At 41.3% G+C, this 144,179-nt stretch overlaps 1 long non-coding RNA gene across 1 annotated transcript; it reads left to right on the top strand.

The window, feature by feature from the left end:
- The first annotated feature begins 1,459 nt into the window (after positions 1-1,459).
- LOC117043595 lies at positions 1,460-89,349 on the top strand. Its single transcript, XR_004426204.1, has 4 exons — positions 1,460-1,547; positions 25,584-25,744; positions 86,117-86,216; positions 88,862-89,349. It is a non-coding gene; the product is annotated as an uncharacterized LOC117043595 (long non-coding RNA).
- The last annotated feature ends 54,830 nt before the right edge of the window (positions 89,350-144,179 follow it).

A 144,179-nucleotide genomic window follows, 5' to 3' on the forward strand; every position in this document is an offset into this window, starting at 1 on the left:
CATTGTGTATAAAGAAAAAAGCAGTGGGGAAAGCACACACCCCTGGGGAGCACCTGTACTGATGGTATTGATATAATGTTCCCCAGTCTCACCTGCTGCCTCCTGTCCGTTAGAAAGCTGTATATCCATTGGCAAACAGAAGCAGGCACGTTAAAGCTGAAGTAATTTAGAAAACAATTTGGACGGGACAATAGTATTGAAAGCTGAACTAAAGTCCACAAACAAAACTTGCACGTAACCCCCTGGGGAATCCAGATGTTGCAGGATGTAATGCAGTGCCATGTTGACCGTATCATCTACTGACCTATTGGCTCAATAAGCAAATTGCAAAGGATCCAGCACTGGGTCAGTATAGTGTCTTTCAAACAGGCCAACACTAATCTTTCAAAGACTTTCATTACTACAGATGTTAGAGCCACTGGTCTATAAATTGTTCATCCCACTAATGAAAGGTTTCTTAGGTACCAGACTGATAATGGAATGTTTTAAACATGAAGGAACACCACACAACTGCAATGAACAGTTAATGAAGCAGGACTTTTATTTCAGAAGTCTTCTAAAGCAGAAAAAAACTGGGGGAAAAGGTTATATTTACTTAGGCTATAGTTGTGCAGCCCAACCCTATACATGTTTACTCAAAGGTAAGAACCTCTGAATTCTACAAAGAGCTCTCATCAAGCATTTATCCTGATTTCAGGATAAATTTCAAAGCTTATGTTGAGGTTAGATGTGCTTGTTCTTTATTAAGGATTCATTCCAATTTGTTTGCAGATAAATTAATGACAGTTATTCTTGATATGCTTGCATGGCATCCATACACAGCACCTTAGGGTGAAGGGAGGGTAGGTAATAAAATAATAGTAGTGTTTCCTGTCAATCATTAATTCACCTCAAACTTTCCAGTGCATTTCCACATCACTTTCCTAACTGCAAAAAAATGGATTTGTTGTGCCTGGGTGACAGAATCCACTTTAATTGTGCAAACTGTACAACTGTACATTGCCTGCACATTTTGCTTCATAATTTTCCTTCCTTCCTTCCTTCCTTCCTTCCTTCCTTCCTTCCTTCCTTCCTTCCTTCCTTCCTTCCAGCTAAGAATATGGGGCCCTCTTATACATATGGACCATGGTGTAGTTCCTCCAGGTACACCATTATAATCCAGCCATAGAAATACAAAAGGATTGTTGGACAAAGAAGACCGAAAATGCAATCATATGTTCCTCTTTCTTCATTTGGTAAGCTCTCAGCTTCCTACCTACCGGTACTTGGAGTGCTCCTTGAAATAACAAACAATTTGCTCTCCTAATGGCTGTTTGTTTATTGCATTTGTTACTTTAAAAAAGAAGCCAGATTTAGAATTAGACCACAAAACTACCTTTAAAAGCCCTTCTGATTTAGCTCACTGTAGTCAGTTTAAAGATAGGCATTGGAACAACTCTGGGGGTATCTTTTTCCCTTTAGGAATTTCTACACAAGAGAAGAACAGAAGCCACATATTGAGGGAACAATCAGAGCCTTTTGGGTGATTGCATTTCTAGATTTGACAGGTAATTTTGGACATGACCATAAACCTCTATATTTTATTAATCCATTCTCTGCAGGATGGGATTTCTTTTTCAGAAAAGTGTGATTACAACTGCAGAACTACTTTTTCCATATCCTTTTGTCTGTGGCACTTAATATGCTCACAGTAAGACACCATGTACAGCCAATACACCCATGGGCTCAAATACATTGCTTCATTGAGCTGTAGCTTGGTTCATTCAATGGTTTTTCAATCTCTTGGTGAATTTGTTAAATAAAGCGTGCAATCCTTTCCTTATTTCCTGCTTTCCTGCCATCCCAATATAGCGATAATACAGACAGCTGCTAATACTTTAAATATGGAAGCTTTTCTTTTGAACAGTTTTTACCGAGAAAGCCAGCCTCAAATGCCATTTAATTCTTCTGATTGCTTAACATGGCTCTGTAAAACAGGCCATCTTAGATGTTGTGATAGTTATAATTGAGCGTAAAATTCTCTGCAAGGATAATACAGTAGGTTACTGGGATTCATGAGGAGTTAGCACAAGATAAAGGGGTCAATGAAGGGTTAGTGGAATTTGATAGGATGCCCAATATAAATATCCAGATGAAACTACAGCTAGTTACTCAGTTCTTGACATCATGCCTTGACTGGTGGGGGTAGGAATCCCCCTCCATCAGGCTTTAAATTGGTCATTCATAATAAGAATTGTGATAGAATGATATGATTTCACCACACAGAAGAAACAAATCTGACAGCTGAAAACAGGCAAGGTATTAATCCCAGAACACCACATAAGACTTTCTTTTCTCCCCATTCTGCAGTAGGAACAAAACCAGCTTCTCTTGTTTTTATTCCAGCTCAAATGTCATTGCTCAGGGAAAGGGTGATGAAGGAAAAGGAGAGAGGGAGAGGATGAGATGTGACAGGAAAACAGAATTATTTTTAGCCCGTTGGTCCCTCTCAGTCTGCCTGAGGCCTAACATAGTAAATGGCTTCACAGTGATTACATTCAGCCAAAAGAGCCCAACAGAACAGCTTGCATACTGCATTTGATCATATATCATGTGAGCATAACTGAGTGGAAAATTTCACAAAGTACAGTCTCATCACTGAGCGAGGCAATTATTATGTTTTTTGGTGTCGCATTTGGCCTTTGATATTTTCTGACATGAGGAGTAGAAAGAGACAACTCTATTGTCCATAGCAGAATGGGTCTCTGCTCCAGTTTCTTTGAAGAAACCACCTTTTGGCACATGACACATGGAGTCAGGTTTCATTCTCTTGGAGAACTCTCTTAAATACCACTGTTATGTACTGAAGTTCTCACCCTAGGCCACTAGGGGTGTTGTGTATATAGTTTCACTCTGCCTACCGTGGCTGCAGTTCTCACTCAGGTCCACACATGCAAATGAAGGATTGGGTAGCTAGAGAGAGAGTTGTTACTGTTGCATGTTACTGAGTACTATATAAGCAGGCTGGCTCAGCCCTTTAGTTCAGTTCTGTTCCAGCCTGAGAATAAAGAGAGCTGCTTGGAGACTCACTGTGTTGTCTGCTATGTCCACCCGCTATTTAATAACCTCCATAAGGTTACAAGGGCTAAGCCTCCGTTCTGACATTCCTTGAATGGGAACATTAATGGAAGAGGACTCTCAGCACCCCAATTCATACCTTATGCCAACTGTTACCTTCTTCTTTTGCTGTTGCGGGTTTAGACCTTTTACCTTTCCCCATAAATAAATTCACACAGGGATCAGATATTTGGTTTGGTTTTTGGCAGAAATTTAGGCCAGAACTTTATTGATTACAATCAAGTGAGTGGTTGCATAGGTTCTGGTTCGACTATCTCCCTGCACCCATGCAGGCAGCGCTGTCCCAGAGCCACGTTCATAGGACAGCCAAAGGATGAACACCAGGGACAGCTGATGGAGGGAGCACCAATCAGCCACCCTGATGTCCCCTGGACTCGGGCACGGGCCGAACCCCTTTCGGGGTTCGCTAAACCAGTGAGTCCCTGGATTCCTTTACCGGAATACCCTTCATTGCATAGGTGTGGCCATGTCACGTGCCACGCCTATCACCTGAACCAGAGCCTATCCGCAACCTTACAAGTTGTGATGATTTGCTACGCGGCAGGTGAAACCCAAATGGCACCAGCCAATCAGCCAAGTGGGGAAAATTCCTACCATGCCCGTGCCCCCAAAGCAGGCGACACACGACGGCATAGCAAGGTCAAGCGCAAGCCCTAAATATAGGGAGAGGTGAGCGGGTGTTCTGATGCGATAGCCCCAAAAAGGAAGCTCGTAAGCCTCGCATGGGTTTTATAGGTCCCACGACGCTCCTTTTCTGAGGCACCCCATTGGTCAGATTGCACCCCAGCAATGCGGGACCCACCTATCAGGGGTTGTGGCTGTTCAAGGATTACCCACCCACAACATTGGGTCAGGTGGCCAGGTTGCACCTCAACACTTGCCCTCTTTGAGGGAGGACCCGATCTGCATAAACCTATGCACCCTGACTTTGGTGTAAGTCCCACTGAACTAAGTAACTTTATTCGTTTTCAATAATAATAGATTAAGTTTATTTTAATATCAGTTAAGCTAATTTTATAGGGTGGATTAAGCTACTATTACAGTTAAACCACTGGGTTTATCACGGTATATTTTTCTGAATAAATTCTGTTGGCCTTCATCCCTAGTTCTGATGCCATAGCAGACAATAGAAAATCTCTAATTTCCAAGGGGAAATAAAAACTTCCCAGATGCTATTTAAGAGCCCTAGAGCACCAGATTACACATAATAAAATAACCTTTCCGTTTATGTTCCACAAATTTACCAACCAAGATTATTTGACCTTGCTTTTGTAGGGTACTACTAATCATGGATTACTTTCAGACTTTTCACCCTATATGGTCATTTGACTGAATGCAACTGAACTTGAAGTGGTGAGAGCACATAAGCCACAAGTCCACCAGTTCCACTTCGGACCTTACTGTGTTGAAAAGGAAGTTCTGAAGGGAAATTCTAAGTATGTTGACCTAGATGTCCTTAGAACCCCCTTTCAGAACTTCTCTCTTAATAGATGATGGTCTGAATTGGCACTGGTGTGCATGGGGAAATTGGGATAAGGATTGTGAACACAGTCCTGCCCCTTCCAATTTTTAGCCTGCACGCATTCACCTCAAATGTCTGAAAACAAACCCTTTATCCTTTCCCTATGCTTTCAGGATGTCCAAAGCTCAGCTTACATATTTCCCCAGGGAAATATTCATGTATATGCTGTCTCTTCATCTAGAGCAGACACATCTTCCCAAAGGAATAGTTTTGGATATTCGTTGCATGCAATCTCAGGTTCCCCTCATTTCACTGGAGCTAGTCCTATCAACATTCTGAAGATGGTAGACACTTACAAGCATGTAGGAATTCAATTAAAAATGTCTTCCAATTGGAAATATTTTTCTCTCTTTGGAAGATCATACAGTTTGACCGTCAAGCACCACCATTAACCCAATATAGTTCCCCCTCCCCACTTTGCTAGTTAATATATTGTTTTCTTTTTGCTATATGGAGCTTGGATAGCTCCTTTCCTATTGTTATGTTCTTTTTCACAATGAGTCCTACTGACAATTTGCATAATGGAATTGTAAAGCAGGCCCAAAGGTAAAAACAAAAATCTAAGTGTCTCTGATTATGTGGAAGATATTCAAATATATTAAAATAGAACTGAAAGAGCATGGCTTTCTTCTGGTCGCTTAAAAGTTAGGATTTAGATGATGGTAGGATCATGGTAGAATCAGATATGACTTTTTATCCTGGGCTAAGTATAACTATCAGTATAAGTTGGAAATTTATATTGAATGTCTTTCAGAAAACAGATAAAGACGCTAAATCAATAGAAATCTTTTTTAAACCTGACTTAGGTTTGATCTTATTGTCATAATAGATATCTCCCTAAAATAAAAATACAATTGCACAGTTGTTATTGTTCTTATTTCATTTAAGGTGCATTGAGTATTTTGCTTCTCAATGAGCTTTAACTAAAAGGAACTTACAGGCCACTTAGCAAATATGGTGATTCATGGCAAAAGTTCAGATCCAAAGCACCATACACGCTTGCATTAACTTCAATGTAAGTGGTGCACAATAAGCATGCAAATGTGGATCAAAGACTAGGGAAAAATCCTTACATTTATGGGAGGCCTGTATGTTCACTGGCAAATCCATGCATGCAAGAAATCCTTCATGCTGCTACAAGGTGACTTTGAAATTTATTTATGCATGTTTCTTAGTTTAAAAATGCTCATGTGGACAGTGGATCTTAAATACTTTTATTTTAGTCAATAGCTTCAGGGGTTGTTGGACTCCAACTCCCATCCATCCCAGACAGCATGGTCAATAGACATGACAGCAGGAGCAGACATTTAAGAACACCAGGAAGGACATGATTCCCCATGCCTAACCTAAAGGTACCTGGTCGTCAGTAGAGGATGGTATTGAGCAATTGTGTTGAGACTTCTATTGTACATAATGCAGCATTTGCTTATTGGCAAGAGTGAAGTATTGAGAGCTTGTAACATTGGCATAAAGATAACTCTACTGGCTTTCACAATTCAATTCACTCTTTTAAAATGCTCTTTTAAAGCCAATAGCACAAACCCAACAGCCTCAATAGACTAGGTCCATGGTATATTAGCAAATACCTTATCCTTATACATTAAGATATTTCAAGGAGGCACAGTGCTGAATCTTATCCTTTGCTTGTTAAATTGATGGGAAAAAGAAATGAGGTCCACTGAGTTGCAACATCCTTTTATGAAATCCCTTACCCAGAGATGCAAAACTGGTAATTGTTGCTCTTTGTTGCTGTGTTAATTTTACTTAAATTTTATTTTATTTAGAGCACCATTATAAGGCAATGGTGTATACTTTATATTGTAGTTAACTTCTCTGAGTGCATGGAGGTGCCATATGGCAGGATGTATATTACAGAATCCATAGAAATAAATACAAGGTTCTATCATTCTCTAATAAAAGACCGCTGTCAGGGATGTATAACATTTTGGACCCAGTAGGCCAGGTTCTTATCTGCCCTTACTCCATGACAGGGCCACCCACCTGACCATCATCTGACATCATAATGCTAATTAACTATTTAGCTGAGTTGGTAGAGCATGAGACACTTAATCTCAGGTTTGCGGGGTTGAGCCCCATGTTGGGCAAAAGATTCCTGCATTTCAAGGGTTTGGACTAGATGGCCCTCGTGGGCCAATTCTATGATGTCAGGTGATTGATAGGGGTGTGTGTGTGTGTGTGGGGGGTCCCATCCACTGGACAAAGTTGGCCCATAGGTTGGGGGGATTGAGCTCTCCATGCATCAGTTGATGTGCAGAGTTCAATCCTGCTTTCTAAGGTTGGAAGAATTCTCCATGGGGAAGGTCGTCTCAAACAGGACCAAAGGCTAGAGGAAAAGACTTCACCATAAATAAATAAAATAAATGTATTGTGGAATCTAGTTGTGGATGACCCTGGAAATCTTGGGCACATTTAAAAAATTGTCTGAATCTTCTTGTTTTCATGTCCAGATTAGGGTTGAGCTTTCACAGTTGTTCTTCCTCTGCTTTGTTTTATAGTGGATACAATATTAAACACCTTAGAACACATTTACCTTAATTCCGTACCGAAAAGGGAACTATTATCTGCTGTAAGGAATGCTTTGTAACTCAATCTACCCCTTTATCATTCATTTTAATTGCAAGGCAATATTTTACATTACTGGATAAGGAAACTTTGTTGTTGTTGTTCAGTCATTCAGTCGTGTCCGACTCTTCGTGACCCCAAGGACCAGAGCACGTCAGGCACGCCTATCTTTCACTGTCTCCCACAGTTTGGCCAAACTCATGCTAGTCGCTTCGAGAACACTGTCCAACCATCTCATCCTCTGTTGTCCCCTTCTCCTTGTGCCCTCCATCTTTCCCAACATCAGGGTCTTTTCTAGGGAGTCTTCTCTTCTCATGCGGTGGCCAAAGTACTGGAGCCTCAACTTCAGGATCTGTCCTTCCAGTGAGCACTTTAGGATGTTTAATTATTGAGCCTATAAAACTACTTACATTGTAATAAGGTTTGCCTGGGTTTGTATTCAGGTTTATAATATTTGTGTGTAGGTATTTGGATATAAACTAGGCAGCTCTGCGCTGTGTACTGACTAGTCCTGCAATTCTTGTTTCCTCTTGGTATCTTAGTGCAGCCTCAGACAGCCTCCACTGTTGCCATTACCATACTGGAAGTTGTACAGTACATGTACAGTATTGTTCCTGAGATAGAAACAATAAACTTCATAAATGTACCACAAACAAAGGGTGGGACACAATGTGGCACAAAGTAAGAGTGGCTTTGAATTGTCAAAAAACATAGGAATGGGATTTTTTTCTGAGACCCCAAAAGCTCTGCTTAAAAGCTAATCTTAATCAGCATCCACAATGTTTTTTAATGGTACACAGGTGATATAAAGTACACAAAAGCCCTATTCACACATTTACTCACACAAAGCAACAGAAGTGGGGTGATGCCTCTGGCTCCACCAATAACATTATATTGTTGTTGCCATGTTACCCTAGATCAGGCATAGGCAACCTTCGGCTCTCCAGATGTTTTGGCCTACAACTCCCATGATCCCTAGCTAACAGGACCAGTGGTCAGGGATGATGGGAATTGTAGTCCAAAACATCTGGAGAGCCGAAGGTTGCCTATGCCTGCCCTAGATCTTCATATATTTACTGTGGAGGATTTTGTGTGGACAGCTACTGATGCAAAGCTATCCCTTTTCACACTCCTGTGTTCAACATGGGAAGGCCATGGGAAGCATGGCAAAAGGACATAATTTTGAGGACGGGGCCATTGCTGCTACGTGTGAATGTCCTGCATAAATGCATGAACAGAGCTAGAGTTAAAATGGGCTCAAAGCAGGTACATAGATAGGAAGCTGTCTTATACCAAGTCAGACCATAGGTCCTATCTAGCTCAGGATTGTCTACTACACTGACTAGTAGTGGCTTTTCAAGGTTTCCGGCAGGAGATGCTGGGGATAGAATTTTGGGTCTTCTGCATGTGCAGCAGACACCCTGCCACTGAGCTGCAACTTAGTGCATCCATCAAGGTTTTCTCCCAGGGCTTAGCCTTAGGGAGCTGAAATGAATACAATATGGAGTTTCCCTTGGCAGCTTACCTATGCAGGCACAAGAAACTAACTGCTGAAGAACCATAGACAAAAACCTTCATTTTTGAATCCATTAGTAGCTGTTCCTCAGAGTGTGCTCCCTTCCTTCTGTCTGGGGTTATATCATGACACATGGGAGGCAGAAGGAAGTGGGAAGAGCAGCTTCTGGAGGGCAGGAGGCCTTCGTCTTTCAAATCTCAAGTCCCACTGACACGAGTGGGAGCTGAAGGTGCCTGGTACCTTGCAGGACCGCAGCCCTTCAGAACGGCATATGATTAATACATGTTATGAATATCTATTAAATGTTACAGCAGGTTGGTGACACTCAGCCGTATCGCTCATTTATTACGAGCAGCTCTTCAGTTATAGGCTGAACAGGGGGTGAGAGAGCAACTGCACTGCAGTCTTAGATTGATGACACTTCTAAAAATTGTCCAAGCATGTGTGCAAAAATCTATCAAAATAAGAGTGTAATAAATGAGAAGGTAACTCTTACTGTGCACAAAAGCTGCAATCATGCCTCATTTCTCCTCCTCTATACAGGAGGAATAAACAATAGTCTACATAGGTAAATAACGATCTTGAAAGAAAAGATGGTATAGAGGAGGAATGGCACAGCTGTGTCAAGAGTCACTTCTTTGTCAGGGTCAGGTTCTCAGCCTGGTGTGAGGAGCTGAACTGTAGCCACACCCAAATTGGGCTGTTTGAGGATTTTTTGCCTCAGGCCCCTCTATTAATAAATAGTAGTAGTAGTAGTAATAATAATAATAATAATAATAATAATAATAATAATAATAATAATAATAATAATTTATTATTTATACCCTGCCCATCTGGCTGGGTTTCTTCCATTAATCAGCAGGGAGCTATTCTGAAGAGTTAACACTGTAATGAAGGCTGTGGTCCTGCAGGACAACTAGATTGACAGTAATGGAGAAGAGGCTGGGTTACTTACACCTGTCAGCAAGATCATTATGAACCAAGCCTCCAAGCCACACTGTCTGCTAGGCTGGGTACATGCCATATATTGAAAGCATATTCTCCTCTCCTCAAGAATCCTGGGAACTGTACTTCACCCCTCATGGAGCTATAATTCCCAGCACCATTAACAAACTACATTTCTGAGGATTCTTGGGGTTGTGCTTTACATGTTTAGTATGTGCACAGCTTTAGTCGTGATGCTTATAGATCATCTCCAGAATCAGAGACAGCATGCCTCTGAATACCAGTTGCTGAGGAGAAACAGAAAGAGAGGGCTCTTGCATGCTGCTTGTGAGCTTTCCATAGCCATAGCCATAGGTCTTTGGTATGACCCAGCAGAGCTCTTCTTGTGTCTTTAGGTATGTTTCAATATCAAAGCATCTTACCTATGTGAGATAGCAGCACTATACAAGTTGGTGCATGAAAGGATTGTGGCACATTTGCAATGAAAACACCCTCCCAAATCATTACCAGCCAGCCTCTTTGAAAACTTGAGATGATCTTTGGAAATGGTAATGGTTTGGAAGAAATGTTGTCTGGATTCCCTGCAATAAATGAGTGATGAATAGTGTCAAAGCCAGTTTGATGGGCTGCTACACAAAGGCTAGTGCAGAAACACTCAATTAACACGTTTAGCATGGAACTGTGCACTGCTTGGTTGCCAGTTTGACAGTGTCATTTAATAGGCAGCATATGTGGCCTTATGCTGTACGCTTTTGCCATGGCTAAAATGGAAGAAATAGATCTTCACAAGCAATTTAGCACAGCAGAAGGAAGGAAATGTAGCTGTCTGGCATTTGTTTTCATTTCTGAATCTAATTGCAATAGATTTTGGACTAACGACACAGAATATGACATTCATGTTCTATACGTTTTGCAAAAACCTGACACCATTGGGGAAGAAAAGCTACAATGGTTTTTATGACTACCTGATAATACACACATAATAAAATACCTTTATAAATAAAGCTGATCTTGCCTTTGACCATTAATGTTGTAGTGCAGGGCTGAGAAATCTGTGGCCCTCTTTGTAAGGGCCAGCCAGTATGGCCAATGGTCAGGGACGGTGGGAGTTGGGGGTTCAAGAATATCTGCAGTCATATGGGCTTTAGCCTCACTTTATGCTGATGGGAAGGAGGAGTGGGAAAGGGAGTGGCAGAGAGAGAGAGAGAGAGAGAGAGAGAGAGAGAGAGAGAGAGAGAGAGGAAAGGGGATGACCAATCACTTTGAACTCAGTTCCTGCCCACCGTCTGCATGAGGATCCATCCTCCACTGGCATGCAGACCCTGACAATTATCTCAAGATAATGCAGTCTTTGACGGGCATGGGGGAAGGTTCCCTACTGTGCTCTTAGCAAGAAGCAAAGTTTGACACACTTGAAATAGCATACCTGCTTAGTTTTGGCTTAGTTTGTCCCACTCAGTTACATTTGTCCCTAGGCTGCATCACTGTGCCTAGAATGCATATTATGTCACCGAACGCTCTCTGGCATACAAAGCACTTCTTCCACACATATGTGGAGGAAAAGGGATTTAGCTTATCTGTCTTGGTAAATTTTAGTATTCTCTTTGCAGATTTTGTCTATCCAACAATCCATAGCTTCAAGTGATAGAGCTCCGAAACAGGTCTGTCACCACAGTGAGAATATGCCTTTATTTCAATACAGGCGCATTTGTTTCCTCTTTAAACAGGGCTTCCCTTCTTGAATGCTGTTATAAGATTGACATTAAAGGAAAAGCAAGAAGTAAAATAATCATTTTCCTTCACCTGTTTGGTAAAAAGACAATTAAATAAATGCTCTGGCTGATGAGATCTAAGTACTTACGCTTCTTCATGATGGAAAGTGAACACCCACTTCAGATTAATATTTTGTCATGCAGAATGAATGTAAAGGTGCATCAATTTTTTCTTTACTGTCTGTAATGGAACAAAACTCGTTCGATCAAAAATTACAAAGCCTACATTTACTAAGCATTTTGATCCATTGCCCCTCTGCCTATGATGAGCACAGTATTTAATTTTAAATGATCCAAATAACAGAATAAACACCTCCTGGGTGCAATTTGTAACCATTTCTTGTGAATGCACATGCCAGAAATATAAGCATCCATTTGTATGCTTGAGTCTTGCCCTTTGTGGCTAGTAAAATCTAGAAGAGAAGGCATGGCTGGTTGGGCCAAGGAGCTGATTAATATCTCCTTGTGTGAGGGGGCAGTCCCAATCCACGTGAAAAAGGTGCTAATAAGACCATTCTCTGGTTCTGAATAATTATAACCAGTCACAAATGTTCCCTTCCAGGGCATGATTCCCAAACAGGTCCAATCACATGAAATTGATTTTCTAGATCTATTAATTGGGTTTTTGGCACTGAAACTGCCTTGGTCACCCTGTATGATGAACTTGTATGATAAGACACCTGTTGATTCTCCTTGGTCTCCCAGCGACTTTTGATACAATTAATCATGGCATCCTGGAGTGGCTGTCTGACTTCGGAGTGGGTGCTGCTGCTTTGCAAGAACAAGACTTGCTGAAGCAGAACCAACATTGTTTATGCAAGGGTGACTCCTGTCTCACTAACCTATTAGAATCCTTAGAGATTGTCAACAAGCACATAGACAGATGTGTTCCAGTTGACACTGTGTACTTGTATGAAGTATACTTGAATTCTGCACCAGATATGGGGGAATCCTGAGCGAATCAGGATTCCTCTTTGTGTGAAGGAGCTCAGTACATGTGTATGACCCCTTTACACAGCTACTGAATGCACAACTGACAGGGGGTATGGCAGGTGGCTGTATCAGTGGTGGAGGATGAGACTAGCTAACATGCTCCTTCAAGAACATCACATGTGTTTCAGAATGTGAAGCAGATCACCTGAAGGCCACTTATCACATCAAAGCGAACTACTGTTTTCCATGCTTACCTCAACACTCAAAATATCTCATTGTAGTTGCTCACATTCCAATTAAATAGTTATAACAGCAACAGCAACAACCACACTGATGTGGTGAAAATAATCTAAAAATTCATGGTGAGTTTTACATGCCCCCAAATAACTTAAGTAACTGGCCTGAACTGGTTAGTAATTGCAGGGGTTTGCAAAGCTTTTGCTTGAAGCTTTCTGAATAGTCTACTAAGAATGCAACAATAAGTAGGAGTTTTATTTTCTCTGGGCTTTAGTGAGCCTGTTTCACACCTCCATGTGTAACTCAATGGAGAGTGAGGTTACTTCAGAAACATGGCAACATGATATGATTTTGTTGCAGAAAAAAATGCATGTATGTATTGAATGCACAGGTCTATTGCACCACAAAATACATGCCACATGAGTATTTTTCCAATGGAATAGTTTACATGGGATACATGGGAATTGTCCTACATCTGTTTATTTCAGTCACTTTTGGCTTCCTCTTCATTACATTCATTCCCAGAGTGGGTTGAAACATACATGGAACTCATATATGGCATTGGTGTTTGTATATGGTAGCGATGTCAGGCCTCAGATGTCTCCCTTTCTCTGTCCCTCTTTTTCTTTCTGAGCTCTGACCTTCAAGGAGCTTGGCCCACAAAAGTTTAGCGGACTTGCTCTAGAAGTTGGCCATCGCACCGGTAGAGTGATAAGGACTTTATTTCTATAGACAACCTTCACCCCCATCTATTTTTTGGAATGCCAGAGAATCAATATGTTCTACCCAGAACCTTCTAATTTAAACCATCTTTAGGACACTGGTTGTTCAATATCAATTACAGCTCTTTTGCTTCACCTGAGAAGAATAAGAGATGAAAATAGTGTCTGGTTGAGCAATTACTGGGCTATTTTGAAAAGGTATTTTGAAGGCCCTTTTAATATTTAATGTAAGTCATCACTGGAATGCAGATTGGTTACCAAGATATCAACCATCTAATAAATCAGTTACCCCCCAGCTGGCATCTTTTAGGTGCATTACTCATCTTCATCAAGTGTAATTGAGGATAAAAAGCATAACACTGATGGAGGCCTCTTCTTCATCTTCAGAACTCTTGTTTTAATTCTTGAACCATCAATGGAAAGAGAATCTTCTACATTTAATTGCACACCTGTTGGATATCTTAAGAAGAAAAAGCCCTCCAGTTTAGTTGAATTAGCGTCATGTGTGTATATGTGAATGGAAAAATCTTGTTAAAATGACTCTACCAAATTCATTGGTTGCATTCCTAAAAACTTAGATCTACCAAACTGTTTTAATACCCTATATACTTGAGTATAAGCCTAGTTTTTCAGCACACTTTTTGTGCTTTAAAAGCTGCCCTCGGCTTATACTCAAGTCAACCATTCCTTAAGAAGTGTGCAAGAACGGCGGTTCTTTACTCTCCCCAGGCAGCTTGTTCCATTCCTGAACTGCTCACATAAATGCAAACTTTAGACCCCAGAAGGCAGAAAGCCTATCAGTTAAAGAAGCATTATAACCCCACAGGTGCTCACTTTCCCTGGCTCCTGCTTAAACAGGACAGGATCCCAGCCTTCTCTGTATAACACAAGGGAACATTGCGCTGTGAGTTAAACCACAGAGCCCTAGGGCTTGCTGATCAGAAGAATGGCGGTTTGAAACCCTGTGACGGGGTGAGCTCCACAGCAGCAAAGGAGGAAGAGGAAGGAGCAGCCCAAATGGCTGCTTTGGGCTGCTCGTTCCTCCTCTACCACAGTGGCAAAGGTGAACCGGCTTATACTTGAGTCAATAAGCTTTCCCACATTTTTGTAGGGAAATTAGGTGCCTCGGCTTATATTTGGGTCGACTTATACTCGAGTATATAGGTAAATTAATTCAAAACTAAATATGTAGGATCAGTCAAGTTCAGAGGTGTCGGCTTAAAAAAGAAGATGTGCTCTCCAATAGAGCAAAGCCATAGAACCCATATCACCTGCTCCAAGTTCCTGGACACCAGCGGTAGCCCATGCAGTAGCCTCCATATATTGTTGGATTACAACTCCCATTATACCTGGCCACACTGGCTGAGGCTGATGGGAATAATAACTCAGCAACGTCTGAAGAGTACCATGTTAGCTATGCTAAAAAATATTAAAGCTCTCTAAGCAAACATGTCACTATAATTCCTACTTGAGGCTAATTCATCTTGAAGGATGGTTTCAAAGTTTGTTGAAATAGTCCTAGCTGCTTCAGTTCTATCTTCTTTTTCAGAAGAGCTTTAACATTTGAGGAAAGCATTGCATTGTCTTCCTTTTTTCGTCTTTTCCTCCCTGGGGTTCCCTGTTGCTCCTGGGAACTCTTTCTTCTGTTTAATGAGATATTTCTTGTCAGTTGCAAGGAGTAACCTTGATGATACCTTGATCTCTATGTCTGGTGCTATATCCTTTTGTTGCTGCTGCTGCTGTTGAATGGTGAAGATTTCCCCCAGAAATCCTTCCCTGTCATAGAACCTTTCTAGAGTGTCAAGGATTGACTTCCAAACATCTGGTGGTCATTGATATTTTTGTTAGAGAGACATTAATGCTTTTTTAACCTGAGTATATAGAGTATGAACCAGGATGCAATCCCTGGAGCTCTGGAGGGAACCCCACTTTCTCCTAAACAGTTTTCTGAGTAATTATGTTTGAATATTTTTAAACATATGTGAATCTCAAACCAATGTTTGATTGTTTGACAAATAAATATCAAGGCTTCTGACATGGAGTTCATAGCACCGTGAGTGCATGTTTATTGACATTGGAGGCTCCTCACTTCCATTTTGTTCAAAGGTTCTGAAGAAAAGTGAGTGCAAATAAATCATCATCATCATCATCATCATCATCATCATCCATGGTCATTTCGCTCTGTACATTCCATCCCCATACCTGTCAGTGAATGCATTAATGTACAGTGGTACCTTGACTTACGAGCGACTTGACTTCCATGTTTTTCGACTTCCGAATGACCTCCGGAAGCGAAAAAATGGCCGCCGCTTCCGAAATTTTCGACTTTCGAAGGGAAAGTGGCGGCACGATACCTCGATTTACGAAGTTTTGAATGCGTTTTTTCCGACATACGAATTTTTTCCCCGTTCCGAGATGGCGCCTTCGACTTACGAAGATTTTGACCTACGAGCGCGCCTTCAGAACGGATTAATTTTGTAAGTCGAGGTACCACTGTATTACTATAATGAACCTGCAGCATAATGTCTGAATCAAAAGCAGAGTTATCTTTTGGTATATTGCTCAACTCTTTCGTTTGTATAGCTATTTAGTAAAAAGAAGGCACTCATGAAGCCAGTGTCTCGGACTGGCCATCTCCTTATGTTAACTAACTTTGGATTCAAGCTACTGTATTCTGGTAAAAAATATGCAAGGTTCCTTATCAAAAGAGATACCCAGTTTTTCTTCAGAGGCCATACTGCAGTTTCAGTATCAAACATGGGGGTTAGTGCTAATAATTAGAATCAGAATTTCTTACCCATTTTCTTTAGACCTTTCTGCAAACAAGGACTTCCATCATTAATTAGAATAATGTAATCACTGGGCCTTGGCACTCAATAATGTCCAGAAACATTTGAATAATCAAAAATTGTTTGTCAGTTCTAAATATGGCTCTAGTTTTGAGCCCTAAAAATTCAGATGTCATGTTGTAAAATTGTGCTAATGCAAAATCTGATGATATTTGAAATTTTTGTGTTGTTTTTTGTTTTCACATTCTGAATTTGATTTGCATTAATTTTACATTAGTTTAAGATTAAAGGGCACTACTACAGGATATACCTATTTAACTATGAAAAAGAAAATGTTGTCCATTGTTTCATAGGTAAACAGAATTTTAGCAAGTCTGACTTTTCAAACTTTATAGCACTTTGCCAGAATCCCTGTTTATAGCCAGCAGTTAAAGTTACAGGTTTTACAATGTTGAAAAGCTGGCTATCCTGGCATAGAACTATACTTTAAACCTTGGGAAGGGAAACTGTGGCTCTCCAAATGTTGCTGGACTACAACTCCCATCATCAATGATCATTGGCCATGCTAATTGGGACTGATGGGAGTTGGAATAAAAAAACAACAACCTAGAGCCACAGGTTCCTTACTCCTAACTTAAGCAACAGTTTGAGCCATTTTGAATGATTTATTGTTCTGGGTTAGTACAACATAAATCATTTGGCTGAATCAAAAGCATTATTTCTGGTAGCAGCGCATAGGTTCAGAATAGTACATGATATTTCTTCCTGTACATAATAATTAATTGTACCAGCCACACCTAATGATGCTTACTGGTTTGATTCTTATTGATGTTATCCACCTTGGGGATTTGTAATGAAATGGAAAGGATGGTTTTAAAACCTCTCAATCAATAAGAAATTTGAAAAAAAAAAACCACTTCTGTAACTTACTGGTCTTTTCTGTGAATAAAATAAAAGCACCTGGATTTTTTGGTGTAGAAGAATTTAAAGTAGCATCCACTTAGTGACCTGGACATGCACATCAGCAGATAGTTTCCTGAACATGGTGAAACTGACTGCATCGAGCATTTCATAGGTGATAGCAGTAATATGTTAAATTGAAATCTGTTACTTTACGGATGTTGTTAGTGTTGTAGAGAAGCTTAAAAGACCCAGTTGAAAAATGAATGTGCAAGGCAGCTTTTAAAATTTAAATTGCAGACATGAGAAATGCAAAGATTACAGCATCATTTGTGTGAATGACCATAGAGGGTGACTGGCAATACATGTGGAACAATTGCTGTGAGAAGAGCTAAGCGGTGTAAGGGGACACAACAATTACATGGGGTCTAAAAACATCTGGCAACTATGATGTGTACATCTATCAGCACAGCAAATTTGCAATTAATTGTCCTAAAGATAGATGTTTGAGGAGGTGGCAAAAATTGGCCTGATATTCTGTGTCAAACATTTCTGCCAAGCTTCCTTTAATGCTAATAAATCATAAAATGTGGCCTAGACAAGCTTTTTCATATTTAAAATGCCTCCCCCCCTTTCTACTTGTATGGGGTATGCTGATTTAATTTCTGTATGATAATGTTGCAGTCTAGAAGTTGCTGTCGGTGACCCCACATACTTGTGGATCATGTGGTAGACAGCAGTACAGGCTTAACAGGAAAGTTAAGATTTGGAAAGGGTGGGATGGAAACATTTTTATTCAATATTCCCCCATCTCCACTGTTGACCTATATGCAGAACACAACATATTTTAAGTATCTGTGCTTTGTGGTTTCGTCAGAGTCTAACTACTCAGGAACAAACAAAGCATTTAGGATTATGTTTGGTTATTTCATACTCAGAGTAGATTGATTCAAATCAGTTGATGGTTATCTTAAGTCAATAAGCCTACTCTGAATATTATTTAGTTGGATACAAAACCAAGTTTGAGTCAGGAAAACATAATAATTTCAGGTACAAAGGCATTCCAGAATGCAATCTAATTCCCTCTCTGTGGCAAATGGGATCTTGGCAACTATGTTCCATAGATTACAGAATTATTGTTACCTAGAAGTGTCTTAGATAGCAAACCTAAGCCTGTTTCATTTTCCAGGCAGATGTTACAAGCAGGGCTTCCAGAAGGAACTGGCCAATGAAAACTCAATTACTGCCATGAGAACCCAAAATGCTTTTGAAGGAGCGGTGATACCACAGGTGTCTTCACCCTCTTTTGAACTCCTCCCTAACAAAGGGCAAAAATCTTAAACAGCGAGCTTGTCCAAAGACAGGAAGATTATATTCTAATAATTCTGTTAGCATGATTATCATAGCCGTAATTATTAGTTACTGGTGCGGCAGTGCAGGTGGGTCTGCAGTGCTGACCTGGCTTCCCAGCACTGTGAGCTACTACTGGTTACTGAGAGGTGGGAGGAAACTACATCAGGAGCATCAGATTGATTCCACCACTGCTTCTGCACCATGCTGAGCTCTCTGCTGCCTTGCAGTTCCTTCTTTCAGCTGTAGTGTGCAGTACTGGAAAGCTAGTTCAGCAATGCAGGCCTGCCTGTGCTGCCCACTGCAACAAGGATGATGGACCTAACACATATACAGTGGTACCTTGGTTTAAGAGCTGCCCAGTTTAAGAACTATTCGGTTTACGAACTCCGCAAAACTGGAAGTAGTGTCCCAGTTTGCGAACTTTACCTCAGTCTAAGAACGGAATCCGAACAGTGGAAGTGCACCGGCGGCGGGAGGCCTCATTAGGGAAAGTGTGCCTCGGTTTAAGAACGGTTTTGGTTTAAGGATGGACTTCCGGAACGGATTAAGTTTGTAAAGCGAGGTACCGCTGTATCTAGAAAATTTTGAATGGATTTAAAAAAAACCAAAATAACCCAACAGAGACTGGGTGAAATGTGGTTCAATACATACTCCAAAGTGAAAGCTTAGTCTGAAAAGCACAGCTTTTCACCTTTAGGCAAGGCTTATAGCTAAGATAACTACAAAAGCAAATATATTCTCTGAGCCTGTTCGTATTGCCCTGACAGATAGTAATTTGTATTTACCAGTTCAATATATTAAAATAAAATGCAACCATCTCCCTTTAAAAAAAAGAAGATTTTGAGCAGAAGATGTCCTTTAAGTAGGTGGAATATTGAAATGATGAAAAATGGTTTTTAAACTCTTCATAGAATAATCTAAAGGAGTTTTATCAGAAAGAGATAATCCACGCTCTATGCGCATATTTTAAGAGGAAACTTTTGGAGGAATATTCCAATAAATGGCAAAAAGTGGTATGCATTTATTCACTTCCATCGGAATAAGCTTTCTCAATTACCAGAATGAATATGCCCTCAGTTTCACTGTATCTTTCTCAGCCACTAAGTGTATTCCAAAGGTTATTGAAAGCATGTTAATTCAAGCTCTGAAATACACAAAAGCTCTAAAGATAGTCCCTCTTCATCATTCTGAAGTTCCCCAAAGACTTAGGCATTTTAAGGCAAAGAGACTCAATTTTATAAATGAGTCAAAAGGATGCAGAGCCAAAGCAAAGACCCCGAGCTAAAGCAGAGGGTGGGAAACCGTGGGGTGGGGTGGGGTGGGGTGTTGCCAGATGCGCCCCACTAGGAATTTCTATGCAGTCCTCGGTACTTTTTCCAGGCCACGCCCCACTTCCATAGTCACACTCCCTTTCCCCAGACCAGCCCTCCTTCAGAATTCTGGCCTGGCTGGCATTATGTCCTTAAGTTGTGAATGTGAGTCTTGCTTGCCTTGATGGAGGATGCTGAACAGTGTGTGTGTGTGTGTGTGCGTGTAAACCTCTAACTTTTGCATGGGTGGAATGTAGAAAGAATCATATCTGTTCCCTCCGGCCCCCACCCCCCCATTGGTTTCAAGAAAGTTGTCCTCAAGGGAATGTGGTCTTTAGATTGAAAATGGCTCCTCATCTCTGCCTAGAGGTCTTTCTGTTTTAATGTGTTACAGTGGCAATCACTCAGTTTAGGTAAATGACACAAGTTAGCAATCCACAGTAACAACGATTTTGTAGCTACAGTATCTAGAATGCTGGCACGCTCTTCTCAATATGGTGCTATGAAGGTTTCAGGTTGCAAAATGATTGCCTTTAATCTTTAATATAGTTAAGCAGCAGGAGGTAAATAGACATTTGAACATAGCTTTGCTTTTTATAAGTGGCATTTAATATGTTCAGAATCTCCTAGACAACGTCTCTTCTGTCCGATGCTTTTGGCTTTTAGGGTTTTAATTTGTACTGTATGCTAGTGAAATAATGGAAAGTTCAGAAGATTTCCTTAGGGGGAAACATGGTGTCTTGAGCTAGACCATCTGCTTACAAAATGCAAAGATAATTAATGGACACATTTCACCAGGAACTTCTCTCATGAAAGTCCCATTGAAATGAATGGGAGGTGTGTATGAAGCAGCATCTCTTCTGCAAGTGCTTGCTCAGAAAGTGTTCTCACTGAATTGTGGCCAATAACAGATCTTTATGAAAGAGAAGTATGACTTAAACAATGAAAATAAATGTTATTTCCCCCTTCACATTTGCTATACAGCTGCCCCTGGCAAACTGCTTTAACAATTACTTCCTCTGCTCTGGGAAACCTGGGAACTGTAGTTCTGTGAAGGCAACTTGGGAATGCTGGGAATTCTTAGCATCCTCACTAAACTCCCATTTTCAGAATTGGAGCTCTTATACACATTTGCATTGTAGATACGACAGGTGATTTAGAACTTCCCCTATGCTGCTTGAAAAACAACCTGGGATAGTATTACAGAGATTTGATCACCTTGTGAAATGAATACTATGTTCTGAAATGTCTACTTCTAACCACGGCATTTTATATTATTCCATGTTTACTGTGGCCATACAAAAATGCAGTTCTGCAGGCCAGAACTGGTAGGTAGAACAGAGCCGGCCCAGCCATTAGGCACGGTGAGGCCACTGTCTCAGGCCACTTCATTTGTTATTCTTTGACCCTGACCTGTGGCTTACTCCTTACACCTGCCTCCTAGCTTGTCCTTTGGTTCTGGCTTCTTTGCATGGCCTCACAATGAGTGTGTCCTATAGTACCTGGCTCACCTAAGTCAAAAGTACCACTCATACCTTTAGTATGTACCTTTAGACTCATGCCCTTTAAAACATTGCTCTTTTTATTTGAAAAAAAAGCAGGATGAATTTCTAGCCTTACTATTCAGCTGTAAGGCTCCCAAGGAGAAAACTTTTGTTAAATTACTGGTTCCTTCTGAACTGAATGCCCATGGGCTCTTGAAAACAGTGTGTATCTATTTTTTTGTTCCTTTGTTTCTTCATTAAAAGAATCAAGGTCTCTTGCCCCTGAAATGAAAAAGGGGGGAAAAAACCCCACAACACTATCAGAGTCTTTCTCTGCACACCAGTCATGTGCTGATGGAGAACTTTAGCTATCATGCTGTGTCATTCTGAACTAATCCTCCTTGCTAAGAAAACTTTGATAGATTTCAGTTTCCTTTTATTTCCCACCCAATAGTGATCATTGTGGCGCAAAATAATTTTGGAGGTTCTCGGGTAAGAAAAAAAGTGCTATTAAAGTAAGCTTTATTGATCTCTGTTGCAGGAGGTCTTATCACAGCTGACACCATCTGCGACTGCAAAAATGGCTTTTAACCAACCATAGAATAGTTAGTGCATTTAAGTGAAGATGGGCTTTTTCCTCCTTTTAAAGAATCAGATACAACAAACCTATCCTGGTGTGAAATTATAGATTCAAATGACTTGATATTTATTTCTTTAAAGTTCATCCATTATTGTATTCATTTTCTCTCTCATCTAATTTTGATTTCTGAGGCTTCTTTAAAAAAAGAAAAGAAAAGAAAAAGAGGATGGGAAGAACTTAAAGTTAATTCCAGCTTATTGCAAACACATGGGATGCCTTTGTTAGGACGAGGAGGGTGAGCATATGGGAATTCTTCAAGGCTGCACTATACCATATGGCACATTATGTCTTGTGCACTGCATTATTCTTCAATATTCTCCACCTAAATGGAGTACTAAATTTGCAATAAAGACATCTTTGCTCTTTCAGTTCCTCAAGAAGTTGTCTTGCCTTAACTCTGATATGCATTCAGGCTTGTGTTAAAGGGACTGCTATGGAACACTGGCATGCTCTAGGCACTATGCAGAGCATAGGTGATGTGACACGCTTCCATTTGGGAAGTGACTTCTGTCAGACAAGGTTCACAGATCTTTTGGGCCCTGTGCGCACATAGAGAAACTGTTGCGGGCACCACACACGCTTCGCAATGAAGTACACACTGCAACCTGTTCCACGGGCTACAGCTGAATACTGCTTTCACTTTGAAGTTCATCTGGAGGGGACAGTGGGAAGAGGACACTGGGGGCGGCAGGGAGGCCTCTGTATTCTCATGTGTGCCTGTTGATGCCATGTCAGTGACACCTGCTGTAGGCCACTGGCCTGTGAAATGCAGTTTAGAGTATTACTGATTCACTCAACCGCATTGCCATGACAAGTCATGTAACTTTTTCCCATTTTCCATGAACCAGAAGGCCGCAGATGTTGTCCGGCAGAACAAATCTCTAGGCAAGCTTAATGAGACAAATGACAAGTCATTATTGAGGACACTAAAGTTCCCCAATAAAGGTTGGGTTTCTGCTCAAAATCTATTAGGGCACTTTATGTCCTTCTCTTTCATAGCCTTCAAACCTTCCATAAAAATGTGTTTACTGCTGTTTCAGATGATGAAGTCAGATTTTAAGGTGTTAAATCCCCCCCAGAGCATTTTCCCTTTGTGTTTTTGTTTCATATTTTACTGCTTTGAATGCAAACACATTCAAAGTTTGCATGAAACTAAGTATGAGTTGTAACCAGAAGGCTTGTCTTAAAAGATGACGCAGCTTTACCTTCACTTAATGAAATAAGATGTTACTTTCTCAAAGATAGATGGCTTACATTAGAACCATAAAATCAATAGGAAAGTCATGAATCCCAGTCCTCTGAATCAAGGTAACTTTCTTTATGTTGAAACATCCCAGGGATTGTAAAAAGAGCCCTGTGGGGGTCAGTCCAAAAGCCTACATAATACAGCATCTGATGCCCACAGTAGCCAACAAACAGGACAAAAGCCTTCTCCCACTGTTGCTTTATTTATTTAATAAACTTATGCCTACCTTTTCAGAAATCTTCTTTACAAAGCAGCTTACACTGTGTTTAATTTTTTTAAACAAGCATTATGATACATAAAAATAAAAAGATAGATGGAGAGGAAACTTTTATTCCATAAATTAATCAAATGAATAAAACAGCAAAGCAACATTAAAACCCAGAGCCGCACAAAATCATTTTCTCCAGATATGTTACCCACTAAAAGCCACTGAAAGGAGCTGGGTCTTCCATGCCCTCTTAAACATTGCAAGTGATGAGGCCTGTCACATTCTGAAAGGGACAGAGTTCCACAAGAAAGGTGCCACAGTGGAGAAGACTTTATTACAGGTGGTCAGCAATCTTAACAGGTGGACACCTAAGTCAAGCTTCTGATGTTGATCTTGTGGAATGGGCAGGTTGACATGACTGCACACCATTCTTCAAGTAGCTTGGGCCAAAACAATCTAGGGCAGGGTGGTGTCCATATTCGGTAGGCTATCATAAAGAACTATAACTTCCAGAGTTCTCTGGGAAGAGAAATTCATTGTTAAACCACTCTAGGAACTGTAGTTCTGTGAGGGAATTGGGATTCTTCTGAGAACTCCCAGCATCCTTAATAAACTACAGTTCCCAGGATTCTTTGGAGGAAGCCACAACTGTTTAAAGTGATATGATGCTGCTTTCGATGTCTAGTGCAGATGGTGCCCATGTCTCAGCATCTAGCACCTCGCAGTTAGACAAATATCAATATTGTAAAGACATTTGTGATCATTTGCTAGGCCAAAATCCAATAACCCAGCTGAATTACAGTTATCTTTGACATAGTAAAGTCTTCAACAGCTTGCCCAGTTTTCAAGCATAAAGCCACTTGTGTGAAATTCAAACTGAAAATTCACTCCAACACAGAAAACGGCTTTCACATAAGCACTTCCACCTCTCATCAGCAAATACCTGTGGAGATATGACATCTAGCCCTGTGGAAGACAATGGAAGGACCTGGTTGGCTTAGCTGGTGCTGGTAACTTAATCAGTGAATTGATGCCAACATATTTCAGAGATAGGGTGGTGCTTGCTTCCATGCAAGAGACAAATAGTATGGACAATATAGGTATATTTTGCTCACTCAAAAGAGGCCGGCCGAAGAAGAGATCAATATGTATTCATAGAAGATGCTTGCCAATACAGCACTAGTTCTTCAAGGGATCCCAAGCAACCAGCTGCTGGGTGCTCTCAGAGTTGCTAATCTCAGTTTCAAATAAGCAGCCCCACCTCAGACACACACCCCTATGTTAAGGAAGAAGGAAAAGCATGTTGCTAAGCAACCACAGCACCCTGTTCTACTTACTCAGCACCTTGGCGAAATGGATGAGCTTAATATGGTGCACATTTTATGAAAATGCTATAGGTGGGAATAGAAATTCCCGTGGGACAGTGACTAATCTGGTGTGTCTGTGTGTCTGGAGCTTCCTTTTCTGTCCTGATAAGGCCACAGAAAATGAAGTGCAATATACACTGCCTAGCTGATTTTCAGTCATTTTGAATTTCAAGTCCCGAACCTCTTGGTTTACCTCATTATGAACTATTATTATTATTTTTTAAAGACTCATCGTGCTGGTATTTTCCATGTGAAATTGGCTGTTTAGTTGGGCACACAGCTATGGGAGCAAAATTTCCCATTTCTAATTGCACTGTGCACTCCAATTATGCTTATAATAGCGCATATATATATATATATATATATATATATATATATATATATATATATATTCATTTGAATGTGAAGTTTTCCCTTTGTGATGAAAACAGAAGCCTTTGGAAAACTAATGTGTTTATTTATGTAGATGCCAGGATGCATTTATGGAAAGTGCTTTAACTCCAGCGATGCCAAGGCACTCTGCCCGAATGAGCCTATAGCAGCCTGCGTTCTGGAGCTGCCATCTCCCAAACAAAATATGTCTCCTAAGAACAGTGAAAATGAAATAATGTTTCGCTAACCCCATGTGGAAGAGGGTGGGCAATAGCTCAAAAGAAAGATATTTTGGAATTTTATACAGTTCAAATAGTAAATGAACCTGACACTTCCCCAGAATCCCGCAGATAATGGCTCTTTAAGTACCTTCCTTATGAGGTCCTAGAGCAGCTCTTTCTCTTAATGTAATTTTCTTAAAAGCCATATTTCGAGCAGGAAAAATTATACTATTATTTCATTGTTATGACCATCAGCTTCAGGATAAGCTTTGCTGCCTCCCATAAAACTGCCTAGAATAAAGTATATTAACTCCTGGGGAAAGTGTAAATTTTCTTATAATTACAGATTGATTCTGGTGTTCTCACCTGCTCTAAGGCACTGGGAGACAGCAGGGGAAAAGAAGAGGATGGCGCAGCCAGCGGTGACTTTGCAACAGCGGAAAAGCAGGCAGCCACAACTCTCTTGGCGTTGTCGCCTTACTCCACAAGCAAGCTGTTGAACTGAAGGTACAAAGAGATTGCTCACCCCCAATTTCTTGAGGCTCACAAAAGATGATGCATCCTATGGTCTTGCCCCCAGTGTAACCCTGGAAGGGGCTAAGTACAATGCTAAGCAGCAGCATAGCTCCTGGTAGTAGTAAGAGTTATGCAATTCCACATTCGTAGTGGGACTGGTGCCAGAGTTCGTGTTGCTGGGCATCTGCTGTGGTCTGTACTGCCCATTTCCAGGGCCTCCTCTGCCCCTCATCCTCCTTGCTGTTGCTTCTTGTTCACCTGCCCTCTCCAAAAGAGCAGTAAGGAGGAGTAGTAGTAAGTTTTGCATGTGCTGGTGCTGAATGGACCCAGAGTGGGAGGCAAGCAAACAGGCAGTGCTGTCAAGTATCCCGTTTTCCCCGGGAATCTCCCTTATTTCAAGCAGTTTCCCGATGCTATCCCTTATTTTTTATATCCCTTTAATTTCCCGTTTTTTTCAAAGGAAGCAGCTCCTCTCCCTCCCCCTGCTGGCCAGGGACTGGGAAGACCTCGCCTCCTTGCAGCCTCAAAGCAAGCAGGAGCCATTTCCCGCGCTTACAGGCGTCATAGCCCACGGGCAGCGTTTCCAAAATACAGTAAGCCCACTTCGCGCGTTCACACCAGTGCCGCCCACTTTTGCTTCTGGCTCTGCCCACCACTGCCATGTGACTGTCCCCGGGAAAGGTGAGGCTGCAGATCCCTTATTTTCAAATCTGAAACTTGACAGCTATGCAAACAGGGCATGTCAATAGTAGGAAGGAAACGGGGCAAACTCAGGGAGATGGCTCTTGAGAGTATTTTGCTCAAGGATCCGCAAAAAACTGGAACCAGCAATATGCTCTAGCATGCATTCCCCAAATTCACACATTATGCAATCATTATATACTATGACGGGAAGGTAGCCAATCTAAGAGAAGGAAACTCTGATCCTAAACTTCTGCTGCTTTGTGGCTGTACTCATTCATGATAATTTGTAGACTTAGGCTGCATCCAGACAGCACTTTATCTTGTTTTCCTGATGTCTCTTTACCTGAGCATTTCTGTGTTTTATGTGGAGTCTTGCACAGTGTAAAAGCCACTTCCAGAAATCTAGTGAAAGGCTAGCATTCATTTCTGTTTTAATTATTTCCAGAAAAAAGTCCATTTGCAACCCCATTAACTTGGGAAATTGTAGAAATTTTGCATTGCAATTCCATGTGCTGAAACTTGGGACACTATTCTGGCACACAGTTACTTCCCACCATTTAAAATTTAGCATGACATGTTGGTATACGGATCAAAAAGCCACTGTTGCATAATGCAACACTTGCAACCAGCTAGGATTGCATGACAGAGCCAGTTGCATGAACTGGTACTGCCACAAGAGGATAGGTGTATTGCGATGAATTTTCATGAACATAAAATAAAAATAAAAATTGCAACCTGATTCAGAAAGGTGGCAAACTGAATTTAATGGAAAATGAGAAATGGAGAGAAACCAAAATGGGCAGATCCATCCATCCCTGATCTGATCATCCTGACAACCTGTGAAAGGACCCACGACCACCCTGTAATTTGGCAGCAGCTCCACTTGGAGGTGTCAATTCATACACAATCCACACTCCCACAAGCCGCAACGTGAAAGCCTAAGAGCACCGGAACCTCAACATTTAATTCATAACCTACCTCATCAATTTAAATACTGACTTTCCCTGCAGACTTTGCTACTGTGCAGCAACTTCCCGTGCAGAAAATGAGTTTTTGCCATTCTGAACAAGATTAGCGAATCTTAAATCAGATATGCTTGGCCTATAATGGACTTGGAAAGCTTATAAATACATTTTCATTGCAAACATTGCTGGGCTGACAAATGTCAGTTTTGCAGCAGGTTTGTAGGGAAATGAAGACTGTATCATACAAGGAGGGCTCTGCTGCTGGTATGATCAACTTTTAAAAGCAAGCCGAGACCACCTTATCTGAGCCCTTTTATTTATTTTCTGACTGGGCTCTCCCAATCTGTGATTCTCTTCTGGAATTCTTGGTTTGTACGTTATGAGTTGTAGCAAAGGTTGTGTTTTCCTGAGTATGTTGCAGGTTGGTTGGACTGCAGAAAGTGCTACAGATAGAGGGTGGTCTTTTCCTAAATCATATTGCATCCAGCAAATGTATACCTCTGACTGTCAAGGAAGTGAGACAAGCCCAAAGCAGTGCATTCTTGGGAAATATTGTAAACAAAAAATGTTGCCTTTCTTCTGTGTAGGAAGGCAACATAGTAAATTACAGTTACAGGTGGGTAGCCGTGTTGGTCTGCCATAGTCAAAACAAAACAAAAGATTAAAAAAAAAATCCTTCCAGTAGCACCTTAGAGATCAACTAAGTTTGTTCTTGGTATGAGCTTTCGTGTGCATGCACTTCTGAAGCTGCACGTTTCATTGCAATCCTGCAAATGTCTCAAAAGAAAGACTTCTATACCGAGTGTTGTAATAAAAGGGCTCTAGTGCCTAATCTAAAGCATCTTAGTGGCCAGTTCAGTTGAATGAATGAATGAATGAATGAATGAATAGAATTTGAAAATGTCAGCAACACCATTGGCCCAACTAGTATGTCTTTTTAATCTGGTCACAAGCATATTTCTAAAAAGGGGCACAAAGATTTCACTTACTCCCATGTGAGCTAAGGGCGCTTTCAGACGGTCACTATTTTCCGGTGTGATTCAGTCACCTGAAAACATTGTTTCATTACTAGGCTGAACAATTAGAGTCACCTAATTTTCTTTCTTTCTTTCTTTCTTTCTTTCTTTTTTGCAAAGCTGTTTGCCCTAATATGCTTTTTTGGTATGTTACTTTAGCTAATACATGAATTTTTGCACACATTACTTGACTGGAGAACTGCATTGCAAAATTCAGAGAAGTGTGAATTTCAAAGGATGGCTGTGTTTCAGTCTGCCTTTTGTTTGGAAAAGTGTGTATTACATATATGTGAACTGAGTTCAGTTTCTCCGCTATCCCCTGTCCCCTCCCCAGGACAAATAATAGTTCTTCTCATGTGCAAAGTCAGGCTGTAGTAATCTGTCAGCCTTATGACAAAAGAACTTGAAGGGAACTGAAGGAATATCTAATTTTAAAGTTGATAAATGTACGAGTTGATCAGGAAGGTACCTGGATATTTGAGGAGAACTGATAAGATGCATAGGAGTCTTCTGATTACACATAGATTTCATTTAAAACCTTGTTTGTTGCTGGGGCTGTTTACAAAACACAGCGGGATGCCAAGGAACAGCTTTCCAGTCTGAACAAATAGATCAAACAAGCCTAATAGTAAACAACATGCTGTGTGTGTGTGTGTGTGTGTGTGTGTATGCGCGCGCACACACACATTACTGACAATCTTAGAAGGATTACAGCAGGAAGTTTACATCACTAACCTTTTCAAACATTTATCTTGACAATACTCTTTTGGTCAAATTTTAGAGGGGGTGAGTGGCCCTACTTTGTAGAAAGACATTGCAGTATACTGATAAAAAATGTTATTATTGGAAGATAATGACCATTGTTGGCACCTCTTTATAACAACATAGAGGATTGCTTCAGGATAAATGAGCTCTGGTAAGGTCTGTTGAAATATTTGCTTTCCTCCTACCTAGCTGCTGGCATTTCTAACAATCTGTCCTGGGTTTCCTTTTTACTTTCTACAAAGTTCTTGTATTCATATACAAAGCCCTGAAAAAATTGGGCCTAGGATATAAGGAGCGCCTGAGGCCTTATATCTCAGCTCAGTTCCTGAGAACATCCAGAGGAGCACTGTTTGGTATCCTCCTGTGTTGCAGAGGTCCAACTGGCCTGAACTAGAAGACAGATATTTAGTGCTACTGCTCCCATGCTGGGGAACTCTCTTCCAGCAGAGATTCAACAGGCATCTTCGCCTTTGTCTCTCAGGTATCTCTGGAATACCTTTTTCCATTTGGTGGTTTGCATTTTCTTAATGCGAGTTAGCCATTTCTATGATTATTCAATGATGTGAACAGAAGTGACTCAGTTGGTGGAGCAGAGCTAAAGCAATGGCCTTCCTGCAATAGTATTGCTACTGCTTCCAGAAAGGGAAGATGCAGGAATGAGCTTAAGGCTGTGTATGGTTGCACCAGTGGGAGCACCACATTGGCTCTGCTATTGTGTCCAAGAGGCCCTGAAGTCCTTGCTGCCTCTCCCTTCTACCTAATGTCTCCAGGAGACAATTGCTGAAGCTCCATTCCACTAGGTTTGGTGAGTGATTCTCTGTCGTCTCTCAGGGAGCTTCCTGGCTGTCCCTTTTTTCAGGTGGGATTCAATCACATGCTGGCAAATTCAGGTTGTGAAACTCAAACTGAATTGGTGCTGCTATGCAACAAACCCACTACCCCCGCATTGCAAGCAGACTTTTTGTGATCAGAAAAGTGATGGGGAAATGCATTGGAAAGTGCAAGATAACAATCGCTTAGCACAACATCGTCTAACCTCTCCACAAAACAAATCAGAACAACATTGTCTAACCTCCCCACAAACTTTGTGGAAACAAATCATAATGAATGCTCAAGAAACAGCTCATCTGGAAGCAAACCTATCTTGTTCTGGAATCTGGAGGATTCTCCCATGTGCTATAGGATATACTGGGATGGTTTCTAAACCTCAGACTGAAAGATTTCTGAATCAAGCAGTAAAATATATTATTGAATAAGAGGCATTTCCATTAACAACTCTTTAGGAAACTAAAACTTAGTAGTAAAGATATATTGTTCAGTAGGTTTTAAATACTGTTTGGAATTGTTTTGAGGTGGTTTTTTAAAAAAACAATCATAAAGAGACGGTGCAAGTATTGGCTTCACAGCAATGCATATGCCAACTGTGTACCCATGCGGACATGAGTGAGCATTCAGAGCCACATGCCATCTCACAGTGGAAAGAAATGGAAAATTAAACCTCTAATTATTTCACTGGAAATTATAGGATTATATGCAACCACCCATAGCAGATAGCGGATAAAATGCCCAGCTTTGTTTAGTGTGCTTATAAAAGTGTGCCGGAAGAGTGAAAACTCAGGAGTTACTTTAATTGTGCACGTGTGTTTTTAAATAAACAAGACAATTACAGGAAACCATTTTCCTCCTGAGATAAACTGTCAGGTACACTTTGCGACCACAATTCCACAAACACCTGAAAGTTCCACTGAGCACAACAGTTTTTACTTCTGAATAGGACTCAGGTTACACTGTTAAAAGACAGATATCAACATGTGCTCAAGGAAAATGAGGTTCTTAAAATGATGACTAACAGTCTATGTCCTTTTAAATGTGTTTGGGAAAGGGGGGTTATTAGTTTGTTTTGTTCTTTTTCTTGTTTATATGATGTATCTTGTGGTTTTATTCTGTATTTTTGTGCTGTGAACTGCCATGAGATCTTTGTCTGAAGGGCAGTATACAAATTTAATTAATAACAATGATATCAGATGTATGGTTGATTTAGAAACCAGAAATACATTGCTCTCCTTTAGTCAGGATATTTGAGCCATCTTGGTCCAGCTGATAAGCAAATGAGACTGTATAGAACAGGAATGGTGAACTGGGGATAGTATATATGCACGTATGACTATGTATGTATGAATGTTTATTTTCCTCATTTTTTTATATAAATGAATCCACAAAACATCTTACAAAGCTACAGGTGTGCTTTTTGTAACTATCAGCTCAGAGCTTTGTATCGTTATACTACTAAAGACAGGACCGTTTAAACTTGTAATGCCCAAGATGGCTGGGATTGTTCTCCTCTTAAGATCTTGGGCCTCCAGAAGGGTGGAAGTGAGCTGTAGAAAGGGGAAGAAGCAGCTTCCTTAGTATGGGGATGAAGTCATTAAAGGAACAGACAGGAACCAAAAAGAAGGGGTGGAACAGGGAGAGAATGAGGAGTAGCAGAGCATAATTAGGGCCTGAGCGGTAGGTCCATCTTAGTTGGTCACAGGCTGTTCCTTTAACTTGATGTATAGAAAGATTAACAAGCTGAGTTATGCATATTGATCCACTTTGAAAAGCACAGGTGCAAGCTGTCTGTTTTTCTGATCAGTTGGCAAGCCTAGTTAGTTGGCTGTTGTGTGGCCCAATGTTTGGGATGTCCCATGGCATCTGCAGCCCTTGCTCTGCTCTGACATCATTGCCGGTATGTGTGGGTACCCTGTGTTGTTGCAAGGACGCTGTTACCACGATCTCAGACACTGCTGGCAGACAGCAAGTTGGCTATCCCTGCAATGGCCATAGAGTACAATTAGGCTCAGTTCCCTGAAGATCAGGACCTAATAATGTGAGCTACTGAATCATCTGGGTCAGGTTTTAAGTCCAATTATGCAAACATAACTGAAGAGTGAATTGCAAAGGAGTGTAGTTCATCAAGCATTTCCTGCATTCCAGAGCCTTAAGAGATGTCAGCAGTGAATTATTCTCCTGTTGAAATAAACAGAATAAGAGAAACCCAATTGACCTTTAATACTTTTGCTGCTCTCAGTTTCCCCGGTGGAAATCAATCCTAAGTGAAGCTGGTTCTAGATCAAGCAAATGACCTAAGCTTACCATTAGGAAGAGTGAGGAAGCAACATTAGAAAACAGGTACTGGGGGTGCCCCCTAAATTGTCCCACCATTACCTTGCTTCTGAGCTGGTATCCCAGCAGTGATAACAGCATTTGCTTACTGCTGTTCTGGGCTGCCCTGCCCCGACTCCCAGCATACAGTGGTACCTCGGGTTACAGACGCTTCAGGTTACAGACACTTCAGGTTACAGACTCCGCTAACCCAGAAATAGTACCTCGGGTTAAGAACTTTGCTTCAGGATGAGAACAGAAATTGGGCAGCAGTGGGAGGCCCCATTAGCTAAAGTGGTGCTTCAGGTTAAGAATGATTTCAGGTTAAGAACGGACCTCCAGAACGAATAAAATATGTAACCAGAGGTACCACTGTATTATGCACAGCACTGTTGTGAAAGGCCTTAATGAGGCAAGCAGGCAGAGAAGCATCCACTCTGTGTACACTTGCTTGATTCCCACTGCCATTGCAGGAGGAAGCAGAAGGCAGAGAGGTGCCAAGGGAGTGGGGAGTGAGAAGTGGTGAGGCCTCTTGGCTGGAGTGGAAGATAGCGAGGAGGGTGGGTGCAGAAAAGGTGTGGTGTACCATAAAAACAAAAATGTTCATTAGTTGCTCTGCCTGCTTTTGTCTCTTGCCCTTCCCACTCCTGGCATGTGGCTCTTAGAAGGTTGCCCAGAAGGGAATGTGGCCCTGAGGCTGAAAAGAGTTCCCCATGCCTCCTTTACTCACTGCTCTAACATCCTCCAATCACTTCCTTCCAAAGCAACTTTTCAAGCACAAAAAGAGTCCACTCTTACTGTGTTGTGTAACTTTTTTTGAGTGTGTTTGGGTTCAGTCCTCCCCTTCTTTAATGTAATCCTTGAATATCAGGGATGTCTGCTATATGGCTATATGGGTGACCCCAGCCAGTTAGGGATGGTAGGATTTATAGCTCATCAAAATTTGCAGGGCCACAAGTTAGCCACCTCTGTCTTACATGAACTGAACAGGACTGACAGTAGATATGTGCCCATTCTACTCTAGTTAGGTTGATACCTGGTTGACTTATGCAGAGAGGCCTTCTTGAAATGCTATTCAGCAGGCACCTTTTGTTACTCACTAAAAGATAAAACCTGTTCTATTGTACTGAGAGTTTGCTTTAATGTTTTATTCCTAGGCTCTTCTTTTTCTACAATGACTGTGAGTGCTAAAAATACCCCGTCTAGACATTTATAGTATCCCTTGCAAGCACCATAAACCCTGGTGTGAAGAGCTGGAAAAATAAGTTTTGTCTCATTGAATTCCCCCTGGCCCTCCCTAATGTATTTCAGTGTGCTGTCCAACTTTTGCATGTATTGTGTTTTCAAAGCTGTGCAAATGCCTTAGAAACTGTTTTAATAATAAACTGATAACAAAGGCTGCATGCACAACTTTGAAAACACAATACATGCAATGCTTGTATAGGCAAGATGGAGTCTTGTGTGGCAAGGGTACTTACAAAAGAGCCTCTTTAGTATCCCAGGGCAGATGTATGAAAGGAGGTTTTTCTTCAAGTAAGCAGGACCTAGTATGTGTAAAGAGCTTTGAGAATTCAGGTTAGCACTTGGAATTCTGTCCAGAAAGCAACAGGTAACCTCTACAACTCTTCAAGGACATAAGTAATGTGGTCCTTACAATCCTACCCTGACTGCTGAATCCTGGGTCAGCTGTACTTTTTGAACAGTCTTCAAAGGCAGTCCTATGTAGAGGCTATTAGAATAATCTAACCTAGAAGTTACCAAGGCATGAATCAAAGAGACAAAGTCTCAATTGCCAGTTTCCCAGCTGGATTATTTAGCCCAGTGCATTTGCTGACCTGCCTGTACTTGTCCTTTGCAGTCTATGGAAGCTGGACCCTCAGGGAAACTGCACTATACATTCTTTCCCCCCCTTAACTGGCAATTCACAAACAGTGCTTAAGCCTGAGTTGTTACTTCCGACATTTTTATAATGTTTGTTATAATAGGATGTATGCATCCAGTTCTCCCTGGGTAGGCTGAAGTCGCAATTTAACTGACTTCAGTGTGGAGACCTTTCCATGACCTGTCCTGCTTCTCAGATTAAAAAAAAACACCCCTGCAACAACTTGCAACCACTGAGAGTTATGAATTTTGGTTAAATTGTGGAAACTTTAAGGGAAAATTATCACATGCTCCATTCTGGGTGTGCAGAAGTACTCTTTCTGGTTTCTTACCTATATGGGGTTAGAAGACCTGTAAAAGACCTGATTCTGACAAGACCTAGATCTGACAACAGCTAGGTCACCCTTGAACCTGCAAGTAAGTGGTAAAATCCACTGGAATCTCAGTCTATAAGTTTGCAATATCAAGTTGCTTGTGGGCCTTCACTTTTATGAAGTTTGAGAATCTCTAATCAAGTTTAATCTGTTCTTAGTCTGTCAACATAACTCTCATTTACTTGCAAGGATGCAACTTCTGTTTGATCATATATGCATACAGCTGTAGGGTTTTCGCTCTGTGTATATTTTAAATGCTTGGTTGTATAGCTCACGACAGCACCAGCTTATAAAATGTACAGATTGTAGACCAAGAAGAAGAAATTTCCATTAACTGCTTATGCATGTGGAATCAAAGCAAGTGAACATATTCCTTTCTCCTGAACAGGGGCAGGCTGCAATAATTTGCAGGAAATTAAAGCCATTTTTCCTTGCTTTGTATGCTTCATATAATGGTGTGCCAAGTTTCAGCCTGAAACAGATTTTAATGGCTACATTGCAAAACTTTGAAAAAGGTTATAATGAAGATGCAGGCAAACACTGAACCATCTCTGTGTAGCCCACTTAGATAAGACATATGAATCTTTTTGTTTGGCGTACAAGGATAGAACAGCTCGATCATCCATGCTGCCTAGCACATGTCTGGCTACACCAGCCTTGCACAGAGCGAAGTAGGAAAGAGGCCACATTCTACAGCCATATATCCTTCCTAATGTAGGACGTCACAGAGAGGAGAGAGAATTTGACATCCATTATGGAAGCTAGCCTCTTGAAACAGCCTTTCTTGCTCGAATCAGGTTAAATGTAAACGTAAAACCTACATTGGTCTGAATGAGAAATGCCTGTTTTCTCTGTTTCTATTCTGCATGGGCCATGATCAGGCATTCATATAGTGCAGGAGAGGCTCAAAATCAATTTCAGCCTCATGGGTGAAAAATGCTTTCTGACTCCCCTATCCTGCCTTGCAATGATCATTACAGGAAAAATAGGGATGGAGGATTCAGTTCAAGGCCTCCTCCTTTTTCTAGATCACTCTTGCCTGCCACACCCTCTGTGGTAGTGCATATGTTTTTTACAGGGGCAGATATATCATTTCACACACGTACAAATTGGGGAGATCAAGGACAGGGATCAGTTTTCTAATTCCAAGTTCAGTTTTCTACATTTCTGCAGCATTTTCTTTTAAAAGCATAGTCTTGAAAACAGTGTGCATTTCTCCTAATAAACACATATTTTGCATTCAGAAAGGATGGGCAAAAAAATTGCACTTGGTCCCCGATGGTGGTTTTGTGGGTACAGAGAAGAGCTAAAGTGGCTGGAGACTAGAAAAGATCCACCACAATGGGCGGCTTAAGTAATGGAGTGCTTTGCAGCTTTCTTAACATTCGCAGAGTGGGGAAATCTAGGGAGGAGAAAATTACCAGCCTGCTTAGCAACAGTTGATGTGAGCCCACACTGCTAAAGCTGAAGAGCAGCAAACCTAACTTTAAGCCTCTGCCCCTCCAAATGTTGCTGAACCATAACAATAATCATTCCTGACCCTTGTCTATCCTGGCTGAGACTGATAGGAGTTGGAGTCTAACACTTTCTGGTGGCCCACTGACTTCCTACTTCTGTTATAACACAACTATATGATCCTCCTTTGCACTGGGGCACTGTATACATTCACCCCAGACATCACCTCTCAATTATTTATGAATCATTTCCCCCTTCTTCGTGTACCACTGAAGTTAAAAATACGATCCCCCTGCCATCTGTTAAGAAGATTTTCTTTATAAAGGGAATATACTAAAATGATACCACCGATCATGAATTTATCTTCATGAGATAGGGATGGCTTCATCTTTCATAAGTGTCATTGTGAAGCAAAGTTGAATAATGAAGCCACCTTTATCAAGAATAGATGGATTCAATTTCCTCTGTACCAGAATGTCATACTTGAAGCACATCTACTTCTTAAAACTCGCCTGTGGGTTTTTGCCTTCTCTTGCTCTGATGCAGTTTCTCCACTTTTCCCTCCACCATCCCTGCTTATTTTATTTTTGGTTCCTGCCACATAAAGCAAGTCTCAATGATCAGTTGTTCTCTGTCTTTCTCCATGTTCATTCTTACATTTGTACATCACCTTTCCTTTGAGGAGCTCAAAGTGGTGTGTATTTCATCCTCATTTGGTCTTCATTTCATCCTCACAACAACCCTGTGGGGTAGGTTAAACTGAGCAATAGTGTCTGGCCCAAGGTCACCCAATGAGCCTCATGGCTCAGTTGGGATTAGAACTCTGGTTTCACAGATCCCATTCCAACGCTCTAACCACTATACCATATTGCACCAAAGGGAGAATAATGTCACATGGCTTTTCCATGCAAACTGAAATATAGTTTGAAATGGCAATTGGGAGTGGCAATTATACATCTGTGAATATGTTTATAACAGTATTCTAGCATGTGTGCATGCTAAAAAAAAGTTGGAATGAACTAAGGCAAAAAACATTCTTAGCAATAGTCCATGTGGGGATTGGGTTCAAAAGAGTGCACAGGAGAAACCCCACTTGATAGTTTGTTTTCAGCCATTTTCTCTGATGTCCCTAGGGCTGCCACTATATGGAGAATCTCTGTGCCTTCTGGCTGCTGCCAGAAATGTGGGCTGGAGGCATTGAGAGTGGGGACTGCCGCTTGTGTTATTCATTTCCATGTTCAGGTGTAGTCAGTGCTTTTTCTCTCTAGAAAAATAGGTGCCAGTACTCACCACGAAGTGCCACACTTTTTAACAACAAAAAAGAGGTGCCGGTACTGCATACCCTTTAGTACCCCTGAAAAAAGCACTGGGTGTAATCCAAAACTTAAGGTTTAGGCACCTGTAAGATGGTGCAGGTGGATGAAGAGAGCAAACAGACCACTTTTTTATGAAATAAATTGGCTAGAAATAAAAGTATGGAATTGGGATTGGGAGAGTCTTTCATGGGGAGGCTGTGGAAAGACTTTGCTCAAACTGCTCCAGATTCTAGTGCTCTGGACCAGTGTTTTTCAACCACTGTTCCGTGGCACACTAGTGTGCCGCGAGATGTTGCCTGGTGTGCCGTGGGAAAAATTGAAAAATTCAAGAGAATTACTTTATATATAGTCAATATAGGCACAGAGTTAATTTTTTTAACATTTTCTAATGGTGGTGTGCCTCGTGATTTTTTTCATGAAACAAGTGTGCCTTTGCCCAAAAAAGGTTGAAAAACACTGCTCTGGACAACAGGACTTTGAGGATGCAGTTGCAGGAAATGAGTACTTAGGAAAGTACTGTAGCAATTGTTCCTGCTTCTCAACTCTTCTGTTTATTTTGAAGTGCCTCAGATTTGAAAATGGAAATGCAGAAATACTGATAAGAGTTGAATCCTTTGTAATATATTTCTTTTTGTACCAATAGATGGAGCTCTTCCTTTTCATCTATGTTTTATTCCACCAAGTAAAGCCATCTTTCTCTGGCTATGTTCCCCACAAGATATAACCTTCACCTAAACACCAGTCAACAGACATAATTATATGAAAGTTACAGAGGCAGTCTATACATATCCATGTAGCAATGCCACTTAGCTTATTACACATGTAATGTGTAATAAAAATATGTGGGAAAATATGTGGGTGCTGAAAATATGGGGGTGTCTTCTTGCAACCTGTCTCTCAATCCAAGAGAGCCTTAATATAATACCTTGCTGAATTCTCTGCAATATTCATGCCTTTTACCCATCTACACAACAGTTGTATCTTCACAGCATATGGAGATGGATCAATCACATTCTGCACTTTTCAGCATTCACTTTAAGAGAAGGAAACACACAGAGACTCAATTTTCAACCCAATTATGTACTAGGAAGGAAATTCTGTGGGAATGACCTTCCAGGTTTTAAACTCCTTAGAGAAACAAGGAAACATTTTCACATTATATTTACCTAATTGAGGAGATTCAGGCTATTAGATGAGATATAAAATAAATTAAATTCCATGGCAGGTGAACACCCTAAGGGTACTTTGGTGCATTACACTATATTAATATTCTTCAAGACCGCTGCGTAAGCTTAGGAGAGCTAACTTCAAAATGAGCTGTATAGGCCACCTGCAGCAATTCCCCCCTCTTCTCTCTCTTCCCTAGTCAAGCTACAACATTAGATAATTTTGCTCCAATTATTGATTAAATAATTGGCTTGGAATATGTCGGGTTTTAAAGAAATCTCATCCGCAGAACACAAAAGCAAGCTATGCAAGCATATGATAGAATGTCCTAACCTTGCAATTCTAGTTCCCATTAATGCACATATTGAAAAAGGTAAATACATTTTTACATATCCCTCTAAAGGCGGAGAAAGAGCAAAATATCTTATATTGGGAAAGGGATATTAATTCACAGGTCTTCTTAGAACCTGGTCAGAAGAAAGATAAAAGGTTTTAATGAGCAGCAAGGTTTTTTTCCTGGATGTGTGTGCACATCCATATGCATTTGCTGATAGGACTATAAAACCGAGGGATTTCGTAATGCTCTTCCAAAAGGATGACTGGTGAAATGGAGCGCTTACTGAGATGATAAGGGACTAGTAGTTGGTGTTCGTTATTACTGCAGTTTTGGTTAGTGGGGAACTTTTAATTAGGCTCTAGAATTTTAAAACTTGCAAGGTTATCAAGAAGAAATAATCCCAGTCACTAGATAGCGTCTTTAGTGGGGAATAGAAGGCACATTTCTACTTGGAAGAAAGCAAAGCATTTCTTTACAATCCAGTTCTTCTTTCATGCCAAAGCTTGGCAAAGAGATCAAGTGGAATTATTCTCAGATGTCAGAATTTTGGCTGTTTTCAAAAGATCTTAATGATATTTTGGGAGCAGGTCAGTAAGTCCCCCCTACATGCTTATTTCTTTCCACCCCCCCATCCCTTGATATTTCCAGTTTCCACAGTTTAATCATTATGACTTAAAAGCCTGTGCCTCCTTTCCAATTATAGCATAATATAGGTATAATCTTTGCATAGTTTCAATAGATGCCCTACTTTCTGTTTCTTTCTTTATAGTTACAGAGGCAGGCTGTGATTTCACCGTTGTTTAAGAGTTCATCTGCTTTATGTTCCAATCAATATATTTCCCTTTCTTCTCTGCTATATGATGAAATCAAGTTTCAAAAGGAGCAATGAGAAATGGGGTTGGCAAGTGCCACTGAGGTTATGGATTTCATCTTAATTCTTATTGCAAATGCCTCTTCCGTGGTAGGGCTTATGTTGTTCGTGCCAAATTACATTTAATGCTACAATGGAATGCAATAGTTACATCTTCTTTTAAATTGCTGAAAATTTCAATATAAGACTGCTAAGAAATATATCTTTCCTGGGCTGCCACATCCCATGTTCGTTTTATTTTTTCACATCGCATTTTTACAGGTAAAACACATTACGGGCATACTTTAAAACAGGGGTGGGCAGACTTTGAGCTTGACGGCTCTATTTTATTTTTTTGGGTAGAACCCCAGGACCTGTCAGCTAGAGCCAGGTGCAAAAGGCATGAGGTTAGAATCAACCTCTGAGCACATTCTGAGTCCAGGAATTGTTTTCAGTACAGTCCTTTCACACAAATGTGAGCACGCAGTCCTTTCAACGAATCGGAACACCTTGTCGATCTACTGCAAATCACCCAGAGCTCCACCAGTAGATCCCTATCTGCCTTCTGCCTTGAATCAGTTAACACGTGAATCAGATCTGGTCTGTGGCCTTGGACTGTTTAACATCACTCGGACTAAGGATGAAATTACTTCCAAGGTCAGAACGGAGGCGCTGATCCACCTGGCAGCTACTTCTGTGGCACGTCTGAGCTGGCTGCACATGAAACACATCATTTGCCAGAGTAAACACCAGTCAAAGTGCTGCTGCTTTAAGAAGAGCCAGTATCTCTATTGGAGAGCTTGTGCTTTGCCTGGTTCAATCTCTAGCATCTCCAGTTAAAGAAAAGGATCAGGAAGCTGGTGGTGCAAAAGATGTCTGCCTGAGAGGTGCTATCAGCAGAGCAGACAACCATAGGCCAATAGTTTGAGACAATCATATCCCTATGAACAGAACTCGTTAATTTACAGTCTCCTGAAAGAAGCATGGCATGGCATGGTGGGCAGGGAATCCATACTGCCCACTGGTCACCCTTTGTAGGAACTTTGGAAGCTGCCTTATACAGAGTCAGACCATTGCAGTGGCTCTCCAGGGTTAAGAGTAGGGAGTCTTTCCAGCCCTGCCTGGAGATTACAGGGATTGAACCCTGTACCTTCAGCTTCCACGGCAGATACTGTACTGCTGAGCTACAGCCCTTCTGTTTTAAGTCCAATTGCCTAGCCGGGTGTGGAGAACACATTTAGACTGATCCTACTTCCATGAATGCTGAATGTTATTTGTACCTACTGGTAATTTGTGTTGGCTGATTAGATTTTAACTTGCACAGTTATTATAACTTGCACAGCGTTCTTTGTATAGCTGTTCCACTTTGTGGTAGGCTTTAGGACTTGCAGAGCTCAGTTGTTTACTTGCAGTAAGCTAAGATACCTGCTTTATCATACCGAAGCTCCCATCTGGGGAGACATCTGGAAACCTTGAGATGAAAGGGCACAAAATAAAATTTAAAAAAGAAGAAAGTTTCCGCGACCTCGGTGAAACACGTTCCTGACTCCTCAAGGGCCTGGGAGCATCAAATTGAAAACCTTGATACATTGCAATGTCTTTAAAGCAGTCTCCCCCCTCCCCCCACTTACACCTTGGCCATACTGTAAAGCTAGAGAGAGAAAATGTAATAAATGACCAAAATCGAGTGTAGTGACATTGTATGGCGAATAAATTGAAGCATTTAGTCATAAGACTAGTAACAGAAGGAGAAGGAAATTAAGAAGCATAGGCAAGGGAGACAGAGTATCTAGCAGAACAAATGGATGCCATCATTTCTGAATGTCATTTTGAATTGAAGTAAACAATTGCTATCGGGATGCATGCTTGGACCTAGCAAGTCCATCCCCCCTTCATTTAAACGTTACAAGAAATCTAAGTGAATTATAAACATTTGGGAACATAACATCTATCTGTCTACTTTTTTCTAAATCCTCACCGACACTGCAGTACTAAAATTAGCATTACTAGTTTCTCCAACCAGCTTCTGAAAGTATAACCACAAATATCTAAGGGTCACACAGAAACTCCAACCCCCAGCCCTGGAGCAGCAGAGCAATGCACCACTGCACCCCAAGTCCCAATGCTTGTGCTGGCCAGCATGGAAAGGGCATTTTTATGCAGTGTCATCTCTAGGCTGGAGCACCTGAGGGCAAATAGGCACCTCAGGGGATCTGTGGGACTTCAGATCCCATGGATGCAAAGACTCTGGTGCCACACCTGTTGCGGATGTTTCTCTCAGCTATGACCACCAGCAGAAAAATCAGAAGTAATAGCTTCCCATCCACCATGGTGATGCTTGGGGACTCCACTGTGGAAGACCCTGTCCCATCAACCACTCTCCCCATCACTCACAGAGACCAGTAGAGAGGCATCTGCACACCATCTTAAACCCTCCTCCTTCTCGAGGCATCAACATCAGGGAGTTAGACATGTGCCCTCAGTGTGCTTGGAGCAAGTACAGGTCAAATTCATGTGGGATAAATCATGCTTGAATAGAATTTACCCAGATCAGAACTAGGAGTCTCACTTACCTAAGAAATTGCATTAACTGATGCACATACACAAGATAACTCCGGTTTTTAGCCAAATAAAGAAATAAAAAGCAATTGTTCCTGACTTACTAACTTTTCTCTACAATGATATGAAGCTAGCAAATTATAAGTTTTATAGGTTTGGGAGAAGCTTGGTCATTTCTGAAGTAAGAAATCAATTCTCCTCATTGCTCCTCTGGCAGGTCCATCAGCTTATCTCCTACTAACCGAGGACAGCTAGAGTCACCTTTGCACTGTCTTTATACAGAGAGTATTTCTGAGAGTTAGCCCTGGATTTGGAACCAGTAACTGGAAAAAGCAACAGCAAATATGGCTGGCTAGTAGCTGATCACAGCAATAAATAAATAAATAAATAAAAAATTTATTTATACCCCGCCCATCTGGCTGGGTTCCCCCAGCCACTCTGGACGGCTTCCAACAGAACATTAAAATGCAATAATCTATTAAACATTAAAAGCCTCCCTTGTTTTTCTCTTTGACATCTGGTGGGAGGGCATTCCACAGGGCAGGTGCCACAACCAAGAAGGCCCTCTGCCTGGTTCCCTGTAACTTGGCTTCTCGTAGTGAGGGAACCGCCAGAAGGCCCTCAGCACTGGACCTCAGTGTCCGGGCAGAACAATGGGAGTGGAGACGCTCCTTCAGGTATACTGGACCGAGGCCTTTTAGGGCTTTGAAGGTCATCACCAACACTTTGAATTGTGCTCAGAAACGTATTGGGAGCCAATGTAGGTCTTTCAAGACCAGTGTTATGTGGTCTCGGCGGCCACTCCCAGTCACCAGTCTAGCTGCCGCATTCTGGATTAGTTGTGGTTTTCGGGTCACCTTCAAAGGTAGCCCCACATAGAGCGCATTGCAGTAATCCAAGCGAGAGATAACTAGAGCATGCACCACTCTTGCGAGACAGTCCGCGGGCAGGTAGGGTCTCAGCCTGCGTACTAGATGGAGCTGGTAGGCAGCTGCCCTGGATACAGAATTAACCTGCGCCTCCATGAACAGCTGTGAGTCCAAAATGACTCCCAGGCTGTGCACCTGGTCCTTCAGGGGCACAGTTACCCCATTCACGACCAGGGAGTCCTCCATACCTGCCTGCCTCCTGTCCCCCCAAAACAGTACTTCTGTCTTGTCAGGATTCAACCTCAATCTGTTAGCCACCATCCATCCTCCAACCGCCTCCAGACACTCACACAGGACCTTCACCACCTTCACTGGTTCTGATTTGAAAGAAAGGTAGAGCTGGGTATCATCAGCATACACTCATCCCCCCCCCCACTTTCTGAACACAGCCCAGGAGGAAGGAGCGGAACCACTGTATAACAGTGCCCCCAGCTCTCAACCCTCTAGATGGTCCAGAAGGATGTTATGGTCGATGGTGTCAAAAGCCGCTGAGAGATCCAGCAGAACTAGGAAACAGCTCTCACTTTTGTCCTTAGCCCGCCAGAGATCACCAACCAGTGTGACCAAGGCCGTTTCAGTCCCATGATGAGGTCTGAATCCCGACTGGAAGGGATCCAAATGGTCCGCTTCTTTCAAGCATGCCTGGAGTTATTCAGCAACCACTTGCTCAATAACCTTGCCCAAGAATGGAAGATTTGAGATTGGGCAATACTTGGCCACACTGGCCACATCTAAAGATGGTTTTTTAAGAAGCGGTTTAATAACCACCTCTTTCAGCGGGTCTGGGAAGGCTCCCTCGCAGAGAGAAGCATTCACCACCCTGCGAAGCCCATCACCCAGCCCTTCCTGGCTAGCTTTTATAAGCCAGGATGGGCAAGAATCAAGGAGACAGGTGGTTGGTTTCACTTGTCCAAGCAGCCTGTCCACATCCTCGGAGGTAACAGATTGGAATTGATCCCACGCAACTGGACTAGACAGGACTCTAGCACTCTCCTGCCCCGGCCCTGCTCCCATGGTGTAATTTTTGCATCCAGTAGGGACAGCCTCTGATCTACTCTGAAAGTCATCCAAAATGGTACCTGGCATCATAGGTCAGGATGCCACATTAATATCATGAGTTGAAAGGGAGACATAGGAACACAGGAAGCTGCCTTACACTTGGTCCATCTAGCTCAGCATTGTCTACACTGACTGCTGGTGGTTCTTCAGGGTTTCAGACAGGGTTCCCATTCTTACCTGGAGATGCTGAACCTAGGACATTCTGCCTGCCAAAAAGATGCTCTACCAACTGAGCTATAGCTTATTTTTATTTTTGGACACCAGAACTGGAGTGGTAGACCAGAGGATGTCTCATAACAAGGAGCAAAAATCACAGCTCATTCTGATAATACATAGAAACTAATGGCTACACACAACTCAGAGATGATGTTGAGGCAATCCCATATAATACATGGGATTGTGTTCCAGAAGAAGACACATTTGGTATTACTTGCAGGATACAGGGATGATGGGAAGTGGATTTGGCTCCCTTTTGACATTTCAATGTCAGCTGATGACAATTAGGAGCAAAAAGGCACTGACTAGACAACACTTGTTCTCTTACAATTGAGTATGGACACAAGTTTGGGTGTAGATATAAAAATCTTAGCCCACAAAACCAGTTCAGGCTTTAAAACTAGTGAGTGAATGTATTAAGTTCATTGATTAAAAGTTTGGGATCCTAGTCTACATCCCCTGGTATCTTAGTATAGTTTAGGCAATGCTACCTTTATAAGATGGACTTGATAGATAAGGTGTCTGCTAAGTTGATTGGCTATATATCATGTGCTAACCTTTAATCTTTAAGATGACATTTTGTACCTCTGAAGCTTTAACTCAGGCAAGGTGGGAAAATGTGCTTCTTGATTTATTCAGTTTTAACTTGCTACTCTTACAGTATTTATAGACAACTTAAATGTCCTGGTTGTGATCTTCAATCATTTTAAACTGGCACCAATCCAGAAAATGTTACTAGATCTTATGGCAACCAGTGGGACAAGTTAGTTGCAACTAATTTAAAGCCCAGGAATTTTGACAGGATTTAGGTACACCTACCTTTCTTTATATCTGAGTATCTATATCTTACTCATTACCACTGGGTAACTAGGACTTTAACTAGGATCCAGTAGTTCTGTTATCCCCACTAAGAGAAATAATTGGTGGGAGGTAACTGTTTGAATAGTGAGTTAGTTATATGATTGGTTAATCAAATATCTAAATAAATGTCTTTTAAAATGTTTTAACTGAATCACATTTTTGAAGACCATGGGCTGGACATATTTTATTTTCCTTTATGGAAGGAAAAGTTCTAAGTTAGCTTTCCTGTATAGGAAATTAAACCTGTATACAAAGGCTGGAATACTGTTATACATGCTGCCTCATGTTATTGCTTTATAGCAGGGGTGGGGGAACTTATTGGAATAAATTATAAATGCAAACAAAAAAGCAGCCAGTATATGGCGCCCCCCCCCCCGAGGCCCGTGGAAAGTATACCCAGCTTTCTGCCCCCCTCTTCATGGGCCTGGTGGGGAAGGAAAAGGAAAGGAAAGATCTACAAACTGGGAGAGGCTGACCATAAGTCATGAAGAAGGGATGTTCCCATTCTATTGTGGAGTGAAGACATTTTCCCCAGGGAAGTTCTTTGAAGCATCATAATAAGGAACAGATGAGATGGGAAAAGCATACAGCTATGGACAAAGTATGAGTGCATGTTAGAAACCTCAAGCTTGAAACTCATGCTTGGGGAATCTTCCCAAGCACTTAAAGTATGAGGATTCCATCTCATAATGAGGTGCAGAACAATCTTGGCTACATGGCTATAGCTTCTGCAGTTGTCTAGCTTTCCATCTGCTTTCTGTGTTTTCCTACCTAGAGCATTACTATCTAGACACTTTCTGCACGACAAAACCCATTTCTGCACACCCAGTTGCTTTTCTGGAGTGCAGACATTATTGGTAAAGTGGTTAAAGTGGTTTCACATTTCTGTAATGGTTGGTTGTTTCTGCACAAAGGAGTGCTTCTGATATTATTACACATCGAGGTAAGTTGGGCTAGAAAGATTAACGGAGAGGAGAAAGAGTTATAGCTATGGACAAAGTGTGAGAGTGCTAAATGACAGAACTAGAAGCTTGAAATGAGTGTTGGCGGAGATGGGGAATCGTTCATGTGCTTAAAAAGAGCTGTGTCATAATCACGACATTGGGAGAGACAGTGATATGACTACCAGGCTTAAAGCAAATCTTTCGCTGGAGCAAATTTGTCCTATTTAGAATGCAGGAGGCCATTAGTGGGAGTAGTTGGCATATATCACTATGGAAGATGCATCCGTGAATGACCCACTGATGTTGTGGATAACACTATTAGGTTATATAACAGTGCAGCCAGACTAGACATAGGTATATTGTGAATGAAACTCTTCTGGCCAGCTGCAGAGATAACAGGGAACCACTATTTACATGAGCAAGAGCCAATGAGAACTTCAGGGTCAAAATTGCACTTTCTCTGTTTTTCCTCTGCTGCATTCCAGATAAGGAGACTGAAAGCTTCTATTTTTATTTTATTTTAAGCTAACCACAGTTCTGGATGCTTCAGAACTTTGGCTTACTTTAGCTATAGTTAGCAAAGAACAAACTAGGATCAACTGTAGATATAGATCCTAGGTTATTCTTCAACTATGGTTTAAAATATAAACCTTCATTGAGAAAAAACCATGGTTAGTTTAAGACTGGAAGGGGAAGCTTTCAATCTCCTCTTCATGGTTATGAAAGCTGAAAGTTTGCCATGGTTGATACATGTACAGGTAGTAGAAAACCAAGGTTTTCTGTTGCACTTGAATCTGGCCTAGGTGTGAAGAAAAAGGTGAGATTAACAACTGCAAACAATTTTAGATCTGGAAGTTTGTTCTTTAGGATTGTGTATTGTTTCTAGCCTTAATCATGCCTTATTTAAATATATTTTGGCTTTTGGTGACTATTTTGATATTGCCCTACATGTGTATTTACAAATTTGTCACAGTGACCTTGCCATTGTACAGAAATCAAAAGAACTGGCACACTTCTCTACAAAAGAAAAACACATACAAATGAGCATACCATGCAAGATCAGTGCATTCTAAATTGTTCTGCCACTTTTATTTCTAACTTAAATCATTTTATCTAGGTCTCACAGTGTGATCCTGGCTAGATAATAGATTTCAGAATGTTTGATGAAGCACAAATTGAAGACTGAAGGGTATAAAAGCTTTTGCATTTCCTTTAAGTTTCTTGGAACAAACCTGGAAGTGCCCACATTATTGGGTGTTGCTGTCGACTGGCACAGTGGTGATTTGAGGTTCTGATGACATGTGCCATATCAAGATTCTACACAAAGTTATGCAGCATTAACAAGTAGCGATATAATTGTTGCTATATGTTGTAGATGGATATAGTAGGACTAAAGCTCAAGTGATGTAACTACAAATTGTTTAGCTGGAGACCTAGTTCCTCATTTTCATGCACACCCAAGAGGACATTCAGATGCCTGTGGGAATCCTGCAAACAGAACATGAGCACAAGAGCAATATCTTCTCCTGCGACTGCTATTCTGAAGCATTGCTATCTCCAGCCATGGAGGCAGAGCATAGCCATCATGGCTAATAGCCATTGATGGTTTTATCCTCCATAAATTTGCCTGATTCTCTTCTAAAGCTGTCCAAGTTGGTGGCCATCACTGCCTCCTGTGGGAAAAAGTTCCATATTTTAACTATATGCTGTATGAAGTACACACTTTTCTGAATCTTCCAACATTCAGCTTCATTGGATGTCCACAAATTCTGGTGTTATGACAGAGGGGGAAAGCATTTTCTCTCTCCACTCTCTCCATGCCATGCTTAATTTTAGAAACTTCTATCAGAGTTATTGGTTGCTCTTTCCTGAACACTCCCTAACTTTGCAATATGTTTTTTGAAGTGGGATCACAACTGTACACAGTATTCTAAAGGTAGTCACATCAAAGATTGGCATACTGGCATCATGACATTGGCATCCCCCAGTTCTTTTCCTAATGATTCCTAGCCTGAATTTTGCATTTTTTACAGCTGCCCCACCGTGGATTGATATCTGCACTAAGCTATCTATTACAACCCCAAGGTTTTGCTCCTCGTTAGTCACTACCTTTCCAGACCCCATGAATGTATGTGATATTAAGAATTTTTGCCTCAACAAGCATAATTTTATACTTGTTTACATTGAATGGCTTTTTGCCCATTCACTCAGTTTACATTGAATGGCATTTTATTGCCCATTCATTCAGTTGAGAGAGGGATTTTTGGAGCTCTTTGTAATTTCTCTCTCTCTTTAAGAACGCTGAACAGTTTAGCATCATCAGAAGACCTGACCACCTCACTGCTCAGTCCTAGCTAGATCATTTATTAACAAATTAAAAAGCACAGGTCCCCATACCAATCTTTGGGGAACTCCACTTTTTACATCTCTTCATTGCAAAAAGTGCCCATTTATGCTTACTCTCTGGCTCCTGCTACTTAACCAATTCCTGATCTACAAGAGGACCTCTTTTCTTGTTTCATGCCTTCTGAGCTTTCTCAGGAGTCTTTGGTGAGGTACGCTGTGGAAAGCTTTTTGAAAGTCTTTGTACACTATGTCAACAGGATCACTTCTATCTATTTACTCTTATCTGGCAAAGCTTTTGCAACAAAGTGAAGAGCTTTGGAAGACTGAAGATAGTAGGAGAAACAAGCGGATGATAAATATTCAACACATGGGGTTCTTGTTTTTTTGACACTGCAGGTGTAGAACACACAGGTGTAGAACACATTTTGATCCAATCCCATGATTTCTTCATCTTTTGTGAAATTATTTAATTGGCACATGGCTGATTCTGTGGCACTTTGGTTGATGCTGAAATGTTTAAAATTCTGCAGCATTCTCTCAGTAGATATACGTTGATACAGAATCCAAACCATTCAGATCGGTGGAAAGATCTTCTCAACTCCTTTTGAACTTTATTTTCAATATATGGGAAAGCTGATGTTTTGAATTGTCTCTGATCCATGTGGCCCAAGGGCTAGTTACGCATCAACTGCATTAATGAATGTAATCTGAGGGAAACATTTGTCAGAAGGGGGTAGAAAAAGTGATCACGGGGAGGAGGGAAGTATTATGGGGAATGGAGTGAAGGGGCAAGCTCTCTGATTATAAATCTAAAAATTTTAAATGATGGATTCACAGAATCCCTATTAGACATCAAAGCTGCCTCCTTATTGAGGGTATGCTTTTAATTTATAGGCCTTGATTCAGGTCAGGCCAAAGCTAAGTCTGATAAACTGTTTGGTGAATTCCCAAGATGATTAAAAAAAAACCTGACTCTGGTTTGTTGCTCTCCACAAATATGTGAAGTTGGGAAAGCAAAACTTAAATGGCTAATTCCTGAGGTAATTCAATGAAACTTAATGGATATGGCCAGCAACTCAAGAAGACACAACACTCCTTTTGATAAACACCAATTAGGCCACCATATCATGCTATTTCGTCTTTATTGTTCAGTTTCGGCATCTCCAGCTTATAGCAAAACAGAAAGCAAGTCTGTCCAAGAAACAAAAGCAGCCTCCTCTTACAACTAATAAACACGACAAGTCCTTTAAATGAAGGGTAAGAAGGGAACCAGAAAAGTATAGCAACTGAGGTTTACAATGTAGCTGAAATACAATTTAGAAACTTCTTTCATATATTAAATTGTTCAAATGATGTGAAACTCTAGGCCATGAAATTCTTTAAGATCTCATTACTATTAGTTTAATACGATGGATGGCGCTTGTTAAAGGAGCAGTGCTGACCAAAAATGGCTGAAAGCTATAAACATCTCTGTTCCTTATTTGGGGTACTTTCTCCTGCCCTAGGTCTTTGGAAAGCAATGAAGCATTCATTATCAATGTGACAAATGATGAATGTTTCATGTATGAAAAAAATTAAGGTAAGCTTCGTGCAGATGATTGATCACTAAGAGGAAGGGTGATGATACATGGGGTTGCCAGATGTTTCTTCTGCTGAAGGATCATCATTTTTTGCTACCACACCACAGCCCAAAGCACGTATGAGATGCTCCATTTATCCACACATCACACTTCCATTAGAACATAACAGATTACCTTTATTTCAGATACCACATCATAAAAACATTGCTTGCTATATATATACCGTATTTTCCGGCGTATAAGACGACTGGGCGTATAAGACGATCCCCAAATTTTCCAGTTAAAATATAGAGTTTGAGATATACTTGACTGCAGATTCTCCACCCAGCGTATAAGACGACCCCCAACTTTTGAGAAGATTTTCCTGGATTAAAAAGTAGTCTTATACGCCAGAATATACAGTATATATCCAAAGTTACTTCTGTCCAACTTCTGACCCACGAACACAGCCTACCCAATCAAGTTAGTATAGCAACCCTCCAAGGATTCTGTAAAACTTGTTTTGGTGTCTGCATAAAAGAGCCAGTTGCCAAGTGTCTGGCAAATCACAAATGATTTCACCGGTCACAAGTCCAATCTTAAGTCAGAGTGTGAAGTCATTGGCCTCATATGAAACAGCTACCACAAGGAAGTCTATTTGGAAGGTGCCATCGGTGACTGGCTCTATGGTGTGAACTTTCTTTCTGTTTCTTTTTTGAGAGTTTTAGTAGCATGGAGAAGATTCGCAAACTTATCTACAACTTTAATAATAATAATAATAATAATAATAATAATAATAATAAAAAATTATTTTTATTTATACCCCCGCCCTTCCCCGCCAAACTGGGCTCAGGGCGGCTAACACCAATAAAATCACAACAAAAACATAAAACAGTTCATTAAAATACAGATTAAAATACAATTTAAAATTAAATCTAAACTGCAGCCTCATTTTTAAGTAGCCCACCAATCACACCAAAAGAACGAAACATCAGGGTTAAACTGAAACCAACCCACAGGCTAGGTGGAACAGCTCCGTCTTGCAGGCCCTGAGGAAAGATGCCAAATCCCGCAGCTCATACAGATTTGTTTGTAGCGAGTCATTCTCAGCCAGTTGCTACTTCCTCAGTTAAGTTTTCTGTCACCAGCACAGCAGAAACAATCAGAAGAGGGCAAGGCACCATTTTTATGTTGTATAATATATGCTTTTATTTTCTGCTGGAACACATTCTGTGATTCTTCTGTAATGAAGGACAGTCAAAGCATTTGGTAAGTAGATCAGTAAGTAACAAAACACACCAACTTTTCCCTCTCTCTAGCACCAGTAGACAATTCAGGAACAAAGGGCAGAGTCTGGTAATGCTCTGATACTATCTGCTTCTTGACAGATTGGAGACAGGATTTACTGCTAGTCAAGGCAAGCCATGGGGTAGAGGAAGCTGTACCAGGCTTGTTATTCCTGTCTGCAAATTTTATCCAAGAACATCACTCCTGTTTTGGGTTGGCTTTATCTCCAATTTCAGTTGCCTTCACCTCTTGAACATGTAGCAATTCAATAAGTTACCGGTATGTTGTTGACCATAGGAGTTCTAGCAATATGGTTTGCCAAGGCTGTCAATCTGTTCATATATCTATTATCTGCAATAGTTCTGATTTGGCACTCTAAAGATTCGAATATGCTGATGACCCAAAATGGAACATATGGTATTTCTGCATCCTTACCATGTTCCAACATCAGGCTTCAAACCAAATCAGTTGACCCCAGGTTGCCTTGCATTGAGAGCATCCTGGGAATGAACAGCTGAGATGGGACTATTTATATGCAAAACAGAGGGAGACCACCGGAGATGAAATTAGGCCAAAACTGATGCTTTTGCCCCCAAAGGAACAATTTCTCTTTGCTAATGACAACTGAAGCACTGATGGAAAATTCCCTGTTCCTATGTTTTCAGAGTCAGCTCACTAGACTACATGTAGATCTTTTCCTTCCTCCTTCCTCTTCCTCTTGATTAGCTTTCCTTTAACCTTCCAAACTGACTGTGCCTGTAGGATCGTGATGTTTTCATCAATTACATATTTTCATTTCATACCGGTAATCAATACTACTTCAGAATACTAATGTCATACAATATCTTTGTCTCGACTCCTAAATGAATTATAGCTAAATAATGCATTTTCGAGCAAGAGAACAAATGTACATTCTCCCCCCGAGCGCACAAAGAAACATGCAAAGAGAAATCACTGAACAATAAGGCATTGATTTTTCTGGTTCCAAAACTTTCATCTTGCTCAAAATAGGTAAAGACAACACACTACTGCAGGCAGTATAAATCAGAGAAATGATGTAGTGTATTATCCTCTTTCAAAAGCTGGCAAAAAACGCAGAGAGGGGAAAACTCCAATAATGTCTCTTGTTTCTTCAGAACCAAAGTCAGCAGTAGCATTTGAAAAAGAAGGCAACAAATAAAAAAGGGAGACTGAAAATGGAAAGACCCAAAGCTTACAGAATGTTTCGGGTTTTTTTTTTTTTTTTTAAGGAGCTGCTCATTACAATTTTGTTACATTGTGGGAATACTACAAAAGCAAGAACATTCGGATGCCCAAAGTGATACTACATTGAGACTACTCACCCAGTGCAATAGGACTGTGCTACTAGCTACACACCGAGTGGTGTCCAGGGTACAAAATCTATGTCATGGTCTGGGTTACAGGCAGTCGTAGTCACAGCTTAGTACGTCGGGACCGGGGTCGGGAATCAGGAATCAGCAGTCCAGGGATCCGGAAGCCAAGAGTCCACAAATCAGGAAACCAGGAGTCAGGAAGCCAAGAGTCTGAGGGTCAGGAGACCAGGAGTCAGGAAGCCAAGGGTCCAAGAGTCAGGATACCAGGGATCAGGAGGTCAAAGCACAGCTAGGTGGGTAGCGTGTTGCTGTGGCAAAAAGCCAGAGGGAAATGCTGGTCTTATGTACCCCTCCCTGCCCTTGCCACCAGGTGCTACGAGTTTTCTGTCAAGCCTCACCTGTGCGGCTGCGCCTTGCCCTTCCAGGCCAAACTCAGGAAGGTCCCAGTCCTGTGAGGCCCTACCAGTCACAGGGCCTGGCTCCTGCACACACTCCTGACAATCTAGGCATTTAACAAGTAAGCATTACTAACACACACACATAATTTCAATCTGTTTTAAGCAATCTGGCACAGTATATCACTACACCTTGAATTAATTGTTGTATATATGGGAGTATTTCAATTTGGGGTTGATGTCTGTTGAATCAACAAACAAAAATAGGACGATAATGGATAGAAATGTATGAGTGCAGATCTGTGAAAATATTCTCGCATATATTTTTTGCCAAAAGGATCGTCCTCACTCAGAATTATTTCAGTGCTCCAGGTAAGTGTTCTGTGCATTACCTTCTGGAACAGACATGGAGGGAGCCAAGTAGCTCAGTGAGAGAGCACATATTTTGCTTGCAAAGGTTCCAGGTTCAATTCCTGACATCTCCAGGTAGCCTGGAGAATATTCATCATGGAAACTCTGGACAGTCAGTGCTAGTCAATGTAGTCCAGGGATAGTTTGCATGGCATCTTATGGATGTTGCTGAACTACGATTACCACCACTCCAGACCATTGGCCATACTGGCTGGGGCTGATGGGAGCTGGACTCCAACAAAAACTCTGGAGGGTACCACACTGAATACTCCAACATAGCCAATACTTACATTGACCATTAGTATAAGGCAGGGATGGGGAATCTGTGGCCCTCCAATTATTGTCCGTTCCAGCCACTATGGCTAATACTCATGTATGATGGGAGTTGGTGTCAACAATTAGAGAGTCACACTGCTTCCCCATTCCTGGTATAAGGCATCTCCCTGTGTTCCATCCATACTGACAAACAGGATAGTCAAACAGAAGCAAAGGATGTGGAACATCAAATGAGCACTGTACCTTTCAGAGTCTTGAGGTTCTCTGACTTTAGCATAAGAGGAGCTTGCATGTGCAAGACATTGGCTTTCAGGGTTTTTTGGGGGGAGTGGAAGTTGGGATGCAGTAGGAGTTACCCCAATTACCCATTATGTTTTTGCAAAAATAGGTATTTATAAGAGACTATCCTGCTCTCTCACCCTCTAAAATTTTCTTGCCAGTCTTAATTGTAGGCAAATGCAACCCTTTGCATATCTGTTCAGAAGCAAGCTGAGCATGACAAGACTTAGTCTTGGGTAAGTGTGTTGCAGCCAGAACGTGTTTCTATAGATAGGGTAAAAATCATGCTTATATCCAGACATATGCTTAGTGGTATCTTCTAGAATAGGGATAGGAAACATTTATGGTCCATGGCTGCCAATATTTTTTTTACCTTGGACTGTGCAACACCATGAAGCTGCCATATGGAAGCTCACCTGCAGGCCAATTGTTCTGAGAAAAAGAAGGGAGGAAAGCTTTTCTGAGAGAAAGACCTTGGCAGGCTCAGCGCAGCACATAAGCTGTGTGTTGATTACTTCTCTTCTACTCCAATATGCTTTTCTTTATGAAAACCATACTGATGGTTTTTAGCACAGCCACAGAACGCTTGGGTTTGATTCCTCTTAACACATGCATCTTGTTTTCACCTTGCAAACACACACACACCTGCTCCCAAATCAGTATTTTGACAGCGATGGTGTGTTTGCATAAATTTATTCTGCAATTTTATGGAAACAGTGTCTTAAAACAGAAGTACAGTTGAGATTAATTTTCCTGTGGGCTTTCACTAAAATATGATTATGCAGTCAATATGCAGTAAAAGCATAGATGAGCAGCTTACCATTATTACATCAAGAAAAGAATATGGGCTCTTGAAAGAAGGACTATTCATTTATTCTTTAGTCTTCTGACACATTCATGCTGTCCCTTATGTGCCTCTTGTCTTCAATTTGCTTGTAGGCCACAAAAGAAATTATGGCCACAAGGTGCCTTCAAATTCTAAAGGAATACTTCCCCAGGATGTGTGCAAAACTGATGATCCAATAAGAGTCCTTAGGAATTCACTTAGAAATTTAACTGGATCTTTGGTAGCTAACAACTTGATTCAGGAGTTGTTGAAATGCACCCGGGGCAAGGGACTAGCTAATGTTTGCATAGATTTTCAAGACTCAAGTTTTGGAAGTAGGAGATTACATTTAATAGGACTTAGGCACGTGAGCAGAATCTGGACAGGTATCCCATAAGTACTAATTTATAATCCTTTAACTGTAATGGTGGAATCATACAAGGGGAAGGGATTTTGTAGGCCAGGTGTTAGGAACCTTTGGCTCTCCAGATGTTGCCAAACTACAACTCCCATCAGCTCCAGCAAGCATGGCCAATGGCTAAGGTAAATGGGAGTTGACTCTGCCAAATGGTAGGGCCGGCCTTGCCTGAACTCTCCTTTTCCTACCTTGATAAGCACCTGCACCCTACTGTTAACTCCCAGATATTCTTTGCACTGGACAGAGTAAGACTAGATAGGCATCAGGTGCCGTGTGCGTGATTGCCCTATCTTCATGTGTAACAGAAATGGTTGGTCGTAATTCAAAACTGGCACATCGAGCATGTGAAAGACCTGGTAACATTAGAAGTGTTGGCCTCACCTGGAGTGTCCCATTTGGCAATGAACCTACAGCAGCTAATAGCCAGTGGAAGAATTTGTTTCATATGGCATGTAATTCACGTTGCCTACAAGGTTAACATAGGATTATACTTTCATCTTCAGTTTAAGTGAATTAAATTCTTGAACATATAAAACTATATGGAATACAGACTTTTACCGGAGAAAAGAGATCTCATTGCTGGGGATATGTGGAGCGGCAGCTGGTTTGTCTATGGCTTTTGTGTTTTTATCTCAGAGTGTGAGGTTGGGTTTTATGAGTTAAGTGAAATGTTGGATGAGAATAACGGAGCAGAGACAGACAGACCCCCCACCTCAGTGTGTTTAAAGTTTAAAATTCCTAATGTCATTTTCTCAGCAACTATGATGAATATTTTATATAAATTACTCATTATTGGGCAGGGGAGAGACCTTAAGAGGATGGAATGTTATAAGGAACAGCTCTAGAAAACCCTGAGACATTTCTATATGCTTTAGATGGTTCCTTAAATAATTAGCAAATGTAGGTTGTGTTTTTCATAATCTGTTGTGTAGCATTTCATACCTCGTTTACCTATAGGGCCATGCATACAATTGTTGTACACAAAGCATATATTTAGGAATACAAAGCCCCCATGTGCATAGAGCTGGAGCAAGGCATCTGTTGTTGGGGTTGCTCTGTTTTGGAAACCGATGCCAACTCTTGGGTCATTGCCCATAAATATTTGCAAGTGTTTGGCAAGCATCCGCTTGCACTTTAATGGATGCTTCCTGTCTTTGCATGATAATGGTAGTAGCACTACTTTGGATCATTGGATGAATAAATGAAAAACAGAGATAAACAAGGGTTGTTTTTTCAAGTTGCTATTTAAAAAGAGATCAACCTCCCAGGGCTGTTTCTTTTCATGTCAATGGAACTGATGCTCAAGGAAAGTTTTCATGTCCTTCTCTTCCTCCCTGCAGCCACTGTGATCTCCAAAGCCTCTCCAGAGTGAGTTGGAAGGTTCTCCTGAACAATGTGGAACAGGATAGGACACAGAAGTGGGGGCTGCTGGGAAGGAAAGGAGAGGTGGCTACTTATGCGTTGCCAAAAAAAGGAGGAATTGCATAATAAAGACAGGAAGGAGGGAGAGCAAACAGATTTGCATAGAATTTGCATATGCTATTTTATACATATACAGTGTAAAAATAATCCAAAGAGAACCAACAACTTCATCCACAGAGGGGGGGGGGGAACTGTGATTAGGTGAACTATAGACTTGCTTTGTTTGCTGTCTGTTTAGATTAACCATTGATGGGGACCTTTCCTTCCATTAACTTCCTTGAGACTTGGAATCCTAAACCTACTTACCCAAGAGGAAGCCCCATTGAACTCAGTGGGGCTTACTTATGAGTAAGTTAAGACATGTAGATAACTAATTCAGTTTCACTGTTCTTTGTCAATAAACTACACGTGAGCAGGGGCTCTCACGGCTCCAAAGTCCAGAGAGGCTCTGTCCCTTCCAGATTTTGAGGCCCCAACCCATATTTAAAATTTAAAAATGACAAAACAAAAAACAAAAAGCTGTTTACTTCAACCTCAAAGTAAGAAATAAAACTGATCCACACGAGAGTAACTCGTGAGAATCAAACACGCAGGTTGAATGTTGAATGTCTTTTACCAAATCACATCCCTTCTTTGCTTGAATTTGCAGCTATGACAGTGTCACGTTTTGGCTAGATGTGCATAAGAAGACATTGCAAATCTTATCAAATGCCAAAAAATAGCAAGTGTCTTCATTTGAGCCCACTTTTGAGATGATAACCTGGGTCCAAACAGCCCTGTAGTGCCCCACCCCACCCTAATAGGCCCTGCATATAAGCCGTTGCAGAAGTTGGCCTCTGACATGTTGTTATAAGCGACTGAGTTGTTATTTGCTATCCATCTTGCAGTGTGTGATGACACTGTCACTTTAAGTGGATTCTGCAAGTTATTAATATGTATAAGAATAACACACAATCATAATCATGTAGCAGCCTTGTTTATTTGGACAAGGTTCAGTGGATTCTGTGAGGGAAACCTGCAGATTTTTATGCAAACTAAATACAGTTTAACTATCAAAATCATTATAACTAGGCCAGATGCTATGGCTGCCTGTTTTGGCACTTTGTCCTCTCCCCCTGGCCCAAGTATATCCATATGAGCTATGTGTTATCAGGTAAATAATTTAAGTGGAAGAATCAGTTATGAGCAGAATAAACATATTAACTGTTTTGTCCAACAACCCTCCATCCTGACTCTCGTGCTTGATATATGAAAGGGGTGGGGCGAACCCTTTTACTTCAGTCTCATTTCATTAAACTCAATTGCAAAAATCTGTGCTTTAGTAGATGTTTTCCAAAATTGAATTAGAACAAAAAGCAGCTTAATGACAAAATGTTTTATTTCCTTTCTTTTTTTTGAAAATTTTAGTTGACATAACTGAATCTCATGTGATAGTTTATTAATTCTTCACTGGGCTTTCAAGACCAGGAATTGTTTTTAATCTTCTTGGTGTAAAAAGTAGTGTCATTCTTTGTTTGTTCTCCCGCTAAAGCACCACAAAAGGTTTGGAGTGGGTCATTGGACTGGGCTGATGCATTCTGATAAGAAAGTCTGTTCGGCACCAGGGAGATTATTTTGTTCTTGATTAGCCGAGTCATCTGGGACACTTGTCAATACAAGTGTATAGGAATGTGGGGTGGTTAAGTGATGATTTCAGTGCTATGTAATGCACATCTGACTTGCATGGTCTGAAATGGAAACACCTGGAAATTAGTGCTGTTATGTTGCTCAGAACTGTATCATCTGTGTGGGAAAAGGACAGTTTAACGGACTGTAAAAAAGAAGAAGAAGAGGGGTATCTAAAAATTCCATTATTGATGGTGGGATCACAACTAATGAATGCAGAACTACAGTACACAGTTCTAAAATAATAAAAAATAATAAGGCGCGGTAGAATGTTGGAAATAAAGTAACTTCCATGCATTCCTATAGCCATAGGTCAGTGGTACAGCATGAGTTTTACATGCGAAATGTAGGGCTAGGAGAGACTTCTGTCTGAACCCTGGATAGCTTCTGTCAGTCAGTGTAGAGCAGGGAGCACCTGTGGGTGCCTATGGAAGGTCTTGGTAAATATTGCCTCAAAAAATCACAATGCATGATAGACCTTTTGGTCTTCTTGTTCAGAGCTTCTGCCTGTAAGCAAGTGCAGCAGTGGCTGATATAGGTGCCCCCCCCCAGCTGATAGTGAGTGACATACCTGCACAATTTTGTGGTAACCATTTTGTGTTAGGCCATGTCCCCACAGCAGCTGTGACTGGCATCCATGATACTTTATCAAAATTCCAACTGTGTCTGCTGACTCCAAAAGGTTACAGCAGAGAATACTGAGCTAGATAGACCAACAGTCTGACTTGGTATAAGACAACTTTCTGTGTTCCCTTTCCAATAAATATATTTTATTATATTTGTGTAAGTAGATAAAAGAGGTGCACCTATTAATAGGATACTGATAGGTGTGGTCTAGGTCACAACCCAGAAAGTATCTTTAAAAGCTCTGAAACCTCGTTTGCTTTTGTGTATTTTCATTCATCCAAGCCTTCTTTAGAATTTAACTTGTTCTCCTTCCTTTGCTGAACTCATTGCAACAGTCTAGTATCCACCTCTGCTTCCTTCACTTTTTATGGTTGGCAAGCTTCTCCCAGACCCTGTTTTAGGAGATCCTTCCCCACCACTACCCAATTATGCTTTAATCTATTTCCAAACAAATATCTTCAGGATCTGAGGCAAGAACTCTGCATGCTTCCCACTCAAAGCGGTGATGGATGTTACATACTTAACATGTTCATTACATTTCAAAACCTTCCCTAATTGAAACAGCCCCTGAAACTTTCTTCCAGGGTATAATAAATGCTAGGATTTATCTGAAGCTTTATATTTTAATCCATTCTTGGTCTCATTGACTGTTTGACCTTCCTGAGAGATGCTGCAATTGCTGCCAAGGTCAAGCAGGCAGGAGGGACTCTCACATGAGACATGTCACAAGATAAACAAAGAGAGGATTACTCTGTAAGACCAGCACATTTCTCTAAAAGGTCATATTTTATGTTGAATAAAAAGACAGCATGGGCACTGCTTGCAAGGAGCGTTCAAAGAGCACTTTAAAGCATTTTTACACTTTTAGAGGGGAAATACTTATTCACAGACATCACAAACCAGGTTCTAAATCCAAATTCCAGGAGCAAGCTCGTAATCTAAGATTTCAATTCCATTTGCCAGCTCTTCTTGACACATCACAGCCTTTTCCTAACTTGCCAGCATCCCAGCCCTCTGAGTTTCAATTTTGTGTGTACGTCCATAAATTATTTCTTCCTACAGTGGTATCTCCGGTTATGAACTTATGGTCTTGGTAGACCATAAACTTGATATGAGTCAACAGTGTGATGCAGCAGCTAAAAAAGCCAATGCAATTCTGGGCTGCATCAATAGGAGTATAGCATCTAGATCAAGGGAAGTAATAGTACCACTGTATTCCGCTCTGGTCAGACCTCACCTGGAATACTGTGTCCAGTTCTGGGCACCACAGTTCAAGAAGGATACTGACAAGCTGGAACGTGTCCAGAGGAGGGCAACCAAAATGGTCAAAGGCCTGGAAACGATGCCTTATGAGGAACGGCTTAGGGAGCTGGCTATGTTTAGCCTGGAGAAGAGAAGTTTGAGGGGTGCTATCATAGCCATGTTCAAATATATAAAAGGATGTCATATGGAGGAGGGAGAAAGGTTGTTTTCTGCTGCTCCAGAGAAGCGGACACGGGGCAATAGATTCAAACTACAAGAAAGAAGATTCCACCTAAACATTAGGAAGAACTTCCTGACAGTGAGAGCTGTTTGACAGTGGAATTTGCTGCCAAGGAGTGTGGTGGAGTCTCCTTCTTTGGAGGTCTTTAAGCGGAGGCTTGACAGCCACCTGACAGGAATGCTTTGATGGTGTTTCCTGCATGGCAGGGGGGTTGGACTGGGTGGCTCTTGTGGTCTCTTCCAACTCTATGATTCTATGATTCCAGTTCTGGAGGTCTGTTCCCAACCCGAAACCGCTCGTAACATGAGGCACACTTTCGCTAATGGCATCTCCTGCTGCTGCCGTGCTGCCAGAGTGCGACTTCTGCTTGCATCCCGGGGCAAAGTTCGTAACTGGGAGCATCTACTTCCGGGTTAGCGGAGCTGGTAACCTGCAGCGTTTGCAAGGGGAACAGTACATAACACAAGGTTCCACTGTATTTTCAAATGACGACATTGCGGTATTTCAAGATTAACTCAAATTAAATTGTGTGTGTGTGTATGCATGCATTTCAGCAATTTTTTTTTTCCTTTTTTATAAATTTATTTATTTGGTTTTTCAGATTAAAATTTATAATCACATATCCAACATACAACATAGAAACAAGATTCCAAAGAATCTTCTAGACTTCTCTCCTCCCCTTTGTGGGTCCTATTGTTAATAATTTCCTCTTGCATCTTTTATAATAATCCAAATCTTTTACCTCTCCATTGTGTCCAAAATTCACCATTAAACTACAAGTGTTAGTCCAATCCTACTAACAATTTTAACTGTTTACAATGGTTTTTAAGATAGATTATAAATTTTCCCCATTCCTTAATAAAATTTTGGTCTTCCTGATTTCTAATTCTTCCAGTCATTTTAGCCATTTTAGCATAATCCATCTACTTGATCTGGCATTCTTCAGCAAAAATATTTCCAAGAGACATTTTTTGAAGGCATATAGTTTACCCACATGACTACCTTTATGATCAAGGTGCTAGATCAATTGTAGACTTATTTTTAAACATGGAGGAGTTTTGTGTGCTTTGCAGTGTGTTTTAAGCTTCACAAACTGCTTCAAAGGCATTGCCAATAAGTAGGGCAAGAATGGAGAGCTAGTGTAGAATAGTGGCTAAGAGACACCTGGTTTGAATCTGTAGTGAACTCCATAGAGGTGCTTCCAGATGGGTAGTGGCAGACCTTGGCATCTCAAATTTCAGTGGCACCCTGTGCAACACCAAAATCTGGCAGCCTATGCCTCACAATTTCTGTTGGATGTTGTTGTTGTGGCGCCTGCTGCAGTGACCCAGAAGCTCCCCTAAATCTGTGTTTGGTAATATCAGTGCTTCTAATGCATGCAAGGGTGGGTTTTTTCTGAATCCACACAACATTGTTGGCATCAGAATACCACTCCCTCCCCAATTTAATCCAGATCTATCCTTGCCATTGACCCACTTGTGATATATGGATGACCTGGTGACTTCCAGCCACCACCTGAAAGAACTCAAAGTGGTTTTAGGCAATACCCACTCCAGCAGTATTTGCGGAATGGGGGAATAATAATACTGATGTACCTTATGGGGTTGTTGCAAGAATTACAACTAGATAGGCATATGAAGTGTTTTGAACCCAGGAGAGTACTATACAGTTGTACCTTGGAGGTCAAACGGAATCCGTTCCGGAAGTCTGTTCAACTTCCGAAACGTTCGACTTCCAAAGTGTGGCTTCTGATTGGCTGAAGGAAGTTTCTGCCAGAGCCGTCTCATTCATAGGGGCAGGTGGCGCGGTGCACCAGGGCGCCAGGCCCCCCAGGGGCGCCCCCGCGAGCCCGCCGGCATACCGGGCGCCCCCTCCCCAACCTGCCCCCGCCCCTATGGGGCGGGGGATGAGGGGCCTGGCACTGCAAGCCAGCCACCCTCCGGAGCCCCAGCTGGAGCGCTGGGAAGGGCGCGCAAAGCCCCGCGCTGCTCCAGCGCCACGTCCATCATCCCCCGAGGGGCGGCCAGCGCGGGAGGGAGGTGGGCGAGTGGGGGATGAGGGGCGTGGCGCTGCAAGCCGGCCACCCTCCGGAGCCCCAGCTGGAGTGCTGGGAAGGGCGCGCAAAGCTCCGCGCCGCTCCAGCGCCACGCCCCTCATCCCCCGCTCGCCCGCCTCCCTCCCGCGCTGGCCGCCCCTCGGGGGATGATGGACGTGGCGTTGGAGCGGCGCGGAGCTTTGCGCCCTTCCCAGCACTCCAGCTGGGGCTCCGGAGGGTGGCCGGCTTGCAGCGCCACGCCCCTCATCCCCCGTTCGCCCACCTCACTCCCGCACTGGCCGCCCCTCGGGGGATGATGGACGTGGCGCTGGAGCAGCGTGGGGCTTTGCGCGCCCTTCCCAGCGCTCCAGCTGGGGCGCCGGAGGGTGGCCGGCTTGCAGCGCCACGCCCCCATCCCCCGCTCGCCCACCCCCCCTCCCGAGGGGCGGCCAGCGCGGGAGGGAGGTGGGCGGAGAGGCGGCCCACCGGGGGCGCCGAGGGATCGTCGCGCCAGGGCGCACTATCCCTTTGAGACGGCCCTGGTTTCTGCAGCCAATCGGAAGCCGCAGATGCCCCATTGGATATTTGGCTTCCAAAAGAAAGTTTGAAAACATTCTGGTTTTTGATCGTTCCGGAGCCGGAACGTTCGACTCCCAAGGCTTTTGGGAGCTGAGGTACGACTATATAAATACTACATAGTACAATTCCCTCTATTTCCAATGTTCAGGCTGTGTGTTCTGTTGCTTATGTAGGCAAAACATTGCACCCATGCACAAGAGGAAGGTATCAGCAAGCTAGGGGGAACCCCAATGCTTACAAAAATACAAAAAAATCCTGGTGAACACTTTCTTAAAGCGAAGAACCCCCAAAATTGTCCAATGAGATTGGAGAATGCTCTGCAGCCTTGGAATGCTGATACAGGAGGGACAGAAAACCAGGACAGGGAGACAGAATAGAGCGACTAGAATCCTGAATAGTAGAACTCCACACTGCAACATTTTATTAAGTCTTTGAAATTGAACCATCCATCATTTTGCCAGGTTTCTCCTGACACACTGACCATACTACAGTTCTTCTGCTAGAATCCAGCTTCAGGACCATGTGGAATCTAATCAGGCTCACCTATCTCTACCTGGCTTATTCCAGTCACAGTTGTACATAGCTTTGCATTGTTGAGGAAGCTGCAGGGAGGTAGCACCTTTGTTGTCGAGCTTTGAAGCAAAAGTATTACAAAAACCCTGAATGCTGCATACTTAGGCAAGCAGCACATCATTCCTACCGCTAACCTTTTAAGAGAAGATCCATGATTTAGCATACAAAACGGATTACCTTTCACCCCAATTAATGTTATAATAATGAGTACCAAAGGCAGAAATAATCTTTTGCCACTTATTATAAAGTGTTGCCAGCACAATCCCTTAAATTCAAGGCGTAGGTCATCAGCAGCTCTGACACAGTGGCAATCACACAGCTGAGGTTTACACCCTCCCAAAGTTTTTAAATAAAATGGGTCAATTTAATTTCCGGCGCTATCGGTATGGTGCTTGGAATAGTGAAGCTCAAGAGTTGGAAATAGCTAGAGGTCTCTCAAATCTGTTGAAAGTCGCACACAAAGTTTCAGGCTTAAAATGTTATGGTTTCCCTCACTTAAAAAAAAAAAGTAATAAAGAGTATTTAGTAAAGAGCATTTAGCCTTGAAACAGAATGGGGACAGCTTAGGAGGTAAAATTAACAACAGCTTGAGCTTTCGTAAACCCCTTGCAGTGGTTTAAAGGACCCACGGTAAATATTTTTCTCCAATTCCATTTTCAAGCTTGCCAAGTCAATTCCTGTTGTGCTCTCACAAGCACCGGGAAGGATTGTACAGCCATTATCCCCGTTGACACAGTCTTTTTGTCCTGTGCAATTCTAAACAACACACACACACACACACACACATCATTTTAATTGTTTGGCTTAATCTGATCCCCAGCCTCCTTTGCATTTTTTATCGCTACTGTTATTTATCTAATGAGTAATTATACTTGGGGGGGGGGAAATAATGTTGGACGGCAAGCAGACACAGAGGGATACCTTAAATGCATTGACATATTGAAGCAAGGCTTTTAAGGAATGCCCTTGGACTTTCTCATAAAGGAGCAATTAGGCTGCCATTGGAGAGTCAGATTCCAAAGCAGAGGCATATTAGCCTCAAGCAGGAGTTTAGCAGTCGAGCCCATACTCCCTTTGCTAATAAAGGAATGCTGCAGTGAAGTAAAGAATTCTACAAAGGACAGCAGCTGCCCCATGCCCACTTGGCATCTCCAACAACTGACATTCTCTGGATTCAAGCCCCAAAGCCTGTCCTCCGTTCCAGGGCTCAGTTTGGGAATGTATGAAGAAACAATAAAAACACATGTTAATGTGTCACTTATCCCAGCATTCTTCTCTAAGGCAGTGGTTCCTATTTGGTGGTCTGCAGAACCTGGGGGGGGGGGCTGCATAAGCCACCCAAGGGGTCTGGGGGGACCATTCACAGAACAAAAAACTACCATAGAGATATGGAAATTTTCAAAAGTTGGAGCTTAGGTTTTGAAAAATAAGGGGTCTGCAGTACTTAGCTAATTGGGAACCACTGCTCTAAAGTAAGGCTTGACCCTATGAGGATGATAATTTAAAACTCCTCAGCAAGTTGTTTGTGAATGATCTAAACCAGTCTTTCTAACCAGGTGCCCTACAGATGTTTTGGATAAGGGCTCTTTTTTCAGCCAGAACTGAGTTCCGGCATCTCTTGGGGAGGCATTCATGGTGTGTTCTGGAACCTCTTTTTTCCAGAAAAAGTTTGTAGTTTGGGACTACAATTCCCACCAGCCCCAACCAGCATGCAGGAAAAGGCTGGTCTAAACTATTTGAAATGCAACCAATAAGCTGTGGTAACCTTCCTCTCCAATTTGTGTCCAATGTCACGGAGCGCACAAAAATGTCAGGTGAATGCTATTGATCGACTGAAAATGCATCATTTGGCACTTCTGTTTTGTCCCTATTTAGTGAAATGTAAAAGCATTCTATCAGTTTCTTGCTTCGAGTTCCCATCTTCTCTGCTGCTTGTAAACCATTGCAGAGGTCATTTTTTAAATATTAGCCTTCAAGTTTTATCTTACCCGGTCAGCATTATTAACTACATCAATGACTGCTCCTGTTTTCCTTTGCCATTGCAGTGAAACCTGAGCTACTAATTGCAGTCAGCTAATTTGGCAGTGGTATATGCACTTCCTTGAAGGCATTAGTTAAAGTCTATACCTTTCTGTGCACAAAGAGTGCTTGAAAGAGAAAGCATACTGCCAGGGCAGCAAAAAGACCGACTCCTGTACCTAATACCTAATAACATATCCTATAATTAGCTGGAAATGGGGATAGATAGATTGCAGAAAATGGCAGGAGAGCCCATACCTTCTGCAGTGGCACAGCTCTGTAAAAATTGGAGGTACAATATTTATGTTTAAGGATGTGCATTGAATATACACTGGACTCCTGATGAACAAGGCAATCTGTATCACTTTAGGTTTGTTGGTTGGTTTAATTAGATTCTCCTCTGTCTTCAAGGCACCATATAGTCCTGTTGCAGCAATAGTGACTTAGTGTTTCCTTATTAAATAAGTGGACTCATTTCCTCACCCACCTCCCCAGCTTCTGTTAAGGAGAGAGTAGATAGCTGAGTTTTAACAAACCTCTCAGAGCAAGTTGTATAACGTGTTAGCCAAAACAATTTCAGGGACAGCTGTTTGCTCAGGCTCTGCTGTGGAATGCACTCAAATGATCTGCACTCCATTGATGAGCAACTTCTGTGCCCTGTTTCAGTAAGGGCAGTCTGTTGATGGCTCAGCTGTTGGACTGGCTCTTCTCCACTACACCTACCCAATAGGGCTGTGGTCATCTATGCAGCACACTGCTCTCTTCTTAGGGTGCGGGGCAGGGCTCAGCATTGTTGGGCACCTACTGAGGACCACACCCCAGATGCAAGTCCTCTGACTCTGCTCTTCTTTGTCCTTCACATCTCTCTTGTCCATCTGCATTGTACATAGCTGTCAACTTTTCCCTTTTCTTGCGAGGAATCCTATTTGGAATAAGGGAATTTCCCTTAAAAAGGGGAAAAGTTGACAGCTATGATTGTATGAGTGTATGAGCAATGGCTAGAGCAAGGAAAATGAGTGCAAGCCTCCATTTGCCTTCTCTTTCTAGGTAGAAATGTGGACTGGATGCCAGGGGAAATGGCACTTGAATGGTCAGTGGCAAGAGTGGTGAGAAACAGGAGGGTCACCCAGGAAGGGGAGTCTTCTGAAAGCTTCTGGCCCACAGCAATGCAAACCCTGCAGCCAGGGGAGAATGATTGAACCAGTTCTTGGTATGTAGAACAACCCTTGGCTTGGTCCAGAAGCTGGTTCAAAATGATGTGGCTAGACTGTTGGTGGGGACGAACTACCACCAGCACATAATTCCAGTGTTTAAAACCTTGCATTACATGCAAAAATGTTATTGGGCCAAGTTCAAGGTTCTTGTATTAATTTAAAAGGTCCTTAACAACTTGGGTCCAGGATGCCATAAAGACCACCTGTTTCTTTATATGGCTCAGATGCATGGCTTGTATCCACCAGAAGCCATGCATTCAGTGTTGTGGGTCTGATTCCGTGGAACTGCCTTCTGGCTGAGATCAGTCAAACCCCCTGCATTCTGAGCTTCAGATGCTTGAACAATACCTTAATATTTCAGCAGGCATCTTAAGGACAGTTTTCTGCTTTTATGGTGATTTTGAATTGATCATGTCCTCTGTATGACTTTGGTAATTTGTATGTACACCACTTAAGAAACTTTGCCGATTAAGCTGTATATAAAAAGCTGAAATAAATGAAGTAACTGGTTTAAGTAATATTGACCATGAAGACTCTCTATGGATATGTACACTAGGTAATTTGTGTTTTGTGACTCCCAGTTTCTTAAGTTCAGTGCTGATATCTCTCTTCTCTTTCCCCACTATGTACCATGGCCTTGCAAACCTCTGTAGGCACTTCTGCATATCTGACTTTGTGACTATCTAGATCATTGTTGTGCTCCAAAATTTAAGGAATTGTGATTATACATTAATCTTAAAGCAGTTTGCGCTTTGAAATGGTTAAAACATCTGTAGTCTAATATTTGTAGTGTACATGTAGGATATGTAGGTATGTTGGGTATGTATTATATGTAATGTATGTAATGTATTGTATTGTATTTGTTAATTGTATTTCTATGTAAATTGATGTATAATAAAGATTATTATTTTTTAAAATCTGAATGTTTATCTAGCTGCAAGAGCGGATTCTCCCAATAAGAACAGACCATATTTTGATGAATCACATGATTTGTAACATTAGCACATGCTCTGTAAGTGTTTATCATGAGGAGAGAGTCATTGGTACAAGAAAGAAGAGTCCCTTCATGAGCCCCTGTAATATATGTGACACACACAAGGTGGCAGAATGAGCATAGGGCTACCTAAGTAAAAAGAATGAAAATGCCGCAAAAGAAATGTTTCCCCCTTAGTTTTGTTCATATTTCTCAAAAGCCAAGTGATTTCTAAATATGTAGAAAGGTGGATATGATTATTTAAGACTTCAGCCTTGCCAATCATCCCATCCTCTCCTAATAATTGGCAATTAAATGCAAATGTTCAGAGCTCACCGGCTACTTCTGGAAATTAATAACCCGGGCAACTACTCACACCCTCATTTTTATTGAAAACACGATTCTATCAACATATTGATTCTCTAAGTGAAGCTGAACTTTTCTCAGCTGAAGGACAGCTGCAAGAACATACCCCTCAATAACATTTCATTTTGCTTTATAGATTTATGGGCAAATTCACCCCTGATGTAAAACCAGAGGGTGTAACCCAAACAATCTTAATAGAGTTGTATTCGTTTACTTTGAGTATGAGTCTCACATTTATGATTAACTTTAATTCATCCATGTTGCAATCTACTTGTTCGGGCACAGCACAGTTGAGATTAAATCCATCCCTTTGTCATGTCCAATAGAGTTACATTTTATGCAGCCAGCCTTGCTACTGGCCAGATGGACATCTAGCTAGAATGAACACAGTGCTCTGTGTCCTGCTGCAAGAATACATGCCAGGTTGATGCCCCCTCTTCTACTTTCCATGTCTGGTTGTTTCAACCTTTGGGTAGGAATGGGAATTAAGGTGTGTCCAACTGCATGGATGTGTTGCACACACTGTTCAAACACTTCTTGCCCTCTAATGCTGTTGGGCCCCTTTTTCAAGAAGATCTCAGCCCCTTCCTTCTTCTACAACTGGTCATTTCAGTTAATAAGCCCATATATCTTTCATGCAAATGTTGGCAGTTTATAATGCATCCATACATTATGTTTTCATCAAAATAAATTTTCTGAAGCAAAAGCTTCATGGGCTAAAGCCTACATTATTGTACACATGAAATACTATCCTTGGGAAATATGTGTGTGTGTATTACAAAACAAAACAAAACAAAACAAAACAGGATGTCATATCCAACATGTAGGTAAAACTACAAGTAACCTGTGCACACATTTTAGAAACCACAAATCGGCACTTTAATTCTTAGAACCATAGCCTGCCAGACTTATCAATTATTGCTATAGGGATGCTAACATATCCAACAATGTTAGTAAAAAGAGAGAACTTCTGGATGCACACACTGGACCTTAGCTTCAGTAAGTTAAACCCTTCTGAATTTTCCACCCTCAAAACTCTATAACCACTACTTCGGAAAGAGCATTATTTTTCTCAGAGCAACTGATAAAGGTGGAAGCCAAAATGTTATGTTAAAGCCCAGATCTATTCTAAATATGTTGATGTTTCGAAAGCATTGCAGGGTCCACGATGCCTTTGTGAGTGACAGCAGGAAAGCCCTGCTACTTTGGCCTGTGTTGGGATGGCTCATTAGACTGCAACACTGACCTGTGAAGGAGAGAAAACTTCTTGCTGCAGTTGGTTGCAGTAGTCAAGAAATACTCTCAAGTCCAAGCACAATGGTAATATAGGGAGGTTATTATGTTACATTTTGTTTAGACCACATGAATGACAAATGGCTCCTGTCTTAAAGGCGAAAGGGTTTTTTTCAAACCTGGAAGCAACAGTAAAACTTTTATCCACTTACCAAGTCAGCCTTTGAAGGACAAAATAACTCTCATTAGACAACGAAAAGTCCTTTGATCACATTGAGTAGTCATTCCTTTCGTTTGCTCTTTCACTGATGGGATTTGGATAAAAATGCCTTAACTAGATATGATAAATGTACTGGGGTTCAATGGCCAAGATCTTTACTCACTGCTCTGAATTCAAAGGCTCTCTCCATCTGAAATGTGAAATTATGCAGGCCTGACCCTACTCTTACTAGAGAATACGTGGCCCATGGAACGTGCTCCTGAAAATATTAATGGCAAAAATGTCGGGTATGTGTTCCTGGAGCAGCATCGCTACATGTCACCTGTTTCTGAGGGCATCTTGGAAATGCATTTACCTGTGCTAATGAGTAGATTATTAAATTCAAATGTTCTCTGTGGATGGTTAAATTCCTGCTGACTGTCATTAGAAAGTAGATGCTGGGTCCCCCCCCCTCCTTTTAGCAGTTCCACACAACCGCTTAGGTAGCATGTAAAATAAGGGTAGGTGTTCATCAAATGTATCTCTCCCATTGTACATATTTTACTCCCTTTTCCTAAGGAGCAGGAGGGATGGAGGAGGTATCTGTTTTAAATGGATTCATATATGGATTCTGGTAGTTCTAACATAGGGGTCCCCAAACTAAGGCCCAGGGGCCGGATGCGGCCCAATCGCCTTCTAAATGCGGCCCGTGGACAGTCTGGGAATCAGCGTGTATTTACATGAGTAGAATGTGTCCTTTTATTTAAAATGCATCTCTGGGTTATTTGTGGGGCATAGGAATTCATTCATATATTTTTTTTCAAAATATAGTCCGGCCCCCCACAAGGTCTGAGGGACAGTGGACTGGCCCCCTGCTGAAAAAGTTTGCTGACCCCTGTTCTAACACAATCAAGCCTTTTCTGCATTGGACTGCCCCTTGCCTCAAGTGTCTAGGCTGCTTGTGCTTTGTCAGTTTTCCCCTCTTATTTTTTAAAAAGATTGGCTAATAATATGTAAAATTCTTTGCAAAGCATACATACATTATACAAGCAATACATAAAAAATTCTGCACCTTGCTGTACTGTACTTATGCAACATATCTCTATGTCTATCTCTATCTCTATCACAGTTATTTGCATTCTTGTAGGTAATCTGTTTATGTACTGGACTGAATATGCGTATAATATGCATAGAATATTATACATATAACAGCACATATAAAATGCAAGAATTGTTCATATTTTAAGCGGAACTGTGGGATGAAAGTGCTTCCAAGTTCACTGCCACAATGAGGACTATGAACAAGAGAGGCCATTTGGCACCAGACCCAGCTAGTACTGAAACGGGTCGGAGGTTTGTCCTGTGGGGATTCTCTGTTTTATACAAAGGCTTCCTGGATGCCTGCCTACCAGGAATGCTCTCCTGACCTGGTTGGCATTTGGTGTTTGATGTACACCAGTTGCTGAGAATCATGTGAGGAAGAGTGCTGTTGGGCTCAGGGTCTCTTGGGGGGCTTCCCATGGACATCTGGATGTCTACTGCGATAACAGCATGGTGGACAAGATGGGCCTTTGATTGGATTCTTTTTAAAAATATATATATATTTATTGAATTTTATAAAACACAAAACAAATACAACAAAATCAAACATAATCATCACATTAAATCCAACCTAACATTAAAAATCTAACTATAACAACAACATAAACAACAACAAAAACATAAAAACTCATTTCTTATATCTAATAATTGTCTCTCACATTGTATGTAGACTTCCTCCTGTCTCCTCTTCCCGCGTTCCTTGTCTATCATCTTTAGTAATTTCTAAACATCTTGCAAAATTTTATTTAGTATAAAAATTACCTAACTATTTAAACTTAACTCAAATTCATCTATCTTAAACACTTAACCAGGGGCCTTTGATTGGATTCAGAAGGCTCTTCTTGTGCTCTTATGGGCATCACACTAATAAGGCCCAAATTTAAATAGCATTTTAAGAAAAAAAATCTCTTAATTTATGTTTTCTTATGTTCTCAATCTGAATTTGGTTTGACACATTTCCATATCAGTTTCCGATCAAGTTGTTTTAAACTGTTTTTAATACTGTGCTTTAATTTCAAAACCCACCTTAGGGTGACAGGAAATAAAGTAAATAAGTAAGTTCTTATGAAAATTTGACATTTTAAAACAACGTTCTCCTAAAATACACCTTTTTGCATGCAATTTTGCCCAATACACATGTTTTTGAAAGCATTTTTTCTTAATTTTTGATGCACACTTGGCCCTAATATACCCCCCCCCCTTCACACATTTTTGAAGTTGGAGAACTGCATTGCAATATTTGTAGAAGTATGAGCTTTGAAGGATAGCTGTGTTTCAGTTCACTTATTGTTTTGGGAAGTGAGAATTAGCAAACTGAACCAAATTTCTCCCCCATCCCTACTTAACCTAGTTCTCAGGGAAAGGGCATGATACAAACGTTAAAATAAGTAAATATATTTGTCTAGATGCATTAAAGAGTTAAGTAGAAAGATGTGAGCATTTCAAGTGTGACTCAATAATCACAACAAGCTCAGAGACCTGGGTAATGGGCATGAAATGAATACTGTATTTTCTCTAAGATTGTACTTGAAGTTGCTTAATTTAACTGACTATGGCAAGCAGTTTATTTTTAGATTATGGATTATTTCTCTTGATGTTCCCCACTCTTTTTTCACTGCATATGTACATGCTAGAGAACAGGCTGGCAGAATTTTTACCTCTGGCTTGATTCCTATCTCAAAACACAAGCTTATTTGATTGGTGCCGTGTATCTTAAGACTCTTTAAAAGATAAAAATAAGTAAGCACTTCATCAGACTTCCTTGTTTGTTTTGCTTTAGAGAAGAGAGGAGAGGATAACCATGGAAGATATTTCCAAGCCAAGAGGCAATGGCAGTTCTAATTGTTCATGTGAAACTCTGCACATTTGTTGTCAATGCTGCATTAATCTTTATCTGCAAACACATGTTTTCGTGAAACGCAGGTGAATGCAGTCAGGTAGATACTCCCAAGAGCTATCTTTTAATGTAAAGGGTTGGACCCGAAACAAAGCTAGAATAATCCAGCACTGCTTTGCTGTGCTCAGTATTTGTCATATCAATCCATTCCTTTCATTTTATGTGAAAGTCATGGGATTTCAAACAATTGAAATATCTGCTTCAGAGTCTTTCCTGGGGTAGTAGTACATTGTTCATTGGTTAGGATCAGGGCCGAGAGATTTTCCGTTCCTCTTAGTTTCTCATTTTTCCAATCTTTAGTTCCCCCACATTTCCACATCAGTTTAAGGTTTTTTTTTCTTTTTAAGGTCCTCATGAAAAATTGTCAGTATTTTAGTATGAATTTCTCCTAATATATAATGTTTCATATGCATTTTTTCCTAATATACATATTTTTTGCAAAGAATTTCCTCAAATACCAGTCCTTTTTGTATGCTAGTTTCATCAACATATGTTTTTTATGTATGCACTATACCATAATAAACACATTTTTGTAACCATTTTTGCAGTTCTCATTGCAAAATTTGGAGAAGTGTGAATTTTGAAGAATACTTTGTTTTGGTTCTCATATTGTTTCAGAAAGTGCAAATTAGGTAGGTCCCCTTATATGTGAAATGAACTGAATTTCTCCCCCTCTCAAGTTAGGATGCAGCAGCAGAGCCCAGCTCACCCTCCTGTATTTGCTGCTGGAGAGTTTAGCCCCCCATCCTGCCCTGTAGTTTGCTGAGCATCATTTATAGTCCACAGCAGGGGCAGAGAACCTTTCTCAGACTGAGGACCCCATTCATATGTATTTCTAAGAATGAGCTAGCCTTACATCACAATAACATATTTATCTCGGAATACAATTTGTAAATCTTTTGAATTGTGAAACTTCAGGGGGATTTTGTGTATTAATGCAGATCAAGTATGGAAATGGATGCACCTTGGGAAATATTTCTACCGAAGCATAGAAGATATGGGGAATGTTGTAATATTAATCCTGATTAGAGCCAGTTTCTGATACAGATAAGAGACAAACATGCTATCTGGATTTTCTTTTTCTTTTCAGACCTACGTTTCTCCTTCAGCTCTGATCGAGGAGGACACAATGAAGGGCAATATTTGCAATCCATGGGTGGATTGCATTGCCTGGTGCTATTCCCACTGAAGGATGCTGGAGTGGTGCTTTGTGGATCACACTCTGCCCACAACATTCTCTCAAAGCCTAACTCATGTGCCTAGAAATAAATCATCTAAGGGTGGAGCTTTTATAGCTATTTTTACAGCCCATCTATTTATGCAATCTCCTCACACCCTATCTTTAATAACTTAAATGAAACTTCTCTTCAGCAAAGGCAACAACGGAACTAAGGATAAGCAAATGACTGATATGCCAGAATAACAAAAACAAGAGCATTAGGAGAAGTGAATGGCTGAGAGATCTGCAGATATCTGCTGTGTGATTAATGGTGGACAAAGGGAGACCCCAGGTTGATGTCCATTTGGAACAGAGAGGCAATTTTCTGTGAACCCTCCTCCCCCTACAGTCCCCCTGTCATCCCTAAATTTGACCCAGAGGTCTGAGGCAACTTCTAGAGCAGACTTTGGGGTGCACAGGCAAATTGCTGGGGTGGGTGGAGAGAGAGAGAGAGAGAGAGAGAGAGAATGACCTCTTTCTCTGTTCTGCTGATGGGTGCCTCCCATCAATTGAATGCCCGTCAACTATGGACTGACTTTGATGGCCTCAGACTGTGAAGTGGTTTATACCTATGTACAATAAGTAAGTAAGTAAGTAAGTAAGTAAGTAAGTAAGTAAGTACGGTTGTAGCGGATTTCTCACAGCCCCCCTCCTCCTCCTTCCAGCAATTATCTGCCTCTGAGCCCCGTAGAGCTATTAACTAGGCGGGGGGAGGTCTGTAGGAACCCAAAAGCATGACCAAATACACCCAGGTACGCTGCCACCACTCCCTTGCTGTGAAGCCGATAGAGGTGTCAGGGAGTCACACCTCCACCTTAATTACACAGGCTTCACACCTTGGCCCACTTTACCGTGTAGCCGAAGGATACTCAAAAAACCTGGTAGGGTCCAAGTGGTCAGACGCTGGATTCAGCTTCACTATTAACCAAAGGCAAAACAAGGCAACAGAACTATAGTTCAAAAGTTTATTTAAAAAGAAAGAGATTAAAACAAGGTTACACGTTTCTTAGAAAAGAGTACAATCAGAAAATAAGAACGTTGTAAAATATAACTAACTAAACATACTCACAAAAGGCTTGGTTAAAATAAAAGACAGTTGTTCTCGGCTATCCAGCACGAACACATAGTGAGTTTTCCAGGGCAGCTAGCCGCTTGCCCCCAGCTGAGAGTTACAGCCTCCTGGTCAAAACCAGCCACCGGTCTCTGACAATTAGCATCTCCAAACACGGGATTGATATTCAAAATGATCCCGTGGGGTTCCGATAATTACCCAACCAGATTTAAGCTTGAATACACATCCTCCAATCACTAAGGACTTTAGGCATATTTCACTAGTGTCAGGTAATTAGCTCATCTGTGTGAATGTTGATTCACCGCCGGCTCCGGGTGTCTGGATACTCCTCAATTTTCCCAGCCTCGCTGTTTTTCCTTAATGGTCATTGTTTGATCTTTAACTCTCCCTCCCAGCTGGGCAAGGCCACCACTTAGCGTAAATCTTGGTTTGGCTAGATAGCCCCTTAAGAAGGGTAAGAGGGGAAAGTTTATCTTAAAGGGAGCGCCAGGCACGGAAAGCAGGCTCGCATTCTCAAGATGCCAATTTCCTTATACATGGTAACCTCTAATTCACCCCGGAGAGGCCTACTCGCACTACAACGGTAAGTAGATAGATAGATGATAGATAGATAGAGCAAGCCAATGTGCATTAAAAAGCCCTATGTAGTCTTTTGAAATGATTCTACCAGAATATGGATCATTTGTTGCTGTTGTGGGCATCCGTCTGTCTTGAGAAACAATGGAGTGCACCTCTGAGGGTGAAGTCAAACTGCTGGAGAATCACAGTGCCTGCTGTGGCTGTAGACTGATAATTTGTAACTGCTGCCTCCCATGTTTTTGCTGCAATAGCAGCAGCTGTTTGATAAGGGTGATAAATAAATAAATAAATAAATAAATAAATTTATATACTGCCCTTCATCAAGAGATCCCAGTGCAGTTCACAGAATAAAATACAACAACAACAACAACAACAACAACAACCCTTTATCAGGAAGTCCCAATGTGGGTTACAATAACTTAACACAGATTACAGTCACGGGAATAGGCTGGCCCCTGAAAACACACATCTTAGGTGTCAGGCAGTAAAGAGTTGCATTTTCAGCATTTGTTAAAAGGTGTATAGTGAAGAAGCTAGATGAACCTCTGTGGGGAAGGAATTCCACAACTTAGGTGGTGCCACAGATACAGCCCTTTTCTGCGCCACCGCTCCCAACAGAAGCTGTGGAACTACCAAGAGAGCCCCTTCTGCTGATTTTAACACCTGAGAAGGGTGTGTGTGTGTGTGTATGTGTCTCCAATATTTTGGGGCTAACTTGTTTAGGGCTTTAATTGCTAGTGCGGCCCAGAAATGAACTGGCAGCCAATTATAAGAAGAAGAAGAGAAGAAGAGTTTGGATTTGATATCCCGCTTTATCACTACCCGAAGGAGTCTCAAAGCGGCTAACATTCTCCTTTCCCTTCCTCCCCCACAACAAACACTCTGTGAGGTGAGTGGGGCTGAGAGACTTCAAAGAAGTATGACTAGCCCAAGGTCATCCAGTAGCTGCATGTGGAGGAACCGGGACGTGAACCCAGTTCACCAGATTATGAGTCTGCCGCTCTTAACCACTATACCACACTGGCTCTCAATAATACAATAATAGTACGGTTCCCAGGAATCGTTGAGGTGGGGAAGGAATGTGCTTTAAATGCATGTCGTGCACCCAGTGTAACACAACTACCCATCTGAAATCTTTCTTTAATATCTTTAGCAGATGGGTGTGTTGTCAGAGAATCCCTCCATATTGGGGGGGGGGGAGGATCTCCCACTGATCTCAGTTTGTCTGGCTAGCATGAAAAGTGTATAAACGGCACACTTAGCACTGGAGTTCATCTGCATGAACTAGGCAACAGCAATATAATTTATATTCTAATCCACAAAGTCTCACGTCACGTTGGCATAGTGTCAACCCTCGGTGTGAAACGGCTTGCAACTTGCTCTCTTCCGTCTGGGCCTCATTACCCAGCCTCTTCTAAATAACCGGCATCTTAGCCTGCACATTAAGACATAGAAAGTCACTGACTGTGAATCAGAACTGATGTGACTGTTGCTTTGTGTAAGGCTTTAGATGTTTTCCTAAAGGGATTACCACTCAGCCATTAAACAGTATTAGAAATGCTGATGTCACTCAGCAAGTTAAGGAGAATACATATCCTTACAATCCCAAAGCAAAAAAAGCACACCATTTACTTCTTTCTTTCTTTCTTTCTTTCTTTCTTTCTTTCTTTCTTTCTTTCTTTCTTTCTTTCTTTTAAAAGCATTGAGTTCACTGAAACTTCAATATACTTCTCCTGATTGTTACTGGGGAAAAACGCTTTTGCTTCTGCAAAAAGCAACTTCATGGGTACGGATTGGTGCTATTTTTTAAAAATCCTGACCAAGCAAGAGCCTTGGTCAACTGTAGCATTCCCCAATGGATTGAACTCTTGCCCTTCACTCTATTATCTCCCCCTGCCTGCTGCAGTAAGCATGATTTCAGGTGTGCTGGTCAGCACAACAGAAAGGAGGAGGTGAAAACAGGCTGTAGAATAAACAACAACTGATCTCTCTCTTAATCAGGAAATGTAAAGAAGCCAACTGCTAGGTTGCAGCAGACAAACCTAGGTATGACACATCAAACCAAATGTCTGGGTCTGTTGGAAATGCAACACCAGAGATCAGCCAGTTTGTGACTTAAGGGTTAGTTCTGTTATCAGTAAGTCAGCTAACCAAGAGAGGTGGTGGTGGTGGAGCTGTTGCCAGGCAGAATGGCCTGATGTTTGCTGCTGTACTGTAAGGTCCGTGTGGTGGTGTCTCATGAGTAACGAGGCAGGAGCCCAACCTGTCTGTTTACAGGTTTATTGTGCAAACTATTTACAGTGCAGAGCTACAAAATACATGTCTGTCTCAGTCACTAGCAGAATCCAGGAGTGGCCCCTTCTGGCTCCTTCCCCAGCATAAGAACTTTGGCACCCTAAGTCTCCTCGTACCCTCTTTGCGTTTCACCCCTCTGCGCAATTGGGGTGACGGAAATGGCGTGCCTCCCTCCTGACCAGCTGGGCGAGGTGAGAGCTGGGTCTCTGTAGCATCCCCAAGCTGTCTCCCCGCCAGACTCCCTGTTTGCCGCTCCTGGCTGGATGAGGCGCTGGGGCTCTCCATAGCATCCCCAAGCCCTCTCCTTGCCAGGCTGGCCCCTTCCCCTTCCTCCCCACTGGAGGTGTGGCTGCTTTTTGCGCCGGAAGAGGTACTGCTGCTCAGTTGGCGTTGGGGCTCCCTGTATCCCAACAGTCCCTCCGTTCCCCTCAGCGGGCCAGGTGGCAGTTCCCTGACATGTTATGTGCCCTGATTGGCTGTGCAGTTCTGAGGGAGCATCTCCTCTGTATTTTTAGTTGAATGCCTACTTGCTATGTTCAAGGCCTCAAGACAAAACCTTTCTGTTTATTTCTTCTCAGATTGTACACTGCTTTTGTTTAGTTTCCTCAGAAAAATGTTACTAGGATTTCTTTTCTCTCTGGACTCTACATTATTTTAGCACTTTTGCAAACATGGAGTTCTAGTTGCTGCATACTGCTTACTTGAGAAAAAGTTTCTATGAGCTCCTAAGGTGGACAGATATAGAAGATTCCAGCGTCCTCCGTAGGAATGTCTACTGGAGCTGGATATATGGTATTTGTAGCAATGCATTCCCTTCTGATCTAGTCTCCTGCAAAGGACTATATAGATGGTCCAGTGAGCACTGACTAGCCTCCTAGTTTACCTTCCCAATGGCTGCTAAATATGCATGAAACACTTCTAAGGAACATTCTTCCCTGTAAGCGAATGGGGTCATTTCCAGAGAGAGTAAATGATATTGCAAATGGGAATGGGATTTGGCTCACCAGTCTGAACTCATGTAGAAGTGATTGTGGTGATCGCACACAAAATGGGATAGAATTCATTAGACAGTCTTTCTATACAGTCTATGGTTGTATATAAAAGTGTGACTTGGCTCTGTTTATGGAAAAAAGAGAGATTTATGCATTTATATAGCTGACAGAATCCAATGATGTGCCAATTTCTTTTCTTCTTCATTGTTTCAATTGCCACAAGTGCAGTTTCTTTTTAATTCCATAGGATAGCTTGAAAATGGGGGTAATACACCCAAGGTAACACGAGTACCATTATTTTAATTATGTTTAACTACAAACGAGTGCAATCATGCTCTAATGGGAAGCATTCAAGTATCTCCTCAATAAGAGATTTAGAGACAGTAGATGTGATCATAGTCTTCTGTGGAGTGAAGCGTTCCACCACTGAACATAAGCAAAACTGCAAAAAGCTCAGTCCCCTTTCAATTAAATAGTCAATGAATATGTTAACTTATAGATATCATTTATTTACCACAGAGTTGATTGCGCCTGAAGAGAATTTCCACAATGCAGCCAATGATTTCCTACTTTTTAAGCTTTTCCTCAAAACGTCAATAACACTATTAGAATAATGCAACTTTAAATTGTAGTTTATTATTGCCACAGAACTCTAATGCAGCTCTTGAAGGGATTTAATGGGGTATTGTGTTAAACAGCTAATGAAACGAGTGAAAATGACTCTATACATTGCATACATATGCATGAGAAGCGTATTCCCTCACACTCTGTGCCTTAGCACAGAATTTCCTGAGCACACAATTCATTCTTAAAACAAGTGTGGAACTTAACTTTAAAGGGCTTCCTAGCTTGCCCCAAGAATCTCACCCAGAATCATACCTTTGGCGAATTAAACAATGGATAGCTTTTTATGCTATGTGTGGGCTTTTGTTTGGTTTGGTTACTATGTTATATATTTCTGTGTTTTTATATTGTAAACTGCCCTGTGATCCTTGGCTGAAGGACGGTATAGTAATGTAATAAGTAAAAGTTAAATAAAACCTCATAATATGTGCCATTCATTCCAATATAACACTTCAAACTAAGCATAGCATTTGATATTCTGCCCACTTCTGTTTCTGGCCCCATGCAGTATTGGTATATGATGCCCCCTAAAATGGTTGCCCAGAAGGAAACGTGGCCCTCAGGCTTAAAAGGGCTCCCCATCCCTGTTTTACATTGCCTTGGTAAGTTTGTAAGTGAATATGATCTTATGCAGTTGCCTTAACTCACATTCTCCCTTCACCATTTAATATGCCTGTGTGCTTGGAGACAAGCACAGATTTCACCTACTCCCTGTGTGAAACCCTGATAAGGTATGGGTCTCTTAAGAGTAGCGCCACTGATTTAGAAACATGGGCTTGTGGAGGAGCTGAGGGGATGGGGGACAGTTAAGACCTTATCAGGATTACACAGCAACCTCCTGAAATACGTTCAGCTCAACTCCCGCTGCCATAAAATACTCAACCTACATTTTGACATGCCGTATAGTTTATTCATTGTGGCCCTCAATAATGGAATCATATGAAACTTGTAATGCTAGAGAATACATAAGAAACACTGATTTTGTGCAATTTTGTGAGAAGGTTTTTGTTCACGCTTCTCTATCCAGAAAGCCTTCTAAAACCCACCCCCTCCCTTTCTAGTAGCAGGAGATTGAGAAATGAGAAAAAAATATTTCAGTGCTTGCTAACCATGACTGCCAGTCATTGTAATGTGTTGTTGTCTTGTGATTGGCACCCCACCACTTCCTCCCTTAGTTGAAAAGGATTTTGGCTGCCTCATTCCTAAGGGCACCACAGGGTCACTTTAAGAGTCAGGCACATGATAGCTATAGCGTCAGAATTCCTATACTTGGAGAAAAGCAACAACACCAAACCTTTTCAGATAAATGAAGCAGTTGCCTGGGATGAAGATGTCTGTTTCCACAAGGTTAGCACACCACCCCCACACAAACTTTTTTCTGTTTCAAACACTCCCAAAAGCGTTGGGAGAGCCTACTAACATTTTACAGACCTTGGGAATTCATTTTGTCTTCATATGTTCTTCATTCCCTAGGCATAGCATGGAGCTCTATAAATTAATTGTCTGTTTCTGTAAGCAGCCTCCTGTGCAGATGGAGATTTGATTAGCATGTGTGTATCCTGCTGACGTCTGTCCACTGCCCCAGCCACTTTGACAAACCCAGCCACCGAGTGGCATAGGCTTCACCATCATTAACATTCTTTAGCTCTCCAGGAAATATACATGAAAGACTAGTGTTTCCATCAGGCGAGGCAATGCTTGCAGGAAATAAAGACTGACATATTCTCACTGGTAACTGAAGCAATCCAATGTCCTCCAAACAGAAAGTCATTTAATGAGGGAAGGCATGACCTGGCTTTAGACAGCTAATGACTGCTCTGTGTACAGAATATCTCCCAATGGAGCAAAAGTTTATTGGTATGAAAAACAATCTTCCAGGTTGTGTGTATATGTTTTTTTTAAAGGGTTATTTTGGTGCTTCTCATAATCATGTTTTCATACTTCAGAACCAGAATGTTGTTTGTAAAAGTAATTGAAAAAATGGCTGCCCACAAAGTGCTATTATTTTACAAAAACACAAAAGCATTAAAAAATAAACAAGCCCAGCACAATAGTCTTGTACATTGATCACAGTTTAACTTCAGTATTATGTGCTAACATATTGTTGTTTCTCTACCAGATTTGAAAAATGACAATTATTTGAACTCCTGAATACCCTCCCTCCCTCCCTCCCTCCCTTCCTCTCCTCCCCAAATGGCCTGAGTATGTTAGTACGGTAATTGTTTTGATTGTTAGTGGTCTTATTGTTTAATTGCCATTTGTTGTGCTTTAAGTTATTGAGCAGTACAAAGATATAAGTGTTTAAATAAATGTGTGTGGGTATCTATCTATCTATTGCCTGAAACCTACTCTGCACCAACTGAAAGCAGTTCTGGATTTCAGTCTTTCTCAGCCTTACTTGGAATCGTTGGGGATCGAAACTGGAACCTCTTGTGTACAAAAGGTGTCCTTTAAATGTTATTACCTCAAATGCTTTTGAAGAAACAAAGTCATATTTGGAAGTGCTCATTGTGTGAACTGGTGGAGGCTTAAGCCATATTTAGATATTTTCCTTCACATAATTACAGTGGTATGATGGCGGGAGGTGAGGAGTGGAGGCATGTTTCCTGGCCCCACAGGGGTGGCATGTCCCATTTCACCAGCTGAGGTGAAATGGACATGTACCACTTCCTGCCCTCCTGCCACGCTGCAGCCCCCAGTTATGCTGCATGCTGGAACACCCCCCTCATGAAACTTGGCAAGAGGGGGAATGCTCCACAAGGCTTTGATGCTTCAGGGATGGAGAAAACGAGCAGCAGTGCTGTGTGCTGGAATGCCCCATGGTGAGAGGGGGCTTTCTGCTGGCAGCTGAAGCAGTGGGGTAGGTGGGATGCCGCCTCTTGTTCTTCCACTGCCTGAGGCAGCCGCTTCACCTTGCCTCATGGGCCAGCTCTGTGGCCTCACCTCCTCTGCCACATGCTTGTTGGCCAGTCCATGCGCCTCTCACTTGTGTGATGGGGGGTGCCTAATAGGGCTTTACTTCTGAGTAAATTTGCATGGGATGAGATAGAAAATAGCACATGTTGGCTACACCAGCTGAAATTCTGTCTTCTACACAAATATTAAATTTGGTGCCTGGTCTCTTTTATATCTGGCCACTCTAATACATGGGGAGATAGTAACATATATCCTGGTCCTTGGGGTGTAACATCTCCCATTTGTATTCTGTTTGTCTACACTCTTCATTTTAAATAAATGTTAAATAAATGCAGTACACTAGTAGAAGCAATGATGGGTTTGCCAAGTGCTCTGTTCAAGTGTTGCAGGTTTAACCTTTTTGGTTTTTTTTTGGGGGGGGGTAACTTGAAGTCCTACAACTACCTGCAGTCAGCTTGAATTTGTCCCATCTTACATGTAACTGAGAAATCCCTTTGGTTTTCAGTAGTGGACTAGATTTGCTTGGAAGATTTTGACACTTATTTTGGAAAAAAACTTTACAAGATATAGTTCCAACATGATGTATCTAATTCCTGGTTTGCCAGCTTGCTCCCCTTTGCTAGGTCTTTAATCTGCTCTATGTGAGTGAACTGTGTTTTACAGATCAAGTGAATTAATGCACTAAGTTCTCTGGTGGTAGATTCCAATGCCTTCATGTACAGAGAACTTGCTCGTAAAGTGTGGCACATAAAGGAAATGTATAACATACCTCCATAAAGTTAAATCTCCTAGTACAAGTAAACTCTTATCAATGGCAGCTTTAAAGAGCCATCTCCAGAAGCCGGACTGGATTGAAACTTCAGAATAACTCTTATGTTCTAAGATTTACAGTCCATTAGGAGATCTATTTAATATTTCCTTTCCTTGGCGCCTAATGGCCCTTTTAAAAAAAAGTGAATGCCTATTAACCACAAAAGTGACTCATAGCACTTTAAAAAGTGGATTATTCCATGCAGTGGGACAATGACAACTCCTGATTCTGCTTCTCTTCTATAATACGCCTTTGAAGTAGTGTTCTAGTGATTTGTATGTTCACAAAGGAAACCATCACTGACATCTTGTTTGAGATAGACATACCTATTTAGGACATGGTTGGGGAAACTTTGGCCTTAATTTTGTTTGTTTGTTCTGCGTTAAACATAACAGCTACATTAGCAATCTGGCCCACTATCTTGCATCTTCCACCCACAGTCATTGTGAGGCAAGGAAATGGTGGAGAATATTCAGGTAAAAATCTGCAAAGTGACCTTCTTGAGGGGCGGGGAGAAAAAGGAAAGGTCACACATTTTCTCTTAGGGGTATCTTCCTGGAAATGTTGACTCGGCTTTAGTAATACCAGAGAGGAGAGCGTAGCAGATCCTGGTTCACAGGTGTGCTTCTTAGGTTGCAGTGCATCACAGTTGGTTTTCCGGCAGTCTCAGCTAGCGAAAAAGAGCGTCAGTGGGGGAGTCCTCTGCTTCAAGCCAGTTGAATGCCCTGAAACAGGGTGTTGTGGGGATGGGGTCTCCAAAGCCCTCAGGCCTCTCTGCTGTGCCAGCCCTGGAAGCAATGCACCCCTTCTGGGGCTATGCATGTGATGGTGGTTCTGTCACTACAGTTTTCCACAACTGCTGTTAACCTGCCAAGCTATGCACACCTTCATGTGGGTAAGGTGCATGGATTACAGTGAGACTTGCATTTGAGTTAGCATGCAGTGAAATTGGGCTGTCTTGACACATTGGCTTCTTAGTGGCCCAGCACAATCATAAAACCAACTTCTGTCAGTGATGGGGCCATTGCATTTTTTGACTTTTTTGCCATTACTTTCAATTTTTTTTACAGCTGCAATGAGGCCTGTAAAGAAGGAAAATTGAGTTGTAACAACAACTTGGATGAATCATTATGTAGCAATAACTTGTAACACTCCTATTATGGCTCTTTTCATTTGCCGGGTAAGATATTGTTGCCGAAAACCCGATTTCCAAATGCATACACTTCCATTATTAACACATTGGTTTGTTTCAAACAACTTTCCTATTAAAAAATACCATTTTGCAAGATCAGACTTTGGCAGAAGTTTTGAACCCCCAGGTTTGAACTGAGACTAATAAAATGAGCCTTCTCATTTGTTTGCTTGTGTCTGTGACTATGTATAATGTGTTTTTGTTGGATCTAAATGATGTTAGATTAAGGCTTTCAATATTGGCTGATATTCCAGATAACTGTAATACAGAGACTGAAGTTATTCTTTTCTAAGAACTGAGGAAATAACTCAAATTGTTGCCACCCTTCTTTCATAAGTGAGTTCTGACTGACTTTGGTCTATCTGTATTTGTGAAGCCCTGAAAACATAATGAAGCTATTTCATTAAAATGCATCATTTGAGACTAAAGAGATGTCTGAATCTCTTTGAAAAATGTCTCTTTTGAACATTAAGAGGACAACAGGAAGAAATCCTTCAAGATTTCAATAGAAAGAAGATGCTTCATCCTGAAGGATCAATGTTATACAAAGGTTGGATGCAAGGTATTTTTCCCAAGTTCATTAGTGACTTGGAAAGATGATATTGTTATAGACCCATCTGAAGTTGTTAAGAAATGACTTGCATTTATGTATGGTTTGTAAGAAGAATAGGAATGCATGGATGTGTTTACTTTGTGCACTCCGTAAATAAAAAAAAGTAAAGTAAAAGAGAAGGAGAAGCTCAGCTGGTGGTAGTTGCTTTGACCTGTTTTTGAAAACATCTGGAGATGCTTCACATTTTCTTCTTCAAAGTTTAAGATGAAGGCAGGATCATTGTGATGACTCAAAGAGTTGCCTGCCTTCTCCGGAGTACAAGGAGGAACGTGGGTTTTCTTTCTTTTTCTTTTATTTTTACAAATAGCAACTTGAAAACATTTGTAGCTATTAAATGCTCTGGGAGCATCTGTCTCCATCCTGCAAACAATAATGACTGGGGGAAGTGGTATCTACAGCAGTTTGATATATGCCCTTCCAACCTCTTATTGGCTTGTTAATAAAATATTCTGTGCTGTGCAGTGATATCTCAAGCAGAGGTCACCTAAAATGAACAGTGATGGTTGTGTGTGTGTGTGTGTGTGTGTGTGTGTGTGTGTGTTCTACTCAAACTTGGATTTTAATTAGAATACCCTGTATTCTACTCAGACTTGGATTTTAATCTGTTTTTTCTGAATTCCTCATTTATTTATTTTTGAATGATAAATATATTCTCCCCACTCTCTTTTAATGCATTTCTGCTTCTCTTTAGACTATTAAACCTTGGAATTTCTCATCTTTTCTGTTTCTTTCTTTTTTTAAAAAATAAAATAGACTTTATTTAAGTTCAAAGTTTACAAAGAAAAATAATAATAATAATAATAATAATAATAATAATAAAGATTACAAAAATACATGAAAATAGCAAAGATACATAGCATAAGTACATAGATTAACTAAACATTAACAAAGCACAAACATATATCTTATATCTCCCTTAATTTCCCTTAATTTCCCTCCTCGTACCCCACCCTCTATAGTTACCCACCCCCCAAAATTATAGTTACCCAAAATTTTCTGTTTCTTTCTTAGGGGCTGGATTTGGCCAATTACAAGTTGCTGCTGGGAAGCCCGCAAGCAGGACATGAGTGCAATAGGTCAAGCCCCCTGAAAAGTGACTAGAAACTACAACGTAAGACTTTCATGCTTCCATTAAATTTATGATGGTCACCTGAAATTTCTGTACGTTTTGGCAACCTGCGTATTGGCTGCAAGCTGTATGCAGTCACTTCCAGGGATAGGGTTTTCTGGATGCCATTCAAAACCTACGTTTTTAGTCAAGAACATAAGAAGAACCTTCTGGATCAGGTCAAAGGCACATTTAGTGCAACATTCTGTTCTCACAGTAGCCAATGGGTTGCTGATGGGAAATCCATTAGCAGGACATGAGTCTCTTCAGGATAGGCCTCTTCCTATTCCACAACAACTGGAATTCAGAGGCAGGAAGAAATACCTTTCATGATAAGTAGGCTAAATTATGGGTGTGTGCAACAGACTTAATCTTACATACAACAGCAGATTGCCTGGCTGTAGGCAGGGAAATGACACACATAACAACTTGAAACAGCCAATATACCGTAAGCCCCAAGGTTGTGTGAATTGGCTGTGGAACAACTGCACAAACACCCAAATGCTTATTTCCCCCAGATAGCCTATTTGGGTGGAGTACAGTATTGCTAAATGGAGAACAAATTACTTTCTGCTCTGTTTGCTGAGTCCTCTCCATATGTACTTTGTTAGTTGTTTATGTTCTGTGAAAGCTATGAGCCTTTAAAGATGTGAGTGATGTGTTTTACTCTCTAGGTTAGTTCATTGTATATAAGGTGTACCTACTAGAGAAGGGAACTCACAGGAAATCCACTACAGGCATGCATTTTCAAAGTTCTTGCAGATTTTTATGGTTAACCATATTTTGGCTGAATAAATATGCCATATTAGTAATGCGGCTAGAAACTATTCATGAGAAATGGAAGAAAGATCCTTAAAAGTTTAAAGATCTTTAATAGAAATAGATTTAATCAAAATCCGGAAACAACAACAACACACCAGAGGCAGAGAAACAACAGATAAAACACAACCTTTAAATAAAATGTCAATTATTTAGCATGACAAAAGCTTTCTGGAATTAAAATGTCTTCAGCAACCAACAGAAGACAGCTTTATATGAATGGAGGCCTACATATGAGAATATGTCTACTGCAAAAATGATGTAGGTGGTGCTCTCTCCCCGCCCCCCCCCCGGAACATTTCTTCATATTAAACATTGCATATGTTGTGTCTGTACTGGGCTGATCCAATACATTCTGCTCCTTGGAGTGAAGGACAAGAGACCGCCTCCTCACACACATAATTCAACCACACTGGCTGTTGAATCTTATTGGTGATAAGACAACATTTGCCAGTGTACATGAGGCCAGCAGGCTAGCTTAGGAGGTGCTTGGTGAATAGTGGGAGCAATTGGCACCTTCAGCATCTGCCATCTGAGGCAGCTGCCTCATTCTGCCTTATGGTAGGGCTGGCCCTGTGTGTGTGTGTCTATGTGTTGTGGTTCTTTAGCATCAAGGCTCATTCCCACGCCCTTCAGCAAGCAGTCTCTACATGGATCAGTACCAGTGTGAACCATTGTCTGTTCACAGGTGATGAAAACACTTATCCAGCAGCTTGTTTGGGGTTTCTGATTTGTGTCATACGGTACAGTAGCTGAGAGCTTGCAAAGTTTTGTGGAGTCTTTTGGACAGTTCTGTTTGATTTGTGAGTATGCACCCATCTTGTGTACTATAAGAGAGAAGCCCAGAAGGCCTCAGATTGTACGACTTGGCTGACCTTGCATATGAAAAGTGCACAGTTGTGGAAGATTACATAAATTGGGTGCATGCGTGTACATGCCTCTGTATTTGTTAAATTTTATAATTTTTCATGTCACACATTATTATTATTATTTCTTAAATTTCTATACCGCCCTTTATCTGAGGATTGCACAGTGGGTTATAATATAAAAACACAAAAATACGTAACATATTAACAAACAAAAACAACCCCCACCCAGTTTAAAAGGCCATAGATTTTTTAATTAGCCAAGGGCCTGGGAAAAGAGGAATTTTTTGCCTGGCAAGTAAAGATATGTAATGAAGTGGGGGGCCACCACAGAAAAGGCCCATTTCCAATTTGCCACCCTCCTGACCTCTCACAGAAGAGGCACATGAAGAAGGGCCTCAGATGACGGGTCTGTGTAGGTTCATGTCATGGTTTTCACCCCCCGCCCCCATACACAGCCTAGTAAGAATTGAGCAAAAAATGCACTTATTATTTTTTTGCAAATGAATTCTAGAAAAGCAGTAGAATACAGAATAAGATCAAGACCAAGTATGTTCTGCAAAAGAGAATTTGACTTTGTAGGAAAACAAATGGGAAGCCAAGTTTTTTTGTGAGTTTGAAGCTTTCTCTCTGCCAGTGGGGTAGTAGGGACAGGACTCATTTACAAGTCAAATGTGGCTTGGTTAATAAAGGATAATTTGGAGCTGGATGTGCATCAGATATGTCCTCTGGGTTGTAAAGATGGGACCACCCAGGCTTCAGCTAATATTAGTGTTTACATAATGTTAGAAGGAAGCTACTCTCCAATTAAAAACCCACTGTCTAACTAGATGCTAACTGGTTATATACCCTGTAGTCTAAATGTTAATAGCTTTGACCTCGTTCAGCTTTATCTTAATCTGCTTGACAGAGCAAGTGAACTCTTGGTTACACTATCCATGACGATTCCTTTTCCTCTCACAGCATTTTTCTAACAGTGACAGAGCCACCTATTGTAGGCTGAATGAAAGCCTGTCCTCCCCCCACCCCCAGTCCCTGCAGCTATAAGGCTAAGTATATGAATGGCAAAACCCTTGTGATTGACGCTCTTTCAACAAAAACAGATCCCGTTGACTGATGATAAGAGGCAAAGTCATACAACAGTGTTTACAGAACAGTGCAGGATAGCAAAAAATGAGTGATAAAAGCACTAATCTTATTGTTTCTCTAGATGAGACAGTGACCTTTTGTATTTGCACTTGCACAAGCCCACACATTGTACTCCCCACCCTCTATCTGAGCTTTTGGCTGCAGAAAAAAAATCCAGATTCTGAATGCAAATGTGAGCCAGTACCTTAAGCCACACAGCTTGACTATACTTTAGTTTTCGGAAAGCAAAATGCTCATTCTTTAGGATTGTTGTGCTTCTGTTTGCTGTAAATCACCTCTTGCAGAAGATTTACATTAAAAACAACAACATGTAAAGTAATAAAACTTATATATCCCTCCTTTCCATCCTCTGATTCCTAAGTTAGACATAATGCTGGGCAAGGTGTACTGCCATTAAAGAGGCAATAACATTTTCCTTTGGAAACCAATGGGGGGTGTTTTTGCCTTGCATTGAGTTGTCACCCTGGTTATGGGATGCTGCGTTCATTTCTGGGCTTATAATAAAAAGGATAGGATTTATATATGTCCCACTCATTCTTCAGAAAGTTTTCATCTAACAAAACCATCTACTCACTGATCAGGCTGAGACCCGACATAATTTCTCACCACCATCAGTTATGTCCACCAATACAGTCTGTCCACTGCATCACATAGGCAGAGCAATGTGTGCAGTGCCTGATAAAGTTCATGGCCCGGGTTGGTGCTTCCCTGCCTGCTTGTTTGCTGAGGGTCCTTTTGAATGGCGCTGCCTGTGATGCATTGGGTGAAGATGGGAGAAGATGCATTGGGAGAAGATGGCTAAGTAAAATAGCCTGCCTTCTCAAGTCAGCATCAAGCAAACATTACTAGTGTCAGCTTAGGAGGATGGAAGTAACTGGGGAGAGGATTCAGGGAGTGGCAGTTATCAATATTTCTGCTGCCCCTAGCATTTGCCCTCGAAGTGGCTGCTTCATTCTTCCTAATGGTAGGGTCAGCCCTGCCCCTGATGCAGATGTGAAATCCCATTCAGATTGCAACATATACCCAAAGGAACCTAGAAGATCATCACTGTGTGTATTCAGAAGTGCATAACCTGCTGCAATTGCTCTCCTCACCCAATCCTACTTCCACAGGTGTGTTTACCTTGCCGGTTTAGGGTGACTCTATAGCTCCTGTCATACAGTGTTCACATGTTCATCCTACTTATGGAGCAGGAGTAGAATCATAGCTCTGGCATCACCATGCTCTGCTATACAGCTGTATGCCTGTAGATGCTCCACACAACCTGGTCCAATTAGGATTCCCAGTTGCACGGTCCACTCATGTGCATACAACTGTATGCCTGCAGGTTGTTTCTTTCCAGATGTTCACCGCTATGTGGGGCAGGGCCAGTGGGACATGGCAGTGTCAGGGCAAGGTCAGTGGTATGATATCACTCCATCAACACGTAAGGTGGATGCATGGAAGATAAGGTATGAAGGGGGCTTATATAACTCAGTGGTTCTCTGGTAGCAAACATACAATGTGGTAACTCTTAAATCAGACTAAATGACCACCATTAAATCTGTATTGCACCCCTTCACCTTTCTGATCTGTAAACTTACAACCCCCCCTCCCAAACTGGTGATTTCCTCACAGCTCGTTGCTCCAAATGTGTCTGAACATTGAAGGACAATACCATGCTGGCAGGCAAATGCTTTGGTCTCAAGGAGAAATGAGTTGGCAACATTCATGCAACAAACTCACATGATCTGTGGCAGGGCAATTCAACTTCAATTGCTGAATGAACAAAGCTGCTTGCCCCTGCTAACTAGAGATAGGAGTTAAGCCACAAAACTAATGAACAGTATAGAAACAAGGATACATTGTCCTTCACTGATTTTTTTTTTGGGGGGGCGGGGGGAAGTAGCATGTATTCACACTCTGACATTCAAAAATGGCCACCACAAACCAGATTTTTTCAGTTACCGGAGGTCTGACTTTTATGAGCTGATTTCATCACTGAAAAATATCTGTCTTCACAGAGCTGTACAATTTTCATTAGTTAGAGATGTCCTATGCATTCCCATGTGTTGGCCATTTTAGCCTGTACAGGGGGGTTGGTTGGGAGGAAAAATCTCCCAAGAGTGAAATGCTACATGAAAGAAAGCTTTCCAGTGGGCAACATCTGACGGACAGAAACAGATTCTTCCATCTGTGGCCAAGTAGTTTTAAATGTTTATAAAGTTTCTGTGTTCTGCCTTGTTCCAATATATTTAAGGGTCTAGTTCAGGGGTAGCCAATGTGCCGCCCCCCCCCAATGTTGCTGGACCAAACTTCCACAGTCTCTTACCAAGTTGGATGAGAATAACAGAACAACGTTCAAGTACATGGGAATTCCATAAGGAGGTAGGAGCAGACACAGGTCAATCTTTTAAAAATACGCTATGCAAATTAGGCACAATTCAAGTGGTGAATTTGATGTGCACACAATGACGTACCTGTCGGCATGTGTGCAAGCGTTTCACAGAACACAGCAATGAAGCCCTTGACTATGTGAAACACAGGATTTCTTTGCCAGAACTGCTGTTTCATAGCCATTGTGTCAACTTATGTACTGTAACTAACCAACTGGCATGAATCAACTCACACAGAGATTCCTCTAGCAATAAAGTAAGGCTCAGATGCTACATAAAGCAGTACAGGTCCAGAGCAAATCCACCTGGATTTTGGCCTGAAAGACCAAGGGAAATGTAGGTGCATGGAAGTTAAATTGTAAGCAAGCACAATTTGTGACACTGCACAACATTATTGCTGATCTTGGGAGATGTCAGTCAAGGCATCAGCCTTAGCTTGTTGGAAATTGCATTAACTCTGTGCTTAAACTGGCAAATATTTTAAAATAATAATCCAATAAATGTATATCTCAAGGCAATTTATGTTAAAAAGCAATAAAGTACCAAAATGATCAATAGAACAATGATAAAGCTAATTCATTTCAGCTGACACCTGACGGAATTCTACATGGTATGTTTAGGACCGATGTGGTTAAGAGTGGTAGACTCGTAACCTGGTGAACCAGGTTCAATTCCCTGCTCCTCCACATGCAGCTGCTGGGTGATCTTGGGCTAGTCATACTTCTCTGAAGTCTCTGAGCCTCACTCACCTCACAGAGTGTTTGTTGTGGGGGAGGAAGGGAAAGGAGATGGTTAGCCGCTTTGAGACTCCTTAGGGTAGTGATAAAGCAGGATATCAAATCCAAACTCCTCCTCCTCCTCTTCAAGTTAAAGATGATGAGCGTGGTCCCCCATACCTGTAGGGTCCTAGGTGGTTCTGGATTTCAGGACATGAATGCTTTATACTGAACTGTATTCTGGAGTCCTGTATATTTTGTTGTACTATGTACAATGACAATAAAGTATCTATCTATCATCTATCTATCTATCTATCTATCTCTATCTGTACCACATAGGGCATCTCATCCACATTTACAGAGAGAGATCAAAATTGTCACACAAGCACCTTTACTTGCTTTACTGTGCTTGCTGTGTCCCACTTATTATGCAGGTGGCTGCCATTTTAATTCATTGTTACACAGAACTCTGCCATTTAATCAACATGTCTGGAGTTTTAAGATAATGCTTTCGCGATGGCCAAATGCCTTTCAGAGCTTTCTGTGGAATCAGCCAAACACAAAGTCTCTTCCTCCTGCCCATGCTGTGTGCTCCCAATTATCACTTAACCCACAGAGACTCTGGGAGAAGGTCTTTGCATCATAGTCCTTAGGTGGGTGGCAGTGTCTAAATTTAGTGGGATTGGAGGGGCAGGTAGCGTGATGACTAGAGATCGACCCTTCCCTGGGAGTGGGATTAGACACAGGCATAAAAGATCTGGGATTTGGTTCAGGGAGTGTGGCTGAAGTAAACTGCAGCACCAGATAGCCAATTATACAGCCTATTTAAATACCGGTAGTTATCACCCTCAGTGGATAAGCTCATGCATTGTGTTTGAGGTCCCATTCTCTTGCATGTTTCCTTCTCCAGTGAGAAGCAATATAGACATATACTTATGGAGATCACATTATCTCCTTTGAGTGGCAAGACAGATAGTTCTACCCTTGATTTACTTAGATTGGCTAGGTGTGTGCTAATTTACACCATCAGAAGTTTAGTTTGCAGGTGTGTGAGTATACACTTGCATTCAAAAGTGTTTTCTTTTTCAGTAACTGAAGGGGGGCCTGAATTTTCATGGGGATGACAGGTAGGAACCTGATACAAATGAAACTATTATAAAAAGAAAAAAAAATAAGTTTTGCAACCATGACAATTTCATTACATTTAGCCTACATTTTAATTAAAGTTAGCAACATTTGCATCCTTCTCATTTTGCCCAACTCTGTTAATGAACTTTTAAATGAAGGAAATTCAGTCTTGACTTGTGTGTCTCAAAGTTCCAGTCCATTAATTGATATGCTTGTTTATTTATTCACGTGATCAATCAGATGGTTTTCACAGAATAAAAGTATATTTAGTACTGAAATAGAATTGTATATGTAGTGTTTAGAAGAAGCAAGAGATTAATTCTGGCTTCATTCCAGGTAACATGGCACCAAGATTTGTTTGAAATTCAATGTTTTCAACTCTGGCAACACTGCATTAGAACAGAGGTGGGGGATAGGCCATTCAAAGAATTCATAAAGGATTTGATGTGTTGAGAGTTCCCTTAAACCCACAGATCTTGCAAAGATCACTTATGGATACACAGAGAATATGCCCAGATGCTACTGGAATTCAGCTGATTGTGGCCAGAATTCAACCATTCTATTGTGCTAGCAGAAGCCAGTGCAAGGATTCCCGCAAACACAGTGGGACTACACTCCCATCCTCCCCCATGCACACTATCCCATCACCAGATCTGTTTTGGAAGTTTGGGAGAACCCTGATAACAGATTTAGGGGGTATGCAGGAAGAGGAACAGGAGAGAAGGTTCTGTTGCACAAGCAGAAATCCTTGCACTGATGAAATCTTAGTCTTTGTGCTATGTTGCATGCAACCCTATAAATATTAAGGAATAATTTAGCATCTTGCAGCAGCTGGATATTTTGCATTGTTGTCTATCAAGTATATTTCTTTTGTAAAAGTTGCTATTTAAATCCCACTCCTGGTATTTTCTGTACTGGGAAGATGTATTCTGGAATGAGTATGGAGGCGCCTCAAAGGGAAACAAACAGGGATGCATCTTTCTGCTTCCTTTGCAATGTGTGTGTCTGAAGTATAGCCAATGAGAAGTAATTAGAGCTGTAAGCTTTAATCTGTTAATTGGTACGATTAACTGATTAAAGCTTTAATCACAGATTAGGGGTTCAGCAGGAAGCAGGCAAGCAAAAAGCTCAAATTTTCACACACACCCTTCTTGGGTACTCTCAAGCACATTATTCATATGTTAACTGAGAGTGTGATTGTCATTGCCACCTGTAGCCACCTGTGTTCTAAAAGGACTCCTCCAGACTGCTGGGTTTAAAGGGGCATGTATTCTGAAATATGTCACTGATGCAGTAGTGGACTGTCCACACACCATCCCTATAGTTGTTCTGCAATGCTTCCCCAGTGCTACCCTGTCACTGCTGTTTGGAGGTGTAGTCTCATGCTATAGTGCAATGAATGCTGGACAACCTCCACCCATCCTCTGGAACATTTGTGGTATGAAATGTCACAGGATTTCAGCAGGAAGCTCCAGGACATGCACCACTTGGAAACAAAGCATTATGTCCAGCCCTAAACTTTTTGCAGGTACAAACAGTAAACACTATTGTAAGTTGGAATGTGTATAAGCATCCCAATACCATCATGAACTAAGGGCATCTGGGGTGGGGGAGGTCACCCCTGAACCATAATTCCCTTCTTCTTCTTCTTCTTCTTCTTCTTCTTCTTCTTCTTCTTCTTCTTCTTCTTCTTCTTCTTTAGAATAGAGAGCAAATTCCAGCATTTGTAGAACTTGAGGCATGAGGCAAAAAGTACAGGCAGTATTCTTCACAGTTTTGGTGAGAAACTGGCCTGCTCCTCCTTTTCCATGTTTTACTTTGCTTGTCCTCCTAGAAAACACCCCATGGACACCCATGATGTGAACACAAATTATTAGGAATGGACAATACAAGGGACACCAAGGGAGCAGGCAAAGCAGTGTTTGAAACTGCCAGGTCAAGTGAAATGGAAGGATGGCATGTGAAATTCTCTTGCCTGTGCAACTTTTTCCAGGAATGGTGGTGTAAGAATTTCCCCATAAGTTCTCCGTTTTGTATGCGTTTTGAATTTTTCAATACTGCTTGAGTAATGTATTAGTTGGGCTGATCTCTCCATTTTTCACTAATATGGAGTTGGATCCAATTGGTGCCCTCAAACTCATGGAGGGGCTTTTGATCTAGTGGAGGTATTCACTAATGGAAGAGGAGGGGGAGCTGTTTTTGAATTCCATTCATGTTCTGTAATCTCTTTTTTTACACCAAAGCAAAAAAATTGATCATCTAACCCTGAAACACTGTCCTCTGCCAATAGTTACAGTGTTTCTGCTGCAGATAAGATGTTGCAAATTTTGGGGTTAGACTAGAAAGGCCTTTGGAATGATCCAGGAGGACTTGTCTTATGTTTAGACCCAATATTAATATTCCAAGCATCAAAACTAAGCATGGCTATGAGATTGTAATGATTTCTGTTGGACATTTTCTTGCTCATTCCAGTGAATAAGTGGAAGCACATAAAAATGCCAAGACAATTACCTGTGGGGATATGCCATTCAAGTAGAGAAAATGAGTAAGTGTTATTGACAAAGTACAGGGGGTAAATGTGAATTACACCACTTCCAGGTTTCACTGCTCCAGGTTGCTAAACAAATAATATACAGAAAACATTCTGAAAGCAAGCTGTATCATTCTTTGAAAGCCAATTCAGCTGTAAGGCATCTCAAAGTCTCCTGGGGGCCCAGCATCATTCATCAGGAAGAGACCTGGCAAAGTGAGAAAGGAAATTGTGGAGAGGCCAATGTGGTAACTGCAAGTGTCATTGCTTTATTTTATTATGAAAGCACGAATTAGTTTGCTTACTGAAAAGGTTCCTAGCTTCTAAAGAGAATCTAACCATGATGCAGTGTAGCTGGTGCACTGATCCTGACTATTTGTTTATTTCATGCCCCTGATGAAGTCCAAAAAAGCTTATGCCATAATAAATTTGCTAGACTTTAAGGTGTCACTTTAAGCAGACTTTAAGGGCTGGAGCAGATGTGGATGATGGGGGTCCATACCACTTCCACCACACACTGTATGTTCATATGTGCTGTTCTGAATGCATGAAGCAGATGTTAATGGCTACCAAATGGCTTTGTTCCACTACTATCCATTATTGAAACTAATATAGGTCATTTGTTCAAGGTCATTTGATGAATTTATAGCTGGACCTGGTCTTGAATTGGTGTCTCTTAGGTCCATGTCCCTCCTCTGGCTATTGGACCACATTGACTGCCTTATGTCACAGCGAGTGATTTGAGAATGGCAACAATAGTCATAAGTTAACAATTTTATAATTACAAGGTTACCATAATACCCCCAAAATGCACAACAAACACAAAATTATATACTCTCTATATTAGCTAAAACCCAGACAATGCATATTTTCAGCCAGCATCTGTGGTCTGGCATCACTGCCATCATCAGGCAGTCATGAATATGGTCTGCACCTGTTCAGCTGAACTTCTAGTCCATTGTCTTCAATGCCACAAATAGAGTTTCACTCAGAAATGGAAATTCCAGTGCTCAGCTAATGACTGAAAACCTGGAGCAGATTATCTTGCCTTAATTGTGCATCTGTTTACAGAGTTATGATTTCCATTCTGTGTCAGCTGTGTGTATATTAGCAATTGTGCTTATTCACCAATGATGAAAGGGTTAGTGAGAAAATTGACTGCTGGCTTGATATGTGTGTAGTCCAAAATCCTCTTTCAAAGTTCTTACAATCTTGTCAAGCTATTCAGCAAAGTGTTATCAACATTTACGGCTTCTTTAACTTTCTTTTGAAGATGGGAAATGATGAAAAGAAATTTTTTTTGATAGTGTGGAGGATCATCCACAGCTGTGGTTCTATTTTCAAGATCCTTACTGATCCAATCATTTTGTGTGACAATTTCCCCTCTTGCCTTGAAGTTTAAAATTATAGTCATTAATTTTGTATGTCAGTTTAGTGATGCAAGCCGAATCAGCCAAACACCGTGGATCACTAATTTCCATGCAGTCGTCACCTCTGAATTTCAAACGCTAACATATTTCTCAATGAAAGGTTTGGAATCTTCAACATTCTATTTTGGCTGACCTTTGCATAACTCGATGTGAAAGATAAGAGAAACTGTACTTTGGACCTGTTTTGTGTAAACACATTTGAAAAGGTGCGAAAGGATTTGTTATGTTTCTGAATCTTGTGCTATCAGAAATGCATTCATAGCAAACTGGATAGTGCCTATAGCAAATGGATAAATTATCAACACAAATGAAATTCCACTGTCATTTCTCTCTTTTCTTTTTCTTTTAAAAAGGTGGGCCTATTCTATTTACACATGAAAGAATATTTCTTTTCTTCTTTTTTGAATAAAAAAAAATCAGGTAACTCAATCAAGGTATATGGGTGAAGGAATTTATATGAGTTTTGCCTTCAGTTTTATTCCAGATATGTTTCATTTATATACAACATTAACAAGAAAGGAAATATATTAGAAAACTAAACCCTAGAGAGACTCATAAAAAAGTGTATAATCAAGGCTAAAGATAGGTAGACGGCAGTTAAATCAAGGGGGGGGGGAGTGAAAGGGATTGGGAAATTGTGGGTGATATCCAAGTCAACAGTTCTGTTAGTGCAAGGACTTCAGCCCTCCCCAGTGCTCCTGGCACTCCCTGTACATCTGCTGGGAAAGGTTGGGAAGAAACCTAGAACAGATGTAGGGGTGGGGTGGGGTGGAGGCAGTGGAAAGGGTGGGGAAGTTCCATTGTGCAGCTAAAAGTCCATGCGCTAGCAGAACTGTTGACTTGAATACCATCCAGTGTCAGGAAAGGGAAAGAGATGTTTCAAAAGAGGAGAAGGGAGGGCAAAGGGCTGACAGGAGGGAAAGGAAATAAGGAGTTGGGTGTACACAGTTCCTATGGTTTAGTAACTCTCAGTTCCTCAGTTCTTGTTTTGATGGTCATATTGTTTGGAGAATTGTTTCTGTTTGGGTAGGTTTATTTCAGGTTTCCTTATGACTGTGTTTTTGCAAAGAGACTCTTATTGCAAAGCTAGTAGATTGTGGTCCATTTTTTGCTTTCATTATCCTCCCCTTTGTTTGCTAATTAGATGCTATTAGGTCCTCCTTTCATTGCTCAGTCCTGGATGGGAACATCTTATGATATTGCAGTCTTAAGTGCTTTGCAACTAGGCCTGCTCATCATAGTAATTATATCTATCGTTTATCACTCACATTATCAAACACGTTTCCTCGGATTGAAGAAACTGATAGAAGCAATGGAAGGAATAATTCAGATTCCTTTTGTGCTTTTGCTAACCCCTCTGTTTTATAGACCACAAGGTATTCATTAACTTACCAATTATTACCAGTATTTATTAATCACATTTTTAATCTACTTGTCCACTAAGGAGCTCAGAATAGCATACATGGGATCTCTTTCCTATTATTCCCACAACAACTCTAGAAGATGGCTTATGCTGAGAGATAGCGATGGGTCTGAGATCACCCATGAGTTTTATTCCCAAGCAAGAATTGAACCAGTGTCTCTTTGGTCCAAGTTCACCACTATATTAACTGGGCAGCTGGAATGAATGCAGAATGTTTCAGAGACCTGAATGAGTCATTGGAAACAAATAGTATAGACAGAAGAACTAAACTGAAGAATTGGTTCAACTCAGGAAGCTAGCAACTAAGTCCAAATTAACACGAGCAAATGTTGATAGATGCACCAAATATTGATGATCAAAGGAAAACGGGCTATTTGCAGGAAATCAGATGTTGTCCATGGCATTTCATGATTTGTATGATGTAAACTTGCAGGGAATTGTTCTCCAAACACAATAAGAGTCCGATGGATGAATGGCTCATTCTGTTGTCACAGTGGCCAACCAGATGCCTGTGGGAAACTTACAAGAAGGGCACAAACACAGGAACTACACCTATGCTTTCAAGCAACTGGTATTCAGAAGCACTACTACTACCAATGGTGGAGGCAGAGCAGAACCATCATGGGCAGCAGCCACTGGTAGCCTTGTCCTCCATGAGTTCATTTAATTCTCTTTTAAAGCCATCCAAGTTGGTGGCCATCACTACTTCCTGTGGAAGTAAGTGTCATAACTTATGCACTGCATGAAGAAGTACTTCCTTTTATCTGTCCTGGTATTCCTGGAGTAGTTGTGGTCAAAGTGTCATGAAGGCTTTGCCAACTTTTCCATGTTCTCAGGCAATTTTCATCTGGAGTGGAACAGGTTTATGGTATATCTGTTATTCCCAAAGTCTGTAATGCCAGCTGGGTCTAGGGTGCTACCATGCCATAACAAAAACTTTGATGTATGTCAGCATAATGTTTAAAAATTGCTGTGAAATTTGGAACCGTCACTTACTGCTAGTGAAACATAACAATGCAGAAAGGTTAAGCACTTGAATGCAAAACCAAACAATGAAACAAGCAAGCAAGCAAGCAAGCAGGCAAACAAGCAGGCAGGCAGGCAGGCAAACAAACAAACAAACAAACAAACAAACAAGTGTGTGGGTGTGTCCTCAATCTCTGCTCTAGAGAAATATATGACTACTATAATTTGTACCTGCTTATAATAATTTAAGGCTCATGGGGTGTTTGACCAGTAATACACATTTATGCTTCTTGAACCAAAGGCACCACAAAGAGCCAGAGTTGATTTGAAAGGCTAATAGAGAATTTGGCTTCTTTCCCGTACAAGAGGCAGGTATTTTATCCACTGGGTGCTAATGAAAAATTACAAGGTACTGTGTCACAAGCCTACAAATGGATTAGAAATTAAGAAAGGAAACAAACTCCATAGCACAGGAGGGGAGAAATTGGACTCTGGCAGCAAATGTGATCTAGTAAATGGAGAAATGGGATTAGATCCTGGATAGTAGCATTTAAGTCTTGCCCTCAATAATTCAGTGTGTGACCTTGATAAACTTGTCTCTCAGAGTGTTGTTGTTGTTTTTAATAATCATTATAACTACTGGTTGTTTAATTTACATGGCTTATGTATTGTCCTTTGCATGGGACAGAGAGCAGTTTACAATAAAAACAAGCAGGTAAGAATACATAAAATCAATAAAACCAGAATCCATTTAAAATGTAGAACAACAAATCACCGAAGGATAGCAATCAGGTCTCCCCTCATCTAAATGCCCCTTGAAACAGATGTGCCTTCGCCAACCATATACCATCAGTGTGCATTGTGCTTTGGGAGGTTACAATCTCAAATTTGACACAGAGGAAACAACAGAGAAAGGGGAGGGATGTTCAGGCTGTGGGCAAAACAAGGAAGCAATGTGCAGATTTTTTGTTGGTTGCATGCTATGAGGCTTATTTACAGACTAAGTTACAGTAGGGCATGGGGATTAGGGAGTTTGGGGATGGGGGGAGGTTTTGAGGAGTTGGGTGTAGTTTAACTTGCACAATTTCAACTTCATGTGTATCACTGAAAATAAAAGGGGTGGCGGTGGGTGTTTGGGGGGAAAGATGCCAGCAATTCTACCTGCCATTGCACTCACCTTGGGAGAGCATTTGAAGGTGCAGGAAGAGTGTTCAGCAGAATTGGGAGAGTCTCCAGAAGGTTATTTCGACTATATGTGATTTTGGCTTTATGCACTATCCTTGGAATGTAATCCCTGTGTAAGCTGAGAGTAAACTGGATCAGAATTGTTCCAAGAAAAACTTTGTGGCCTAGGAGAACCCCACACAAACATTGTACGTTTGGATCAGAAAGAGTGTCTGCAATTAGTCCTGTCCTCTTTGCAACTGGGATGGGTATGGCCCTGTGGATGTGACTCAGCACCTGTGCAGACTGTTTTCAGGCAGTGTGAGATATTTCACCAGGGTGAGGAGGAAGCACTCCATGAAAAGCTAAGTGAAGAGGCAGTGGAGGATGCCAGACAGTTGAAGAAGTAATGGGAGGAAGAGAACTATCAAGAATGGAAAGCAAACTAATAGTTCATTTTATGCTGCCTGAAGAAAGAAATCTTGCTGGCAGCAAAAAGGCTGTTTTTTTACAAACTGGGTCTGTGTTTGGATGATAGCTAGGAGATAAATATAATGTGGAACTTGGCACAAAGGAATCAAAGCTTGCCCAGCTTCTGGAATCACATCTCTTTTAGTCTTCATTGTAGAGAAACAAAAGAAGCCTTTAAAAGACCTGGTAAATGTGTCCATAAATTTTGCTAGCTTAGATGGAACAAGTAATGGTTTGAACTAAATTAAGCAAAACAAGCAGAGAATTCTGTTCTGTTTCCTTGGACTGCCTTTGAAATGAAATACAATTCAAGCCCCCCCCCCCCCGAATATGTTTGTCAGGTGCATTACAGATTATTTAGGCAAAGTCAACTGACAAAAGTCTCTGAGATGCTAGGAAACCAGTGTATTAAACAGAAGAAAAAGCCAGCTCCAAGGTAGCAATCATAAACATACTTGAGTCAGATTATCCCCAAGTGTGCTCCATAAAGGCCACATAACTCCTAGCAGTTAGCCTCCAGAAACATCCATGGTCATTAAAGGTGCCCACAGGTGCTCCTCAGTTTTCCTTATTCCCATTTAATTTCCCACATCTTCCTGACAAAATGGGTTAGCCTTGCATGGACTTAAATGACCCAAGGACCTTCCTGGCATCAACATGTGCATGCATGTACATGTCAGACCAACCAGTGTCTGTCCTGGCCTAGCCACAAAGGATGCTTGCCAGCTGCATCTTTGCACTAACCAGGGGGACCAGCATCCTTATTCAATTCCAGTGCTCTGACTGGCCTCTTCCAATGCTGCCTGAAAGGGATATGGAAGGAACTTTTGGTACTTACCATTTTTACTATGCCAGCGGCCATGTGGCCTGAGAATTTCTGCACGAATTCTCATTTATCAAAGGCTTTCTAGATAATCCACCTCAAGTAATATCCAACACAGGGATCCTTGGTGATACTCCCCATCATATTCTTGAAGCATCTTTTCCTTAATGTTTGCAGTACTGGAAACTAATATGAAGCTAAAATTCCTCCGTAATTTCATTATCTTGGAAGTGATTTGATATACCCTGCTGAGAATTAAACACTGAAATACAGCACGGTGTACAAAATAATTCCTGTCTTAATACATTTTATGGCCCTCAAAGGAGTTACCACACAGTTCAGATCATCATTAGCTTCTGTCTTATTCAGATTTCTGAGTCTTTAATTTGGAAAGAAAATTAAACAATTTTCATTTGACCCATGATAAGGTAAGAGAGCTTTAACTCCCCCCCCCCCAAACTCCACACATTTCAAAAGGCTCCTACTCAGATTATTTCAGGACTCTCACCCCCATCCCATCCCAACTGTTTAACCACAAAATTGAACCCACAGAACACACTTGAAAGTGAAGAAATTGGGTCTCTTTTGCATTAATTACACAGCTGAATCACTATTTCTGTTTCATGCATGCTGGTTAACCTACTACCATGTTCTTATGCATCAAGATCAACACTGGAGTGGGGAAATCAATTTGATACCACACTCCATTGAATAATTCAAGAGGTTTTGCTGGATCCTGACACTTCTTTGTACAAAATGTTAGCATTAGAAAATTGCTCTGAAAAATGCTATTGTTGAACCCAAGCTACTATTATTTTGAAAAATTCAGGTTGGTTCTTTAGGGATTTGATCATGATTCTGCAAGCAGCCAGTGTGCCAAAGGATTCAAAGTGAATAGGTTTCTTCTGCTGATCTATACGTTGTGAACGAAATGGAAGACATAAGCAGAAGGTGCTCTATAAAGACAGAAATGGCAATCTCTGCAATTTTGCTTGCCATCCTGAGGTTCACTTAAGGAGGCAACAGTCTATGAAAAATGTAGAGGTTTGAGGCAGTCTCTCATACGTGATGGGACAATTGAAACCCTCCTGAATGGTGGTGGATTGAGCAGAGGGGTCTTGGCTGTTTCACTGCTCACTGTATATCACTAGATAAAAAAAACAGTAAAAAAACAAAAAACCCATTGGTCCCAATATGGATATTTTATTGGAAGGCTACTTCTTACACCACTGCATTGTAAAAACTGTTCATTCCTACTCACAGCTTTCTGTTCCTTACTGATACATAAGAGGACTCGCCTTCTTACATCATGACTGCTAAGCTTACTCAAAAGTCTTTGGGGAGGATGGTGTCAAAAGCTTTTTGAAAGTCCACATACCTTGGAAAACAGCATTGCCATTTCCAGACCTTCTTCTCCCAAAACAGGTAGCATCACTTACTCCATGACACCACAACATCATGCATTTCCTTGCCCCTGTTCACAACACAACAGTGGCTTATCATGGTGAAGAAATGGTCAGCATTGTGATGGAATGGTACAGGGCAAAATGTTATTACTTGTTGGAGTGCTGCTATAAATTCGCTCTCCTCATTTGTTACCCATTTCACAAGTAGCGAATCAGGAGATTTCAGCATATATCTATATATATATATATATGTATTTGGGGGACGGCAACCTTGGTGGAGCTTTCATATATATATATTACACCACTAGAGAAAGTGGTTGCAGCATATTTTCCTTTCAGCAGCACTCACCATTTTCTCTTTCCCAGAATGCACATGATAAAGCTTTATTTTGGGATATTCTGAGGGAAATGTAAAAGGGAAGTATGCAGTCAAAAGGAGCTTTGGTGCCACCAGCGCCTCAGGCAGTGGCAAAACAAAACAAAACAAAACAAAACTTTTTTAAAACGAGTCACAGTAACCATTACTGCCACCAATGGTAAGCCAACCAACCTGTTATGAAATGTTGGTCTCCCTCTAGATTCACCTTTTCTGTGAAGGCCCCCCATTTTCAAGCTAGAAGTTCCTGTTTGAAAACTTTTGAGTCAGCTAAATCTATGAACTGGAAAACCATTTTCAGCAACATTCCTGCCTCCTCCAGAAGTACAGTTCCACCCTTACATTAGATTTTCCTTTACAAACGTTTAGGTGGAAATGCCTTGGTTAGAAATGATGGGAGCTTCCACATAATATGCTTTACAAGGGCCCTAGGAGGATAGCATTGCTTTCAGGAAGCTTTGGCAAAAATCCAAATAAGTTGTAGAACTGAATACTCTGAATGATGAAGAAAGGTTAAGGACCTTGAGTTTATCCTCATTAAAAATAGAAGACTTTGATGTGTAAAAATTACCAGAGAATTATAGCAATGAGAAATAAGAAAGAAAAGGCCAATTATTCTAGGGTAGTCCTTCTTTCCACCAATGTAGCCTTATTCCCTATTGTACAGTTAGTGGTGCTTTGCCAAGACCAAATGTAAATGGTGACGTATTGGGGCTTTTACCACTTCCTATGGGAAACTGTTGCACAGTCTAATAGAAACTTAACTTTCATCGAGCTTTTACACCCCTGAATTTCATGGTCCTTTGCCTTTTCTTAATTTCATCCCATCAGACCTAGTTTTAACACTTTGAATAACTCTTAAGTAATTCCGCTCCCTGGGGTGTACGCCTTCAAATACATTATACCATTTCATTTGTCATTTCTTAGTCAAGCTCTCTCATACATATTTAATTCCTTCACTTCAAATTAATTTTTCCATCCCCCTAATAATATTTCCATTTGTCTATATCCTTTGGATTATAGAATACCTAGGCAGAAACTTAATTTCCGAGAAAGAAGTGCTTCAGAATGAATAAATAAATAAATAAATGAACAAAGAAATTGGTTAGGATGGCTGCTTCGTTATATCATGATATAATAGGGGCCGAGCAAGCGAAAAATATTTCAAGGACCAGCCCTCAAAGCACTTAAAGAAATTTAATTGCTCCCATATGAAGGAGTCCTGGTATAAGTGTGCTGAGAATCTTCTGTTTATTCTGATTCTCAATTTGTGCTCAGTTTTCCAAGTAGTCCAACAGGAAACTGGAAAATGCTTGAGGGTTTTCACAGGTAGTGGTTGGCCACATTTAACAAGAACAGAAAGCTAAACTGGATGAGCTTTTGGCCTGGTCAAGCAAGACTCTTATTAGGTTCTTAAGAATATAAAGATAAATTGTGTGTGTGTGTGTGTTTTACAGCCTATCTCAACACAATGAGCCGACTAAATGAAATGTGAAACTTCACCTAGATTTAAAGGCATGAGCTTCCTATAATTATAGTCTAGGATTGTTTCACAATATGACAAGTGTGCTAGTTCTGGGTCATATGTAGCTGCGCTGGACATGAGCTTAATGCAGTGTGTGGAGCAGAGCTGTGTGTTCTTTCCTATGATGCAAGCCGAGCCAGGGCTTCTGCCATCCACGCTACCCACTGCCCATGCCATCGCTGCACCTACCTCCTCCTGCCATCGCTGTGAGGCTCTTGACAGTAGTTGCTGCAGTGACCACAGTTTGGGTTGGTCCACAAGTGGCCAGCCCTCCTGCGGCTGGGAAGCCATGCCACAGCACTCCGTTGCCACCACCAATTCCTTTGCTGCTGTTGCCAACTATGGCTGCTTTGGTCAGTGCACTGGGCTAGGCACAGGGCCTCCTCCTGGCATCATGCAATGTTGGGTCCAAGCTGGTGCCTCTGGCAGCACATTATGGCAGCAGCAGCAATACCCTTGCTCATAGTCTTTCTCATTACTTCCAGCTTGCCGCTTCCTGTTTACATAATGTCCTAGCCATGTCACTGCTGTATTTTATGTTGTCTAGGTGCCGAGGCTGGTATAGTCTATCAAAAGCACATCTCAAATTAGGACCATGACAGTATTTTCTTATTTAAGTTTATATAAATAAGGCATGCTCTGCTTCCAATTACATGGCTTTCTGATAAAATATATTGGCTAAACTGGCCTTTCCCCTGTTTCTAAAGCCTCTACTTACTGTAGCTAAGCTATCAAGAAGTAAACAAAGGTTATCAATGCCCCAAAGCATTTCTATGTGATTCTGTTGTAACCCCATTTAATCTTGTTTCTTATCCTAAATTCTAAGCAGATGGGTGGTTGTATCTTTTATCTGTCAGGTGCAAGAATGTTGGAATTAGCTTGGAAATAAGCCTCTGTGAATTCATGCTTTATCCAAGTTGTAGCCTCATTGGCACACCAGATTGGCATTTACCAGCGATATCATGACACCCTGCAAAAGCATAGACAGTTTCTGCCTGGAGTTGCTCCTTGATTTTATAAGTAAAACTCTGTAATGAGTTCAGATTGTTATGAACTGTTTTTGTCTTGCCGGAGCAATGCAACCTTTGGTTATCAACAGACTAAAAGCTGTTTAATTGTGGTGATGTTTCCTTACAACCTGGGAGCTGGAGTCCCCAGTGACTCTGTCGGTTGCACAGAGGAAGGAAGAGCAAATTGACACTAGACTTCTTATTCTTCTGCAGCCCTTCACACAAAGTCCCCTTACCATATGGTTACCAGATTTTTTCCAATGAATCCGGCGACACTTTTTTTTTTTTTTTTTTAAAGCTGAGTAGCAACAGGGAGTCAGTAGTGGGGATGATGAGGCAAAAGACCCTGTGCCCAAGCACACATACATATTGTATAAAGGTGCAAAGCCCTTCTTTCGCACCCTGTGAAACATAAAAAACTGGGCAACAGCGCGCCGCACACCCATGACTCCCGAGCCTTCCCCAATCTCCTTCCTCCTTAGTTTTGACCGATCGGGGAGGCTCGGGAGTCATTGGCAGGCGGTTGTTGCCCAGGAGGGGCCAGCTTGGTAGTGCAGTTGGCTCTGGCTGGCTTCAGGAGCTGCTCACTGCCATGGCGCAGGAAAAATGGCGGGCGCCATGGCAGCAAGCAGCTTTTGAAGCTAGCCAGAGCCAACTTCCCTAACAGGCTGGCTCTGGGCTGCTGAGGCTGCCGCTGCCACATTTCCCGGGGACAGATTTGCAAATCTGGGGACATTCCGGGAACAGAATTTGTCCGGGGACAGATTTGCAAATCTGGGTACTGTCCCCAGAGACCGGGGACATTCAGAAAGAGGGCAACTGGCAGGAAGACCCAGTGATGGTTGTTGGTTTCGGAAGGCTTGTACTTCTGAGCTTTTCCAGAAAGTTTATGTACTTTCCCCAAGAACAATAGTGAAGTGGAATAGGAAAGTGAGGAGTGCAGCTCTGGTGCATTTTCTTTTATGATTTGGTGGCCTTTTATTTCATATACTAATGACAATCATGGAGCAGAGCTATTATCATCCATTCAACGGCAGATATGGCTATAATAACATCAGTGCTTCTGATTATTCTAAGTCTTAACTGAGGGCTAGGGAGGTGGGAGGGCAGGGAACACAGAATGATTTTTTTATTATTATTATGCCTTACTTATTGTTTCCATTTTTAGTTTTGTAAACTTATCAAATCCATTTTTTTAAGCAGCTGATTTTATTTAGCTTCCAGTGCAGTTTTCTGCCCACAGATTCAGATGACAAGAAGAGAAAAACCTCAAACAACACCAGGCCCTCTTGGAGGCTGCTACTGCCATTGTCTCTGCAACTGCATATCCCTATATTTCTAATACGTTGTGGAGACAAGGTTAAATTTTCCTCAGGGCTGGGAACTATGGCCAATAGGTCTCCAAATCACCACATAGAAGTGAGTTTATACGCTAGAACTGAACCAAACCAGTCACATAAATCCTTCTCACATTTCTTCTTTGTGACTTTTGATATCAAATATTCACTGACTATTAGAATGTCTGCCACCTGCCAAATATTTGTGGCTCAAGGTTAGTTTGTGATATCTGATTTCAATATGCCATACAGTATTTGACAGCTAAGAAGTCAATTTTAGTCAATATTTGGCAACATTTGACTGTTGACAAGCATGGGTATTTACTGTTTGAGGGGGGAAAGGCATGTAATTGGTGTTTGACAGTATTTGACTTGACAGGGAATAATATGAACAGGAATAAATGTTGACATTTCTTTGTATTTAGCATTTGCCTTTATTGATTGTTTCTACCTTTGTGGTGGCAATAGCTATTTGATACCTAACACCAGCACCCCAACATTACTGGCCTTTCTGCACTTACCTTTTATAGTTACTTGGTGTTTTTTTCTTTGTTGTTACATGCTGCCACATGATGTTCTAGAGTAATCCTTTTTTCTCCTACCATAAAAATATGACATTTGGGCCTTTCTGTAGTTACTTTTTATTGTAGCATAGTTGTTGTGGATCCAAAAATTTAAAGAGTGAATTTGTAAGTGACTGTGTAAGCTTTGGGCACATGCTGCTGTTATTAGAGAGTGAGTGTGGGGTTTTCCTTTTCACACTAATAGTGGGTTGTGCCTGTACTGAGAAAGGTTCTATGGCTGTAGTCACACCCCCTAATGTACCCTTGCATTCCCCCAGCCTGTAAATGTCATAAATTTTCCACAAAAATTTAATGAAATAGATTGCATCACTTTTCTCCAAAGCTGGTGTTGTGGGACAGTGTCTTTGTGCATGATATGATCAGTTGCTAATGAGCCATTAGAGAGTTCCCTTAAGTGAGGGCTCATCCTCAGTGTTGGGGAACAAATCCATATGCATATTCCTCTGTGCATAGGACCATGTCCCTTCACTGCAGTAAATACAGACCTCCCACATGTACAAGTTATCTAGTGTGAGTGCAAAGGGAGAGAGTGGACTGAGAACTTATTCATCACCCCAAGTTGGATCACACAGAAGAAGTGTTTTGCAGATATATTCTACATGGACGTTCCTCATAATTGGCTTCTATATGCATTATTCTGTTGCACAATGCACCAGCTGATGCTGTGTGGCTCATCCTGGAGAGAGACTCTTTTTTTTTTAACTTCCCACCAAGCAGCTTATTGGCAATATGCAGTATTTTGCGTGAAGTCTTGGATATGAGCCTCCAAAATATCAATAAATTGTATGGTTTGAGAAGGACAACCAATGTTGTGCCAAATAAGGATAAAAGAAATTGCATTCAAAAATTATCAAAGGGGCAAGAAAATGTTGCTGAAATTGTAAAGCATGGGGTGCAATATTTTTGTTGCTGTTACCTGACTTTCAATGTAGCTGAGGGGTCCTGTGAATGTGCTTTCTTTTCTGTATTCAGCAGCATAAAAAACCTCCTGAAAGTTCAGTTCTGTCAATATACACATTTTTGTATGCTGCTTTCACTAATACAGACATTTCCCCTAACATAATGATTTTTTTTGTATGTTGTTTTCATGCACATATGCCACCCCCACTTCCCCTTAATGTACCCATTTTGGCACACATTGTTCGACTAGGGAACTGCATTGCAAAATTCAGGCAAGTGTAGATTTTGAAGGATGGCTGTGTTTTGATTCACATATTGGTTCGATAAATGCCAGTTAGATCATTTCTCATTACAATGTAAGCAAAATCAAATTTCTTCCCCATCCCTACCTGTGTGTGCTTTATTTTATTCCAGAAATCATCTCTCCAGTGGTCTACATTCTGCAGGGCTCCTTGGTGTCTTCGTTCTTCCTCCCACGGATAGACGTTTCTGTGAGTGAATGAAGTTTGGAAGGCTGTAGACCATGGTCATGACAGCTGTTCATTCTTATATTTTAAGTGAAGTCCTTTTACTTTTAAACAATCAGTGCAAAATGATTGTTTTCAAAGGTAAAAAGAGAGACTTCCCTTGAGAACAAAGTCAATGAACACACGAATCTCAAGCCCTTGGTATCCAGCCTCCCTGGCTTCCCACATGTCAGTTGAAGCCTGGGGAATGATATCACAAGGTAACTCCTTCTACTGGGCTTTTGCAGATCAGAAAACATTATCAATGGGGAGCAGCAGAGATCACTGTAGAAACATACAATTTAAATAAAAAATGCACACAACTCTTGGTCACCTTGCAACAGTACAGGAAGCTCTAGGCTGAATCATAGAATTGTAGAGTTGGAAGTGACCCTGAGGATTACTTGCAATTCAGAAATATGCAGCTATCAAATATGGGGATTGAAATCTAAAGAAATTCTTATGTGCCCTGGGAATGAGTCAGAAAAAAGGAAAAAATCTCTTGGATGGCAGGTTTCAGCATAGCACAACAGAAGACAAATCAACAAGTTAATTTAAAACAACAACAACAACAACAACAACAACAACAACTCCTTTTGTCTATATTTCTAGCGGCATGATTGTGCCTGCAGTCTGTGCTGCAAACATCAGGAACTGTTTCCTCCCTGATTCCCTTCTTGGATGTTATGTGATGTGTCAGCAAGACACAATTTGCTGTACTAGAAATGTCATTTACCTTAAACACTGGAACCATGTTCCTCTAAAATAAAGTAAATAGAGTTAGAGAAGAAATTAATTTGGCTCCCTGCACATTATCTAAAATGGGTTTGGGATTGCCGAGTGTGTGTGTGTGTGTGTGTGTGTGTGTGTAAGCTGATATGATTGATTGCTGTGATTTCTTCAGCTCTGGCATTGCACAGAATGTGATTTCTGAAGGCAGTTCTACATCCTTTCATACTGCCTCAGTACAAGGGTGAAATGTGATGGAGTCAGTACCATGAAAAATGGAAACCATGTTGTAAAGCAGGGGTGGGATCAGGGCCTTCGGGCTCTTGGGTCTCTCCCTAGTCCAGGACCTTCACCATTATTGCTCCATCCCCTTCTTAAGTGTTTCTGCCAGGCTAAACAAGTCATGGTAAATGTGTGTGTGTGTGTGTGTGTGTGAATATGTGTAGAAAATCTGGCTTTTGTATGGTTAGAATATAACCTACTGGGGTAAAGGGTAGTGTGCTTCAAATAAAGTAATATGCAGTGCTATTTAAACACATTTGGGGAGCTTTACTGTACCAGACCAGAGATCTGTCTAGTCCAGCATACTGTTTCTCACAATGGTAGGTGCTTCCAGGAGATGCTAAACTAGGCATGAACATTAGTGAGTCTCCATGAGCATGACATTCCACAACCAGGGGGAAAGGCCGTTTCCTTTCTGTTATCTCAGATTGCAAGGACATCTGTTATTCTCAGGGCTGGAGATGGTACATATGGGAAGAAGTGATTCTTCATGTATTGAGATTCCAAGCCATGCAGAGCTTGCAAAGTCAAAACCAGCTCTCTTGAAATAAGCCTTGAAACGAGACAGGGAAAGAAGGCTTTAGACTTTCCACTTAACCAGTGTGCTCCAATATCTTGATCAAATCACTTTACACTGAATGTGCAGTGTGTAGCTAGCTTCATATCTTGTTTTTCTTAAATTGATTACAGTCATGAACAGGATTGTTGCTTTGGGGACAGCAGTTCAGGGGGAGTGGAGCTTTACCATTCCCTTCGCAGCTCTGTCCCCATGAAGCCCCCCGCCCCCTGCATAGCTACAGGCTAAGTTAGAAGAAAATAAAAGAAAAACCTGGCTGATGTCCAGCTAAGTCATACTCTAGAGCAGGCACATCCAACTCCCAAAGAGACTGTGATCCACTCCCAGTATAAAATAACTGGCAGTGATCTACCCATTGTCACTGGAAGGGACAGAGTTTGGCCAGAGTTGGGGAGCTTTTTTTTGGGGGGGGGGAATACCCTCACTAGGAACTAAAGCACCTACAGCATTGCTTCCATTTTCCGCATCAAACAACGTTAACTGCTGCTGCGGTGCCAACAGAGGAAACTATGGCCAGGGGCGGGAGGCGGGATCATTACTTGCCCACGATCGACCATGATCGTGCAGTGATCTACCTGTTGATTGTGATCGACCGGTTGGACATTGTTGCTATAGAGTATACCCACTGAATTTAGTGGCATTAAGTTCCTTAAGACCATTGATTTCAATGGGCCTACTGTGAGTACAGCTGATGCTGCATATCACTCAAAATTGCCATAGTGTTTACTGCTTCATAAGTAACTTAACTTTTTTTCCCCACCATCCCCCGCCCCCCAATTTCTCATTTTCACTGGAATTGAGCTTTTCATGCAATGAATACACTGAGGTTTTGTTATCCAAGGGTCTTAACTGATTGTAATCTTGGTTAAGTCCCTGTTTACCACTCAAATAATAGATATTTAGATTGCATTTTTGTTACCTAATCCTTATCCCTTTTCCCTCTTAGCAAAGCAAATTAATCTAACACTTTGCTTTGGTACTACACTTGTCAATAATTTCTGAAAAGCAGGTCTGGTATTCATGATTTCCTTCTGTCATGCGAAACTAATAGTCTACTTCTCAATTGTATTTTTTAAAAGTTAAAAATAGGCTTTTGGTTGTGGGGAGGGTTCTAGTGGGAATTCTAACAGGAACTACCCATACTTTTAAATAGTAACGAAAGCAGGCGAACAGCTGATTCAAACATTGCAAGGAAACAGAAGGTAGAGTAGACATGCACATCTTACTTGTCCTTTATCCTACATTTCTGGGTCTTATACAACAGTGAACAAGGTCCATCTGCCCTGTGGTGATCCTCAAAAAATTAATAGAAACATAATGCTGGAAAGCTGTAGCACAAAATGGATATTAAAATAGGCTTTAGAATACAAAACTCAACTTCTAGGCTGGAAAGAAGGCATTCAGCTTTTGGAGTGTTACAGAGAAGGGCTATCAGGACTAAGATTACCTCTGGACTGTCAGGATTTTGTAAGAGGGATTCAAAAGCATACTGGAACTTCAGCTTTGCACAGAGCTCTTTAGTAATAAAATCACTTTAAAAATAACAAACAAATGGGACTTCTTGCTGTTTTGAAAGTGATGGGATGAATAAATGTTTAAAGGGGAAGCATGTAAACTCCTTGCGAGCAAATCAGGATGAATCATTATAGTGGTATAACTGCCCCATAAACAAATCAGAACAAATGCACAATAAAGACTGGACATAGTTTGATCACCCTGTAAACTATGTGCAGCAAATCAGAATGAATGCTGGAGAAACAGATAATCTGGAAGAACTCTGGAAGACCATTGGTTCATCAATCTTCATGTTATCAATTGTTTTCTTTGTTTATTTATTTAAGATATATAGGTAAAGGGACCCCTGACCATTAGGTCCAGTCGTGTCCGACTCTGGGGTTGCGGCGCTCATCTCGCATTACTGGCTGAGGGAGCCAGCGTACAGTTTCCGGGTCATGCGGCCAGCATGACTAAGCCGCTTCTGGTGAACCAGAGCAGCGCACGGAAACACCGTTTACCTTCCCGCCTGAGCAGCACCTATTTATCTACTTGCACTTGACGTACTTTTGAACTGCTAGGTGGGCAGGAGCTGGGACTGAACAATGGGAGCTCACCCCGTTGTGGGGATTCGAACTGCCGACCATTTGATCGGCAAGCCCTAGGCTCTGTGGTTTAACCCACAGCACCACCCGTGTCCCTAAGATAGTTATATACTGCCTACTTATTCACATATCTAATTAACATACATAAAAACAATCTACAGAAAATGGGATAATGAGACATTAAAGAGCTATCATAAAATCAAACACTACCTTAAAACGTCTGTGGAAACAAGAAAATCTTAGTCATGTGCAAGGAGGGTGCTTCTCTAATCTCAGTTGGGAGGGAGTTCCACAGGCTTGGGAATGCTACACTGAATGCATGGCTTCTAGTAGTTATGAGTTTGGCATCTGAGCTATGAGGACCAACACCCAAAGAGGTTAATGATCAGGTCAGAATATTAGGGATCAGGTGGTCCTTAAGATATCCTGGATCCATGTTGTGAAGGGCCTTCTAAATTAATACAAGAAGCTTGAACCTGGTCAAGTAGTGTATAGGCAGCCAGCCAGTGCAAGCAGCATGTGATCAAAGTTATATCCCACCTTTTCCTCCAAGGAGCTCAAGGTGGTGTACAGTGGCACCTTGGGTTACATACGCTTCGGGTTACATATGCTTCAGGTTACATACTCCGCTAACCCAGAAATAACGTTTCAGGTTAAGAACTTTGCTTCAGGATAAGAACAGAAATCGTGCTCTGGCGGCACAGCAGCATCAGGAGGTCCCATTAGCTAAAGTGGTGCTTCAGGTTAAGAACAGTTTCAGGTTAAGAATGGACCTCCGGAACGAATTAAGTACGTAACCAGAGGTACCACTGTACATAGTTTCCCCCCTCTAAACAATCCCCATAATAACCCTGTGAGGCAGATTAAACTGATAGGCAGTGACTGGCTCAAGGTCACCCATGGAACTTTACGGCCAAGTGGGGATTTGAACCCTGGTCTCCTCGGTCCTAATCCAATGCTGTAACTACTATGCCACACTAGCTCTCTTTTAAGGACTGGAGTTATGTGCAGGCAGAAGTCTGTCCTCATGAATAGTGTAACTGCAGCATTTTGTACCAGATGGAGCTTCCAGTCCTGTTGTTTCAGAGGGAGACCTAGGAACCAGTCACCCACAGATCCTTTGCCTTCCTTGGATTAAAAATCAGTCTAACTAACTGTCCAAGCACTGGTTCAGTTACTGCACAACCACACAATCCAGATGTTATAGAGAAATAGAGTTGGTGACTTCCAGCTGATTGGCTTCTGTATGTGGAATTGCGGGGTGGGGAGCCCCATCTTGTCCTTTGCTCCAGGCAGCAAAACATCTTGGGCCAGTTTTCCTCAACAGTAGACAAGGTATCATGACAAATATAGGGCAATGATGATCCACATTTAATTCTCAGAGTAATTGAAGTGTCAGGCAGAAGAAAACAAGGGAGTTTTTGTTTTTTTGTTTTTTAAACCACATGGATACAACTAGACTATACAGAGGAACACAATAAGGCACAGAAGTAATTTCCCCCAAATAGTCTCCATTCCGTTTCAAAGAAGCACTTTTACAGACTCTTTCAGTGGAGTCTGCCTTTAGTTGCAGATTTCTATTTTGCTTGTAGCCGAGCCCCATAATTCACTTAGATGAGTATTTGTGTAGTCTGTATTATTTGGGTGATGCTAAAGAACATGAGCCAACTTCTGACATTTAAATGTCTTGGTTCTTTTTTATGTATGTATGTATTTTAATAGCACAAAGGTTAGCCGGGCCAATGTTAGACTTGATTAAACTCCAAGAAGAGCGGCGAGAACTCTGCCCATAAGAAATATCTCTTTTCCAGCTTATTATCATCCTATCTTATATTTCATATCACTGTCATCACAGAGTTTCCGGGTAAAGAAGACTGCAGAACTAGATATATGAGGGAAGATCAATGTAATACAAAATGTCTCCTCTGCATAAAACCCAAAGACCTTTTATAGTCAGTGGTAGATATGGGGATTGTGAACTACAAATCAAGAGAAGGTAATGGAAATATGTTCATTGACTTCAACCAGGCACAGAACATGGGGTTACACGACTCCAATCCAGAATGTTTACAATAGATGGGGCAGGGCATCTTCAGACATCAGTGGAGTCGCTGATAAGATGGGGCTCTGGATAATTCTGGCAAGACTTTCCTAAATAAGTGGGCTGTGCAGCACAGATTGGGGGCCTGGCAAATAGTTATGGGGGCATCCCTGCAAAACCTTTGCATTCGGATAATAACTTGAGTTTGATGAGAAGAGAAATCACAAGTTTTATTGTAACAATTTACAATATGCCATAAAGTTAAGCAATTGCCACCCCCCTTTTTTGTTAAAAAAATAAATGCGTACATATATTTCCCAAAGGAAATGGAATAGGTTTGTAAACTTAAGAGTTACAAACTCTTGAAGCATGCATTACAGAGTTTATTTAAGAACAACCTAGCTGACATACCATTCACACAATTAGCAATTTTGACAGAAGTACCGTAAATATCAGGCATGCGGTACCGATCAAGATCAGGACCCCGATGTTACTTCTACTGTTCCAGAAGGTAGGACCTGAACCAATGACTTCAAGTTACAAGAAAGGAGATTCTGACTAAGCAGCAGGAATAACTTTCTGACACTATGAGGTGTTTGACATAGAACAGACTCCCTCTGAAGGTGGGAGGTGGACTCATCTTTGGAGATTTTTCAGCAGAGGATAGATGGTCATCTGCCAGGGATGCTTTAGTTAAGATTCCTGCATTGCAGGGGGTTGGACTACATGGTCCTAGGGGTCTTTTCCAACTCCACAATTCAATAATTCAATAATTCTATTATCATCTTGGCTGTCCTCCAAGTTGGCTACTATTTTGTTACTAGTATATAAAAAAAGCATAGAAAGGTGCCATATGCTGAGCCAGACTACTGGTCCATCTGCCTCAGTATGAGGTAGCTCCCTCTGTTCCTTTATTGGTCACTAAAGTTATTTTCTGTGATAGCTGAATCCTCACCTCTGGAATGGGATCACAGTGCTGCATTGGACAAGGTGCTATATCTTTACCTCAGTTATTCGTCTATAAAATCAGAAATGGCGAACTACCTAACAAGGTTGTTGTAAGAGGACTCTCAATAAAGACTGCACACAAATCATCCCAAACAGATGATAAATAGTAGTTGGGAAATTGCTGACAAGAAAGGCAATAAGTTCTGGTCAGTAACTATTGCTCAGGTGTGTCCATGTAGCTTTCTTTAAGCTTTTTGTAAATACGAAGGGGTGGGTGGTGGGATCAGTTTGCCTGGTTCATACATACAGCAGACCTGACAAACCCAGGCTCTTCTATGACATTTTGAAGGAACAGACAATTTTCACTGGGTTTTGTGTCTGGACTAATCTGTAAAACAAACCTTGATGTGCTGCTATTTGAAAAGCAAACTTATTTTGTGGAATTTGTGCATTGCCATTTCCACAGTAACAAAAATAAGAACCAATTTAGCACTAGAAAAACCAATTTAAAGTGGAGTTATGAGGCTGTATTTGTTTTGGTTGCTCTATGTCATTCAGACTCCAGATGGAGAGCTTTGTGTATTTAAAACAAAACAAAACCAAGCAAACAAAATCAGTTATTTTTGTTATCTTGGGTTATCCAAACCAAACATAACGTGCCCCTCCCCCTGCCAAATTCCACCTTTAAAATGCACCAGGGAAATTATGGGTCCTTCCATCACAGAACATGCTGTGGATAGGCTTCCTACAATGAACATCACAAGGTTTCAGACTGAGACTCAAAATAAACTATGACTTTATTCAGAGACTTAGAGGTATATAAAAGCAAGAAAGCAGCAGGATCAACAAACATACAAAGCTTGCATTCTCTCTTAGATGCAGCATCACACAGAGCAGGCCCGTCTTAGAGTGATCGGCCACCCTGGCGCAGCGATCCCTCGGCGCCCCCAGCCTGCCGCCTCTCCGCCCGCCTCCCTCCTGCGCTGGCCGCCCCTCGGGAGGGGGGTGGGCGAGCGGGGATGAGAGGCGTGGCGTTGGAGCGGGCGCCCGCGCTCCGGCAGGCGGAGGATGAGGGGCGAGCGGGCGGGCGGGCTGCAAGCCGGCCGCCCTCGCCTCCCAGAGCCCCAGCTGGAGTGCTGGAAGGTCGCGCAAAGCACCGCGCCGCTTCAGCGCTCCAGCTGGGGCTCCGGGAAGCGAGGGCGGGCGGCTTACAGCCCGCCCGCCCGCCGGCGCGCGAGTGCCCGCCTGCCCGTGGGGGCGGGGGCGGGTTGGGGAGGGGGAGCCCGGTATGCCGGTGGGCTCGCGGGGGCGCCCCTGGGGTGCCCTGCGCCCTGGCGCGCCGCGCCACCGGCCTCTATGGATGAGACGGCTCTGACACAGAGCCTATATCATCATGGGCTTCTCTTTTAAAAGTACAACAGCCACACTCAAGCTATAGTCCCGCCCACCCATTGTTTTACAGTTTTAACCAATGGTTTTGTTTTAGTTTTGCCTGAGGACAACACACATCTCAGGAGAAATAGCTGTATCTGTTGAACCTTGTTCTTTTTCATTCGGTCCTGCTCTAACACTATTAGAGAGTCAGTAATGGTGTAGTGGTTAGAGTGTCAGACTAGGACCTGGGAGACTGTGGTTCAAATCCCCACTTGGCCATGAAGTTCACTGGGTGGCCTGGGCTAGTCACTGCCTCTCAGCCTAACCTTCCTCACAGTGTTGTTGCAGGGATTAAATGATGAGCCGGAGAACCATGTACAGCACCTTGAGCTCTTTGGAGGAAAAGGTAGGATATAAATGTGATAACAAACAAACAAATGATAATTAATATATTCCACCTTTCAGTCCGAGAAGGGATACCACTTGGTTTATAAACAAATAAAAGGCAAAGGCAAAATAACAAAAATAAAACCAGTTAAAAAAACATAGCTACCTGTCAATGAAATATATAGTAAAACAATATCCATTATTAAAACATATAACGAACAAGTCCATTGAACCAGCATAACAATTAAAACAACAGTCTGGAATCCTGAACAATTAGGCTGCTAATGTGTCAATATTGGGAAACAGGACCAAAGAATGGCATGGTCTTGGGAGTGGGGACAGTGCCATGCCCCCAGGGTCTCATCCTGTATGCGATGCATGCACAAAGGAGGGTAAGATTCCTCAACACAAGAATGGCTTGTTGCTGGGTCCTCACATAGCTCAGTTGGTAACTTCTGCTTATGGTTGTTGGCATATTCTTTTCCAGATGTTCTTGTGTATCTCATATAACAAAGGTGGGGAACTTTGGGCCTAAAGGCAGAATGTGGCCCCCCAGGTCTCACTTTTGGGGCCTCAGGAGTATCCCAGGCATGTTCCATTCCCATTCTCCTCAGGCCACACCCCTCACTATCCCTGCTGTGCTCCATGTCCTACTCAAATGCTTTTACCTGGCTGGAATGTGTCCTTGAACTGTATAATGCCTCTTGCTTGCCTAAATGAAGGATAGAGAGATGTGTGCTTGTAGAACATAGGCTTCTGTACAGATTTGTCATTACAACCACTTTTTCATCTGCCCCCTTTCAACTTTTGCAGGTTCATTCTTATAGGCGCATAACTGCTTTTTGCACTGTTTGTTGCGATACCACAATCTGTGTTATCGCCTCCTTTGCAATCTCCTCTTTCACCAAGTCTGTTGACAGCAGCTTGCTCTCTAACAGCAGACTGTTATTTTTCAAGCATTTTGCAACTATATCTCTCCTCAATACCCTTTCCATTGGCTAAACCTAAATTTGACTCATGTTTAAGGGCCAAGCTAGGCACAATGTGCAAAATCCATAATCAGCTGTCCCAATGTCCTTAAAGCTTAAAAACAGCTGAGGAGTTGCTGAAATTATTTTGGAGGGAGGGAGCACCTTTTCCCTGTTTTGCTCCCTGAAGCTGCTGATAGCCCCTGCCGGCGGAAAAAAAAGAGTCAAGTATTTATATCTGTCTGGTGCATGTGGATCATAGTTATGACGGGAGTAGGGAATGGCTTGGAAACCCCAAGGCCAAGAGTTTCAATTTAAAAAGGAAAATAGCATATACCTTTTTTAAAAGAAGGAAATCAGAGTTCATGTTTGAAAGTAAAAGGAAGAAAAAGTTCTACCCTGATGATAATAAATACTAGGTTTCCTTGTCCAATGTCTTTATATACAAGCTGCCATGTTGATTTTCTCAGGTTGGGTCCCAATATGGTTCTGACAGTTCTTTGTTCTCAAGCCATTTCAAAGTGTTCTCAAAATGGGACCAAGGGGCAAAGGTTTCCACACCCGAAACAGAAAAGTCCACAACCACTATTCCCTTACTTGGCAGTGGGGGGGGGGGAGGAGTTACAAACACAAATAACATAACAACATAATAACATCCCTTTTGTGGCACCCTAAATCAGCTGCCTGAGGTGGTTGCCCTAATAGTAGGGGCTGCCCTGCATATACTTTGGACCTCTCAGGTCTCTTCTCTGGTTTGAAAATTCATCCAATTAGGACTGGCCAACACGGATCCTTGCCCAATTAAGAAGATGACCAAGAACTAGCCAATCATAGATACATAGGTAAATAAGCTAACAAACTTTCTAACAATCATACAGATAAATGGGTTTTTGAGTGTGCACGCTTGAAAACATGGAATTCACAAAAGGAAATTCAACACAAATATTAGAAAATGCTTCGCTTGAGAAAATGGTCGTTGGCCTTAAAAATAAGGAGGTGGTTAGGCTAATGTGATCAAGCCTTAGAAAGCCATACAATTAAAGGCTATTTTCACAGGGCCAGTCCTACCATTAGGCAGACTGTGGCAGCCACCTCGAGTGGCTGATTCTGGGTGTCAATAAGGGGTAGGAAAGGATAGGAAATGGTGAGTTACTGAACTGCTTATGCACTCAAGGGAGAGATACTTCTGATTTATTTATTTATTGTCTGGGGTGCCAAAATAAGTTGTCCAGCCTTGGGTACAATGTACCTTGACTTGCAAGGAATGCCACTTGCAAGGTCTTGTGCGAGTCCTGCATTTTCATCACATACCCGCACTATCCCCTTTGCTCTAATGGCAAAGTGGCAAATATGGGAGCATGGTATCAGTGTACATGAGCACAGAAGCTCACATGAATGCTAGAAGAAGAAGAAGAAGAGTTTGGATTTGATATCCCGCTTTTCACTACCCGAAGGAGTCTCAAAGCGGCTAACATTCTCCTTTCCCTTCCTCCCCCACAACAAACACTCTGTGAGGTGAGTGGGGCTGAGAGACTTCAGAGAAGTGTGACTAGCCCAAGGTCACCCAGCAGCTGCATGTGGAGGAGTGGAGACGCGAACCCGGTTCCCCAGATAACGAGTCTGCCGCTCTTAACCACTACACCACACTGGCTCTCACAATGACTGCTCTCAGTTCCCTGCCTATTAAAAACAACAACCCTGGAATATTAACATTGCCTCTTCTTTCATATCTTCTCCCTATCTTTAATTAATAGTTAGTGCCTAAACCCTGGGACTGCTTAATGCTGTGCCTCTCTGTACTGCTGAGCACAAAGGGGCCTTGATCTTAGCTGAGAACTATAGATAGTGCTGTCATATGGTGAAAGGATAATGGCAGTATTCTAATGCTAATAGATGTTTTTCCTGCATGCAAATGCAAAATGCAATGCTTCTTCATGGACGCACAAACAAAATCTTTTTTTTTTCTTCACATCAAAATCTAGCAAACAACTACTACACTATAAATAATAGATCCGAGTACAGATTTAGACCAGAAGTGAACAATATATTTAAAATTAAACTCTGACCTTATGAAAAGAAGAACAGCTCGAAAAGGATGGTCATTATTTTGTAAGTTTGTGCTGTAATCATGCAGATAATGTCTTGGGCACTGTGGAATATTTAACTGGTTAGAATAGAAATAAGCCCCCCCCCCATCATTATTTTTTTTAAAATAGCCTTACCGCTACAGGTGCAGAGAATGCTATATGGCTATTATCAATTATTATTACTGAATGAGGCATCCTAAAGCATTTTACTATATATTAAAAACAAGTGTAAACATTACAAAGACAAAAACACTTAAAATGTATATATATAAACAATTAAACAATTACACATATAAAAGGAGTTTAAAACAATGGTAGCCCATGCAAGAAATCAGTTCAAATCCAAGACAAGTAACAAGTGAGATAAGGATTTTAGAAGGCTTGTTTAAAGAGGAATATCTTTAAAGGTAAAGGACCCCTGACAGTTAAGTCCAGTTGCAGATGACTCTGGGGTTGCAGCGCTCATCTCACTTTACTAGCTGAGGGAGCTGACGTTTGTCCGCAGACGGTTTTTCCAGGTCATGTGGCCAGCATGACTAAGCCGCTTCTGGCGAAACCAGAGCAGTGCACGGAAACGCCATTTACCTTCCCACCGGAGTGGTACCTATTTATCTACTTGCACTTTTTTGGGCATGCTTTCAAACTGCTAGGTTGGCAGGAGCTGGGACAGAGCAATGAGCTCACCCCATTGCGGGGATTTGAACCGCTGACCTTCCGATCGGCAAGCCCAAGACGCTCAGTGGTTTAGACCACAACACCACCCACGTAAAGGAATATCTTTAGCAGGTGCCAAAAAGACAATAGAGAAAGTGCCTGTCTGATTTGGAATAGGAGAGTGTATGTGCCAACACACTACAGGCCTGATTCTGACATTGCACAGAATTGCCCTTGTGACAGGATGGTATCTATAGGAAGCCGTCTTCTGAAGAACACAGTAATGGTTTGGTATGGAGGTCAGACGTTTAGGGCAAATAGGGCACTGCCCCCCAACCTGTCTGCTCTCAGCCAGCCATCACCTAGTGCTTTACTTACTTACTTACTTACTTACTTACTTACTTACTTACTTACTTACAGGAGCTGACACTGGCTGTCAGTTTTCTCCACCTCCTCCTTACTATTGAATTCCATGCCTTCTGCCACACTGGTCACAATTTCCACCAGCCGCCACTGGTAGAAAGTGAGATGATCTTTTAGCCAGCAAGCTGTGCAGCTCCTTAAGAGAGTCATATGAAGACATAGAGCCTTAGACAACCGACCATACAAGGTGTAACTCAGTTGCCATAGTGATGGGCAAGCAGGTAGGTTCAGCATGTTCACAGGTAGGAAGCAGCTTTTATGTTTCATTTTAAGCAAGCCTACATATTATACTTAGATTTCTCAAAAACCGCAACTGCAAGGGCCCAATTCTTTCCTAATCTCTGCATTCATGTATTTTGCAGAGATCAGAGGCAATTCAAGCACACACCTACACAATGTGCAATTGAAGGGAAAAAAGAGACTGTATTCTGTGTTCAGGCATCTGTACTCAAGTGTGGCACTGCATCTTAGAAGAAGTGGCCCTTAGGCATACTTAACTTTGTGTAAGATATGCTCATTCACCTTGGCTGAGAAATTGCTCTTCGCTTCAGAAAAACCTTTTCACAGGTGGATCATTGGTACAGCTGTAGATTAACTCTGAAGTTAACATTAACACCTGCACCCAATACTGAAGTAAGACTCTCCACAGGACCACAATAGTATGAATGTAACTTGGATGCCTACTTCTAATATAATTAAAAGCAGATTGAGTAAAGTTCTCTTCTGTGCTGACTGATTTACAAAGACTGAAAGGTAATAATAAGTGTTCGTTTTAACATTTGTATGTCACCATTCCTCCAAGATGGCCTCTTGAAATTTTTCCCATTCTAAATAAATAAATCACAGAACTATGAATAAGCCTCCAAAATAAATGCAGCGAAATCCCAAAAGATTAGTAGGATACATTAAAAGTGGCAGCTTGTTGAACAATATTTGGGGCAGTTAAATCCACTGGACAGATTGGAGAAGGACGTGAAATACTCCAGTCTTTTGATTGACAGCCCAGTCCCAAGTTCAATAGCAAGCCAGCCAAACACTCTGCATGACGAACAACCAACAGGAGAATTTTGCTCAAGCTGTGGAAGCTGTTTTTCAAGGAAAAATAAATATCAAATGCAATGTCTCTTCTTAGGAAGGTGGAAGAATCTGCAGAAATAATTAAGAATTCTCCCCTATCCTTTTTCTTTCCGCATATCTCTTCTAAGCATGCCAACAGAACATAACCCTGCAGAGGTCAGAGGAGTTTGCAGGGAGAAACCTCAACTTCAATTGTTATGGTGGATAGATTTCCCTTTTTCTTTTGCCGCTTTCTGACAAGAAGGTTCACATCCTTGAATCAGAAAGGGAACTACTTCAGACTCATAAATCAGTATTACTAAAGTGTATCAGCAGATCTGAAACACTTTTACTGCAAATATTAGTGATAATATGGGCCTCTGGATTGCAGTGGAATATGGATGAGCACAAACCATTTAGGAACAAATATTCTTGCTGATAACTGACAGCCAGCCAAAAGCAGGCCCTGATAAAGATAAATAACCTGTACTCAGGGAAATTTTTTGCATCATTAAACATGGTGAGCATATTAGCTAGCAGGGGGTGGAGCTGAATCCCTAAAGAGATAAATCTAAATTATGTGCACTGCAGTGATCATAACGGTAATGCACCATCTTGGCTAACTAGCTGACATCAACGGGGAAGGGAATTTCAGATTTAAATGAACCAAACTAAAGAGCATTGCAGTGCATGCATACAGATTAATTGGAACATATTCATGAACTTTGTAGCCCTTGGTCTACCTTTTATTTCACTCAGTGTCAAACTCAAGGAGCTTAGAATTTCCCTGTCCGTTCCTATGCCCTCCCCACCATGCAGGTTGATTAATGACTCTTCAATTTGCTTTCTATTAATCACCCTTCATTACATTTGAATCAGTTTCTGCTGAAAGAGCCATTTGGGTGTGGGTAAGATGGAATTCTCTCAGAATTAACGGAACTTTCGAAAACAGGTAAGCTTTGTGTCTTGATGATTCCTCTCTCATCCTATATATATACAAATTAAACTTTTGGGGACTAGAATAATTACTCCGTATGGTATTTTGCTAGTAGTGCCATCTAAACTGCAAAATCGATAGTGTTTGACTATAGCCATGCACCGTAGCATTTATTAGTGGCAGTAGCAATAGCAGCAGTGTTTTATGACTATCCTGGCAGGTCAATAGAGATACCCATTGAATAGGGAAATGGGATTTCCCTGTGTACCTGACAGCAATCAGCTCCCAGGTTGATGGCTGAGAGTGGTAAGCATCATTTGGTAGTGATATTCAACAGGGAACTCAGAGAAGCAATGAGTACAGGAACCGACATGGATCTGTAGCGAAAATTGCAGGGGTTAATGTGGTACAGGCAAACTATTATGTTTCAAGGGGATGTATGGAATTCAGTGAGTCTGCTTGGCCAAGCCTCTTTCTCTATGGGCAATAGGACTTTGAGGCAGATGTTGAGAGCCCCAGTTGGCAGATTAAGGTGGAGAGTCCCCAAACTCAACCCAGTCATGTTCTCCCTCCATGCATTTAGCCCTATGCTTACGAGCATCTATTGAAGAGAGCATAGGAAAACACAGCAACTCAAAAACAAAAAACAAAAACAAAAACCTTTAGCCTCTCCCTCCAAAGAGGACAAACAGTGACTTTTTGGGAATCTTTTTGAAGGAAATAAAGATAAGAATGATAAAATTCTGGCCATACAATTGTATTCCAGCTCACACTTCCCCAACACCTTTGCTCTACATTCTAAATAATCTTCAGTAGGTGTTAATAAATCACATTGACCTTTGAGGTCCACAGAAAGTTTGAAATAAGCACACAGAGTTTAACCATCTTGTTGCTTCTGCTGCTACAATATGCAAACTATTATGTGCTAGGTCATGCCAGGGCAGGATTGATATTGCTTGCCAGCCAATTTATTAATGAAACCTTTGAACCTTTGGTTTACTGTGTATCTGCACAGAATAATCCCACAAGAGCCTCTTATTTATAATCAGTAGCAACCTGGTGCAGTTGCATTTCCCTTTCCTATCTGTTGGATGTCTGGAAATTCTTTAGATCCATTGTTAAATAGTGCCAGAAAGCAAATCTATCACACACTAATTTCCATTTGAAAAATCAATCATATATTAATTTCCTTTTAATTACGAATCTGCATATTATGCAAATACAAAGACAGGAATCTGCATCAAGCAATCCATACGTAATTATGGGGATACAAAAAAGGACAAGTTTATCCAGTGATGTCAGCGGCATACGTTTGGGTGCATCCTTAATGGTGTGCATATACATCATGCACCTTTTCCCATAGAACAACCTGTCCCAGGTTCATGGAAGAGGAATACTTGGGTCAGGTTCATCAATGCTATTGAAAGGATGTAGCTCACCACATCCTTTGCATGCAAAGGTCCAAGTTTAATCCCTGTCCTCCAGTATCCTCAGGTGGGGTGGGAAATACTCCTGCCTAAAACCCTGGGTACTCACTGCTAGACCTGTATGCTTTCTTCCTTCTCAGGTGGGACAACCACATTTCTTAGAGGGACATTTGTGGATAGCACAAGCCAATCCTCCTATCACTCACTGGTGGGTGGAATGGGAGGGCCAGGCCAAGGGAAGTGAAAGGCAGTGGCCTTCCTCTTTATTCCTCCTCCAGGCAGAGGGTGTGTTGACTTACACAATCAGCTACGCTAAGAGAAAAATTAGTATGAACTCCATGAATTAAACAACTTTCATATTTGAAAAAAGGTTATCAAGGATGCGGTGAACAAAGGGATACTAAAATATATACCTGTAAAACAGACAACCAGCCAACTGTAGTGTGTACAGCAGTGTTTGTATTCCTCTAGGGCTGTTTTCATCAAGCACTCTAGAAAAAGAATAAAGGATAACCACTATGTGAGTATAGTGAGTTCTTTTAAAAAGTAAAGGGTAACTTAGGATAGATACTTTTTTCCAATCACTTTAAGTTATCTCTTTATTTCACCCTTTAGCAATAAGTACTCAATCCTGCTCTACTAATAATAATGACTGCAAAATAAACAAACTCTTACTTCTTACTGCAGGCAAACATACTTCTTTATTGCACACAACTGAAACTGAAAAGCAGAGCAAAGGAAACTCCATGCCCATAATGCAAAGTTCTAATATCAAACTCAAAGGTCATGTACTGTACAGATTGTTTCTTTCCAGGATCACTTAAGAAATTATAGGGTAATTGTGATCATGAAAAATGCACCCACAGTCAGGGAAAGTCTTGAGTATGCAGGTATTTGGGGGCTCCTTATATGTGGCTTTTGTTGTGCACTAGACCTGCCTTGGTTGCTGAATTTTTCAGAAGGTCCTATTCTTAAATTGCTCCTGTTCTTAAAGCAAGTTGTGACATAAAAGACAATGTCAGCTTCCATTTAAAAAGGACACACACACACACACACAATCTCCTGTGGAGGGATGAAGCACAGCTCTTGAGTATGTGTTCAGTGCATCCTGGCTATAGGACTGCCCATCATTGTTGAGCAGGAGATACCAATGATCTGACTAAGTATACATTCTACCTCCATCCCTATGTCTGTGCTCACTGCTGGAGCAGGTTGTTGTAGCCAAGGTTGCTTGAGAAATTCAGTCTTCGTGCACTCAAATATGAATGAGTCTGATCCACATCTCCCAGATTAATGTGTGGATTGGAAGTTAACATGTCTCTCAGTTAGGTATGACACCAATGTCTTGGCACAGTTCTTAGCATATCAAAATAGCTTGCAAATGTGGATTTCAAGAGACCACACGTTTAGAAATGTGAACCTAGGGACCAGCATATGAACCCCCCCCACTAGAGGCATAATAGTAAACTCTAGCCCAGAGTGTCAAAGGAATAGGGTGGTGGAAACCCAGTCCACCCCTCTCTTCCATGTACTCCTATGAGGCCAAAATCCTAGAAAAGGAACAGGCTCTGAGCCATTCACACATCTCCCTCATGCTCTTTTTGTGGGCTCTTCACCCAGATAAGTCACCTCCCTCCCTCTCTGCAAGGAGCATCTCAAAACAGGACCAGGAAGGTTCAAGCTGAAAGCAAACAAATTCTTAAAGCACAGAATCCTCAGCCTAGACACCTAGTGCGGGTATCAACATACACCTGCAGACAAACACACACACACACACACACACACACACACACACTTACAGCTGCAATAGGTGAGCACTGGCTAAGTGAATTATTACCCCATTTCTTGTCTTCCACAGTCCCATGTCTGTTGTAATGATCTCTCACAGGCAAGTAAGCTCCAATAAGAAGCAATGACTCTTGGGAAGTTTATGTACATTTATTTACAAAAAGACATATCCAGAGCCTGGCTTCTCACCTGCTCGCATTTTCGTTTGTTGGTCAGTCTGAAGTTTCGCCCCTCCCACAGCAGGAAGGACGTCAGACTCCCACCTTTCTCCTCTTGCCCTTCCATTGCCATCTGATTTTATCCCAATGTCTAGATCGGGGACTGAGAGGCTGACATCCCATCTCCTCCCCACTCTCACTTGACACAGCCTCAGATCCCTGTTCATCTGCTGATTGCCTAGCAACGCTCTGGCTGCCATCCAACTCTTCCTCTTCTTGAGAGCTAAAAGAGTCTTCCCCGTGAAGGAAGGGACACAGTACTTTCTTGATTCTGTAAGCCAATTCTCATCTGCAGAGTAGATTCCTCGTTCACTTAGTTCAGTCTCTGAGTCTAACTCATCCCCTGTGCTCGGGGGGGGGGCACATTCCTGACACCCAATTGCCATGCTTCTACCTCTTTTCAGCTCTCTCTTTTCTCCACTTTAGGTGTGTGAATGCAGTGGGTATTAGGCACAAATGGATTTATGTTTTATATATTGTACCAATTAGTGCATTGTATTAAATAATAATATGGGGGGAGTTGTTGTTATTGTTTGTTATTATGGTATGTGTTTTTGTGTTTTTCTATTGTAAACCACCCTGTTAAAGTAGTAAGTATCTCTTCCACATCCCACTTTAATAAATCTGGAGCTTTGGCAATCAATGTAAGACCTTGGTATGGGTGTGAATTTCTGGATTCTGAAGTTTCTTAGACACATGCCTATGGTGATATGGAATCAACCCACAAAAAAGATTCCCCTTCTTGCAAGCATATTTAAGGGTCATTTGTGAAGTGCACTTGCACACACACACACACACACACACACAGAGAGAGAGAGAGAGAGAGAGAGAGAAGTTCCCAGAGAAACATGTGACAATTGGATTTCAGAGGTAGCTACGGTTTTTTAAAGTGTCAAAATAAGTCAGTCCAAGCATCTTGGCACAATAGAGACAGTTCTGTTGGTGCCTTTTCTACATAACTTATTGATACGTAGTGTAAAGGAGTGGGGAGGGAACAACAGTGTTAAAGGTGAATGGGAAGCAGACAGCATAAATCATGGCAAAAGTTTAATCTAACATGCTTTAAAACCAATTATATTTTTAATGCACTCCATCCTCAGCGAGCTCTCAGGAGGCATACACATATTGCTAGTGCTTTCGTTAGGATTCAATAAGTGACTTTAAATCTTTCAGCAGCAAATATTTCTAATCATTTGTAAATTTAATTAGCAAGAACCTGGGTTTTATTAGCATAGTTTTGACTTGTAGACTACAAAAGGGTATGCCAGCCATTTGCCAGATATATTCTACCCTCTCTTTAGTTTCCAGCAAAGCTTTGCTCTGATTTTCAACCTATTTATGAAATACCAGTATGAAAATTACAAAGGTATATGCTTTGTACATATATTCTCCCCTGGCCTCCTGCTTTCATGCATTATGGAGGGTGAATAAGTCTTTCTGAATCTCAGTTAACATAAGAGCCCTATTCAGAGCCTACAGTTAAGTAATACCTTCAGTGGGGCTAACTCAAAAGGCATAAAAATGTGGCAAACTTTTCAGTTCTAGAGAATATCAGGTAAGATGTTACACAAGGTAGGGACTGGTTTGGTGAGGAAAAATAATAAACAAACAAACTCTGAAAAAGGCTGAATGCCATGGCCATGATGTCTGTTTACAAACTAAATCCAAGATGGGTATCGTAAAGTAATTCTTCGCTTCCAAATTCAGAGAGCAATTCAGATGGGGAAAATTTCACAAGCGTCCTGAGGGCCAAGGAGTGTGGAGAAGTATAGGAAACTGGTATGCAATGCAGTGTATTTGAGCAGAGTATAGTGGTGCCCTGCAATTTGCTCTTATTTGTGGCCAAGGGAGAGGAGATGTGGAATTGGAGATGTGATCTTTGTCTAATCCAGACTATGTTCAGCTTGTGGTGTTTGGGGTGGGGAGTTGTTTTGACAGGTGAAAAGATTTGGAAGGCAATCAGAGCCTTGTGGGAAGGGGATTAAGAAAGGGAGGGAGATGGGATGTACATACACAGATCTGGAATGGGGGAGCTTGCAGCTAGTGATTTGGGAAAGCTAACATGTGACAATGGAACTGGATGATGGCACACTTTAACAACAATAGCACTGTGACTTTAGGATGGAACTTTTTGATGCAACCTCTGAACACCTGGAGGGTGGCATGTTTGGCCCCCTGCCATGTGGCCATTGGAACACCAGGACCTGCAGAAGTTTATTAAGGATTTCCCATTCACTTCAGTGGAGAGACAAGTTTTCATGCAGAAAGGGCACAGGTGTTCTCTTTGTTGAATTGCATGGGGAATCCCATTCACTGGTGCAGGAGGACTGACACATAAGTGCTGATGTGCATGGGTGGCAGTTAATCAGATCACCAATCTAACAAGATACCACTGCCTTCCATGCTTATTGAATGTATGAAGCTGCTACATCACATGTAGTGTTGTCTTGAAACAGAATTGAACTCAGTCAGATTACTTACCAGGTTCTTTTGCTTTAAAACTAAAGGTAAATAGATTTAACAAGTAAACTCAGGAAAACTGAGCATATCTAACTATTTGCTTTGCAAAACTTTTCATCTTTTTAAATCACATAATATGTTCAATATTCAGCAACATTCATTTCCAAATTTAATATTCTAAAGAGAAGATGAAGATTGAGGTCCAGAAAATGCTAATGTTCACCTCCGATGAACCAGTCAAAACCCAAGCACTTGAGCATAATATTTAGCTGGCTAATCGGAAATAAATAATAGTTTTCTATGATTAGCTGCATTGGCATGAGTACAGATTTTCAATGATATTTACTATTTTTGTATTAATCTTGTATTATTCATATGAGAATATATATATAAACATTTCCCAAATTGGATGTTTTGAATAATAAAAGTCATAATAATATGAGAAGAAATTATTTTAAAAGACACAAATGAAGATTGTTATTATTTTAATGTGCTCCAGTAATCTGTGTGGTGCTGCTATGCACCCATAAGGCCTTTCCCATTAACAGCTCATATAAATATTAGCTTTGTGATTGGCTCAAAAAGAAAAAGAAGGAACCTTTTATTTTGGTATGTCTTCTCATCAGCTGCCTATTCTTCACAAAACTGGAAAGAGTCACTCTCGCTTTTAGTTTTAATTTGATCAAGAAAGAGGAGCAAATATAAAAAGGAAATTATAATTAAGCAGCTGCTATGTCGTGTATCTGAGCAAAGTTCTCTTGGCTCCACAATCAATTTTGTAAATGTAGAATCATCATAACCAAATCAACACTCAATATGTGAGCTTTTTCTGTGAGAAGGATGTTCTGGGTATTTGACATAGAGATGCCTGCAGAATTTGATTTCTCTGAATTGAAACACAAACTGACCTTATCTGCAGCTCCCAAATGAAGCTACAAACCCTTAGATTTCACACACCTTTTTAGTGATACAGTTCTTGGCTCAAAGACATGCCCAAAATGCATTTTAAAATATGCATTTAATGATAAAATACATTGAGATAAAAGATATATATTTATGTATGTAAATAACTATTTTGCAACAAGCATTTAAAATATGAATTTTCAAGCAGGTTTTTCTAAAACTTTTCTGCAAATTAATACAGAGTAGGATGGGATGGATTATGAATGAGTGAATGGGAAGGTGGCACAGACTGGAAATAATCTGGCAAATAAATCACCTTTGGCATTTGCTAGCACTTCCCACCTTAAGGTTGTATCCAAATAAGCATACTCAGGGTAGACCCATTGAAATCAATAGAGAAGCTAGTGTAATATAAGATGATTTCACTGGGTTTCCAGTGAGTCTAATTTATCTGGATTCAACAACAACAACAACTTATTTATATACCCTACCTTCTTTGAGTAATGTGGTATGCCTATTACAGGTAGGTAGCCGTGTTGGTCTGCCATAGTAAAAACAAAATAAAATAAAAAATTCCTTCCAGTAGCACCTTAGAGACCAACTAAGTTTGTTCTTGGTATGAGCTTTCGTGTGCATGTATCTGAAGAAGTGTGCATGCACACGAAAGCTCATACCAAGAACAAATTTAGTTGGTCTCTAAGGTGCTACTGGGTGGTATGCCTATGTCGGGGACAGCCAATGCAGTGTGTTCTAGATGTTTTTGCTGGGTGACAACTCCCATAATCCCTGACCACTGACAATACTGGCTGAGGCTGATGGGAACTGTAGTCCAATAACATCTGAATGGCATCACATTGGCTACCACTGACTTTTACCAACCCTGCATAAATCCCCTGTTTCTTGCTATTTTCCTCCCTCACTTTCTTCAACAAAGTTTTTGTTTTGTCTTACTGACTTGTAGCTGTGTAAGGAGCCTATGATGTGCCTTGCACTTCCTTTGTATCTCAGGACTTCTCATATGTCCTTTCTAGCAAAGTCAAGGAGATTAATTGTGTCTGGTCAACTAGTTTAGAGCTTTACATCTCTCTGAAATCAACTCCCATGCAGATGGTATATTTTACAAAACAAGATGAGCAGCTCCTTAGTGGCTTGCACAATAGACTGATGTCACCTTCAAATTTATTACCAAGTTGTTCTCAACTTTATTATGCCTTTATAATTAAAGCAAGTAGTGGTATCAGACATAGAAAAGAGAGCCTTCTGTCTTAGTTAATTGACAGTTCTTTGGCTGTTCGGATGGAAAAAAAATAGCTTTTATGCTAGCCATTCTTTTTAACAGCTGTTTCCTCATTTTTCACATGTAATCCTAAAAACACTACTACAAGATTGTGCAATTTAAAAAGTAATGAAAATTTCGTAGCCGGCATGTATTATATTTGAAGACAGTCCCACTCTATTCTTTGAACTAGTTAATTTCACAAAAAAAGAACCTGTAATGTGATATTTTGTAGGTGTATTAAAATTATTAAGGAAAAGAAGGCAGCATCATAACTTTTGTAATACTTTTGCATATATTCCTGGAAAGAGTATAGTAAACTCTATGACTTTGACCTATTCAGTATTTTACAATTTGGTATGCTAGCCATTTTCAATTTACTTCTTTTATAGCTTCGGTAGTCTATGAGGGGGATGTAAAGTGTTGCTGGTGTAACGGAACAATGAAAAGGTAAGCACATATAGTTAGGTGTACAACAAGTTGTGAGTGAGTTGGTGGCGCTGAAACTTCCACTTCTGAAAAAAAGACATTGCAAAATAAGATTGCAGTCTTTTACACTCAGAATTTTACTATGCTTCACATCCACACTTGTGTCATAGTCAATATGGACACATTGGAATCAACAGTATTTAGCTAGTCATAACTTTAAAAAGGTAAAGGTAAAGGACCCCTGACAGTTAAGTCCAGTTGCAAATGACTCTGGGGTTGCAGCACTCATCTCGCTTTACTAGCCAAGGGAGCCGACGTTTGTCCTCAGACAATTTTTCCAGGTCATGTGGCCAGCATGACTAAGCCGCTTCTAGCAAAACCAGGGCAGCGCATGGAAGTGCCGTTTACCTTCCCACTGGAGCGGTACCTATTTATCTACTTGCACTTTTATGTGCTTTCGAACTGCTAGGTTGGCAGGAGCTGGGATTGAACAACGGGAGCTCATCCCGTTGCGGGAATTCAAACCGCTGACCTTCTGATTGGCAAGCTCAGGCCCAGTGGTTTACACCACAGTGCCACCCGTGTCGTAACTTACATCCCACTAATTTCAAGGCCTCTACTGTATTACTAAGTCTGGGTCTAGCCCTATAACTGTACATGATTTTTTTTTATTGTATCCACTGGGCATCAAACATCACTGGGCATTTTTCAGCCAATGGTGACTTTAACATCCTATTAAATTTAATTGGATAGATTTAAGAACATCTCACTCTTTCCCAAAGCAGATAATTAGTTTGACATAGTCATATCCTATGTATTCTATTCTATTCTATTTATTTATTTATTTATTTATTTATTTTTTAAAAAAGTTGACATGGATGTGAGTCATGGTTTGCTCTTTCTAGCATTGACATTTTTTTTTAAAAGAGGCAGGATCCAGCCAAAGTTAAACATTTTTTGGACGCACTTCCTAGAATATCTACTCAGATGTAAATTCCATTGAGTTCAATGGTGCTTACTCCAAGGTAAGTAAGAATAGGATGGCAGCCTAATTTCAAAAGTGTAGTTAAAACACAATCAAGTTCCGTCAATGGGATTTATCAGTATACTCTGGATGTATATTGCTTGATTGTCCAGTTGGCAATAAGGCTGTTTTACACATCTCTTCAGGGCACAATACAATGTTTTAAACTTCCATAAAATAGAGGGCTACTGTAGCACAAATGGCTCTGCTTATGGGGCTGGGGACTTCCCAGAGTGCTGGTATCCAGATTTCTCTCAGTGTTACTGGGGAAATGGGGCAAACTAAATCACTGCTTAGCTAATAAAAACATTAGTGCAGTTTGGTACAGTAATAGTTTTTGTGTTGCATGGCCTTATTTTAAGTTAGACACAATAAAAAAGCACCTGAAACCATATGGTAAAGGTAAGCATCCATTCAAATCTGGTGGAGACATGTGGTCTTTTCATTAACATACCTCAAAATAAGGAGAGTGATATGGAAGAGCTGCATCTGTGGCAATGGGCCTCGGCATCGGGACATTTTGGGAGGATCGCCCCTGTTGTCAGTATAGTCTGGTACAGTGTTTTTCAACCACTGTTCCACGGCACACTAGTGTGCCGCGAGATGTTGCCTGGTGTGCCGTGGGAAAAATTGAAAAATTACTTTATATATAGTCAATATAGGCACAGAGTTAAATTTTTTAACATTTTTTAACATTTTCTAATGGTGGTGTGCCTCGTGATTTTTTTCATGAAACAAGTGTGCCTTTGCCCAAAAAAGGTTGAAAAACACTGGTCTGGTAGAAAGACAAATTGCTGGCCTTGGTGCTGTTGGCTTGACTTGCTAAAATGCAAAATGTTCAGTCAGTGAACTGTTTATCAGTGCACATCAGCTAAGGCCAAACAAGATAACAATGCAAAAGATCTCTATGCAGGGTTACTACAGGGCCATCTTAAGCTTATCTGGCACCGTGGTGCAAGGATCCCTCCAGCGCCCCCACCCCCCACCCCACATATTCCTCTGGGTGGCTCTTCTGGCGGAATGGAGGCTCCACCCATGGCACAGCATGGTGGAGGTGGGCGAGGGCAGCGCTGCCGGAGGGGCTGGAGGGCGGCTCCTCCGGCAGGGAGGAGACTCTAGGCGCAGTGCGGCATGGCGGAGGCAGACGAGGGTGGCGAGTTGATGCTGGGAGGCGCCGTGTCCAGCGTCCGCCCCTTCCCTGGCGCCCTCCAGAATGTGGCGCCGTGGTTCCCTGCACCACTAGCCTCTATGGCTAAGACGGCCCTGGGTTACTACCATTTTTAAAAAGTGTTATCAGCCTTTGCTCCTCTTTCCATCCTGCTTGGATGCTCTGGACACTACAAACATTTCACTCAGTAACACAAATAATGGTAACATCAGAACAGTCCCACCACAACATGCTGAGAAATGCTTCTGTGGAGCTGATGTTGCAAGCAAAATGTTACTTAAGTTTTATGCACCTACAACCTGCAGGGACCCAGGTGGCGCTGTGGGTTAAACCGCAGAGTCTAGGGCTTGCTGATCAGAAGTGTCAGCGGTTCGAATCCCTGCCACGGGGTGAGCTCCCGTTGCTCGGTCCCAGCTCCTGCCCACCTAGCAGTTCGAAAGCACGTCAAAGTGCAAGTAGATAAATAGGGACCGCTCCAGCGGGAAGGTAAATGGCGTTTCCGTGCGCTGCTCTGGTTCGCCAGAAGCAGCCTTGTCATGCTGGCCACATGACCCGGAAGCTGTCTGCGGACAAACGCTGGCTCCCTCGGCCTATAGAGCGAGATGAGCGCCGCAACCCCAGAGTCGGACACGACTGGACCTGATGGTCAGGGGTCCCTTTACCTAACCTGCAGTGTGACAATATCTGACTTCATTATGAAAACCTTGGAAGCTATTGTCTTTCGGTGGTTCCATGTCATCCTGCACAAAAACATTCCGCCTTTCTCTTCCCACCTTACTGCAGACAAATCCACCTGTGGTGTGTCTTTCACATGCCAAAGGCTGTTCCAAGTAACTTCGCAGGGACTCTTTTTCCATGCCAAACATTTTATTTAGCTCAGAAACATAAAGCTGTGCCCATTACACCTGTACTGACATTGCATCCCCTCTCTGGATAACTTCTTTGGGACTGCTCTTCTGCCAAGTTGCTTAACCCACAGTTTGATCAAAGTAAGTCATCAAAGATCCCATTACAAAGGGTTGGTGTCTGTTAAAGATGCAGTAACAGGACAGAGACCAGAGAGGAAATTAGATGGATCTCTTTGATGAGGGTGAGATGCTAAATTCTGGGGTGGAAATAAGAACTTTACTTTTATCTTGGTGGGGTGGGGAGTGTATGAGGGACAAAACATTTTTTCTTCTCAAGAAAGGATGTAATCAGCAACCTTTAGCACACCTAATACCAGGAGATTGTGATGAATAGTAGCATTCTTGCACTTGTTGCCAGTGACATCTGTTTCATCTTGTCCTGTTGCTCTCTTGCTTTTAGCATTAAGAGCAATTTTTGTTAGGAGATATGTTATCCTGATAATGCTTTCTTTGATTTAAGGGCTATAACAATCTCTCCTGTTCCACAGAAGTGAATCCTAAATTTTATAATGTCAAAAATTGTGTATTCCATGCCCCCAATACTGGTGTAGCGTGATTAGAATTTTTCATAATCATACTGCTAGCAAACTACCAGTGTTTTAAAAATAGTATTATTGTAAATATTTCCACTGTTTCACTTGATCTCCAGTCTACACGAACTCCTGTTGTTGCAGCTTTCTTGTGTAGTGAGTTTTCTTCTTGTTGTTGACCTGCTGGTGGTATGGTTAAACTCAGATAATAACATAAGAAGATTATGCTGGCTCAGGCCAGGTCCACCTAGTTCAGCGTCCTGTTTTCTCTGCGGCCAACTAGAAGCCTGTGAGAAACCCACGAACAGGATTCACACACAAGAGCACTCTCTGCTCCTGTGGCTTTCCATATAGGTTCAAAATGTGTGACTTGGGTGGTTTATATATATATATAAAATGCAAACAGAATTGAACTTTCCTCCCATCCCTACCTTGAGCTGCTATTTCATTAGTAGTCACACAAGTTCTCACTTAATTTGGGTGGCACATGTTTGAACATTGTTTGCATGACATAAAGCCAGTTCATCACTTCCTAAGGATGCTCCACCAGCTGGGATGCTGATAGAAGGATAATAATAATATGCTGCTTTAGATACTGTGCTCCATAACTTTATGTTGCTATTAACTTTGTTATTTAGAAGCAGACCGTCTATTCTTTTTCTATTTGGCATACTTAAACTGCCTAATTGTTCCCGATTCCTCCTTAAGTGCTCTTAAGTACCTTCATGAATCTCCAGGGAATCTAGAAAATAGATTTGCTTTTTGGCTGCAATCCCCAAGGAAATAATATTTGGGTCATTTAAGTTGAAAACCAACTCCCTATGAAACCCCCATTTGTATGAGGAATGGGGTATGTGGCATAGAATACGGCACTCAGATTTGGCTTTAATATACTTGGCCTCCAACAATCACTGTGATTTGAAAGGTGACTATGGCACAGGGGACGGGAGATTATTATTTATTCAATTGATGCTCCCCCATTCCCCAAAATGTGGGATAGAAATTAGCTGAGGAAAAGATCCTTTGATGTCCTGGGCAATGGATAGAACTTCCCTGAACTCATGCAGCTATCAATCACCTAACATAACTGTGATGTAAGGGGAATTGTTTTCCTTTGCCTACACAATTTGAAATCAAATCATGCAGGCAAAAGGTCATGGGTTTTCAGGCACACCAATGAGCTGATCAGCAACAGCTGAAACCCCCACTTCTTTTGCTCAGGGGGGGGGGGGTTGAAATTAAGCCACGAGTTTGTTGTAGAGGCACCAGCTTCTCAAGAAGATTAAGGGGGCCCAACACAATGTCCTGATGTCATGCACACAACATTGCACGACGTCGTAATGCACGCAATGTCATTAGGAGCTAAGGGGCGAAACTTGATGCACTCTGAACATTGAGGGGATAGGTCTCCTAGAAAAACTTAGGCCCCCCAGGTGCTGGTGCGTATGGTTTCTTGGCACCACCAATCAGATGGTTTAGGGTAGGTGTAGGGTAGGGGGTGTGGCTTGAGGAAAATAGCCTCATAGACCTACCTGCTGGGCTTTATGAGCTCACACACATATACTCTCAGCTCCATTTTTTAAATGCATGTGTTCCAGTAAAGAAGAAAAAAATGATGTAACCAACACTGTCCTTTAATCCTAGCAGTATATGTGGAGGACTTGCATGCTAGTGAGAGTTCCCATCCCACCCCCCTCAGACACTTTCCCCCAATGAAAGTGGATGTGAGAGATTTGGAGACCATCCGGAAGGGGGCAAATATCTGGTGATTTAAGAATTTGGTCATACCCTTCATGAAAAGTTAGTGTTCTATTGATTTTTAGATGACCAGTTCAGGAGAGGAAAAAGTACTTAATGGTGTTTGAGAGCAATGGAAAAACACATCTGAGAATAAGGAAATAGCAGGAGCTTCCCTGAATGAGAGAGCCTGAGAGTACACTCATTTCTGCAGCATCTCTCTCTATTGTGGCTTACTAATATTGCAGAAACTGCTGCCATAAAATCTCTTCCTAATCATGAGCAACACGCTTCCAATTATGTTATGCAAGACAAGGCCGATAATAAAGAGAATGGACCTCAATAAAGAGACCTGTTGAAGACAAGGATGAGCAATCTTTCCCAATATATACAGCACAAAAGAAAAATGCATCCTGCAATGCCTGCTGTATCAATGCTCATCTACCCTACTCAAGGTGTAGCTCCTCCCATTTCTCCAGTAAGATTGGAGAAGCAGGGTGGTGGCAGCAGAGAGAGATCATCCATTGACAGGGCTTTAACTAGGGACCAACAGAAGTGCCAAATTCAATTTCTCTTCCTTTTATGTTTCCAACATGGTTTCTCTATCCAGTTGTCAAAAAATTAATAAAAAAACACAAATATTTGTCAGAATTTTAGTGCACCTTTCTCCTTCCGTATACACCATTGTAACCATTTTCCCCTCATATGATGCATCATATATGCTATTTTCACTAATATCTGCATCTTATCTTTAAGGATCATGAGTGGAGTGGAATTCACCTAACCAGACCCACCAGTGGAAGTCTTGCAAAAGGACTTCTACTTGTGCAATAGGGTTTCCCCCCTCTTCTGCCTTTGTATCCTCTGAAATTGACCTGTGGGGCTTGAGAGAGCCTCCAGAACAGCACACAGGGAATAGAGGAGATAATTCTGTTTGGCAAGCTTAAATCCTCAAGCAGCTGCAACAACTGGAAGAGCACAGTGTTGAATCCCATCCCTTGTAACTTGCATCTTATTTGGTGGCTGTGTTTAGTGATTTCATTCATTAAGAAGAATTATCAATGTGTTTAAATAAACCAGACATGTCAATGGCAAATTGACCCTGCAAGTATAAAATCTGCAGTCTTTCATTCTCTAAATATGGGCAGTGGTATGGATAGCTATATCCAACTTTTGGAAGATATGAAAGCTTTGTAGAATAATATGTTGCTGCAGTTGAAAAATCTCTGAATCCGGCAAAGGTCACTTAAGAACAATCATCTTTCAATATGTGTGGGCTAAAGGGAACTCATTTGTCCCTGTCAGAACCATAAATTTTGGTGCTTCAGATTTTTCCTGTTGCTGGTTGTAGAGGAAGTAATTGGTACTGGTGCTATGGTTTCTCCTCCTAACTTTATGGAAAATATGACATTTATGTCATATATTTGAGAGGCAGATGTATGTGTCTGTTGTGAGAGTGTATTTTTATGTCTAAGGCTACATTCCACTTACCTGGAAGTAAGCACCATTGAGCTCAAGGGGGTCTTACTTTTGTGTAGACATGTAGGCGAATATGTTGTGAATTCTCAATTATTCTTGTGGTCAGAACAACCTGAATGATTAATATTTATATGGTGCAGGAAAAGACTCCAGTATATTATCCCTCTGTGATTATTTCATTCCTGTACTAGTAGAGTTTTGTGCTAAAAGAAATGTAAGCTCAAGAAGTAGAAAAAGTCATTGGGGAGTTTAACAGATAGATGAATAAATAAATAAAATAATTGTGCCTAGAGGAAAAGGTGACAGGAAATTGCTTGCAAAGAATGAGTACATTTGAGCATTTCTGAAAAAAAGGAGAATGTTCCTGGTGCCAAGCTTACATTTAAAGATGCTCAAAGGCTGGAAAAGAAAGTTCTTGTGAAATATATGAGGTATTTAGAGCCATTTCGTGGCTAGTAAAAACTCTCCTAATGAAACAATGTATTAATTGGTTGGTGCTGCTCAAAGCAAACTCATATAAAATATTTAAATGTTTAGAGATACTCAGTGGCTCGATAACCTACTTTTAATAAAGCATTAGAGTTGATCACTAGATGGGAACCAGTGAGTCTTTCTTGGCAGTGGAAACTTTGCAGGCTAATAAAACCCAGAGCCGCTCAGTGGCTGCAGTGCTGCTTTTAAGCCTATGCTAAAATTAGGGAAAACTAAATAAAGCAATAACTGTTGGCACGTAGGGCACTTTTATACGATTAATGACTAGCTGAAAGGAGCTGATGGCCCTGCATTGCACCTCAGTCCATTAACCCCAGCCGGTCATTAATCCTCAGGAATTGCCCTGCACCAAGAACCTTATTGCTATTGTATGAAGCCAACAAGAGAAAGGCACTAGACATATTGCACTATGTTTTTCAGAGTAAGCTAGCTTTGGAGTTGGGCTTCTACAGTTTTGTATAAATGACCACCGATCCTCTAACCTGTGCATTAATGGGCTGAATGTTTTGAGTTAATCCTTTGACTCCCTTGTCATTGAAAAGGCCAACTGCCTGCTTAGGTGGCCTTCTGTTACTAATGTATTTAAATAAATTATTGTTGTTGGTCTTTATGAGTTTAGCAATGCACCCCTCAAATTCTGGTTTAGCATCTGTTATTGTCTGCTTGCGTTTCTTTCACCAAAGTTTGTGCTCCTTTCCTTTCTGTTCCACTTATTTGGACAAGACTTCATTTTTTTGAAGGAAGGCATCTTGCCTCTAATAGCATATTTAATTCTGCTAGTTAGCTGCTCTGGCATCCTTTGGGCCTTGGTGGCACCTCTCCTGATCTGTGGTATACATTCTGGCTGAGCTTCTAATATTTTCATTTTAAGCAATTCCCAAGCATCTTGGAGAGATTTGAACATCTTGACTTTGCCTTTCAACTTCCCTTTTTACAATTTCCTACATTTTTGGCAAGGTTCCTCTTTTGAAGTCAAATGTGTTCATATTGGATTTTCTTGGCAATTGTCCACATATATATATATATATATATATATATATATATATATATATATATATATATATATATATATATATATATATAACTTGATAGCACTATGGTCACTGTTCCCAGTCAGTTCAACAACACTTTCATCTTGCACCATGTCCTGGGCACCACTTAACTCCAGGGTTGATGCCATTCTGGTTGGTTCCATCATCTTTCATCTGCAGATAGCGCAGAAACTAGGTGGGCTAGATGGAGGAGAGATGTAGCAATCCACAAATCCACTCACTCTCTCACTCATTCACTCACTCACCCACCTGCATGGTATTTCCTGGTTGCCTATGTTTACCAAGCAGGTTTTTAAAGTAAGACTACAATGTTTCTGCTGTTGCTAGAGTGATCTCTGCTTTAGTAACTTCCTGGGTGGACTAGAACAAAAATGGGGAACATCTGGCTCTCCAGATGTTGTGGTCTCCAACTCTCATCAGCCTTAGCCAGCTTGAGCAGTGGTTGGGGCGGAAAGGAGTTACAGTACAGGAACGTCTGGAGGGCCAATGGTTCACCATGCATGGACTGGAGCAATGCAAAATTCCTTTGCAATACTGTTCATAAACTTCAGTTAGTTCAAGAATTTGCTGGATGTATCAAGAATATTAATCCCATGATGCAATCTTTTCCATTTGCCTTCAGGTACAATTAAAAGGATTTCCTTTAATTTGGCCCATATCTAAAGAACCTGGGTATCTTCCCCCAACTGACCCTGTCAAGTCATTGATATCCTTCCAAGGTGTCCTTTTCTAGGGACCATTCAGAGGTGGGTGGGAAGCAACCAGAGAATGGGCTTTTTACTGTGATGGTCCCTCAACTCTGGAACTTTTTCCTCTGAGATACTTCTTTGGCACCCTCTCTCCCATTTTATCAATATCCACTAAAAACACTTTTATTTTCTCAAGCATTGGGTAAGTCAGTTTAAAGAAATCCGTCATTGATTTATTGCAGCTTTTAAGAGTATTGTAGTTTGTTGCTCTTAGTGATTCTATTGAATGTTTTATTTTGGCAAAGAAAGAGGGGAAATGTTTTAAAGAAATCAAGATTAGAACTTTGCCTTGCATAGCCAAGTTAAACCTCTTGCAGACAAAAAAAGGCTGTAATATATGCTTTTAAGCATGCCATGTGCAGTGGCACATACTTAAATCTGCAGGCAATGGAAGGTGGTCTGTTAAGGCAAGTGAGGGACTGACATACTAACCTCAGTCTTTCCTTAGCCAGCCCCCCACCTGCCTGCCAACTTCTTACTCCTTAGCCTCACTGTTGCCCCTTGTAGAACTCAGTTGGGAGGAAGATGGAGACAAAACTAGAATTCTGTCTATCATTGGCTTAAGCGCCACCTATTGTTTTCTTCCCTGCCTTCCATCCAATGGGCACCAGCTGCCACTGCATGGAGAAGGTTGTTTGAGGCTGGAATTTGATAATTGAAAATAACAAAGCTAGCTTGTCTCACCCTAATACTAATCATTAGAGTCACTGACTGCTTTGAACCAGTAAGCCACATTCAGGTGCATATAGATGTTGCAAATCACAATGTACCTACAAAATGGGGCACCAGACAAAGAATCAGAACCATTTTAGTAGGAAGAGGTCTGCATACAAAAGCCCAATATTGTTTAGCCAAACAGGGCCCAGAATAATACTTCTCAGCACTAGAGGGAGTACATGGTGATTCACCATGCAGACATCTAAGTTAATTTCTGTGCAGTCATAGTGACCTTGAAGACCACCTGGTATCAAATAATCACAATGATAAGAACTAATTAATCGGACTCCAGAGCACTGTACCCAGAAATCTAAGCAGAAGGCTATTTTAAAATAAACCAGGAAATGGATATTCTTTAAAGGATGCTCCACTGTCCCTCTTTCAGAAAACATGGATGGGCACATTTTCAGCTTAAGATGTGGAAAAACATAAGAACTGGAAGACAAACTTCCAAGTATAGAACTACTCTCCATAAATTGACTGATGGTGGGATGTCTTCTTTTTAGGTATGTTATTACCTGTTTAACATTACACTTTCTACACATGTTAAAAGTCAAGTGTGCATATCTGTGTTTTCTAGAAGGAGCAATTATCCTTTGAATACTTGCTTCTTCTCTTTTATATAATTGCCTTTTCTTTTTACACTGCTGCTATTCCCATATGATTGTAAGGTACAGTGTAGACTTCACAATATATAACTGTAAGGACCAATATTGAATTTAGGTTTAACCCTATAGAAATGACTCTGGCACCCAGGTGCAATCACTGACCTTTGAACTACAGAATATAGAAAGCTTGTTACATTTGTCTTAAACTGCCTACAGGACCATAATTCTGTAAACTATTAAATAAGCCACTGATGAATCCACATTAACCATTTTGGCGACCTTAATCCCTTTTCAACTGCTGATAACATACTGGTAACATAGCAAAGGGAAATGAAAACTGCATTTAAGCCATATAAACAAGCATGAAACAAATCAGTTTTCTACAGTGAGAAAAGTTTAATTTGGAGATTGGAAACAATAGATTTTGAGACAGTTGTTGATTTAGCAGCTCTAGTGATCAACTGAGGGTGGGCATAATTATAGAGGATCGATGGAAATTATGAAATTAACCTGCCACCTGAAACTATCAAAATGGTGTTTTTGGTGCTAAATAGGCTCTATAAAGTTTGATGCAGGTATGTTCAAATGCTTGCAGCATGTTTCTCTTCATAAATCTCTCCTTCTTAACCTTGTTCTCTGTATTGACTCTTAACTGGTTGGAATGCGGTGTTTTTCCTGCTGTGGTAGAAGAAGAAAAATATTAGGCTGCCTCGAATGCATCATACTCAGGTCTTTCATGTTGATCTTACATGGGGAAATCTTTTTACAAACAAGGCAGGAAAGACACTTCAATCAGGTACTTGGGATAATGGATTTTGGGTTTGATTATCCAGCGTAATTAATGAGCTCTGAGTAAGAAGTGCTCATCATCACAAATGCTGCATAGTCCACCCATTAGAAAGTCAGTGGCAGTTCTGCGTTATGAATCAGTAACA

The sequence above is a fragment of the Lacerta agilis genome, chromosome 3 (assembly GCF_009819535.1).
Source record: "Lacerta agilis isolate rLacAgi1 chromosome 3, rLacAgi1.pri, whole genome shotgun sequence".
In the NCBI taxonomy this organism is placed as follows: Eukaryota; Metazoa; Chordata; class Lepidosauria; order Squamata; family Lacertidae; genus Lacerta; species Lacerta agilis.